The sequence below is a fragment of the Carya illinoinensis genome, chromosome 9, assembly GCF_018687715.1.
Source record: "Carya illinoinensis cultivar Pawnee chromosome 9, C.illinoinensisPawnee_v1, whole genome shotgun sequence".
Classification (NCBI taxonomy): domain Eukaryota; kingdom Viridiplantae; phylum Streptophyta; class Magnoliopsida; order Fagales; family Juglandaceae; genus Carya; species Carya illinoinensis.
In genome coordinates this window covers 40,424,167-40,568,345 of record NC_056760.1, presented here as the reverse complement: position 1 = coordinate 40,568,345, position 144,179 = coordinate 40,424,167, and the positions used below count along the sequence as shown (strand labels likewise).

Genomic DNA, 144,179 nt, shown 5'->3' with positions numbered 1-144,179 from the left:
TTTACTCTTTCTTTAATCTACTGCTTTGGATGATTGTTCAAGTGAAAAGAGTCTAGGTCTGTATTGCCCGAATGTGTAATGTAGTGGAGGTTTCTATTCAATATGACGCTGTTTTAAAGCTATTGTGTATTATTGTCAATCATAATATGTGTAAAGCGAAAGGAATTGAAATAAAACTTCTCTCTACGTTTTATTACAGAAATAATGTCTATTTATAGACTTTACAAAGAATCGAGGGAATATTTGTTTGTTACAAATCACAGTAGAGAATAACTACCACTATGTACTCTGCTGTTCCTATTCTAGAATATACTAATTTTGTACAGTGTGTGTATTGGTGCTCTGCGTAGTGCTCTGCCGTGTAGCAAATTTGTCACTATCAGTACATAGTTTAATATGCCCCCTCTAGTCCAAGGGAGTGTCAACTACATTATGGCTCATTTGAAGTGACTGAATTTTTCTGCAACCAGTGATTTTGTGAATACATCAACAATTTGGTCTTTGGAGCTACAAAAAGAAATTTTGAGAGAATTGGCAGCAACACGATCCCTGACAAAATGATAATTTATATCCATGTGTTTGGTCTTGGAATGATAAACAGGTTTGGCACATAGATATATTGCACCAAGATTGTCACACCAAAGTGTTGGTGCTTGATGTAAAAACAGACCAAGTTCTTGAAGAAGGGTTTGCAACCATATGAGCTCAGCAGCCGAGGATGCCAATGACTTGTAGTCAACTTCGGTCGAGGACCTTGTTACTATTTTCTATTTCATTGAACTCCAAGATATGAGATGCTTGCAAGATAGATAAAAAAGCCTCCAGTTGATCGTCTATCATCCGGACACCCACCCCAATCTGAATCAGAATATGCTTGAAGGACAAAATTTGATTTAGATGCAAAAAACAAGTCATGGTTAATGGTACCCTTCATATATCTTAGTACTCTCTTCAATGCACTCCAATGAGTAGATTTTGGTGAGTGCACGAATTGACAAAGTTTATTCACTGCAAATGAAATATTCGGTCTGGTTAAAGAAAGATACTGAAGACCTCCAACCAAACTGCAATATAGGGTGGAGTCATCAAAATCAGGGGAGTCATATTTGGATAGCTTTAGGGATGAGGCCGTTGGAGAGGACATGGGTTTGGCTTGGAGCATGTTGCTGTGGGTGAGAAGATTTTTGATATATTTCCTTTGAGAAATCATCATACCATTAGGAGTGTGATCTATTTCAAGACCAAGGAAAAAGGACAAATTGCAAAGGTTCTAAACAGGAAAAATAGCACTCATGTCATGAATCAATGTGTCAATAACGGCAGATGTAGTAGTAGTTATCACGATGTCATCAACATAGATAAGCAGAAAAATTCGAGTATCATCATGACTAAGTATGAAAAGTGAAGGATCAACTTTGGAAGCAAGACAACCATACTCAAGGAGCCATGAGCTAAGTTGATCAATACATGCTCTCGGTGCTTGTTTAAGGCCGTAGATTGCTTTATTAAGCTTGCACACATAGGAAGGATAAGTTGGATCAATAAAGCCCTGGGGCTACTGCATAAAGACCTCATCAGTAAGAGTACCATGTAAAAAAGCATTTGCAATATCTAGTTGGCGCAATGGCCAAACCCAAGAGACAGCAATAGAGAGGATGAGATGAATTGTGGAAGGTTTAACACGGGATTGAATGTCTCGTGTTAATCTAGTCCAGCCTGCTGATGAAAACCTTTGGCAACTAATCTTGCCTTTCTCCTTTCAAAGGAGCCATCTGTGTTTGTCTTGGTGCGAAAAACGCATCAGCAACCAAGGTTATTGGAGGAAGGGGGAAGTGGCACGAGAGTCTAGGTTTGGTTTTGAGTGTGACCAGCAAATTCTTGGGCCATGGCAGCACGCCAATCTGGGAATTTTACAGCTACTGAATAGCTTGAAGGCTCATCAGGGACATGTATAGTGGTGGTGAAACACTGACGAGGAGGATAGGCCATGGTACGATTGGTGAAAAGTTTAGGATGGGAGGAATTTTTCTGGGCATGAGTTATAATAGGTGATCTATGAGGAACTAGAATCAGATGTAAGGAGCGAGTGGGTGTGAGAGTATTGGCAGGAAATGGGGTGGAAGATGTCTGAGAGGATCTGGAGGTAGATGAAGATGTTGGGGAAGATATTTGGTGATGTGGGCTTGGGCCAGGTCCAAGGAGAGATGAAGTATTATGTGTGTGTATTGGGATGACTGACGATGTGGTGGGAAAAGGGCCTAGAACCAATCAAGAGAAAAGAGGTAGTGTGGCTTGAGTTTTTTTTTTTTTTTTTAAAGAAAAGTTATGTTTCATTCATTAACCAATGTAGTTACAATAATAGTAGCAGGGGAATAACACAGACAAACAATTGCCTTCTGCTAACTTCTTTCTATCAAAAGTAGAGGTGCAATACAACTCGGGATTTCTTCTATCTCTATGAGGTCATTTTCTACGCTGAGAGCATTTTTTGCTAGGCAGTGAGCAACTTGATTTGAGTTCCTTTTCATATGGATCGCTGACCAGCTTTCAAAACTCTAAAGTGACGCTTGCACATCTGAAATAATCATACCCGCTTGGCCCCAGTTCTCCACCACTCCATTAATCTCTTTCACCACATTAAGAGCATCATCTTCTAGGATTATCTTTCTCAATCCTAATTCAATACATAGTGTCACTGCTTGGAGGGTTCCATACGCTTCAGCTAGGTGTGGATCAGGGAAGAGGGACTTGTTTGTTCTCATTGTGCCCATTACTCGGCCCTCCCAGTTTCGGATGACGACTCCAACTCCCACTCTGCATTTCTTGTGGTCTACTGCAGCATCCCAATTAATTTTATAGTGGTTGTTTGGAGGAGGCTTCCAAAGCTCAGCTATGCCTTCCCTACCTTCCTACCTTTCCGAAGTGTTTGACGGATTATTGAACGACACTTTGAGATCCTGCAACTTCTGGTTAACTTGCTTTAAAATGGACGTGGGGCTGGTGAAAACTTTTGGAAGATCCGCTCGTTCCTTCTTTTCCACAATCTCCATACCACCACAACCATCTCTAATGGCACTTCCTTGTTCACCTCCTCCATTAGACTGGTTAGTAGTTCTTTAAAAGTTTGGTTGCTGATGCTTCTTTTCTGTAGCCTCCTAGAACACATGCTCCATACGTCCCTCGTTGATTCACACTCCCATAGTGCATGTTCGATGCTTTCTATATGACGGTGGCATATTGGGAAGTTTGGGTTTTCTACAACTGTTCGTCTAAACAGGTTTTGCTTGGTTGGTAGTATGTCGTTGCAAGCCTTCCATAGAAATAACTTTTCTGCATTTGGTAAGTTCAGTTTCCAGAGTTTTTTTCATCTTCCTTCCTCCTGAACATAGCTGGGTTGCCCTTTGCTCATTTGTCTCGTTTCATACTGAAGATGATATGCACTTCTCACGCTGAAGATTCCGTTGGTTGTGCATCTCCATATGATCTTGTCTGGTTTGTTGTAAATGCTTAGGGGAATTTTTTGAATGGTTTCTGCTTCCTCTACAGAGAAGGTTTCTTTGAGCAGCTGCATGTCCTATGCCTTTGTGTCCCTATCAATTAACTTTGCTACTCTTGCTTCTACACCGAGAATGTTGATGCCACTCTGAACTCTGTATGACGAAGGAGTTGGCAGCCATTTGTCTTGCCATATTTTAATGGATTGGTCATTCCCGAGTCTCCATACCAGGCCCTCTTCTAGAAGAGGCTTTGCTGCAAGGATGCTCCTCCAAATAAATGAGGGTTTCCTGCCTAGTTTAGCTTTTAGGAAAACACCATTAGGAAAATATTTAGCTGATAAGACTTGGGCAGCTAGGGAGTTTGGATTCTGAAGTAGCCTCCAACCTTTTTTTGCCAACATAGCCAGATTGAAACTCTCAAAATTTCGAAAACCCAGCCCTCCACTAGTTTTGCCTTTTCCCATTTTTTTCCATGAGCACCAGTGAATCCTTCTTTCTTCAGCTTTTTGCCCCCACCAGAATTTTTGCATAATGTTATCTAATTCTTGCAGGATATTCTTGGGGATCTTGAAAACTCCCATGCAATAGGCTAGGATTGCTTGGATGACTGCTTTGATTAGTATTTCCTTTCCAGCTTGGGATAAGAACTTAACCTTCCAGTTGCTGATCTTGCTTTTAGCTCTATACAAAATTCTTTTGAAACCTTTCGATCTGGATCTACCAATGAGAGTTCGGAGTCCTAGGTATTTTTCATACGATTGAGAGGCTTGAATACTTGCAATTTGGACAATGATTTCCTTGACCTCTTATTTGGTGTTTCTACTGAAATAGATAGAGGTTTTTTCTTTGTTCAGTCTCTGGCCTGAGGCAAGTTCATAGTCTTCAAGAAGGTGAAACAATCTGCTCCATTCAAGAGGGTTAGCCTTGTAGAAGAGGAGACTATCATCAGCAAAAAAGAGGTGACTTATATGCACTGGTTTCCGCCTAAAGGGATGCCAGTAATAGCACCTGAACCTTCTGCTGATTTCAGCATGCAATTGAGAGTTTCTGCACACAATATGAATAAAATATGGTGATAATGGATCACCTTGTCTTATGCCACGTAAAGGGGAGAAACGGTCTTGGGGTATACCATTGATGATGATGGCATAGGTGACCGATGTAATATACCTCATTATAGCCTCTATCCATTTTTTTGCAAAACCTATCTTGTTCATTACTGCTTCTAGGAAGGACCACTCTATCCTATCGTATGCCTTGCTCATATCTAGTTTAAGGGCCATATAGCCCTCCTTTCCTCTCAAGCTACCTTGCATGGTGTGAAGGGCCTCAAAAGCTACGATGATATTATCGATGATCAATCTTTCTGGGACAAAAGCACTCTCAGATGGGAGATAATAGTTGGCAGCAATTTCTTAAGTCTATTTGCTAGGACTTTTGCAAGAATTTTGTAGATAACGTTGCAGAGGCTTATGGGTTTGTATTCAGTCACTTTGGTTGGGTTCTTTGTCTTTGGGATTAAAGCTATGTGTGTGGCATTGAAATCAGAGGGCCAACTATCGGTTTGAAAGGCTTTCTGGACTGCTACACAGACTTTTGACCCCACTGCATCCCAGTTGTGATGCCCCCAAATTCCGTTTGGGATCAGACGGACATTTGAAGCGTCGAGACATGCAACACAAGGTTACCTGCCCCCGTTCATGACATATAAGATGCAATGTTCCTAACATGCATCTAACATTATGCAATATTCGCAGCGGATAATTTTTTTTCTTTAGCAATACTATGCACCAAATTGAAAATATCTCAAATGTTTAAAACATATTTCATACATAAAGACCCATTGAATAGATCACAACACTAGTCCAAAATGGTTATGATCCAAAAAGTACTAAAGATGCAACTTCATTGTACAAGTAGTAATTTACGTTAACTACTATATTAACATTGACGTCGCACCGTCGTTTAGTCAACTGTGTCTAGTTGATCGGCTCCTGATTCTCCTTTAGGTCCTGTAACAAGATCTACCATTCGGGGGGAATGGTAGTTGGGACTACCAAAGTGAGATTTGATTACAAATCTCAGTAAGTTAACAAAAAAACTTCCACACAAGCTAATGATGCATGGATGACAGTAAAAGCATAAATGCATAATCAAATTCATAAGTAATTAAAGCATAACTTGGCGTACAACATAGCATAATTGACATAACTTAAATTGAAACATGAACTGAACTTGACTTGACATGAACTTGATTTGAAACTTGACTTAGCATGAACTTGCTTTGAAACTTGAATTAACATGAAAAATACATACTCCACAGTTGTTGTGGCCCCATGTATTCTACGTGTAAATACATACTCCACAGTTGTTGTGGCCCCATGTATTCTACACAAACTTGACTTAACATGAAAAATACATACTCCACAGTTGTTGTGGCCCCATGTATTCTACGTGTAAATACATACTCCACAGTTGTTGTGGCCCCATGTATTCTACGGAAACTTATTCTTTAACTGCTTAAATACATACTCCACAGTTGTTGTGGCCCCATGTATTCTACGTGTCACAATTGCTGTGTCTCACGTAGTGTATGCGCCATAATTGCTGTGACTCCATACATAAGTAATCAAGATGAAACGTGACTGGAATACGAAATGACTGAAGCCCTGACGTAACATAACGTGACTTGAACATAACTTGAAATACATGACCAACTTGAGATAGAAATATTTCGTAACATGGCATAACATATAATAGACAACATATTTAACATGACATACTTGCAACAGTAAATATTACATGACTTGACATACATGTAATAGATGGCATACTTAGCATGACGTACTTGTAAGGTACAGTAATACATGACAGAATATATTATGTAACAGATAAAAAATTGATGACAGAATAAATTCTGTATAATAGACAATTACGTGATAACTTGGCATGGCATGACATATATGATAACATATAGGGGTGTTCATCCGGACCGGATTTTTTCCGGATCCGGATCCGAAACCAGGAAACCGGATGAATCCGAGCGGATAACCGCCCGGATTATGCCCGGGCGGATAAGAAATAATTCTGATCCACCCGGACCCGGTTACGGATCCGGTTTTATAACCGGATATCCGTAACCGGTTTTAAAGTCCAAAACAAAAGAAACCTAACCTAACTTCACGTTCATCCTACGGACACACAGACCTCGACGATTCTCTCGCCCCCCATCCCCCCGCGCCGCCCGAAACCCTAACTTGCTCACAGCTGGATCCTTCGCCGACGGTGACTGGGCCGTAGTCCGTTTAACCCTGACTCGAGTTCTCCTTCGCATGTGCTAGGGTATGTCTCTCTCTCTCTCTCTCTCTCTCTCTCTCTCTTCCCCCACTGAAATAACATGAATGTTTTTTCTAGTCCTTTTAGGTAAATAAGATTTTCGAGTAATCAATGAAGAAAATGGATTTTCGGTTAGATTTCTTTTCAAATATGAGCTGTCTTCAACAATATTCATGTACGCATGCAACTGGAGAAATTGTCTAAAATGTTGGGTTATTATTTATTAATGTGTGGATTTTTGTTTGCATTTCGTGATAGATATCCTACTGGGTATCAAAAAATTCTGGGTATTGATGTGATAGTCAGTAGATGGAGACGAGGAGTGTAATATGATAGAATGAACTATTTAATAATGAGATCTGATACTCTGGCTGTGATTAAAAATCCTTACAAATTTGGCAGTCATTATCCCAACTCTGTTTTGAAAGGATTTTGTATCAGTGGATAGTCTCGGTAAGAATATCAAGTCTAGAACTAGATGTCAATATATTATATATACATGTATATAATATGTATATGTGGGCTGTGTTGAAATATTAAACTTTATTTATTTTTTGTTTTGCAGTATTTCAAAATGAATTAAAATTGTCAAGAATGGACATCAAGTATTGTATTAATCACAGATTTTATTTAAAAAACACAGAACTTTCTAGGTCAGAGCCATCCAATTTGTGACAGTGGGTTGATTTGTGTTCCTTGAAATTTCAAATGGAGGAGGTAGGGTAGTTGTAAGAATGATATGTTCCTCATTATGATTGTTTGGTGTTTTCAGTTTCCTTGGTTTTAGAATTTTTCTGTTTTATGGTGTTCTTGAGACATGTTCCTGGATTGATGGTTTGATTGGTAGTAGTTATTGAATTTCTCTGTTTTCATGCTTTGATTTTTGAGAAGCCAAGGAAAAGAGGAATATTAGTGCATCAATGGAACCCATTTGCTTTTCCTTGTACCTTTATATTGGCAATAATACAAAGAATGAGTATGGAATATTAAATGAAAGCATCTGAAAGGAAGTTTCCTTTTTCAATTGAATTATAAAAAGCAGCTTCATCTCTTCTATGTGGGTTTCATTTTATAAATCATTGTTGAGATCTTGATCTGAGTTTGAACCCCTCAAAAAACTCTCAAGTCTCCCCAGCATCAATATCAATTCATGACATAAACAACAAATTTACACGTGTTATTTCAATTGGATGTAGGTGCATTTTGGGTCAAGTTATATCAGGTAAATGCACTCAGTTTTTTCCTTGATTGAGACAAGTTATAAAATGATATGTTGGTGCATTTTGGGTCATTATGATTGTTACCTCTTTTGATTGTCTTTACACACACACACATATTCTTTGTTCTAGTTGATGTGGCTGTTCAAAGTTCCGTTGGAAACACAGTTGCTTATTCGTAATCTTTTTGGGAACTTGTAATAACAACTAAATGGTGAACTGAGCCATTTTTATTGTGCTTCCACTCAGAAAAGCATATCCTGACTTGTTGTTTGGATATGCTTTTATTTTGCTGAATCCCTTTTTGATGGGAATGTTTTATGCATTTCTCTTGACTTATTTCAAATTGAATTTATGTTCTAAAATTGAATAATAATTCTGTGCTTAAGCCCTTGGCAAGAATGGTGTTGGATGCTAATTAATGCTTGATTATTTGATGCAGACATATCGCAGCAATTGATGGAGCTTTTCTGAGAAGGCTAGCTGAATGCTCAGTTGTGATGTATTATTATTTATTTTTTTCTTTGTAAATTTATATTTTGCATTGTGATGTAACAACAATATTATCTAGTTTGTATTTTTATTTATTTTGTTCCTCAATTTATTTTTTTAGAAAATTCTTTTAAAGTGTTTTAATTATTTTTTTAAAAAAATATGGGCAATTTAAATATGAGATCAGATTTTTTTTTTAAAAAAAAAGTGCTATAATTGCTTTTTAAAGTTATAAAGATATTTTTAGAATTTTAGAATTTTATTTTTGACAAAACCCGGATTGAATCCGGGTATAACCATCCAGGATAAAAGCTTAAAAAAAAAAAAAAAAAAAAACCGGATATCCGGTTACAATCCGGATATCCGGATTGAATCCGGTTATCCGCCCGGATTGAGTCCGGGTTCAATCCTGGCGGGTAACCGCCCGGATTATGAAATCCGGATCCGGTTATGGCCGGATACCCGGATCCGGATCCGGATGCACACCCCTAATAACATACATACATACACTGTAGTTCCTTTACTTAGCACACATACACAGTAGACTGCTAGTAAGTTAAAAACTAACTTATCTCGATCTCCGCATTTCTTATAAAACTTCAAGTGCGACCACGAGGAACTGTAATTAGTGATTCTAAAAGTTAGAACTAAATCACTAATAATTTGAAATATGGAAAATACTAATTTAAAGAGTAAAATTTTCATTTTACTCTCTACATGTGGGAAAATGACCGTTTTACCCATAACTTAAGGATTTTGTATACTAACTCCAAAAGTTTCCAAAATTTACATTCCTCATGTAAATTTTGTCCTAAACTTAAATATCAACTCAGAAAAATTTAAAACAAAACAAAACTATGAAGAACACACTATGGCCGAAACATCCATAGGCCATTTCCCTTGATTTTTGTTGCAATTCCTTCCAACTTCAAAACTCATGCTTAAACCAAAATTTTGCAACAAACATCTTCCAATCCTAAGTTCAAAACCATACTTAAAACATCCATTTAGAAAAAGCTAATAATTAACACCAAACTTTTTTGTAAAAAGATCCAAGCACTTGAATCACAAGTTTTGACCTTAAATTAAAACATCTCCAAGAATTTCAAAAATCAAAGCTTACTTCTAACATATTTATAATATCATCCTAACATCAACCATGCTTTAAATCATCGAACTAAAGTTACCAAAATCACAAAATAACATTTGGAGTTTTTGGTTTTACACTTAGTCCAAAAACAGAAACTTTTTCCTCAACTAGTTTTGATAAATCTCTTGATCTATGACTTATAAATATATGATCTTCAAACCAAACCATCACATAGTTTAAAAAGATGTCCTAAAACATATATAAGCTTCTAATTCAAGATCACATGGTTAGAAATTAACCAAAACATAAATTTAGCCAAGAATATCCACACTTTGGCTTATTTGAATATCTCTTTGCATAAAATTTCATATCTTTGAAACTAACATCAAATATCTTCAAAATAATAATATAACATGTATATAAGATACTTAGAATCCTCCAATAAAATTATTAAAATCATTAGAATAGGTTTAGACCACCAAAGAGTTAAACTTTCTCAAAACAGAAACTGTTTTTCGTCTTCCAGTTTCTAAGTTTCTAAATCTAAGAAAATCTTTCATCAAAACCTTTAATCATGCAAAAATCATCAACCAATAGTCACATATACATGTTAACAATACTCCATAAAAATTTCGGAGCAATATCTATCCATTAGCTTGGTCAAAAACTCCAAACTATAACATATTCTCCAGTTTATCTCCCAGAATGACCTTTTTATAGTTTACACAATATTTGACTGACCAAATAATCTTCAAATGGGGTAAATAAGATATCCATGTAAACTAGACTAAAAAAGGAACAACTTATATGAAGGAGACTTTATGATAAAACACTTACAAAAGCTTCGACATGGGTGTGCAAAAGACCTCCTAAAAGCTGTCCAAGAGAGAGTGTTTGATATTCTTTCAATGGAAAGTGTAAATGAAGATAATTTCGTGAGGAGAGGTGGCTGGAGATACTTATGGATGAGATATGGAAGAGATGAGGCTGGAGTTGAGAGTTGAGTGTAGTTTTCTCCTACCCAAAATATCCATAAAAGATTATCTCATAATATTGTATCCAATAGTATCTACAAAAAATCAACTTAAGATATTTTTATCTAATAATATCTATAAAAATCAACTCAAAATATTTTTACCCAATAATATTCATGAAAATTACCTCAAAATATTTCTTTTTATCCAAGAATATCTACAGTTTTGAACAGACGTTTTGTCCGAAAATATGAAAAAATGTTATTGCGCCATAAGACTTTAAATAACCCTCCGAGTCTAATGGCACAAACCATAATACATTTTGACACTTCTAACTATCTCCAATAATCAAAAACACAATTCTGATACCATAGTAAATAATAACACTAACTATGTAGTTAAACAAAAACCTATACGATTAATGGATTCGTGAAAACTTATGGGGTTTTCACGAGGTTCCTAAAGTTAATAGAAATTTCACAATTGAATTTCTAGCTGGCTGTTACACCAGTGATCTTGGTAGAAAAGGGCTAGGAAACCATCTGGACCCGGGGATCCTAAAGATAGCCTTCTCTATTTCAGCTTTGTCAATCCCTTTGGTTAAGGAGGCGTTCATCTCTTCTGTAATGGAGGGGTTTAAAAACTGGGTGTAGTTCTCTATCCTATCAGGTTCTGAAGATGAAAATAAGTGCTTGAAATAATCTTGGAATAGAAAGCTCACCTCTTCTGGTTTAGAACCAGATCTTCCATTCTCATTGGATATTTGTTTGATTGCATTATTTTTCTTCCTCTGACTTGCACAGTTGTGGAAGAAACTAGTGTTCCTGTCACCTTCCTTCAACCACTGTTGCTTTGCTCTGTCTCCATGTCGTGTCCTCATCTTCTAGTAAGCTGTCTATTTCTCTTCTCAAGGCATTGATTGTCTCATTGTCATCTCCAGCAGCTGCTTCTTGAACCTGTTTTAGTTTGGCTAGTTTGTCGGCAATAACTCCTTTCTGATTTCTGTAGGATGATTTGCTCCAAGTCACCAAGTTTTCCCTGCACCTCTTTAAGCCATCTGTAACCTCTTGTAAACAAGAGTGCTGGATAAGAGAAGAATTCCATGTTCTAGCAATAAGTTCCTTACAATCTTCTTTATTGCTCCAAGTGGCTTCATATCTGAAGGGACGTTTATTCCTCTTTAATACTTCAGCATTCCCATCTGATAGTAGAATAGGACAGTGGTCTGAGCTACTAGCTGCAAGAGAAGTCACAGAAGAATTTCCAAAAAGATTAAACCAGTTTTAGATCCCAAACCCCCTGTCAAGCTTTTCTTTTGTAAACTCTCTTCCTTCCCTTCTATTACTCCAAGTGAAACCATCCCCTTGAAATTGCACCTTACTCAGATCACACATGTCAATAGCATCTCTGAAGTTTTCCATTTGTCTATATGGTCTTTGTGTAGCCCCTTTCTTTTCATTGTGGTTTAAGATTTCATTGAAGTCCCTGAGGTATACCCAAGCCTTGTTATCCTGTGGTTTTAGAGCTCTAAGGAGGTGCCAACTACCTTCCCTTTTTGAAGCTTCGGGACTGCCATAGAAGCCCATGAGGAGAACCTTTGTATTTGCTGTTGGTAAGGTGACCGATAGGGATATGTGGCTTTTGGTATAGGTTTCTAGGTCGACCTCTAAATCTTCTTTCCAAAGAAATGCCAGCCCTCTGCTAGACCCCCTACTGTCCACCACAAAGCTCTGTTGGTAGCCTAGCTGTCTTCTGATACTTTCCACCTTGTGTCTTATGCACTTTGTTTCCATGAGGAAAAAAAAGTTTGGGACCTTCTTCTTCACCAAGTGGTGAAGTTCCCGAACTGTCCGGGGGTTCCCAAACCCCCGACAGTTCTAGCTTAGACAATTCATGGCTGTAGGTGGGGCTACTTGGCAACCTCCACCTTTGAGTTTTGAAGGAAATTCTCATGCTCTCCCTCCTGATGCTTTTGTCTTTTGAACTCAGCAATATTTAAGATATCACCTAGGGCACTGCTATATCTTTTTTTTTTGTTTTGCTTTTTGGATCAACATTTTCAGCATAGCTGGTAGTAAGGAACTCACGGGCTTTTCTTTTCCAACAAACTTTTCTGGTTTTGATACTGTTTTCAGTTCGAGAAAATGAGATTTGAGATTTTTTGTGGTTGCTATAAAGTTCTTTGTTTTGCAGGTTGTTCTGGTTCTCTAAGGCCTCAGGCTCTACGAGTTTTGTTTCCTGTTCCATGTCTACTATCATGCTAAGTGGGTTCGGGTTTACTTTTTGGGTGGATTTTGGAGCCTGGTAAGTTAGGTAGTTTTTGGGACCGTAGGCACACTTTAATGGTTACAGCAGTAAGAATGGGCTCACCTAACATGTTACTATTGGTTGAGTGGCTACTTTGACTTCTTGCTTGCTTTTGAGGGCCTTCAGACGTCCCATGCCTTTCAACTGCCCCCTCAAGATCTAAATCATTATACAGGACCTGATTTTGCACCTTTGAGATCTCTTTATGCCCTCTGTAGCTGTCCCTATACTCACTGCCTACCCCTGCCGTGGGTGGTAGTTGTTCCCTGGGGTTTGGGTCGTTGGACTCTGTCCATCTCCCGTAGAACCTGCTTGCCATGGTTGATTGTCTATATGGTGCTGCCCTTAACCAGTGGCCGTATTGTGCTGGAGGTTGATGCTGCGTTTGGTATCCAAAACGCTGGAGGTGGCAGCCTCTTCCTTGATGTTTTATGGTTCCACATTGAAGGCAAAAATTTTGTAACCTCTCATACTTGAAAGCAATCTAGTTTTTTCTATCTCCTGCTTGCAGCCATCTTCCTCTAGCCAGAGGCTTAGTGATGTCCACTTCGACTTGAACTCTTAGGCAGCAGGTAGTGTGGCTTGAGTTGAAGGAATAAATGAAGATGAAGTGGAAGAAGAGTTGGCCTGGGAGTTAGTGAGCGGAAATGAATTTTCATCAAATAGATCATCACGGGATATGTAGAGTATGTTTGTGGCAAGATCCAAGCACTTGTATCCCTTATGTGAATTACTATATCCCAAAAATAAACAAGGAGTTGACCGAAAATTGAATTTGTTTGGGAGATAGGGTCGTAGATTAGGCCAACATCGACAGTCGAAAGTTTCAAAAAATTATAATCAGGATCATGATTATAAACCATTGAAAAAGGAGATTTATTATGTAATGTTGGAGTGGGAAGACGATTTATTAGATAAATCGTAGTTTCAAAAGCATCGGCCCAATATGTGAAAGGGAGAGAAGCTTGGGCCAAGAGTGAGAGTCCAGTTTCAACTATGTGATGGTGTTTTCGTTCAACAAGTCCATTTTATTGATGAGTGTGTGGACATGAGAATCGATGTTGAATTCCAAGTTTTTGACACATGGAGGTGATGGGTTTGAATTCAACACCTCCATCCGTTTGTAGAGTTATTAACTTGGTGGTATTGAACATTCTTTCAACAAATGGTAAAAACTGAGAAAATATGTTGATAATGTCAGATTTAAGTTTAATGGGAAATAGCCATGTAAATATGGTATAATGGTCGACAAAAGAAACATAGTATTTGTAACACAAACCAGATACATATGGAGATGGGCCCCAAAGGTCTGAGCATACTAATTCTAATGGCCTTTGATAAACAGCTCGACTAGAAGAAAACTGAAGTTGATGAGATTTGGCGAGTGGGAAGACTGGGCATTTGTACTGAGCTTCTGAGGAGAAAAACGACAAGCAGCTGTTGTGCAAGACACTTTTGACGAGAGCTAAGGAAGGATGCTCCATTCTGCGATGCCATTGTGGAACAGAAATTTTTTCATTGACATGGGCTGAAGGAAGAGGAAAACTGATGGATGGAAAAACATAAAGACCATCATGGGTTGGCTCGAGAAGAAGCGTTTGCTTCGTCTGTGAATCCTTGACAAAAAAATGGGATGAGTGGAACTCAAAAAAGTAGTGATTGTCAATGCAGAAACGAAGCACAGATATTAAATTCTTAGTGATTGAAGGAACGTGTAGCAGATTTTGAAGAAGAAGGGAAGGAAGTAGAGGAGAAAGAAGAATCACCGAAATTATGTATCAAAAGACCAGAGCCATCCCCCATGCGAATGTTATCATCACCACTATATTGTTCCGATGAGAGATTCAAATTATTCAGTTCATTTATAATATGGTGTGTTGTCGCAGAGTGAGGGAACAAGACATTTTCTGAAATAGAACTAGGGGCAGTGAAATTAGCAAAAAAATTTAGTGGAGATTCAAATTGGTAGGAATGATTGAACCTTTGTCGACATTGAAGAGCAATATGCCTAGTTTTGTTGCAGACTTGGCAAGTTGGCCTCTACGTAGTGCTCTACTGTGATAAACTGTTGAAGGTGGGAGTGGTACGTCCACCACGGCCATTGGAGAAATTCCTTCCACGACCACAACTTTGTCATCCAGCTCTTTGAAAGGAACGGCCTCGAGAACCAGAAGCTGAGCTGAAATTTGCAAAGAAATCCAGGGAAGGAGTCGAAATTTTGGCTATGTGGGAGAGACGATTTTCTTGGATTAGAAGAAGTTGGTAGAGCTCATGGATGGTTAAGGGATCTGTGCGAGTGGTGATGGAGGTGAGGAAGAATTCATAAAAGGGACCTAAACCATTTAACAGATAGGAGATTACTTCCTTGTCAGAAAGAGTAGTTCCAGTTGCCGCAAGAGAATCGGCCAACATGCGGACTTTGCCAAAATATTCAGAGATGGCCTAGTCTCCTCGAGAAAGATTGGTAAGTTGGAAGCAAACATGAAACTCTTTTGCCTGAGAATGAGATGAAAACATAGATGCCAAGGATGACCATAGGTCTCGGGCTGTAGCAGAAGAGAGTACATGGCCTAAGATGGATTTGGAGAGAGAGGAGAACAATACACTTAAAGACCATTTGTCAGTACGTCTCCAAGATGAGAATGCAGGATTTGATTTCAATGTTTGAGTGGAGGTATTCTAAAGGAATTCAGGAGGGTAGGGAAGAGAGCCATCAACATAACAAAAGAGATCTTGACCCCTTAGATAAGATGAGGTTTGAACTTTTTAGAGGAGATAATTCTCAGTAGTGAGTTTAGTAGTAACAATGTGAGCAAAAGTAAAGGTGATGGAGGAGGAGGAGGAAGATGAGGCCATGGATCTGGGACGTGTGAGTAAGAAGGCTCTTGATACCATATAAAGCCAAAGGAATTGAAATAAAACGTAGAGAAATAAAACTTCTCTCTACGTTTTATTATAGAAATAGTGTCTATTTATAAACTTTACAAAGAATCAAGGGAATATTTGTTTGTTACAAATCGCAGTAGAGAATAACTACCACTATATACTCTGCTGTTCCTATTCTAGAATATACTAATTTTGTACAGTGTGTATTGGTGCTCTGCGTGGTGCTCTGCCGTGTAGCAGTTTTGTCACTATCAGTACATAGCTTAATAATATGGTGCATCTCTGCAGCCCAAGACCTGAAAATAGACGTCTACCGATAGGCCGAAAGCAGGAAAACAAACCCAATTGACAGGCATCAGCTGCAGCTTCTCGTGATTCTTCTGAATTATTCGCATTCAAATCCTCCTTAGCAATGTTGTCAGGCTTTTCACCTACATTATTATGATCTTCTCTATCTCCAGCATCAGCAATTTCCCCTTGTTTCTTGTAAATTAGTCCTTTAAATTGTTTCCGAGCCTTCCTCTCAACTTCCTGAAATCAAAGGATTGATACATGATATTATACAAAACATTTTCAACTCCATCTCCAGATAAAAAGTGAGAGTTTGGGGGTGTTCCAACCCACCTGCTCCTTCTGCTGTGGCTTTAGAAGAGCAGCTGTTGCATCCGCTTTAGATGCCATGGCCCATGTCGAGTTTCGTTATCTAATCGAAAAGCAAGTTTTACATAGGGTCGAGAATTTAATGATCAACTACTACCATAATAAATATAAGTTATTGCTCATACTTAGAAAGAAAACTAAATATTAGCAATAACCATTTTGAAATCAGCCCTTGCTTCCTCAAGATCTCCAGATGCCATGTAGGCCATTCCACCGCTGTACAGAGCCTTCACATGTTCAGGGCTTGCATATAAAACCTACATAATTCCAGCATGAATAGATATATAAAACAAAAACAAAAGAAAACCACCTTGGCCTGTGAAATAAATTACTAAAACCAGTTGAAGATATACAGCGCAAGGATGGTCTGGCACCCAAGAGCATGTAGGGTTTTATTCTCTCTCTCTCTCTCTCTTTCTTTCTCTCTTTCTTTCTTTTTCTTTTTTTTTTAAATGAAGGGGACAGGACTCCAGTTTTGTTTATTACCCTTACTTGTGGCAGAGGAATACCATGTATAATGAAACTTGGGGGCTTACAAGGAGAAAGTATAATTCCGAAAGCAAGTTCCTAAAAAATATATAGACTTTATAGTTTATATAAAGTTTACAAGATTAAGAAAAGCCTAGAAAATTTGTGCCTAATAGTAGGAAGGCCTGCACGATCCAGAGAGAACAGAGCAATCATATGCTTAGGGAGTTGAAAGAGAGATGAAAAACTTATCATCTTTATCACCTTTATATTTTCCAGAGACAAAATTGGAACTTTATAAATTTCTTGGACGAAAATCAAACTTGAACCAAAATTTTAGGAACCAATAGTATATACTTCAGCTGTTGATGATGGACCATTCTCAACAATGAGGGAGTTCTAATGTCCAAGTAACCACAAGTCTAATGGTCAACAACAGCACTTCTGCAGCCATCTTGGAAAATATGCTATGTTTATCACAAAGTCTAGCATCAAACTGAGGCTTAAAGAACTACATTCATAGATTACCTGTGGCATCTCAAAACGAATATATCCAATCTACCTCCCATTCAACATGACCTTCAGGAACATTAGCTGCCTGATCACATCAGGGAAAGTTCTGAGTTCTGCACATATTTCGAAGAGGAAGAAAGAAGAAGATAGACATGATAGATTAATGATAATGATAATTAGAATAATAGCCAAATTACTCTATATATGTTGTTCTGGCAAAACTGGATACAAACAGAGGGGGAAAGCTAGATTTTTAAAGTAACCTAGGGAAGTTTTTATATGCATAATCAGGTGGACATGTGAGAAGAGCAAACTCGCCCAGCATCATCAAACGAACACAAATTTCAAACCCCTCATGCACCTAGCATACAAAATGGGATTCTCAGTCTGTTAAATTTTATTATAGAAGAAAGGTTTCAGCATAACTCAAGTGAAATTTGCGCGATCCACATTGGTACAGGGTTGATTTACAGGATAATAGGTAACAAATATACAGTAAATATTACACTATAAATAAACCATCGATGAACTTAATTTGCCCACTCTAGAAGGTCCTTATCCAGGAAGTAGAATGAATATTTTCAGATGCAACAAGTAAAAATAAAAGTAAATGGGATTTTTACAAACAGATGCCAAATATTATAATTGGTTTACATTAAGTTCATTCTATTCCATTCTTTACCATATCTTTCGCCTATTCTTTTTTTACATACAGTTTCAGAAACTAGGATAATGATATACCATTGCAACTTCACCCTTCAACATCGTCAGAATACCTTCTAGTAATCCCACTATCATCTTGCGTTTTTCCAAAACATGTCTTATTTGGGTACCGTTGCCTGTCATGAAAAGCACATGTTTATTCAAGCTGATATGGTAGAAGACAACCAAATTGCAATCCTCACTATTGTGTTGAAGACCGTCGGAAAATTTCTACAACAACAGCACATTCAGTTTAGGACAAATGAGAAATAATGAATGATAAATGGGAAACAACAACTTAATGAATGACTTGTCATCAAGTTCCAGCTTCAAATGGAATTTAAAATGCTTTAAACCTTAATGTATCGAACGAAGAAGTCATGTGCCATATTATAAACCATCACTGACAATGTGATTTCTGGCGTATGAGCAAAAAGCTGCCAATGCAATGATATATTGCCTGCAAATTATAAAACACAAATCACATTTCAAATTCGGCCTCCCAACTTCTCAAATAGCCCGCTTTCCATTAACATAAGTTATAATAAAGCCACTCCAACAGCATAACACACCATGTCAATTACAAAAAGCCGACTCACTAGGCCGGAAATCAAATACCTATACGAGCTTATTTATACTTTCAGTTACAACATTCAAAACAACACGGAGTACAATCAAGCAGAACCAGAGCACAGCAAGCAAAAGACCAACCTATCACCATCTGAAGGCCTCGAATCACCCCTCATCAGAGCTTTCATCAACCTTCCCGGCACAATTAAATCTACCTCCTATAAGAAAGATCATATCTTTCGTTTTCCTAGCTTTTCCGGGTAACCCAACTGAAGTAAGAGTTGTCGGCGAAAATGTTGCATTTCGAAAAAGAATCGAAAAGACAACTATCTGAAATTCGGACCTGGAGGACGAGTCAGGACCAAGTCCTCCAGGTCCAATCGACCCAAGTTTCTCCGAAGCTCAATATCCAGTAGCGTCGGTTTTTTTATGGCCCATCACTGTTGATTAACTTGATTTTAATGATGATTATGATCCGCACTTGTGCCGCATTGATGACCCAGTGGTGGGTCGCGCACTGAATTCACTCCCTTGTTGGAGCCACATGGGGCTTGTTTGTACTTACATCTGGATAGCACGTCGACCTTCACGAGATATTTAGTAACGCCAGTTGTCGTCGACACTGTCGAATTTGTGCATTTATGGCTGTCGTTTATATTGTTTATCTAGCATCATTCCCAAGGCAATATGTTCGACAACGATAGGCTTAGCCCCATATTTACTCTCTTTATTATTTTTAGTGTATTTAAAGTTATTTTTTTAACATTCCCAATTATTAAAAATATTAAAAAATATACAATTTTATTAATAATCATTTCGCTAAAAATTAAGTTAAAAAATAAAAATAAATTAAAAAAATAAAAGAAATAATAAAATAGTTATAGAAGAAAAGTAAACCTATCATTATTCATATTCTAATATCAATTATAGGATTTAATCCAACGGGTAGATATATAAAGGAAAATAATATTATATGTCTTCTAAGTTTATCTCTTAATTTGACTGGTAATATAATTTTTTAATTTTTTTAATTAATAATTAAGAAAGTAACTATTAGTGTATTAATTTTTAAAAAAATATTTAAAGATGTTTAAAAAAATTAAAAGAAAAGGCAAAAAAAAATGTAATTTATATTAGGGGCACATCAAGTGAACAATTGTTTGTTTTTTTAGAATCAAATATTGCTTCATTCAATAGTAAGAAGCAGGTACAATGAAAGTCATGTCATTACAAACGCTAAAAAGCCTTAAAATTACACAACAGAACATCCCTCCGCGTCCACTGCTAAGAGCATTGGCAAATACAAGTCCAAAATTTTGAAGTTGAAACTTATTTATATAAAAAGTTTGAAATTTCATCTACAGTAAATCTCAGCCCCTCATTATACTTGGCGAGCTCCTATACAAAGATCAAAAACATATATTATTATTTTATCTTAACTCCCACACTTAGAGTCACGCTTCCCTCCTGTACAAAGATTAAAACTATATAAAAAGTTTTCGTCCCTCGTTTACAATCACATGTAGGGATATATAGTACGGATATTTCTTTTTTTTTTTTTTTTTTTACAATTTTTTAATATAGCATGGATATATTTATGGTGAAAATGTCTACTATTTTTTACAATTTGCTAATATAGCAGGGATATATTTATTGTGAAAACTTGGATATTCCATGAAAAAATATTTCTAAAATAATAATTTTAGTTTTTAATAAAGTTATTAATTAATATATGAAGTGTATTTGTAAAATATTAGAAAAAAATTATTAAATATTACTAAAATATATAATATTATATTATTATTTGAAATTTAAGATAGCTAGTCCAATATGGACTAATCTAGCTAGAAGTCTATATTATAACTAAAAGATCACATTGGAGTTCCATTTTAGACTTGGCAATGTTTAATGCTCTAAATAAGTTAGAATAAAGTTAGGTGGAATGGACCACTATTGAAGTGCGCTACCCACAAAATGTCCATTTCGGGCCAAGGTATTCTCTACCTCATTTCCTTGACGACCATCATGAAGCACATAAAAAAATTGAGAATGAGATAATAAGAGTTGAATCTCCCAAATCATAAGGCTATAGCTAAACCCTTGTTCTTGGGTTGATCGAATGGCTTCAACAACAACAAGAGAATCCCCCTCAAGTATCAAGTGAGAGATCCCCATATGGTGAATAATTTCTAAAGCCCTCAAGGCCACAAGCACCTAAATATCCTCCACCAAATAAATGCCTTCTTCCTTCCTTGACATGGCCATAATCATGCTGCTATTTTCATCCCGCAATACTGCACCCACCCTAGACTGATATAGTTGACTAAAGACAACCCAATCGAAGTTCAATTTTCGCTACCCACATGGCTTAGGCTTCCAACACAATGTAGATAATCGCTGATTGACTTGCTAACATTGCTAAACCAATAGATAACTTTCAACATAGGAAAAACAGATTGCCACAACATAAAACATAGAAGCTTCACTATTATGGAAAATTCTTAAATTTCTAAACTTCCTATAACCCCAAGCAATGATTACAAACCGTGAAAAAATATGTAGATCATGAAGTCCTATCACTGCCCAAATCCTATTATCAAACCGAGAATGCAATTCCAACAAACTTATATCCCTTTCAAAGGATTTAGCCCAGATTTGAGAAATGCTAGGACATTTAAATAATGCATGGAAAATATCTTCATTAGTTGCATGACAGAAATCGCATATACCAGAAGCAATTATCTTGCGATGAGAAAGTTGACGCTTTGTGGGTAAACCATCATTACAAACCCTCCATAGAAAACTTTTAACTTTATTGGTAATTGTAGTTGCCAAATATTTTTCTAAAATAATCTATGCGAATCATCATGTAAACTAGTTCTAGTTTCATGCACATCTCCTAAATGGAGCACTAAGTGATAAGCTGACTTTACACTGAATAAGTCATTACGTGTACAATCTCATACTAGCTTATCAGTATTTCAATGAGGAAATAAGGGAATATTAAGTATGTCTGAGGCCTCAAAAGGAAGGAATATCTTATTCACCAAATCTAAATTCCATCTACTTGGTTGTGAAGTATCCATTAATTCATGAACACATGCATCAGCAACAAGAACATTGCATCCAGTAATGACTTTCCTATTTGGTAAGTTAGGTAGCCAATTGTCTGACCAAATACACATTTGGTCCCCCTCTTGCAATGCCTTATAGATAGCCAGATTGAACAACATATTTATATTCACATATACTATGCCACACATAAAAAGGGTTAGAGCCCATAACAGACAATAAAAAATCACAATTTGGAAAATATTTGGCATTGAAAACAACATTAAAAAATAAAAAAAATAAAAAAATAAAAAAAAAAGAAGATAATTCTGGTGTTGTTGAAAGTGCCAGCAACAGATCAATTTTACCAGGCATTCGAATGAAGTTGAGTGGGAGTTAGTCCCAGGCAGAATAAGATTTCATGAACTGGGTGGGGGAAAATGCAGTCTTAGTCTGTAGGAAAACATAATGGGGAAGAGGGCAACTTATGTCTCAAAGCAGATTTCTAGGAGGTCATCCGGGCAGTAAGAGTCGAACTGTAGTTGGAGAAACGTGAAGGGCTGAAAGCAAGGAGGAGTAAAGAGAAGAGAGGCAACAAGAATATTGTAGAAGTTACTGGTTCTTGACATATCACGAGTGCGAAAGAGGAAGGATTTATAGGCCCAGCATGGTAGTACAGTCGCAAAAAGAGGAAACGTATGATAGTCATCAATGCGGAAAAGATGGAATGACAGCCCACAAAATATTACAATTACGTCCCCGAAAAAAGCAACGGAAGGATCAGAGTTGGGCACATGGAATCATCAAACCCCTAATTTTTTCATTCAACAGTGAGAGAGGTAATTGGAAACACTAAGCGGGAGCAAAGGAAATTCCCATCGGTTAGTCCGATGAGAATTGGCGGGATAACTATTAGGGAGATTTTCATTAGGGGCCTCAAAACCCACGGAGGCCAGCCTGGGCCCAACATCAGGCATGTCCCCTATACCCCGGGTAGCCTAAGGTGGCCTGGCCCAAGTCCGGGGGGGGGATCTCCCAGTGATTCAAAATCGACGCATGACCCACGTAGGTTGGGCATTACCACCCATATTGAGATAAGATGTTGCAGAAGAAGTGTGGGAAACCAAGTCGGAAGAAGGAAAAGGAAGCACTCCAAGGGAAAGAGACTGGACTACCCAGTGACATTAAGAGACCACGCCGCATTAAATGAGATCACTAGATAACCATGCCACATTAAATGATTGATTCTAGATGGCCACGCTTCATTAAAGACAGTATGGCTGAATGAGTTCAAGGAGGATTTTCCCTTCTCCTAGGTCGCAGGGCATGGCCATCTGACTCTCCGAGCTAAATATAAAAGGCTCATTCGACTACCAGGTAAGGGGATCAAATCTTCTAGCTAAAAATACATTAACGTTCATCGTCTCCTTAATTCCCTATTGCTCAGTAAATCTAGGCTAACTTAAGCATCGGATATTCCTCGGACCACCCCAGACCATCTTTCCCGATCCTTTATACGTTGTTGCAAGTCCCTGAAACGGGAGACCTAGACCGCTGAGGACCTAGCCCGAAGGTATACGAAAACGTCATTAACGCCTATCATGATGATGGATGGAATGAACATCCCATATTTCTGTTATCACATTCATTACTTCCACATTTGTATTCCAACTAAATAATAATTCAATTTTCTCTCTATTCAATTGTTTGCCCAAGGCAGCCCATAAGTAGCCAAAATATTTTGAATATGCACATTCTCTAAAACAGAAATTTGACAAAAGATGATGTTAGCAAAAAATAAGTGATTAACCTGTGGAACTTTATTGCAAACACTAACTCCCTTCACCAGATTTTGTGATTCAGCCTTCTGCATCATTGAAGACAAAGTCTAAGCGTATATAACAAATAAATAAGGGAAGAGAGGACAACCTTGCTGAAGTTCACTTGGGTTGAATCGAATCCAAAGGCACTCCATTTATGAGAACCTTATAAGAAGCAGTGGTTATACAAATCATAACCAGCCGAGTAAATTCAGTAGCAAAGCCCATTTTTAACAAAAGTTTCTCCAAGAAAATCCACTCAACCCGATCATAAGTTTTGCTCATATCTAATTTAATTGACATACATCATTTTTTTACCCCTTTCTCTCCGTCGAATCGAATCAACCGTCTCATAGGCCACTATAACATTATGCGTAATAAGCCGGCTAGGGAGAAAAGCACAATGTGATGGCGAGATAACCCATAGTAAAATGACAAGAAAATTATTAGTAAAAAAATGGAGAATATGCACTTTTGATCCCGTTTGCACTTTTATTAAACTCAAATCATCAAAACTAACACATTCAACTTTTCAAATAAAAAATAAAAAAAAAAAGTCTTGTAGCTGCATTTTACAAAAGTTTTAACATTAAATGAAATTTCAGAGAACTTTTCACTTTTCCCTACTTGTTCTTGATTGAACTATGAACTTATCAAAGGCAAAACTTTTGTGGCGTTCTCACTAAATCTAATTTTTTAAAATAAGATTTCAGCGGGTCTAAATCCTCATAACTTTATTTTTAGCTTTCTTGGATTGACATCATTTGGCTTTTTTCAATACTATTTTCACCCGTTCTTGTCTTTTACATTATCTTTTTTCCCTTCAAATTCTTTAGGAATTAGTGGAACTAAATCAAGATACAACCTTGTATTAAAATGACATGGATATCAAGGAATTTGTACTAGGAAAATAACAATTAGGAAACAAGATAATAAAGATGATATATTCTCTTTGAAGATAAAGATCAATCAACGCCAAATCACTTCAATTTTTGGATTGCAAAGTATATCAAACAGTCATTTCTAAAATCTCTTTCTTTCTTTCTCCTTTTTTTTTTTTTTTTATGACCATGCAGCAACCTCTGAAGAAATAAGGGAATATTAAGTATGTCTAAGGCCTCAAAAGGAAAGAATACTTGATTTACCAAATCTGAATTCCTTGGAACCCACAATCAAATTAAAAACTTACCCAAAAAAGCCTAGAATCAAGTCAAGAGAATCTAGACCCGTTGAAATCTTATTTTAAGAACCTAGATTTGGTGAGAATGCCACAAAGGTTTTGTTTTTGATAAGTTCGTAGTTCAATCAAGAACAAGTAGAGAAAACTAAAAGGTTCTCTGAAATTTCATTCAATGTTAAAACTTTTGTAAAATGCGGCTACAAGACTGTTTTTAATTCCTCCATGAAACCTTAGGTCAACTAAGGCGTTCATTAATTAAAATACATGGGCTGAACATCTTTAAGCTCAAAATATCTCCTATAGCTAATAAAAGAAATCCACTTAATGAATTAAATATAGATACATAAAATAAGTTCACACGCCTGTACTTATTGAAATAAAGAGTCTACACTAAACCCTAGGATATGCAACTTCACTCTGTAACTTGTTCATATGGATTAAAGTTGGTTCTTCTTCTTTCGAGCTCATCTTAAATGTTGAGATTTTTACTTTGATAAATTTGCAAACTCGGCCCAAATGGGTTGCACCAATTCTTACATTTTTTTCTCGATCTTTTTAGCTCTTGACCTTGTGATTGACCAATCTAGAATTTGCAATGGATCCTTTATTGGTGCTTGTTGATTCTCATCACTTCCCTTTCAATTTCAACTAGTTGGGTGGGTTTTTGTAATGATGAGGGGGTTTTTGTAATCAAGCTAGACATGTCCAAGATATATAACAGAATTGAGTGGGGTTTCTTGGAGGCAATGATGAGGAAGATGGGTTTTTGTAAATGGTGGATAGAGTTAACAATGGGTTGTGTGACCTCGGTCTCTTATTCAGTTCTTATCAATGGCAAACTTGGAAGGGTTTTTTCACCATCAAGAGGGTTAAGACAGGAGATCCTCTATCTCCTTACTTGTTCATAATCTGTGCAGAGTGGTTAAGCATACTTCTCTACCATTCAGATCAAAATAGCTTCACAAAAGGGGTAGTTATGGCAAGAGGGGGCACTAGAATAAATCATCTGCTCTTTGCAGATGATTGTGTTCTATTTGGTAGGGCTAGATTGGATGAATGAAGTAAATTGCAAGGAAACCTTCGAAAGTATGAGAGGACCTCGGGATAGTTCTTGAACAAAGGTAAAACATCAATATTCTTTAGTTCAAACACCAACGAAGATGTCAAGAAGCAAATATGTGTGGTAGCTATGAAAGATATCTAGGTCTTCTTGCTGTAGTAAGGAGGTCAATATATAAGAGATTTAGAAATATAAATGAGAGTATTTGAAAAATTCAGCAACTGGAAGAATTAGTTCTTGTCCCCAGCTTGAAAAGAGATATTTATTAAAGTTGTCCTTCAATCAATATCTATATACACTATAAGTGTATTTAAAATACCAATAAAACTGTGCAATGAGCTAAATGGAATGATGTCAAAGTTTTGGTGGGGCAATCATAGGAGTGATAGGAAGGTGCAGATGCAAAGCTAGGAGAAGATGAGAGTTCAAAAGACAAGAGGAGGTTTGGGATTTAGAAATATAAAGAGTTTTAATATAGCTCTATTAGCCAAGCAAGGGTGGAGAATGCTGCAACACCCAACTTCCATGGATGCTGTGGTGTTTAAGGAAAAATATTTTAAAAACTTAAACCTGATGGAAGCAAAGCTTGGGTTTAAACCCTTTTTTATATAGAGTAATGTATGGGAAGCTATGAAATTACTGAAGGAAAGATTGAGATGGAGGGTAGAAAGTGGTAGAAGTATCAGAGTTTGTGGTCATAAATGGTTAAGCAAGCCTATCTTTTACTGTGTTCAATCAATTGTCAAGATACTAGCAAGTGATACAAGAGTAGATGAGCAGATAGACTAAGATAGAAGGGAATGGAATGAAGACTTGGTAAAGGGAGTGTTTGAAAATGAAGAAGCTGAGTAGATTTGCAGTATCACAATTAGTATAGTGGGTTCAGCAGACAAACTGATATGGTGCCCATCAAAGAAAGGCATCTTCTCTATAAGAATCGTTTATTATATGGCAGTTGAGAAAAATAGACTAGATAAGGGAGAAACATCAATGGCATAGGTGACGGTTCTAAGGTTGAAGAATTTGTGGAAGTTAAATGTGCCTGGTGTAGTGAAATTCTTTCTATGGAAAGCAGGTAATAATTTACTTGCAACAAGGAAAAACCTCTTCAAGAAGAAAGTAGTAGAAAACCCTCAATGCCCAATCTGCTGTGTGAATGAGGAAATAGTGATGCATGTCTTATGACATGTGTCTAGCTGTAAGAGATGTATGGATAAATTCACTAAGGCCAATACAAAAGTGGGCAAGCACATAAGAAAGCTTCCTCGAATTGTGGGAGAAAAATGATGGAGAGATTAAGGAAGATTTGGAGTTGATAGCAGTCATGTTAAGGAAGTTGTGGTTAAGAAGAAATGAGTTCATATTCAAGGAGACATTTCAAAGTCCTAGCAAAGTAATCTGGTCAGCAAGAGCAGGTCTTGAAGAATTTCAAAAAGCACAGACGGATGGCAATGCAGTGGAAGGAAATGATTCTCTAGTGAAAAGTAGGAACAGAGTTATAAATCAAAAGTGGAAAAACCAGACCAAGTTTTTGTCAATGCTAACTAGGATGCCTCACTTAATAAACAAGACAAGATCATGAGGGTAGGTATTACAGTTTGAAATGAAAGGGGTGAGGTAATGGCTACTGCTTTTGATAAGAAGCCATATACTACTCAACCTGACTTGGCTGAATGTTTTGCTTTATGGCACATATTGAAGTTAGGTATGGATCTCGGGTGTAACAAGTTAATTATGGAAGGGGATACCCAAAGTGATCATAAGAGCTGTTAACAGTGAAGAGGAAGACTTATCTTACATGGGACACATTGTTGAAGATATAAAAGCTATTCTAAGGAGCATACCAGATTGGATTGTTAAATATACACAAAGATAGTAATGTTGTAGCACATATGTTAGCAAAGGCAGCCTTAAAGCTAGAACCAAATCTGATTTGGATTGAGGAGGGGCTGATTTCATTTTTTTCTCATTTGTGAAGAGACATGCAATGTATTACTAAAGTGCAATGAATGAAATGATACACGGTTTTTTTTTTTTTTTTCAAAAAAAAAAAATACTCATGAGATAAATGAAAAATAGATAACATGACATTATTTTGATGACCGAATTTTAACAAAATGTACACATTGAAACTTTTTAGTTCATAATTCAAAATGTCACAATTTTTTGTTTGTGTATTTATTTATTTATTGAATTATGGAAATGGAATGCTAGTGTGACAAAAAAATTCAAATTGGTCGACTTTCTAGAACCCAAACAATGCTTACCATCTTATGTTTCAACCTCTAGCGTCAGAACAAGGAACCAATGAAATCATTGCACGTTTAGGTACGACTCAGGTTCAGTAAAAGAACCAACTTTTACGGAGAACCAACTTTTGCGGCCTCCACCATGTCACTTTTAATGCAATGATGCAGACATATGAAAAAAAAAAATGCTTATCAACAGATCAGAGAGTGAGAGGGAAGCGTGTAGAAAATTCAAACTAGGCACTGTTCAAATGGAGTAAATGACTTCTCATCATTATTTACTTCTTTAAGAATATCACCCTTTTTATCATTTATTTATTTATTTTTATATGCATTGCCATTAGAATTTAGGTATTATCACGTTTCCAAGTACAACTTGGCAGAATGAATCGAAAGGAGTGTGGAGCAAACTTCATAGAGTGAAGGCTTTGGTCATTAACGTGCAACTACTCCTCATGGCACGAGCAACGTCATAGCTATCTCTGTTTTCCAAGTGGAATACCCATATCTTTGCTTTGCTCACCTAACTAACCTCACATCGCCCAAACTAATGTCTCGTGAATATCTGACTTTCTTTGCTTTCCATAATAAAATTTTAGGTTTATAAGGTCTTTGATTTTCTGGTAAGATATTAGAGAGTAGGAACTGGCCAGTTTATTCATGACCGGCTAATGTGTTTCTAGATCATAAATAAATCTGAGATAGAAGGAGAAGAGAGAGTCCATAAATGATTTTGTATTTGAAATAGAGAATTCTTTTTTATTTTAAGTCTTGTCTTGATTGTAAAATAATATAGTATATTTAAATGATTTCGTATATTTACTACTTAAAAAGGACAACCGATCAACATGCATGATTATATCAGCATGCATGCAGACGTGGCTGGAGATGACAAATCATGATCAGCAGAAATGAAGATCATCCATAACTGCAAAGATCAAATGGAAGTGTCAAGCTTTAAAATAGAGGTCAGATGGGCAATATATTTGCATCGCGGAGGATATATAAAAGGGGGAAACCAATGAATAATTACAAGCTTAATTAAAGACCATCCTTCAAAGTCCAAATTCAGTTACTTAACAATTACGTACATACGTTGTGATTTCCACGCGTATGATTGCGACGTTTTAGTGATGGAAAAGAATGGTTCAAACTTCAGTCTCCATATCTGTCAACATTAAGCTATATATACATATATATATGCAGATATCTATCTCAGTCATAGGCATCAGCCTGTACATATTACCCCGAAAGATGGTAAGTTAGTTGAGCAACCTCTTTTTATAATACAGAGAGATGGATGGATGGCACTCGTATTCTGTGGACCCACGAAGAAGTGGCTTATTCTGCTAATTAATTTACAGGGTAAAGACTTTTCTTGTGAATCGAGGTTGGAAAAGTATCGATAGTCCAAAATGGGCAACGGAGTGTAGGATATGGATGCTTGGTAGTGGGGAATTAGAAGTCTGTCAATCAGAATCAACATGGAATGATTTCTTTGTCGTGTGCGTTGTGTTCTACAAATATCTCTTTTTGTACCTCCAACCTTAAATATTCTAGATTTTTTAGAGTTTTAGAATCTTTTATATGCCATGTAGTATGGTCATCATAAGAAAATGACCAAAAATCTTAGATGCACCATTTTAATGTAAAGAAAGCAACAGTATATTAGGAGGAGAAGATGGTGAGCGGGACTACATGTTAACCACAGCCATTTGCTAAGCTCAGCATGTGAAAAGAAAACAGAGCATTTTCTGTCTTGCGCTTGATATTTGATTAGGGGAGGAGGGGAAAATTATGATGGGCCGCATGAAAAAGAGAACAAAATATATGACGAATCATGAGATTTGAAAAAGCAGCAGGAGGAATCAGGATTTGAGCCGAATTGGGGGGTAGAGGATTCGGCATATGACCAAGTCAAAACATAGACAGACACAGTCCCCGAAAACACGTCCTGCACGTCCAACACCACTAAAGGGCACCATCAACCGACGTGCAAAGCGCAGCTCCCAAAGGGGCCCACCCCCCAAAAACGATGTGTGCGCGTGGACGGCACCACGTGATTTGAAGTTTGCAGACTTGGCCGAGCAAAGCTTTCCCGGCAAACGAAGCGACGTGACCTATTATAGTATTTTACCGATGAATTTTAAAAGAAAAAGCACAGGGCAATACACAGGGAGTGAGTCAGTGAAATAGACGAGTTCCCATCGAGGTTCTAAAAAGAAGGCCACAGATAATGTTAGGGTGTCAATACGTGACACCAATTTATGTAATCAATACAATCGAAATATAAAATTAGATAGTTTGGATTTAATATTAATAGATTAGTGTTAAAACAGATTGATACGTTAATACACAATTTATAAATAAATTAATAAAAGGTCAACTTATTTAATATAAAATAAATTCATTTTAACGTGTTTAAAATTTATTTTAAAATTAAAATTTTATTTTATTAAGTTATAATATTAGTAATTTTCAGTATATTTATGTTTTTATTGTTAAAATTATAATTTTAAACATATATTTATATTTGTTATTGTATGGTTTGTAATATTAGTTTTATTATATATTAAAATTTTAAAAATATTGATATATTTTTTAAGATATTGTAATTATTAATAAATATAAATTTTAAATTTTTATATAAAATTATGATAATCAGGTCAAATCGTGTTAATATATTTTTAATTAATTATTAAATATATTAAAAATAATTTACCCGATTCTAATTATTATCTATATAGATAAGTTTAGAGTTTGAAAATTTAATATATCTAATTTAATAGATTGAATTCTGATTGACTTATATAACGAATATTCATAATTTAACGTGATATAAAAATGGTCCGAGAACACGATTGTGAACGCAAATGATACGGGATTAGGAAGGAAAATATCAAAAAATATAAAACTAATAAAAAAAGAGAAGGAAAGGAAAGAGCTGCTCACTGAGACACAGAGCAACCTGTGAAAGCAGCAAACGGCAAAACGCGTACGACCACGACTTCACTTCACTTGGGCCACCACAAGGAAGGATACTTCCATCAAAGCAAAGCCATGGTTCACTCAAAAGTCACAATACTCGAAATCATCTTCATTTTAAACATAATTCTGAAAAAATATTTTATTTAAAATATAAATATCTAAAAAAATTCTGAAAATGATTTTTCATTTTTCTAAATTTGTAATCCTTTACATCCCAACAGTATTAGTGAAAAGCAAATTGATAAGAAAAGAAACCAAATAGAATTGGAATTGATATTTTTCTTTGTCCTAAACAAAATTTGTTACGATTCCACATCAACTAAATATGTATTTAGTTGATAAGCCTTTAGGCACCCTTCTCTTGTAAGCCAATTTTTAAGTTTTAGTTCTATCTAATGGATTCATAATAAATTGTATCATAGCCACCCCACGGTTTTAAGGCCATATTATGACAATTGTAATTGTGCAGCATAGGGGGTGATCTGGGGCTAGAAAAGACCTAGTGTATAGCTAGCCCGTGTGAGCACTGGAACAACCATAGACGTCCGTTGCGAAACATGGTGGTTGGTACGATCCCACATCGATTAAGTATGGGATTGGTTGGTGGTTTATAAAGCCCTTAAGTACCCTTCCCTTGTAAACTGGTTTTCAAGAATAAATTCTACCTAGTGGGTTCATAACATAATTGATCTATTTGCCTTCCAAACCAATCTAAAAACACCATACACCGCACAACCACCATATCCAAGTTGTGATCTATAAAGCCAATGAAGCTGGGAACTCAATCCGACGGCATGTATGCTTCGCATTCAACCCATCTCCAAACCTATTAGTAAGACACAATGGTAGGTATTTTTGTGCTACTCAAATGTCAAACAAAATTATAGTCAATCTAATCTAGATGCTTTTCTATCTTTCTATCTTTCCTATAGTTATGAATATAATTTGAAATTTGATATAGTACTGTACACTCACAAATCACGACTATCCCCGTGACCCTTGACAATTTATACATTTCATTGTCGAAGCTTCACAAGACCAAATGATTACTTATTAATAAATCCTTAACTTCATGAAAGCAATCTTCCTCAATTCTTACAACTTAATAAGAAAATGTAATTCAATTTAACTTAAAGATAATAAATATCATAGAGACTACCAACTCAAACCACCCTCATTATCTCACAAGTCTTCAATAGTTTTCTCACCACTCTAGCATTAGTAATGGTTTAGTTAAAGTCAAATTTTGGTTAAATTATAGCTACATTGCTTGAAAATTTCTTACACCAAACTCAACAATTGTATTTTAATTTTAGTCATTCCCTTTTTCACTGGCCAAATATAGTCCGCCCAAACCATTGGCCAAATAATATTTTGGCCATTAAATAATCTTCTCACATCTATTTTCATCGCGCATTACACTTGGAGAAACAAAATATCGACCATTGTTGCTGTAGCCTCCCAAAGTTATTTGGTTTTTTTTTCAAAGACCCATGTTCTTTCTTCCAGTAAGTTTCTGATACTTGGTGTTCATTACTACAGTAAATTCTTCCGATTGCATTATTTCTTTTTAACATTTTAATAAATTAATGAACATTTTCTATTTTTTTTAATTGTGAAATTAGATCAAGCATGTTTTATAGTTTTTCTTTTTTCTACTATCTTACATTTTTAAGGTTAGCTCTGCATTGAAATTTTTTTTGTTAAAATTTTAGAGCTTTGAAGATTATATAGTGAAAAGGGACTAGATAAATAATATTTTAATAAAATAGTGATAAATTTAAAGAATTTTTTATTTTATGTTATTGAAAAAATAACAAACTACATTTATAAAATTAAATTTACTAAATTTTGACCAAACTTGACTAGGCTACTGCTAATGCTACTCAGCGTCTAAACCACCCTTCAAATAAAAGATTCGGACAGCAACTCTTGGGCGCGAACTCTAGAACATCTATTATGTATTAGAAACGTTATTTGTAGTATTATAATTTTTCAAAAAAGAGAGTACACGAAGTATTATAATTTATTATAGAGTGTACGAAATAGTAATTTATTGACTAATTGATCATGAATAAGACTAATGTTAGGGAGTAATGGTAACAATCCCATTCCTACCTTTTGGCTTTTGTTCCCTAATATTAGAATAAAAATTATCATCTTTTATTTTATAGGCAATAAAATAAGATTATTTGGTCACGGTAAACCAATAAAACAGAACAGCAGGAATCCAGCAGACCTCGGGGAGAAATGAAAAAGTCTTCTGCCGAGTCTGACAGATCCTTCTAGCGGACGTAGAAGGGTCATCCCCGCTTATTTTTCAACGAATATCGTTACCTTTAACTTTAACATTAGGAAAATGATATAATTCAACTATATTACAACTGTATTAAATAATTATTTTTTTATTATATTTTAAACTGTTGATAGGACAATCATTTTAAATTAAAGTAAAAAATATAATTTTTAAATATAAAATTATAGATACATTGAAGACTAGTCCGTGATGTATCATTGTCCTACATTAACATTAGCTAATCCAACGACACCTCGAACCATTGCTTAATAATCATGAAAAATATGATCGCTTTTGCCATCTCAAAATTGGTCAAACACGAGGAAGAACAAAGGAAACCCGAGAGAATCGCAACCCAATAATAAAAGATCTTATTCAGAAAACTCCAATTCCTATCAAATTCGTTTCCTTGTCCCATGGACCATATTCCAGAACTTGCAAGGAAAAAACACAATAATTTATATATATCGACAGAAGGAAGAGAGGGTTAGGACAGCTAAAGAAGTCTCTCTGTTATTATTACTGGATGGCAAAATTGTTGGGTAGACAGGTTTGGGTATTCAAATTTCAGGGACAATACCTGTGCTTTCTATATAGCACCTAATAATGCCAAATATAATAGAAGAGAAGGGGTTGTAATTATACACCAAACAAAACATGGTACAACCCCACCCCATCATCCAAATGCAGGGCTCTTAACTCCCCCACCCCACAACATCCATGATTTTTCAATGAATCCCTCGCAAATTTATTTCCCCAAAATACAAAATGACTCCCTATCATCCATCCATCCACCAAAAGAACAAAAGCTTTAGAGCATCTTTCACTTTGCTGCAAAGCAAGACACTTATTACCTCTAAACCTAGCCCAAAAAACCCTATTCTTCCTGTTCTTCATCATCTCCATTCCCCTTGCCCTTTCTTGTTCTGGAACTGTATCTTAATGTGACCCTATCCCTATAGCAAAAAAATACTAAAAGGCTTCCAATTTCTTTCATGTTTCTTTTCCTAAAACATCCCCAAGAAAAAGAAAACGCCGAAATTAAGGACCCAGATGCAAAAGGGAATCAATAGGTCCACTCCTGGGGTAACCGGATCTCATGATTCGTAGCTTCTGGCTGCGGCCGGAGATTTCGCTTCTGATGAGAAAAGACGCTGTTGCTTCTAAGCCTTAGTGCAGCATCTACAACACGAAGGAAAAATAGTGAGCAACAACCAATTCCGAATTGTTTGTACAAGAGCGAAACAGCTTGACAAGGAAGCAACCGTACCACCGTCTGGAGTAATAGTCCCACTAAATCGAGGCAGGTGCTGGGGCTGCGAGCCCAACATATCTTCCAAGTTCAGGTTCAGAGCCTGCACCACTCTTGCCGGAACTAAGACGGTGGAACACCCTGTAAAATTTGAGGGAAAATAATCAGAACATGGTTACAGGGGTATATACCTGACCAGATCTGATGAATAGTACACAGCTTAACAATAAACTGGTGAACAAGATTGAGTTCTAAACAAATGAGCCAGACAGAGACTTCAGAAACTGACATAATGGTATAAAAATAATGGAGATTAAACTATCAATTACGATAAAACTAAATAAGTCCTTGAAATAGTACGGGATATAGTTTAGTATCTAACCAGCAGAGTTATAATCGAATTATCAAGAGAGACTGGACCTGGCTTTCGGCGTGTATCAGATGGACAATCAACGCGGCGAGGCAAGAACACACCCGTACCGGTGCATTCCTTTTTACCACCAGGATTTCCAAGAAATACAGCTCTCATGCCAGAGCCATTTTGCTGACGCTGCTGCTGGTGCTTTTGCTGAGCCGGCTGCAGAGGGGGCCATGCAGATGCTGACAAACCTAGAGGACGACCGTTTCGGCCTCCAACGTACTCGCTGTTTCTACCCCGGTTTAGTACCATTTGCTGGGTCTGCCGCTGTTGGTATCGTGCAGTCGCTTTCATTTGTGCATCCCAAGCTGCCGAACCATGTTGCTTCAACATTTGTTGCTCCCTTAACTGCTGAAACTGTAGGTAGTAATATAGATCCCACCAACAATTGACAGATTTGTAAGCTTTTAAGTTCTGAATAAACAAGTCTCCCGTAATGCTAAGAAAGCACGGTAAATAAAAGCTTACTTGACTGGCTTGCATTTGCAACTGCTGGTGGGAAAGCGACTGGTTAGAAAAAATTCCAACATCAGCGTTGGAGTCGTTCTTCACGGAGATGGTGTCTGGAGAGGGCTTTCTTAGGGGACCCAAGAGACCGCTGCCATGGTTAAGTCCGTAAATCTCTTCGTCCATTCTCATCCTAGCAACCTCCCCTGCAGCAGCGTAAAGCAGATCCCAAGTAGCAGGCTGGGAAGAGACCTGAGAAGCACAGTTCGGGCTTCCATGGCTCGAGCCCTGTTTGCAACCACATCCGCTCCCCATCGCGCACAGGGTCGACTGTGGAGAACCGGAAATAACCCAAGCCTACAAAGTAGGAAGCAAACACCACAAAATTATAAATCACCAAAACAAAGGAAAAATGTCTAGTGGGAAAAAAGGCGCAGCACGAACTATCGATGAAACCTTCTGATTCTCAGAGGGAAAAGGAGAGCCTGACTTCCTGACATCGTCCGCCAGAGTCGAGTGTGCCAATTGGCGGGTCAGCCCAGCGACATAGTCCTCCTCGTCGCTCTCCGTCTCACTCGAACCGACAACGGACTCAACCGGAGAACCGAGATCCGACGAAGTGCCGAAAGAGCCAAACCCGTAGGGAAACTCGAAGTGGAACAAAGACCTCGTCGCCTCAGTATCGGAGCGGAACCCATTACCTTCGCTCTTGCAGTTATTATTCTTGTCAGTGGCCAAGTCGTCGTCGGTGAGAAACTCAGGTGGTAGCCAAAACTCGGCGTCGTCCAAACTCGCAGACATCCTGAAAATCCTTTCAGGAAAATAAAAAATAAAAAAGGAAAGAAAAAACACAATCACTTGAGACGCAACAGAGGACTGGGGCTTTTTTGGGGGCCTCAGTGATGGTAAGGAAGGGGGTTCGCTTCTGAGTTAAGATTTAATAATCAAAAATCTAGGTGGGAGGTTTGCTGGATTTGCAGGCTCAGGGCCCCGCCAAATCAAAAAAGCAGCGAGAGAAACAGAGAGAGGAAAGAGAAAGCGAAAGCAAAAGAGAGAGAAGGGAAGGGAAGGGAAGGGAAGGGAAGGGACTGCAACTGCGGTCTCTGGCAAAGCCGCGAGGTCCCGTTTAAAAGAGTCCCAGACTCTACAGCACACTGACGAGGGTCCGCTTGCTTGTTTGCTTTTCTTTATGGGGAGTGATAGGTTACTCCTTATTACCATCTATCTACAAATTTTTTTTTAATTTTTATCTCATTTTTAAAATATTTTTAATCATTAAAAAAATTAAAAATATATATAATTTAACTAATATTCACTTTTTTAATCATTAAATAAAATAAAAAATAAAAAATAAATAATAAATAAATTATAATAAAGTAATAAGTCTATTATTATTATTTTTTATTACAAGAGGAAAAAAAAATAGTTGTACGCTCTGAACAAGAAAGTAGAGACACGCTCCGACTCCACAGAATGGAGGAGTGAGGCGGTGGAGGGCCCACATGAGAACACGGGTAAGGGGGGTCATTGGGTGTGGCATGTGACCCGCCAAGTGATGGGCCACGTTATACAAAAATAGTGGCATTTTACTTGGGTGGGGTGCATATGACCCCTGGCTTTGTAGGACGTGGGGCCAGTCACCATTCCCACTCCTCTTCCCACTTCATTTTATGGATACAGTTTGCTACTTTCCACATCGGTTTTTAAGGTTCGCTCTTTTGTGCTATGCTAGTTACAGTAGGTTGTACAATTTTTTCAAAAAATAGAGTTTTATAATTAATAAAATTAAAAAATTTTATTAATATAATTGATTACATTATTTGTTAATATAAATAATTATTTTAATTAATTATATTAATAAAATATATAAAAATAATTATATATAATAAAACTACTTCCACAATACATATATCATTTTTCATATTTAACGTTCAGCATTTCAAAGAAACTAACATTTGTTTTTGTTTTGCATTCTGAAAAATTTTATTCATAAGTCTCATATATTATATATTATTTTTTTATTTTTTTTAAGATATAGTATATAGATGATTAGTAAAATAATTTAATTATTTTAAAAATAATAAAATTAAATAAAATTTTTTAAAATAATAATAATAAAAAATGATATAATGTGTGGCGTAAAGGTTATGAATAGCGAAACTCTTTGCACTCCAGTGGGCAATTTCGGGGCTTCCGCCGCTCGCTCAAAGGGGTTGAGTTAGCTTTCGCAAATGAAAATTGATTTATAGAAGACACTTTTCATATTACTTTCTACAATTATATTTTAAACTAGTAATAATTTTATAAAATAACTTACAAATATTTGTCGCAGCATTAATACACACTTCTTTTCATAGATTTTCTTTTCTGATTTATTACTTTACTTTATTTAGATAAACTTTTAAATATGGGTTTTACGACTCATTATTTTCACATACCATATTTTTTTAATTTTTTTAAATCTTTTTATTTATTTTTTTTTTAACTAATTGAATTCTTCTACTCATTATTTATATACCATATATTTGATTAAAAAATTAAAATCTAAGAAATTATGTGTGATGTGTTAAGATGATGAGTAGAATTTTTTTTTGATGGATTTTCAAATATGATATTTACTTAATAATTACATCACTATGAAATTCTTTTGCAACAAAACAATAAAAGTCAATATATTCCTCCCATTTATAAACAATGCATTTATAAAAGGAATAGATAAAGAGAAAATGGTAAGAACATGAAGGAAATTTCAAGAGTAAAAATGATAGAGAATGATAGTTGAAAATTTTAACAAAATATAAAGTGATTATAGCCTTTTTTATCAATGTTTTATTAACATTGATTCCATTTGTAACCAAATCAAGCCTAAAAAAATACTAAAATTAGTCTTCTCTTTTATGCTCTCTAGCGATAGTTAGAGAGGTGCTTGAATCTCCCAACTTCTGCTGAGTAGGGAGGTTTGTGTGGTGGAGTTTTCTCTTGTTCTCTATGAGAACAAGGTCCTCGCTTTAGGATATGGATGAGTTAGGAGAGGCATGGTAGAATGTAACACTAAATGAGGATGACATATCTTAGATAGAAGTACAGATTGATGTGGGAACTAGCTTGTGAGATAGGGAGTCTAGGAGTCTGATTGGCAAGGTATGCATGAAGAGACGCATAGGTAGCGAGGTGCAAAGATCTACCATGATGAAGCTATGGAAGGTGGAGAAATATGTTGTTTTTAAGGAAATTCGATTGAATACGTTTGTCATTACTTTTGCGAACGATAAGGTTAAGATCGGATTATGGAAGGTAGACTGTGGTTATTTGATTCGCGTTTATTTGCATTGAAACTATTTGATGGCATCACATAACCAGATCAAATTGAGTTTCATACTGAACTTTTTTTAAACTTGATTGCACAACCTTTCTATGGCGTGTATGAATCGGAATATTGGTGAACAAATAGGGAGTTCAGTGGGGAAGGTTTTAGATTTGGATGTTCTGAAGATGATATGGGGTGGGGGAGGTTTCTAAGAGTGTGAGTTGAAGTGGAGTTGAAAAGGTCACTGGCAAGAGGCAGGACCATTAATTTCAATAATCGAAACATGTGGATACCCATAAAGTATGAAAAACTCCTGAAAATTTGTTATAAGTGTGGGAAAATTTGGCATGGGGAGCAAGGATGCGATTTTGGATCTGGTTTTAGAAACCAATGTTTGGAATCAGAGGAACAATTAGTATCTTAGTGGGCAGAAAATAAAGCCAAGTGCAAATGGTTAGTAGATTACAATAGTAAGGGTGTTACTTCCAACAATAATGACATCCTTCACAGTGGTGATTACCATGATTAAGCAGATAGTCCAAGGTCTAGTTCCATGGTTGGAGATGGAATATAGTGTTGTAGGCAATCAAAATAGTTAGTGGTAGAAACCGAAGTTTGTAGAGATGGGAGGTAGGAGTTATCAGGTCATGGGATAAGGGGAGTATAGGAGATGAGTTAGTTGAGATTTTATCTACTCAGAGTCAAAAGCAACTAAAAGAGTTGGGCCGAGACCCTAGGAAGGCAAACAAAGAGCCAAAGTTGCCCTTTAACATATGAGACTCCACTAGTAGAAGAAGTTAATAGGCTTTACTTATCACTTAGCCCAGCTCTAGCTCAAGAGGTGTTGGACGGTTATGAATCAACGAGAAAATGGAAGGTTGTGAAGACTAAAGCTACATGGAAGAGAAGGGCTCAAGAAGATGGAAAGGCAGGTCAGTCAGTTAATACAAAATTGAATAAAAACATTCTAAGTTGGAATTGGTGGATGAATATTGTGAATTGGAGATAAGAAAACGTCTCGAGTTTGATCTGTGTGGTTCTCAAACTATCCTTGTGGAGGAATCGGCAAAGGTTATTAATCAGCCTCGTCGGGAACCATGATTCTATTAAGCTGGAAGTGTCGAGAGCTTAGGAACTCTCGATCAGTTCATGATCTTTACCAGATGGTTAAAGATAAGTGTCCCAAGGTTTTGTTTTTTATGGAAACTTTAACAAAATGCTCTAAATTGGATGTGTTGAGGGGGAGGTTAGGATATGAAGGTTGTTTTGGGGTTGATCCTATTGGGAGAAGTAGGGGTTTGACAATGTTTTGGAAGGCAGGTGTTACTTTTGAACTACATAATTATTCTTTGAGCCATATAAGTCGTTGATTCCATGAACAGAAATTTGAAGAGAAATGGTTGCTAACTAGTTTTTATAGCCAACCAAATGCAGGTAAAAGGGTAGAATCCTGGGATTTATTGTCCAGATTAAACCCAAGGGATGTCTCATGGTGTATAATGGGTGACTTTAATGAGATTTTATCTCAACAAGAGAAGGTAGGTGGTAGAAACAAATTAGAGGTTCAGATGGAAGCATTATGATGTCCTATAGAAGAAAATCAATTATATGATCTAGGGTGCAGGGAGATTTCTTTACGTGGAGTAATAAACAAGCTTATGAAGGTTTTGTGAAGGAAAGATTGGATAGGGTATTGGCAAATCTTCTATGGAAGAATATGTTCACAGAAGTTGGGGTTGAATGTTTGACAACCAAGTGTTCAAATCATAAGCCTGTCTTATTTTCAATCAGTTATTGAAAGATTAAAAGGAGTAATAAGAGTAGATTGTTTAGATTTGAAGCTAGCTAGACAAAGGAGGAGGAGTGTGGGTAGATTGTAGAGAAGGCATGGAGTTCCATCCCTTCTCTAACTGGTTCTATGGGAAGGCTCCAATATACTTTAAACCAATGCAATAATTCTCTATGAAGATGGCGTAGAAGCATAAGCACAAATAGTGTAAGATTAATAAGAGAGAAAACAGAAAAATTAAAGGAAATGCAAGACATTGAAGCACCTCAAAATTTTGATGAAAAAGGAAGTTGGAACCTTGCTAGAGAATGAAGATCTAAAATCAAGGTAGGGGCCAAAAAGAAAGTGGCATCAAAAGGGGATAGAAACACAAGGTTCATTCATCTTTGTGCCACACAGAGAAGGAAAAAGAATCAAATTTTACAAGTGCAAGACTCAAACTCTCATCTTCTAACAGATTAGTAAGGAATTCACAGTGCTTTTCAAGAGCATTGCATAGAAGTATATTAGTCTGCTTACCTTTCTCTAGAGGCGATAGAACAATGTTTATCTTAGATGGAAATGCATGTGACAGATGAGATAAATACTAGCTTGTAGAGAGAGTTTACCAAAGTAGAAGTAGAAAACACTTTGCAACAGATGACCCTCTAAAATCCCTAGGTTCTTATGGGTTTAGGGCCTGATTTTATCAATCTTATTGGAAAACAGTTGGAAATGAGGTCAGTAAGGCTATACTTGATTTCTTAAATAGGAGTTTTTTAGATAAATCTATTAACTCTACTTATAAAGCCTTAATACCAAAAGTAAAAAATCTCATAAGCGTTAGGGATTATTGACCTATAAGTCTTTGTAATGTGTTTTTTAAACTCATTGCCAAAACTTTAGCCAATAGATTAAAGAAAGTGTTGCCAGACGTGATTCAATGTCTTTATACCAGGAAAGTTAATCTTAGATAATGTCATTATAGGTTATAAAGCTCTACACACAATGAAAACTAGACAAAAAGATCAAGTAGGGAGTATGCTATTAAGCTGGACATGTCAAAGGCTTATAACAAAGTTGATTGGCAGCATTTGAAGACAATAATGAAAAAGATGAGGTTTGGAGATCAGTGAATTACACTAATTATGCAGTGTGTGACCTCAATGCAATATTCAATTATGGTGAATGGAGTACCAGGGGATACTATCATCCCTACAAGAGATCTTAGGCAAGGAGATCCCTATCTCCTTACATATTTCTTCTTTGTGCAGAGGGGTGAAGATACTTGATTAATAAGGCTGAAATAGAAAGGAATATCATAGGGATGTCTTTTTCTAAAGGTGACACGAGTGTTAATCATTTGCTCTTTATAGATGATTGTATTCTTTTCTGTAAATCAAATTTAAAGGAGTGGCAATGTCTCAAGCATGTGTTAAAGGTATATGAATTGGCTTAAGGTCAACGTTTGAATATGCACAAAACAACTATATTTTTTTAAGCTCAAATACTGAAGCAAGTACAAGAGAGCAAATTGGTAAGGAGATAGGAGCAAGGATTAGTAGGGCATGTTTGCCATTGTTGGTAGATCAAAATATAATAGCTTCAGGAGTATATGGGCAATAATTAGCAATTGAAAAAATCATTTCCTTTCTCAGGATGGAAAGGAGATACTCATCAAGGCAGTTTTACAAGCTATCCCTACATATGCAATGAGTGTCTTTAAGCCCTTTTAGAGGTTATGCAAGGAAATATCAACTTTGATTACTAAGTTTTGGTGGGGTCATATGCGGGAGGATAATAAGATTCAATGTAAGAAATGAAGTAAGGTGGGGAAAGTAAAGAGTGATGGAGGTTTGGGTTTTAGAGACATTGAGAGCTTCAATATTGCTATGTTGGCAAAGTGGTTTTGGAGATTGCTCATAATCCCAAACTCATTGACAGCAAAGATTATGAAAGAGAAGTACTATAAACATAGGTATATTATGGTTGCCAAGCTAGCAAATAGCCCGACACATATCTGGAGGAGTATATAGGGATCAAGATTTTTTATTAAAAAAATGGGTTAAATTGGAGAGTAGGAAATGGTATCAAAATTAAAAATCTAGGGTGATCAGTTGCTACCCACACCATGTTCTCATAAATTTCAATCTCCTGTTAAGCTACTCCATCAAAATTTGACAATAAGTGAATTTATAGATAAAAGTAGTGGAGGCTGGAACTCAAACCTGATGAGAGAAGTGGAGGAGATAAAGAAGAAGTAGATTATAAGATAAAGAACACTGCACGTTTGAAATAATTGATTTCCCACACTTATCATTGATACTCAAAACAAATTATATACATTGTGTTTAGAGTTCTATTTTAGGAAAGATATACACAATTGAGCCTAAAACATGCAACGGTTACAATGAACAGATATGAGAATATTATGCAGCCGTTACAGGAAATGGACACCACGATTTTAGCCTAGATATGCTCTGTTTTGATATGAGCTTGATTCATGCAATATTCCTTTATATGCCCCTGCAAGATTGAGCTGCCATCAGCAAGACCAATCTTGTGGCGTAGAAAGTCAGTTCGCTGTAGAGATAGTGGCTTGGTCAATAAGTCAGCCAGTTGATCTTGAGTGTGAACGTGGCGAACTTGAAGATAGCCGTGTTGAACTAAGTCCCTCACAAAATGAAGATCTATTTGAATGTGCTTCATACGGGAATGATTGACTAGATTGAAACTGAGATGGGTAGCACCAAGATTATCACAGAGAAGTTGAGGTGCTATTTTGAGGGAAAAACCAAGTTCTTTGAGGAGATTTTGAAGCTACATGGTTTCGGAAGCAGCATTTGCTAGCGCACGGTATTCAGCTTCTGTTGAAGACCTTGCAATAGCTCTTTACTTCTTGGAACTCCAAGAAATTGGAGTGGATCCTAGAAAGCTGATGTATGCAGAAGTGGAGGTGTAGGCATCAACATTTCCAGCCCAATCTACATATGAAAAAGTTGTTAAAATAGGCAAACCAGATTTAGAATCTGTTTACCATGAGAAATGGTCTGTTTTAAATAACGGAGAAGCCGTTTTGTTGCTTTCTAGTGAGTTTTCGTGAGCTTGTGCATGAATTGCGAGAGCTTGTTGACTGCGAAGGAGATATTTGGGCGTGTCAATGAAAGATAATGAAGACTTCCAATAATCTGACGAAAAACAGAGCTGTCCACAGGGGCAGTGCCATCAACTAATTTGAGAGATTGACTTGTGGAGAGAAGAGTTGAAACATCCTTGGCAGCACTTATAGTAGTATTTGATAAAAGATCACGAATATATTTATGTTGTGATAAAAATAGACTAGCTTTAGTAGGGACAACTTCGATCCCTAGAAAAAAATCAAGGAGACCCATATTCTTAAGAGAGAACTTGGCACCCAGTTGCTTGATAATAGAAGCCACAAAATTAGAATTATTTTCGATAATGACAAGGTCATCAATGTAAACCAGGAAATAAGAAATAATTGACCCTTGGTTATATATAAATAAAGAGGAATCTGCTTTGGAATTGTAAAACTCAAGTTGAAGAATAGCATTTTTCAAAACTGTATACCAAGCTCGTGGGGCTTGTTTTAGCCCATAGATGGCTTTTCGTAATCTACAAACATGAGTAGGATTGGACAAATCTTTGAACCCTGGAGATTGCATCATATAAACTGTTTCAGTTAATTCACCATTTAAGAAGGCATTATTTATGTCCATTTGCCTCAACTCCCATCCATTCATACCAGCAATAGACATAATTGCTCTAATAGTGGTAGGTTTAACAATAGGGCTAAATGTTTCCTTGTAATCAAGTCCTGGTCTTTGATTATAGACTTTCGTAACAAGACGAGCTTTAAACCTATCCACTGACCCATCAGCTTTCCTCTTGACCCTAAACACCCACTTACAGCCCACAAGATTGCAATTGGAAGGAGAGGGAACTAAGTCCCAAGTTCCATGTTTCATGGGGGTTGTGAGTTCAGTGATATAGCCTTATGCCAGTGAGGGTGAGATATGGCTTGATTCACACTAGTTGGTTCAATGGTTTGTGAGAGAGGGTGTTTGGACACAGAGTTAAGTTGTTTGGGCTTAAAAAATTGATTCATGGACCTAGTAGTCATTTGATGAACGCGCTGAGGAGGAATTGATAGATTTAAGGATTGTGTGGAAGACTAATTCGGTGGGTTCTCATGTTGACCTAAGGGCTGTGCATCAATTTGAGCATGAGTAGGTGAAACTAGCACAAACGGGGACGCATGTAAACTCTCAGATACAGTAGAAACCGAATTGAAATTTTGGAATTTCTTCCTAGGGTTTCTGAAACAACAGCATTTGGAAGGCAATTGAAAGGATCAGAGTTACCTGAAGAGGATGCGGCAATGGCGTGATCACCTTCCAAAAGAATTGGTGCAGGAGATGAGACCAGTGTCGTTGATGGTGGCACACGAATCAGTGGCGGTTGGACATCGACGAAGAAAGTAACTAAAGTTTGATTTATCTGTATGGGTTGAGAGGGCACAGATTGAGGATGTTGTTGATTTTCATCAAACAACAAGTGGCGCGAGATATAGTGTTTATGGGTACGGGGCTCCAAACACTTGTAGGCATTTTGAGTCAGTGAGTAACCGAGAAAAATACACGGTTTGGACCTGGGCTCCATTTTATTTGAGTTGTAGGCCTGTGTGAGTGGGTAACAGAGACACCCGAATTTTTCTAACTTGAGGTAATTGGGCTTTTGGCCAAAAAGAGATTCATAAGGAGATTTATTTTGAAGAAGTGGTGTGGGTTGCCTGTTTATGAGATAAGAGGCAGTTTGAAAAGCATGTGGCCAAAAAGAGAAACCAAGGGAAGCATCGTGGAGGAGTGTAAGGCCCGTTTCAACAAGGTGTCGATGACAGTGTTCGGAGACACCGTTTTGTTGAGGAGTATGAGGGACAGTGGTATAGTGAGTAATGCTATGAATGGACAAAAAGGATTTTAATGCAATAAACTCACCACCATTGTCACAGTAGAGTGTTTTGATTTTGGCTTGAAAACGAGTTTCAACAATTTTTTTGAAGTGTGGAAAAATAGTAGAAACATCAGATTTATTGACCATGGGATAGAACCACATATACTTTGTATAGTGATCAACAAAGAGAAGATAATAACGTGACCCATCAATTCTGATGTAACTAGTGGGGCCCCAAACATCAGTATAAATTAATTCAAGGGGAGCATGGCTTTGGAAACTAGTGACACAAAAAGGTTATTGATGTGCTTTATTAATAGTACACGAACTACATAATGACGACAATTTTTTTGTTAATGTAACTGGAAGACAAAAATTATTAACAAGATTGTAAACAACTTTGAGAGATGGATGTCCAAAACGCTTGTGCCAACCATCAATCGAGGCCCGTTCATGCACATTTGCAACTATTTTTCCTGAAAAAGTGTAAACGCCATTGTCACATGCTCCTCGAAGTAAAGTCACCCTCGTGATCTTGTCCTTTACAAAAAAATGAAAATGATGAAACTCAGCAAAAACATTATTTTGTTTGGTAAGATGATGAACATAAATTAAGTTTTTGCAAAGATGAGGAACACAAAGTGTATCACGAAGTGTAAAAGTTCAGTTAGGGGAATATAAAACCAAGGAACTAATGTGTGAGACCACCAAACTTGAACCATCATCAAGAATTACTTCATCAGTACTGTAACAGCCCGCTAGAAATTTAATTGTGAAATTTCTATTAGCTTTAAGAACCTCGTGAAGACCCCATAAATTTTCACGAATCCATTAATCATATAGGTTTTAGTCTAACAGCATAGTTAGTGTTATTATTTATTATGGTATCCGAAGTGTGTTTTTGATTATTGAAGATAGTTAGAAGTGTCAAAATGTATTATGATTTGTGCCATTAGACTCGGAGGGTTATTTAAGGTCTTATGGCGCAATAACATTTTTTCATATTTTCGGACGAAACGTCTGTTCAAAACTGTAGATATTATTGGGTAAAAATATCTTGAGCTAATTTTTGTAGATATTATTGGATAAAAATATTTTAAACTAGTTTTGTGGATATTATTGGATAAAAATATTTTAAGCTAATTTCGTGGATATTATTGGGTAAGAGAGTCCTACACTTAACTCTCACTTCGGGTAAGAGAGTCTCACACTTAACTCTCACTTCGGGTAAGAGAGTCCTACACTTAACTCTCACTCCAGCCTCATCTCTTCCATATCTCATCCATAAGTATCTCCAGCCACCCCTCCCCACAAAATTATCTTCATTTACACTTTCCATTAAAAGAATATCAAATACTCTCTCTCGGACAGCTTTTAAGAGTTCTTTTGCACGCCCATTTCGAAGCTTTTGTAGGTGTTTTATCATAAAGTCTCCTTCATATAAGTTGTTTCTTTTTTAGTCTAGTTTACGTGTATATCTTATTTGTCCCATTTGAAGATTATTTGGTTAGTCAAATATTATGTAAACTATAGAAAGGTCATTCTAGGAGATAAACTGGAGAATATGTTATAATTTGGAGTTTTTGACCAAGCTAATGGATAGATATGGGTCTGAAATTTTTATGGAGTATTGTTAACATGTATATATGAATATTGGTTAAGGATTTTTGCATGATTAAAGGTTTTGATGAAATATTTTCTTAGATTTAGAAACTTAGAAACTGGAAGAGGAAAAACAGTTTTTGTTTTGAGAAAGTTTAACTCTTTGGTGGTCTAAATCTATTCCAATGACTTTGATAATTTTATTGGAGGATCATAAGCATCTTATATACATGTTATATTATTATTTTAAAGATATTTGATGTTAGTTTCAAAGATATGAAATTTTATGCAAAGAGATATTCAGATAAGCCAAAGTGTGGATGTTCTTGACTAAATTTATGTTTTTGTTAATTTTTAACCATGTGATCTTGAATTAGAAGCTTATATATGTTTTAGGATATCTTTTTAAACCATGTGATGGTTTGGTTTGAAAATCACATATTTATAAGTCATAGATCAAAAGGTTGATCAAAACAAGTTGGAAACAAAAATAATAGAAATAGCATATAGGAATTTCGGCCCTATGGAGTTTTAATAGTTGTGATTAGTTTTAAATTTGTTTAAATTGATATTTGAATTGAGGATAAAATTTACATGAAGCATGTAAATTTTAGTGACTTTTGGAGTTAGTATGCAAAATCCTTAAGTTATGGGTAAAACGGTCATTTTCCTACATGCAGAGAGTAAAATGGAAATTTTACTCTTTAAGTTAGTATTTTCCATATTTCAATTTATTAGTGATTTAGTGCTAACTTTTAGAATCACTAATTACAGTTCCTCGTGATCACGCTTCAGGTTTTATAAGAAATGCGGATATCGAGGTAAGTTAGCTTTTAACTTACAGCAGTCTACTGTGTATGTGTGCTAAGTAAAGGAACTACAGTGTATGTATGTGTGTTATCATATATGTCATGCCATGCCAAGTTATCATGTAATTGTCTATTATACAGAATTTATTCTGTCATCAATTTTTATTTGTTACATAATATATTCTGTCATATATTACTGTACCTTACAAGTACATCATGCTAAGTATGCCATCTATTATATGTATGTCAAGTCATGTAATATTCACTGTTGCAAGTATGTCATGTTAAATATGTTGTCTATTATATGTTATGCCATGTTACGAAATGTTTCTATCTCAAGTTGGTCATGTATTTCAAGTTATGTTCAAGTCACGTTATGTTACGTCAGGGTTTCAGTCCTTTCGTATTCTAGTCACGTTTCATCTTGAGTACATTTAGTTTCGTGGGGTCCACAACATCTGTGGCACACGAAGTATGGGGTCACAACAATTGTGATGCATACACTACGTGAGACAAAGCAATTGTGATGTGTAGAATACATGGGGCCACAACAATTGTGGAGTATGTATTTACACGTAGAATACATGTGGCCACAACAACTGTGGAGTATGTATTTAACTGCATTGTGATGTGTAGAATACATAGGGCCACAACAACTGTGGAGTATGTATTTACACGTAGAATACATGGGGTCACAACAACTGTGGAGTATGTATTTAACTGCATTGTGATGTGTAGAATACATAGGGCCACAACAACTGTAGAGTATGTATTTACACGTAGAATACATGGGGCCACAACAACTGTGGAGTATGTATTTACACGTAGAATATATGGGGCCACAACAACTGTGGAGTATGTATTTTTCATGTTAAGTCAAGTTTGTGTAGAATACATGGGACCACAACAACTGTGGAGTATGTATTTTTCATGTTAAGTCAAGTTTCAAAACAAGTTCATGATAAGTCAAGTTTCATATCACGTTCATGTTAAGTCAAGTTTCAGAACAAATTCATGATAAGTTAAGTTTCATATCATGTTCATGTTAATTCAAGTTTCAGAGCAAGTTCATGCTAAGTCAAGTTTCAGATTAATTTTATGTCAAGTCAAGTTCAGTTCATGTTTCAATTTAAGTTATGTCAATTATGCTATGTTGTACGCCAAGTTATGCTTTAATTACTTATAAATTTGATTATGCATTTATACTTTTACTGTCATCCATGCGTAATTAGCTTGTGTGGAAATTTTTTGTTAACTTTGGTAGTCTCAACTACCATTCCCCCCGAATGGTAGATCTTGTTACAGGACCTGAAGGAGAATCATGAGCTGATCAACTAGAAACAGTTGATTAAGCGACGGTGCGACGTCAATGTTAATATAGTAGTTAACATAAATTACTACTTGTACGATGGAGTTGCATCTCTAGTACTTTTTGGATCATAACCATTTTGGACTAGTGTTGTAATCTTAGTTGTTCAATGGGTCTTTATGTATGAAGTATGTTTTAAGCATTTGTGATATTTTCAATTTGGTGCATAATATTGCTAAAGAAAAAAATTATCCGCTGCGAATATTGCATAATGTTATATGCATGTTAGGAACATTGTATCTTATATGTCATGAACGGGGGCAGGTAACCTTATGTTGCATGTCTTGACGCTTCAAATGTCCGTCCGATCCCAAATGGAATTTGGGGGCGTCACAAGCACCATCATATTCTGTTTCAACAAACAAATTAGCAAGGTCACCCGTGATGTTGTGAGAGGCAGTTGAATCAAGAAGCCAAGGTTTTTCTTTGCCCGTAGAGGTCTCAACACAGTTCACAACTGCTCCAGTTGAATGAAGTTGAGGACAGGATTTAGCTATGTGGCCCAGTTGGTCACAAATTTGACACTTGGGCTGGTAGCGTTTGTTGGAATTATTGGGCCGGCCAAAACCATGGTGAGACCTACGGCCATCTCACTGGACGTTATGCTGAGAGGAAGTAGAGTTGTTGTTTCGCTGTTGACCATTGGGTTTTGAAAACTTCCTTGTAGGATCTCCTTGTTTTGTTCGGTGCGTATAGTTGGCTGAAGCAACTAGCTGCTAAGTTGCAGCTTCCAAACGCCGTAGGTAGGACTCGTGGCCTACCAAGAGATTGTGTAGCTCCTCAAACTCCAGCGAGGTCTACCGTGCTCGGATTGGCGCAACAATCTCCTTGAAATTAGGATATAAACCATTCAAAACATAAAGGGTTAGATCATCATCCAAAATCGGATGATCAATAATGGCGATTGCATCAGCCAATGCCTTGACCGCATGCAAGTAATCAGGAATTGACCGATTTCCCTGCTGAATCAAGGTAAGCTCAACCTTCAATTGCATATCCCATGTCCTTGAACGACTAGCATAGAGATTATGGAGTTTTTCCAAGCGGCATGAGAGGTTTTGGCCGTGGATATGAGGGGAGTGATTGTGGGAGATGTGGAGGCTAAGATGACACTTAAAATGAGTTTTTCTTATCGAACCCAGTGGTTTTTAAGTAAATCGGCAGAGGATGTAGCATCGGAAGAGGGACATACGGCAGTACTATTTACGTACTCAAGTAAATCGTAGCCGATGAGGAGTGCTTCAAATTGAGCACGCTATTGGGGAAAGGTGGAGGAAGTGAATTTTTCATTGATTTGGGTAGTGATGTTTAGGGCAATAAGAGGTGTAGCAGCAATGGAAAAAGGCTAAGTATTGAGGTTGACGGTTTGAGTTTGATCTGAGGAATAAGACATTGTTGATATCGAGATCGGTTGCTCGTGAGAGAGGGGCTCTTCTGATACCATATAAGATAAAGAGCACTGCAGGTTTTAAATAATTGATTTCCCACACTTATCATTGATATTCAAAACAAATTATATACATTGTGTCTAGAATTCTATTTTAGGAAAGATATACACAATTGAGCCTAAAACATGCAACGGTTACAATGGATAGATATGAGAATATTATGCAGCTGTTACAGGAAATGGACACCATGATTTTAGCCTAGATATGCTCTGTTTTGATATGAGTTTGATTCATGCAATCTTCCTTTATACAGATGTCATATGTAGTCTATCTTTGAGAAAAAACAGGCTTTGAAGATAAGATGTATGGGGGACTTAGTAAAAATGGGTTGTTTACTGTGAGGAGTGCCTATCACATTGTAGTACATAAGGGTGAACTATCAAGTAAGAAGGATGTAGAAGGGTGGAAGAAGATTTGGAGCATGAATGTGCCAAACACAGTAAAAATCTTTCTTTGGATAGCAACAAATGAGGCTTTGCCAACAAGGAATTTGCATACAAGGACCGTAACTACTAATGCTCTGTCCTATTTGTGAGCAAGTGGAGGAGACTACATGTCATGTATTATGAACATGTCATGCTACCTCTTATGTACGGGCAGAGTCACAAAGTTTGTTACAAAAATGGGCTTATGCAGATGAAGATTTCTTAACTTAATGGAATAAGCTGGTTGTGACATTGAAAACACAAGAACTAGAGAAAGTAGCTTGTGTGCTAAGGAGAATATAGTTTAGAGGAAATTCCTTCGTGTTTGAGGGGAAGTTTGCTACTCCTACCATGATTTACAATCAGCAAAATTTGAATTGAACGAGTATCAACATGCACAGATTTTGTTGAGGGGTTCAATTGCGGCAGAAAGTACTACTAACAGGAATGTAACTTGGAAAAAGCCAGTAAATGGTTTGTTTAAAATAGGAGTACTACCCGCACCATACGATGTGGGGTAGCCCCCTCCCCGCTCCCCGCCCCGCCTTATTTCTACTTCAAAAATGAATTACATTTTACTATGTTTAAAAATTATTTCTAGATCAAAAAGTGATCAAAAATATATTTTTAGATCAAAATTATAAATTTAAATTTTGTAAATATGACTATAATTTAAAATTTATGTAATTTTTAAATTTGCTAGTGCATATTTTGTTTAAGTTGTAGTGTAGTAGTTTTAAACTATATAGTTTTTAAATTTACTAATACATACTTTGTAAACAAGTATAATAAATTGTAATATATATATATATTTATATATACACAATTTGTAAAATATAAATATATATTTATATTTATATATATAAACATATATTTATGTTTTTGTATATATAAAAATATTTATGTCTTTATATATAAAATATATATATATAGGTGGAAAATGTGAGATGGGATTGGGCTCTTCCTGCCCCTGCTAGGGGGACTAGATGTCCCCCGCCCCCGCCCATGTAGGGTGGTTTTGTCCATCCCGTTATGCGGGGTGCGTGGCGAATGGGGGTGGGGTACGAGGTGCGGGGCCCCACTACCCACCCCTAATTTAAAGTAAATTGGAATGCTGCATTAGATGTCCGTAACTCAAAGATAGGTAGAGATGTTGTGATCACAAATTCAAAGGGTGAACTAGTAGCTATATTATGTATGCTTCGGTTTTTATCTTCTGAGCTTGTGATAGGAAAGCTCAATGCTTTATGGAGAGCTGTGACCCTTTGCATGGAAGTAGCGTTTTCCATATTTGAAAAAAAAAAAAAAAATTAATTTGGTACAAAATTTCAGCAAGTATTTTCAGTGGAAGTAGTGTTTTCCGTAGTTTAATTCTGATAAATTCATAAGCGAGTACAAATTGAGTGTCTCATCAACTTTGTTGTTCATAGTTTTCACTCATCTTTTAGGTTAGAATAATATTATACACCACATTCTTGTATTACTTTTCTTTTAATATTAAAAATGTATCACTTTTTATTACCCAAAAATCACCCTTTAATATTTTGAAGATCGGCTGATGTACGATGTTAATTAATTATATTCAGATAAAATGATATAAAAGTACGATAGATATATATATATATATATATATATATAACTTTTGAGTTAGAATACTCTATCTAAATTATTCATTGTCACGGCTTTAGAGTTAGAATAGTATATCAAATTTCGACCATTCAAACTGAAATATATTTTTTTGTTCTTTTTATTTATTTTAAATATCATTATTTGTAATAATTTTTCTGCTATTTTATTTCTTTCTTTGTTTTTCGTATCTCAATTTAAGTTTATGATTTTCTTAATATTATCTTTTGACACTTATATCTTTATTTTTTCAATACTTGCAATGTATATTCATTTTATAAATCGTCAATTATTTTATATTTACATATACACATACATTATGCATACTTATATATATATATATGTATTTATTCTATTAATTATAAATTTATATATATAATTAATTCTGAAACGATATACTAGAAAACATCAATACCAAAATATTTCATTTCAGTACTTAATGTAAAATACCAGACTTTCTTAAGATTTCATATTGAGTAATGATATACACACATTACATTTTTACAACATATTTCACAACAATGATAGAAGATATGGGTATTTTTGAAAAATGATGTTATTTTTATAAATTATTTTACAAATATACCCCTTACGAAATATGTCACCTGTTAAAAATGTGATAGTAAGTGATGATGCATACTAAACTTAGGTGTCAACTTTTGATTGCTTGACTAGCCAAATTAAGGTTGATTTGATTATATAAAATTAAATTATTTCATTTTTATCTAATATAATTATTATAATTTTTTTAAATTCTTATATAAAATATAATAAGTAATTTAATTTTTTTAATTTTAAAATAAAAATAATATTATAATAATATATTATTCAACTTTGAACAAAATATCTTATTTTATCTGAATTACGTAACCAAATAAAGTATAAAATATAATGTCGGATTTTTTTTCCTAATATAAGATTAAGAGAACCATAAAAAAAGTGAGTTTTTTAATGTTCAAAAATGTAATGTGTAAGGATAACATAATTTTATACAAATAAATAAAGTTTAAGTACTAATTTTGTAATCAATTCTGAACATAATGAATGATTTCTAAGGGGCCATGTAAGTTTAGCTCAATGGACAATGCTACTCCAACATAATGGACGATGCTACTCCCAGTCTCCCAAAGTGATGACTGTTAATAAAATTAGAAGTATCCTTTATCTGCCTTAAAAAAATTGGGTCTCCAAGGATTGTTTTGTATTTTTTTATATATTTTAGACTTTGTAAATTGAAAAAAACAAGATTTGAAGAAGGAAGCTTGATTTAATATTATTTTTCTATATGTTAAACTTCTATAAATAAGAAAAAAGTAAACAAAAATTATAATTCTCATTTTATATTAGTATAAATACCATTTTTTTTTTGTTATTGTATGTATTTTCTTGAATTTTATTCGGTTTTTAACTTAAAGAAAAAAAAAAAAAAGAAGTGCTCGAATTTGGGTGACATTTTTATTTCCTTCTGCATTTGTTAATAATATTATTTTTAGATATTACTCTTTGAATATTCATGAAATTAATAGTGTGCATTCATGAAATTTGTAAGATTTGAATACAAAATTTAAAATTAAATATTTTTAAATGTACTTTAAGTATACGATAATTTTTAGGCAGAAATAATATTTTGCATATATTAAATAATGCATGGACCCATGATTTTATACAATAATTTGAATACTCGATCCTTTTCAAAAAAGAAAAAAATTGAATATTCAATCATAAATAATCCGTTGAAAATATATATTTAAAGTTTTATTTAAAATAAAATCTAAACCGCCCTATAAATTAAATTCTCTGGCTGCGAATTATTTCTGCACACCTGATAAATTTCCAACACAGCAATTTCTAGACGTGAAGGAAAGAGACATCCGGACGTCCTAATTGCACCAAAATCCAATTATATTGTACTTGCTACTCTGGCTGTGCGATGATTGTATTTATATAGGTGGTGTGGCAGCTTCTTTACAGCGTGTTATACACTGGTGTATGAATGCGAGTGGGCATGCTGGGCTAGGTTTTCTCTGCCAAGTTGTTGTGTCAAAACCCCAAGGCAGGAGGCCACGGGCCATGCCTTGACTAGCACTTGTCTGTATCAGGACAGCACACTAGCAGCACTGTTGGAGTCACTTGATTGCCCACAGACCGAGCCCTTGGTGAATGCTAGGCCATGGTCACCCTTCATCAGGCAGCGAACAGTTAGCACGTGCACACAAGCGAGGTTGTGTCAAGACCCTAACAAAAATTGCCCTAGGACATGGTCCTAGACATGCATGGACATCGGAGATTGGACCACATATGGGGTCAAGCCTAGCTTTGGAGGACTTCTTTGGGTCTAGTGCAGACTCTAGGGAAATTGCGGGAATGGCACGGGTCAATTGGAAGATGGCTCACATCTTCCCATTTGACTAAGCCATGGCTCAGCCTCAATAGTCCATTGACACTCCTGTTGGCATGCCCTGACAGCACCACCATCATGCCATGGCCCCTGCCATGACACATGCATGACGGACCCACAGACAGGCCATGGTCCTCACAATGGCACGCACTTGACAGCATCGCTAGCATGCCATGGCACACTCATGTCAGCCGCACATACATGTCGTAGGCATGCCATGTCTCATACCATGGCACGCCCAGGACACCACAGCTAGCATGCCATGGCACGCCCAGGACAGTCACATGGCTAGCTTGCTTGCATGCCTTGGCTCATGCCTTGACAAGCAGCAACCACCCATGGAGACTGCTGGCAGCGCGCAGACCATGCATGTAGGCCTGCGCACTCCCTTGAGTGAGCACCTGATGCGCGCCCCAGCACCACTTAGCAAGGATAGTGGCGTGCTCTCACAGGCACACCATCCAGCGCACGGCTCCAGCCTGTGCCTTGCAGGTAAGGCTAGTGGCATGCCCACCAGGCATGCCATCCAGCGCACGGCTCCAGCCCGTGCCTTGCAGCCCTAGCGCCCAGACTGTCAGCTTGGGCCATGCATGCTCATTACCCAGGCCACCAGCCTGGGCCATGCAAGACCACCGCCCAAGCCACCTGACTGGGCCTCACAGCAGCAGCTCGGCATCACCCTATGCCCACCATCAGGCCAAGGCTTGGTACCATGCCATGCCCACCATCATCAGGCCACGCACAGCGCCATGCCGTGCCCACCACAAGACCAACGCATGGCCCATGCCATGCCATGCAGTCGTGCCACACAGCAGCCATGAGTGGCAACATGCCACGCCCAACAACAAGCCATGCACAGTCCCAAGTCGTGCCACCCATCGAGTCATACACGGCACCATGCCGTGCACATCATGAGCCACCATGGTCCATCCATGGGCCATGGCATGCCACGGGCCACCATGGCCCGTCCATCACTATCTTATTGCTTTTAGTTTATTTCTTTAATTATTTATTTAATTTATTGTGCTAGGGGCCTTTTGGGGGTTTCCAAGTTGTAAGCTCTATAAATAGGAACCTTAGGCATTTTATTTGACATCTTTGATCATTTGGCATATTTTCCTTTGTGGAAGGTTTGGTGTGTTCTTATGAACACTTTTGGTGCTTTTGCACTTGGGCTCTTTTGGGTGCAATTCGTGAATCCCAATGAGAGGATTAACAACTTGCAATTCGTGAATAGGTGTTGTCCATTTATCTATTTTTGATTCATCATCTTGTAATTTGTGAATAGATGTTGAATCTCTTTATCTATCTATTATTGTTCTTGTTTATTTTCCATTCAATCTTCATATCATCCATTTATCCATCTTTTGCATGTTTCCATTCTCTATTCAAAAATCCAAAATACTTTTATGTTCTTATATTTTTTAGTTGTCATATTGTTCATGTGTTCTTTGTGTTCTTCCATCGTGTTCATCATTTCTCTAGCTTTAATCCATTTTCCAAACACCACACGCCTACCACCTTGTTTCTCATAGTCCATATTCGGCCAACACTTCCCAAAACACCCTCATTCCATCCTTACAAGCCCTAGCCGAACCATCAAGATCTCCACAAGAAATTTCCTCCATTTTAGGAATCCTCATTTCATCTTCCAAATCCCATCATATCCCGACATCTTCATCTTCGGCCAACCACTTTCCCAAATTCAAACTCAAATTCTAATCCCAACATTTTAGGAAATCCAAACCCTAAACTCCTTCAATCATCTCCATCTTTTCAAAACCTACCAAATACCCTCATCCGCTTGCCATATCAAATCCCTTCATTCTAGGAACTACCCAAGACTCACTCCAACTTTAAATCCCTCACTCCACTCTTGCCTTAAATCATTTCCTACCTTTTAGGAACTCATCTTCCATCTTCCACTCCATCCAAATTCGAAATCCATACTTGGCCTTAGTCAAACTTCAAGTTCTAAACAACTCCCATCGATCTTATCATTTAGGATCACACCCTAGCCACCTTATCCATCATACAAACCCTATCTCCCATCTCCAAATCCCTAAACTCTAGGAATAACCCGAGACTTATTCAAACACCATCCAACTTCATCCTCTTACCATATTCAAATCCTACCTTCCTCATCTTACCTTAGCCAATCCCTAAAGTCAATAGCAACCCTAGACTCTTCCAAACATCTTCCAAACCTTAGCCTCCCATCCTAGACTCCAACCCTAATACACCACTTCCCAAGTTCGTAATCCCCTTTAGCCACCACCCAAAACCCTAGCTACACTTCATCATACCAACCCCAAGCACCTTCCAAGTGGCGCCAACATCAAGGGCAACCATCAAGTTGTTCCACATTGCATCAAACACACAAACTCACCACTTAGATCACCCGAACTCATCATCATTATCAAATCCATCACTAAACACCATACCTTCATTAACCTAGGAAACCTTCATTGCCATATCCTAGCCGAGTACAAGCAAGACGACAAGGAACATTCGGTCATTATAAGGTGACGCGAGACCCGTGGACCCCTGATGTTTGGGGACTAGACCAAGGTCTCCAACAGGTTGTCACACCATGCTTAGCGCACGGCTAGACTGCACGCACGCCTAGTGCACGTGCGCAACGTGCACGCATGGGCTATATGCACACACCGCGCGCATGCATGGGCCGTGCGTAGGTACAAGGCCCATGCATGGCCTAGGCACCCGCGCAGTGCACGCATGCACACCCACATTGGAATTGACGATGCGGCTGCCCAGTAGGCCCACGCATGCTGGCATGTCACTTAATGCCCTTGACCAGGGCCTTGCTGCTCAATGCCCTGGTCTTGACCAGGACCATGCTGATCAATGCCCTGACTTTGGCCAGGGTCTTGTTGACCAACGCCCAAGCACCACAACCGGGGCCATGTTGACCAAGGCCCAGGCACCATCAGCCTGGGCAATGCAGACCAACGCTCAGGCCCCACTGGCCTGGGCCATGCAGCAACCTGCCATGCTCAAACTCACCACGGTCCAACTCAGCAACTCCCCAATGGTGCCTAGCCCACACAAGTAAGGACCATGGACCAGCCAAGGCTAGCCCGGCAAGCCAACCTGAAGACCATGCGCACAAACATGCAGCCCATGTTGTGAGTCACCCTGGCCACCCATGGGCCACTAACAACATGAGGCCTTAACCAGGAGGCGTGGACCCAGAACCATTTCCCTTTGTAATCATTTTATTTGCTTTCTAGTATAAGTTAGGCACTAAGCCATCAGTTGTTTTCATCTTGAAACATTTGGACTAATTTGGCTTGTAAGCCCCCATAGACACATTGGTGTTTTGTCACTTAGGCTCCATTGGGTGCAATCCGTGAATCCCAAAAGAGAAGGTTCCCCTGTGCAATTCGTGAATCAGAGTAACCTATTCATTTCATTGTTTTCCTTTGATTAATGCATTGTTGAGGTATTTCAACATTTTGGATTGTGTCTATTGCATCACATTCGCATTTGCTTACTAATCATTTTGAACTATTTGAGTGGGGCATCGCGTAAGGCAGCCACGAGTTGCCATTGAAGGACATCTGGTCTGCACCAGGCCACCTTGGTCGAATCTGGAACAAGGTTAGGGATAAGCTGACAGTTATCATCCACCAGCCAAGCCACACGCCAAACCCTTGCCACTTGTCTAGCCATAACCGCTCTCCTACTTTGTAGGGAGTAACCAACCATCTTTTAAACCGCTCAGCCATCACCCACTCGATCAATCAACTAAAACCACCCTTAACCACGTGTGCTTCATCATCAGAAGACACTTGTGCGTGACTTGGTCAGCCCTCAAGCAAGCGACACATGTGCTTGACTTGGTCAGCCCACCATCAGGAGACACCTGTGTGCCTGACTTGGTCAGCCAGCCACTTAATCGCCTGATCCTATTCAAACCATTTTAGCCTATTCATACACCCAGTCACTAGAATCACGCCCACCATCAACCACTGAACAATCATACGAACTCAGCCAACACCACCCATAACCATCACGGTCAAGCGAGTGGTAGTTCACATCGATCATCAAGGAGCAAGAAGGGGTGCAGCCAATATTTTGAATACCGTACTGGATGCCGTACCGGTCAAGGCACTGGAACGAAATATTTTCGTACAAGTACCGTTTCATGTACCATTTCGGGATAGTCGATATATATATAAATATATATATTAATTATATTTCAAAATAATAATTTATATACAAATAAATTATACATAAATACATATATCTATATAAATTATAAATAGTTTAGTCTAAATTGAGAGTAAAAAGATGAATTTGTAGTTTGAAAAAATGAAAAAAAAAAAAAATCGGGACCGAAATACCAGCCAGTACATAGGCTGGTACAGGCCGAAATATCGGCCGGTACGGCCGGTATTTGAACCGGTACGAAATATAAGAATTTCTGTACCGGTCCGGTGGTCGGTACGGAATATACCGGCCGGTATGGTACGATTTTAAAAACAATGGGTGCAGCAGCTTGGTGTATAGGATCTCGACCGAGGACCCTATCACCAATTTGGTGCTTTCATTGGGAGCAACCACGTGCTTGAATGTTCAAGAGAGGTTCTCACTTCTCTATTGAGGTAGGCAACCCATCATTCGTCTTTGTGATTTTGGTTGGGGGATCAACAGAGGATCCCGACGTTGCTGCATTTTTCTTTTCTATTGTTATTGTTGCATTGTGAAGTTCGGGGGTTTGGTAGAGGAAGGAGAAGATAGGTTTGGAGTGATTGCCATGCTAGAACGTGAGCAACCCAAGGTCGGACTCAGTTTGTGGTTGGGGTCAGTCACCCTTAAAGGTGAAGGACCCAAGGTTGGAACCATGAACCTCCACCATCAACCCGTTTTTTATCCCTTGTGACTAACAGTTTGCAAGCCTAAACCAACTGTGTGGGTTAGTTTGCAAGCCACTCGGCCGTGATATAGTAGTAAGAGTGAATCAACATGCAAGAGAGGCAGTCTGTAGAGGAGCCCACGGGCATTTCTAATAGAGCCCGGCTAGAAGTTCTAGAGGATCACACCAACAAGATTACTTCAATTCTTGATGGTGTCACCAATAATTTAGCAGAGCTGCGTGTGGCCATGCAGACCTCTAATAAGGATAACCAAAGGGCCATGGAGAATATAAGGAGAAAGACGAACACAACATTGGAGCGGCTAAAGAGGAAACTAGCCGAGAACCGTCCTGAGACACCATCTCATGGGGACGATGCCTATGCTGATGGACTGGAAGCCAATGTGACCAAGTCCATGCATGCGGCCCCAAGGTAAGATTTGAGGCATGGTGGTCGTGTAGAGAACCGTCAAGGTTACCATGAGAGGTGGATTCCGAATGAAGCTTTTGTGAGAGATGAGCCATTGGCTGGCTATCGGGCTAGGAGCCCTAGTGTTCATTATGAGCACAAGGAATTTGAGCACGAGCAAGGCTATGAGGAGCCTTACCAGCGTGAACAACTCGGGGCATGAAGAACACAGCCAGGTCGTGGCTATCATGGGCCACAATTTGAGAGGGACAATTATGAAAATAGAAGGGGAAACTAGCATCAGGATCGGGGACCCAAGTGGCCTAAGGTTGACTTCCCAAAGTATAGTGGTGGTGACCCCTATGAGTGGTTGGACAAGGTCCACCACTATTTTCTGACATATGATATCCCACGCCATGACAGGGTGTCGATAGCCTACTTTTATCTTGAAAGTAAGGCTGGAAAATGGTGGCATTGGATAAGGGACCAGTACGACAAGGATCACATGAGGCTTGGGTGGACAGCTTTTGAGAAGGAGCTCCTCGATCAGTTTGGGCCATCATCAGTTGTCAATTACCATGGGCAGCTAGCCAAGCTAAGGCAAGAGGGCAAGGTCCATCACTATATAAAAGAGTTCAGGTAGCTACATATCATGGTTAGGGGCTGGTCTGAGAAAGCCTTGATAGGCACGTTCATCGATGGTTTGAGACCTTGGCTTGCCGAGGAAATCAAACTTAGACAGCCCACAAGGCTACCCGAGGTGATGAAGATGGCTGAAATTATTGAGGAGAGCCATTCTAGTGAGTGGCACCCAACCAAAGACATAGGATCAAGTCTTTCAAGACTGTGCAAACCAAGGTCTCTTCAAAGGGAAGGGACACATTAGCCACCACCTCTAAACATAGACCTAAGGTCAAGAAGTTATCTAGTGAAGAGGTGCAAAAGCGCATCAAGAAGGGGCTGTGCTTTAAGTGCAGAGACAAATGGGGCCCCGGTCACAAGTGCAAGGCAGCTCAAGCCTTGTTTATGTTTGAGGACGAGTCAAGTGATGATGAGTCGAAAGGCAGCCAAGAAAAAGCCAGCCAGGAGGAGGAAATTGAGGAAACCAAATCTGGTGGCACACCAGAGGAGGTTGAGCTATCATTGAATGCCATGGCTGGCATTTCTAAGCCTACGTCCATGAGGTTGATGGCATGGGTGGGCAAGCATGAAGTGACTTTGCTGGTGGATAGCGGCTCCACTCACAACTTCATTAATTCTAGCATTGTGGGCAAGGTTGGATTTAAGCCGAGCCCTATTCCACCATTTGAAGTTAAGGTAGCAAGTGGAGAAAAACTGCAATGTGAGGCTCCAATCCGTGAAGTGAAGACGAATGTTCAGGGGGTCTGGATTATGCCAGACTTGCATGTACTGCTCTTGGTTGGCCTTGACTTAGTTTTGGAGAATGCTTGGCTAAAGGGCCTTGGTAGGATCGTCCATGACTATCACAACATGACGATGGAGTTTAAACTTGGCTCCATGAAGCGACTATGGACAGCCATTGCCAGTAAGGAGATCAAGTCATGCGAAACTATTATGTTTGAGAAGCTTTGCAAAGGCGAGGCATGTTGCTTTGCCATAATAGTGGCCAAAGAGGATGTATTGAGGCAAGTTGAGAACAAGGGTCAGGAGAGCACCCATGATGAATTAGAGCTACTACTTGAGGAGGTCAAGCTAGTCTTAGGAGCCCACAGGGGGGTACTCGAGGTGCCCACCACGCTTCCACCTCATAGAGAGTTTGATCACAGAATTCGACTAGTGGATGAAGCCAAGTCGATCAATGTGCCACCCTACAGATACGCCCACTTTCAGAAGAGAGAGATTGAACGGCAGGTAGATGAGATGCTGAAGAGTGGTCTAATCCGTCCTAGCACCAGTTCCCTTTTCTTCACCAGTACTGTTGTGAGGAAGAAGGATGGCACATGGAGGTTCTTACTGACTATAGGGCCCTGAATGAAGCTACGGTCAAGGACAGATTTCCAATTTCCACAATCGATGAGATGTTGGATGAGCTACATGGGGCTACAGTGTTTTCGAAGTTGGATCTAAGGGCTGGCTACCATCATATTTGGATGAATGAGGAAGACATCCATAAGACAGCCTTTAGGACTCACTCAGGTCATTATGAATACCTGGTGATGCCTTTCGGTTTATGCAATGCACCCTCAATGTTTCAAGCTGCAATTAATAACATCTTCAAGCCACCACTTCGAAAGTTTGTGCTTGTCTTCTTCTATGACATTTTGCTCTACTCTAAAACCATCGAAGAGTATAAGCAACACTAGAAGGTGCTAACAATTCTGGAGGAGCATTGTTTCTTCATTAAGGCCACTAAGTGTGCATTCATGGAGAAGGAGTTGGAGTACTTGAGCCACTTTATCTTAGGAGATGGTGTCAAAGTTGACCACAGAAAGATAGAGGCTATGGTGGATTGGCCTCTACCCAAGGACATCTCGGCCTTGAGAGGATTTCTGGGGCTCATGGGTTATTACAAGAGGTTTGTCAAAGGCTATGGGCTCATAGCCAAGCCACTCACAGCAATACTCAAGAAGAACAGTTTCAAGTGAACAACTGAGGCTAGGGAAGCCTTTGAAGAACTGAAGCGAGCCATGACCAAGACACTTATGTTGGCACTTCCCAATTTTGAGAGACTGTTTAAAGTTTATATATATGCAAGCAGCGAGAGCATCGGGGCTGTGTTGGTCCAAGACCGAAGGCCTTTAGCCTTCATTTCCAAGACACTCGAGCCTATGAAGAAAGTATGGAGTACCTATACCTGAGAACTATTGGCAGTGGTGCATGCTGTCAAGTGTGGTGCCCATACCTCTTGGGGCGCAAGTTTACCATCATCACAGACCAGCAAGCCTTAAGGCATCTATTGTAGCAGAAAATTGTCACCCTGGAACAACAAAAATTCCTTGTCAAGTTGCTAGGCTTTGAGTATGACATAGTCTATCAATCGGGCAAGGAAAATAAGGTGGCTGATGCCTTAAGCTGAAGGAAAGGCAGCCAACTACTTGAGGTAGTAGAAGAGGACGAAAGGTCATCAAACTTGGCACTAAATGGGGCAGAATGGCGAGTATGCGACAAGATCAGAGAGGCTACCAGATTGGATGCAAGGGCACTTGAGATCATTGACCTCTTGGATGCCTAAGGGCAAGGGGTTGTAAGCTACAAAGTGAGAGATGATCTGATTTTCTACAAGAACTATGTTTATGTGCTGAACGTTCCCAATCTCAGGAAGGAGATTCTAGATCACTTCCATAACAGCAAGGAAGGTGGTCACTCTGGATGGTTGAGAACATACATCCGAGTGAAGCACTTCTTCCATTGAGAAGGAATTAAAGGTGATGTCAAGAGACTTGTGGCTAGTTGTGACATCTGTCAAAAGGCCAAATACGACACTAGGCCAGAAGCGGGACTTCTCCAACCATTACGAATTCCAAACAGAATTTGGGAGGACTTGGCAATGGATTTCATAGAGGGATTACCCATTAGTGCAAGACATGAAGTGATTCTGGTGGTAGTAGACCGTCAAGGCAAGTATGCCCACTTTATCCCTCTAGATCACCCTTATATAGCGAAGTCAGTGGCTAAAGCCTTTGTCAACAACGTTACCAAGTTGCATATCTTTCCAAGGACCATAGTATCACATCAGGACAGGGTCTTTATGAGTTCATTTTAGAGGCAGCTATTTGAATTATAAGGTATTAAGCTTAAAACGAGTTCCTCCTATCACCCACAAACGAATGGCTAATTCGAGATGGTCAATAGGACTTTGGAACAATATTTGAGGTGCTTCTGTCATGAAGAGCAGAGGAGATGGGTAGATTACCTTCCATGGGAAGAATTTTGGTATAACACCTCTTATCACTCTTCTATTGAAAAAAGCCCTTTTGAAATTGTATATGGCAGACCACCGCCACTCTTGGTCAGCTATGAAAAGGGCTCAACCAGTAATAATGAAGTGGAGCAGGAGCTGATTGATAGGGACGAGGTATTGGCCAAAGTTAAAAGAGAGCTAAAAAAGGTTCAGACTTGAATGAAAAAGTATCATGATTAGGGGCGACGTGCTGTGTCCTTCAATGTAGGCAACTATGTCTATTTGAAGTTTAGGCAATTCAGGTAGAAGACCATGAGGAAAACCGCGAGTGCAAAGCTGAACCAGAAGTTCAATGGCCCTTATAGAGTATTGGAGAAACTGGGCAGTGTGGCATACAAGTTTCAGCTTTTACCAACTTCACAGTTACACCCGGTATTCCATGTTTCCTTTCTCAAGAAAAAGGTTGGAGATCTGAGTCTCATTGGGGAGGAGTTATCCACAGTGGATCAAGAGGGAAGGATCCTTATGAAGCCAAAGGAGGTGCTTGGATATAGGCTGCATCGGAGGGGCCAAGGGAGATCCAGGGTGTGGCAAGCATTGATCTTGTGGAAAGAATTATCAAGGGACGAGGCAACTTGGAAGGACTATGATGGGTTGGAGAAGAAGTATCTCCAATTGATCCTTGAGGGCAAGGATATGGTAAAAGGGAGACGGAATGTCAAAACCCCAAGGCAAGAGGCCACGGACTATGCCTTGACTAGCACCCGCCCGTGCCAAGACAGCACGCCAGCAGCACTGTTGGCGTTGCTTGATTGCCCACAGATCGAGCCCTTGGTGAATGTCAGGCCACAGTCACCCTCCATCAGACAGCGAACAGTCAACATGTGTACTCAAGTGAGGTTGTCACACCAAGCTCAGCGCACGGCTAGACTGTACACACCCCTAGTGTGCGTGCACATCGTGCACACATGGGCTATGCGCACACACAGCGCATGCATGGGCCGTGCGTAGGCACACGGCCCATGCATGGCCTAGGCACCCGCGCAGCATGCTGGCATGCCGCTCAATGCCCTATTCTTGGCCAGGGCCTTGCTACTCAACACCCTGGCTTTGGCTAGGGTCTTGCTAACCAACACCCAAGCATCATAGCCGAGGCCATGCTAATCAACGCCCAGGCACCATTAGCCTGGGCCATGCAAACCAACGCCCAGGCCCCATTGGCCTGGGCCATACAGTAGCCTGCCATGCTCAAGCCCACCACAGTCCAACCCAGCGACTCATTAATGGCGTCCAGCCCACACAATCTGGGCCACACATGCAAGGACCATGGACCAGCCAAGCCTAGCCTGGCAGGCCAACCTAAAGACCCACGTGCATAAGCATGCAGCCCATGTTATGAGTCACCCTGGCCACCCATGGGCCACTAACAGCATGAGGCCTTAACCAGGAGGCATGGACCATAACCATTTTCCTTTGTAATCATTTTATTTGCTTTATAGTATAAGTTAGGCACTAGGCCATCAGTTGTTTTCATCTTGGAATATTTGGACGAATTTGGCTTGTAAGCCCCTATAGACACATTGGTGTTTTGTCACTTAGGCTCCATTGAGTGCAATCCATGAATCTCAAAGGATAAGGCTCACCCTGTGCAATTCGTGAATCAGGGTAACCTATTCATTTCATTATTTTCCTTTGATTAATGCAATGTTGAGATTTTTCAGCATTTTGGATTGTGTCTATTGCATCACATTCGCATTTGCTTGCTAATCATTTTGGGCTGTTCAAGTGGGGGATAGCGTAAGGCAGCCACGAGTTGCCATTGAACGGCATCTGGTCTGCACCAGGCCAGCCTGGTCGAATCTGGAGCAAGGTCAGGGACAAGTTGACAGTTAACACCCACCAGCCAATCCACACGCCCAGCCCTTGCCACCTGTCTAGCCATAACCGCTCCCCTTACTTTGTAAGGAGTAACCAACCATCCCTTAAACCGCTCAGCCATCACCCACTCGGCCAACCAATTATGGCCAACCAATTAAAACCATCCTTAGCCACGTGTGCTTCATCATCAGAAGACATCTATGCGTGACTTGGTCAGCCCCCAAGCAAGCGACACCTGTGCTTGACTTGGTTGACCCACCATCAGGAGACGCCTGTGTGCCTAACTTGGTCAACCCACCAGTAGGAGCCACGTGTGCCTGACTTGGTCAGCCAGCCACTTAACCGCCTAATCCTACTCAAACCGTTTTAGCCCATTCAGCTACTGCACATGCATGCATGCACGCCCAATCACTAGAATCACGCCCACCATCAGCCACTGAACAATCATACAAACTCAGCCAACACCACCCATAACCATCATGGTCAAGCAAGTGGCAGTTCACATCGGTCATCAAGGAGCAAGAAGGGGCGCGTCAGCTTGGTGTCTAGGATCTCGACCGAGGATCCTATCATGTTGTCGAAGCAGAAAAACTAGAGAAAATGGAAAAAAAAAAAAAGGCGTATATGCATACATATTTTGAACTTTCCCTCCGAAAGAGAGATTCCAGAAAACAATTTTTTCACGTTGACTATAATTAAAACATACTATACTTAAAAAGAATAATATTAAACACAATCACTTTTGTGTATTTTTATGTATTTAATTGATACGATTGATTGTATTAATTTTTTTAATACACAATTAATCATATAAGTAGAGTGCACAAAAGAGTACGCAAAAGTGACTTCCTATAAAAATTTTATAATTTAAATTTTTATAGTTTAAATTTGATAACTACTGGTAAGAGTTATTATTTTTTTTTCATTTTATCTTTTGAAATTTCTGAGATTTTTTAATGGAAATTCAGAAAAAAAAAACCATAAGAAAATAGATATATTTTTTGTAACATTACAATGGCATTCGCAACAATAAAGTTGGTAACAAAGTTAGCACCCAACAATTACAAATTAGTAGCATCTAATAAAACTTGAGGCTTAATGAAATATGGACATTGATACCACTGCTGAACAATATCATCCATTATGCATGCATGCCAGCTGCGTCATTTCTCTATCCATCCATACCAAGTATATGATATTCCAAAAAATAAGAAAGAAGACTTTGAATTTCAAAAATCATATTCCCTTGTCTTGTGTAATTTAGATCTAGATCTAATAGCTTTAATGATAACCAAGGAGTCCACTTCCAATAGCAACTAGAGAAACCTAAATGCAAGATCATTTGAAGTCCCTTCAAAGCAGCAAAAGTTTCAATATCATCTACTTCAAACAACCCCACTTCTTTCCAACTCAAAGCAAATAAAACATCACCCTTATCATTTCTTAAAATAACATCAACACCCACATAGTTTGAAGAATGAAATAATGCACCATCAATAGCAATTTACTAGCACAAATACTTCTCCAAATAGAATATAACTTTGTACCCAAAATATGACTGTAAAAAATTAGTAGTAGGCAAATACTTTTCTTTATAAACTCGAGCCAACAAAGAATTGGGATTTTGAATTATCCTTCAACCTTGTGTTGGAGAGAATGCACATGCCAAATAGCGACAAATGCAGTGAAATGCATCAACTTCCTCCTATCTTGTGTTTGGACTAATCAAACGTTTAGATTTATCCATGTTAATTTGCTGACTCAAAGCCAACTCGTACACTTTTATCAATTGCTTCAAATATTCATTTTGAGATTTAGTAACTTGGCAAAATAATATACTTTCATCTTCAAAAATACAAATGGGTAATAGCGGGAGCTCTAGGACACACTTTCACACTCTTTAAACCATCAAGCCCCGGGGCCTTCAAAATATGCATATGAAATAAAACATACCATACCTCATCTCTTAATAAGGCTTCAAAAGATCAACAGTCATTGTTGTTGTGACCTTAGGAGTTATAGAATCTAATAAGTCTCCATACTCATTGGGTTAGATTTGGCAAAAAGACCTCGAAAATGTGATAGAACAAGAGAATTCATTTCCCGACCATCTTTCCAATGCCCAAAATCATCTTTAAGATGAGAAATAAATTTCCTTGACCACTGTTGGGAAGCTTCCCGATGATAGAACTTAAAATTCTAATTACTCGAGTGAAACCATATAGCCTAAAAGATTAATATTATGTCTAAGGGAATCCAAATCAATCTTGGATAACAATAATGGGCATTTGCTAATAACTTATTCAACTCCTGTGATCCCAATTGTGCCTGAATATTGCCAAAATGACCACCATGCCACTGCTCTAAATGATAACTACACAAAGAAACATCACTTCTCAAACCTTCAACCAAATTAAAATGTTCCATTGATTGCCAAGTACTCGATATAATTTCCTCACACCCTGTTGCCCCTACCCACATAGCCTCAACTTGAAAGAGGTTTGCTACCTCTTTTATGAGATTGAACTAAACCAATAGTATTGAGAATCAAACAATTATGATCAAAACACAAAGTAGTAAAATTCTTAATTTGAAATCGCGAAAAAAGAGATAGCTAATTAGTATTTGCGAAAAATCTATCAAGTCTTTCCTGAATATGACCACTCCAACCCCTCATATTAGACCAAGTGAACAAAGACCATAATTTTTCAAACTTTGAAAACCACAATAGTCAACAACTCCTCGAAAAGCTTGCAACAGTTGTTCAACACAATCACAGCCTCCCCTTTTTTCACACTGCAATAAAATCTCATTAAAGTCCCTAATGCACAACCAAGGACTACTAGTAGAGGAAGCAATAACCTGGATCAACTTCCACACATCACACCTCCTACCTACTTTAGGATGCCCATAAACTGCTGTGATTCTCCATTTAAAACCATAAACCACATAAAAAAAACCCAAGCATCAAAATGATACTCGGAATACGACAGAAGTTCTAGATCAGTTTAACGACTCTAGAACAATCCCAAACCACCACTGTGCCCTTCACAATTCACCTGCAAATAGAAATAAAATCCCAAACTATATTTCAGTTTGCAATAAAATTCCAAACCATATTTCAACTGCTCCAATTTATATGCTAATAGTTTGGTTTCCATTACAAAATCCAAATTGGAAACTTCTCTTCGTATCAAATTCTAAAGGACTCGAACTCTTTGTTTCCCAAGCCCACGAGTGTTCCGATTAAGAATCCTAATGGTTGTTGGCGGGGCTGAACCTTAGCCACCGCTAATACCACTTCAAACAAAGAATCCTCACCCGCTGATTTAGCCAATTTTCTGGTCACGATGGTTAAGTAGAATCAAAGAAGAACAAATCTCAACAATAGGTTTAGCGGGAGTCATAGAAAACTGACTTGAGCCACCTAGATCTAGAAAGCTTCTTGGTTGTCTCGTTCGGAGCCCAAGCATATGGGTATCCCTCCTTTCCCATATCGTTCTGTTTCTTCACAATGTTAGACCCAATTCTTATTCCGTTACCTTTAAGCCCAAGTCCAATTGGGCCTTTATTAGATAGAGAAAGTAGGCCACTTATCGCAAACATTGGCCTAGAGCCAAGATAAAGCTTATTTTCAGTAACTATTGTATCAATCATTGAAGATCCCACCACTAATACCTTAGCCAAAGAAATAGTAGCCGTCACATGACTGAGCCCTCCTTCACCAAATGAATCATTTTTACCACCCGAAATTCCCATTTAAGCATCCTTCACAAAATCATCCATGGCAGATGTACTCTTAGAAAGAGAAGAACCACTACCTGAAGCCCTCAACCAAGCACCAAACGAAAAGTCATCCCTCTCATACTTAATCTGATTAGCCAACATAATTCATAGTCTCGATTCCCATGGCCTAATTTTCCAGAGCAATAGCAAACACTAGGCAATTTTTCTTATATGAAATGAACCCAAGTTAAGTAACGTCACCCAATACAACACGTTTCACCCTTGGCAATAGTTTAATATCCAAATAAACATGAATTCTTGAAAAAAAACCCCATCCAAGAGAATGTTTCGGCAAGTCTATATCTTCAACAACACCGAGAGAGTCAGCAATCATTTTTACAATTTCCCTGGTCATGCCTTTTAATGGTTAATTCATTTAGCCAAACCTGGAAAGAGGCCAAAATCATCTCAATATCATAAGGTGGGAGATTTTTTTTTTTTTTTTGAAGAGACAAGGGTCGCCTGTCCATGAGTGTCTCACTCCCATTATTATTAATAACCTCCCTCACTTATGGTAGAGGAATACCTTAGAATCAAAAACATAAAGCCCTTAAGGAAAAAACTCAAAGGACATATCTAAAAATCTTTACAAATAAACTCATTCTCATCAATAATGTATATAAGGTATACCCCATAAATCAAGACGCACAATCCCCCTAAGCCTACCTCACACCATGCCCTCACCAACAAAATCAAAAGCTCTATCCATCGCCCCTTCTTTAGCAAAAAAATCAGCCGCTCTGTTGGCCTCTCTAAAAATATGTCGAAATTGAACGTTGAGCAACCGAACAAGAGATTGTATATCGTCCCAAAAATCTCAAAGAAACTAATATTTACAAACCCGTGAAGCTAGCCAACCCATCACCGCACTAGAGTCGGATTCCACTAAGAAATCTCTCATCCCAAGTGAATGCCACAGCTAAAACCCATTAAGAAGAGCACGACATTCTGCAATATTATTCATCGTATGACCATAAAAAAGCGCACCCCCGCTGCTACCTATACCCCTACCTCCAGACCTCCCTGGATTTCCACAAGATCCCCCATCCACATTAAGCTTCATACAACCCACCTTCGGTGGATTCCAATTATTAAGTTTTGGAACACGTTCACATACTGGAATGATCGGGCAATTAAGTTCTTGTAAAATTGAATAATCATTCACTCCCTTTTGTTTAAAGCTTCTCAATCCCTTAGAAATATCCCTTAACTTCACCTTCACCACTCTCACAACAGCCCTCCAATCAAAATTCACACCCTCCATGCAAGATGCACATCAAATCCTCCAAAGAGCCCAAGAAATAATAATGGGAAGCACACCACGAATCTAACCAACCTGTGAATTCAATATAGCATGTCTCCACCAAAACGTCATCATTCCATCCCAAGATAGTTGTTATGGTAATCGGATAACACAATTTGTAGCAAAATAATCCCATACTTTTTTTGGACCCTCCCCCTCACACAGGATGTGATCTCGCGTCTCTGTTTTTGGCTCTATATAGCATCTACAGTTCGAAACCATTTGTTTTTGGCTCACTCGGACACCTGACATAATAATTCGATGAACCATCTATTCAGTAACCAACTCTCTCAACTGCTCAATATTCCAACCAGTAGCCGACCAAAGAGATCTAATAAGCAAGCCTAAATCCTCATTTACCACACAATTTTCGGCCAAGCACCCATCACTTAACCAATTATCGAACTAGAAATTAGCACTTCCTTTGTGAATTATCCATTTGGGATTTTTCAATACCAGTAGCATTATTCGCTTAATCCTTTTCCAGAACCGAGACCATTTCCTCATATTCATAATAAAAAAAATATGTTCATCGCCCACATATTTGGCTTAGAAGAACCTCGCCCATAACGAACCCTCTTGAATGATTTTCCAAGTAAACTTCATAAGCAAGGAGTTTTGTACTTCTAATAATTCCCGAATCCCAAGTTCCCCTTCTTCTATTGGCAAACAAATCTTCCTCTAGGAAATCCACTTTCTTTTCCTATTTTCTATGGTTGATCCCCATAAGAAATTGGAAAAAAATCCCTTTCAAAGCCGACAAAAGTCCTTTTGGTAAATTCAGAACTGAAAGCATGTGAATAGGCAAGCTACTCAACACATGCTTAATTAAAACAAGTTTTCCACTAGAGGATTGTTTTGAAGAAGAACTAAGCTCTTATCAAAAGGTCACGGACTGTTACGAATAATCCTTTCCTTATCGATTGTATCAGAAAATTGACTTTTTCTGACTCAAGAAGAGTCTAAACCCTAAATTGAAAAACTACACCCCTTTCACAAGATTCCAGACTTTACGCATCATGGATTTAAAAACCTCTTCGTTAAAAAACTTTAGTGAACAAAGTTTAAACAAAAGGCAATGATCATGATGGTTCAGAGAAACATTCAAACAAGCATCCTTTACCAAAACCTCTGTATTCTCAACTTCAAATAGAGAAAATCGTCTTCATTGATCAATTGGATCATCATAATCCGTTGTGGGATATAATCCCAAAAACAAGCCCCAATTAATGGAAAATACTTGCAAAAATACAAGAAATTAAACTCCCAAGTGGCAAACAGAGTAATTGCAGATTGAGAGAAATACTATCACCAAGTACAATAACCTTCACACGTAACTGTCCCCTAAAATCGCCAAAGCATACCAAAAACAAAAAGAATTGGAATAAATGGAATATATAAAAGAGATTTTTTTACACTATAGTATTTTAATATCGAATATGGTTGTCAAATTCATGTTTACATTGTATTAATGAAAACTTTGATATATATATATATATATATATGATAATACTGGCTGTGATTTTATGTACAACGTACATATGCCCAGTTGAAAGTGATATTACATTTTATCGAGATGAAAGAAACAGAAAATGTAAAATTATGGAACACAAAACATATTATAAAATGTTTAGAACTTATTATATTGAAACCATAATAGGACATGCAATATTGCTCCACTTGTTATAAGACCAGTTAGACACGTACACAAATAATAATAATAATAATAATAATAATAATAATTTTCTTATAAATCAAAAACTAAAAGACATGTGTCACAAATAAATTACTCTGCAATGCGTTACCATGGAAAATAAAACAGTGGATATGATAAATTAAAGACCAATAATGAGTTACTGCATAAATTGGAATTGATAAGAATTTCATTTGTAAAATGATAACAATATTAGTCCATTGACTATTATTTATTTTTATGAATTATTGCACAAAATATGATGAAGATAATTGACATTTTCTTTTTGATAATATTATATAGGAGTAGTCATAAAGAGTGCTCACAACCCTAGGTGAACACCTTGAAACAATAAGGGTGAGGACATCGAGAGGAGTGTGAAGCTAGCTCCTTGGGCGAGCAGAGTCGAAAAGGTGCATGCTCACCTCAAGAGCCTTGAGAGAGAATAACTTCACGCCCAAAGCAAGCATCAGTGTTGGCGCCCAAGTAAAGCAAAGAGAGCTTGCCACTGGGCAAGCAACACCATCCCTCACTTGGCAATAGAAAAGTGCTCGCAACTTGGGACAAATACTGTTGCGTATGCTCGCCCAAAGGCAAGCGCTGTGCGAGTAGTGTTAATCTCACCCCTAGGTAAGTAAAGTAGAAAGGGAAAGTGTTGTCCCTTAGGAGAAAATAAATTCACACATGAGTTAAGCATAAATATTGGCACTCAAAAGTGGCAAAAAGTGTTGATCTCCTTGGGACAATCAACACCATGTCACACCGAGTGAGAAAACAGTGCTCACAACCTAGATGAGCACCCTCCTTAAGGTGAGCACTTGTCAAAACCAGCATTTTAAATTTCGTACCATACTGGCCACTGATCGGGTACAGAAATTATACCTGTTTCATCTCGGTCTAAATACTGGCCGTACCGGCCGATAATTTGGCCATTTCAGTCTTTACTTTCTTTTTTTTTATTTCGTTAAACTACAAGCTCATTTTTTTACTCCCAATTCAGATCAGGCTATTTATAATTTATATATATTTATGTATAATTTATTCATATATAGACTATTATTTTAGAATATAATTAATATATATAATTTATTCGTATATAGACTATCCCAAATCGGTACACGAAACGATACCGATATTGAAATATTTCGTTCTGGTACTGAAATATTTAGTTCCAGTGCCTTGACCGGTACGGCATCCAGTACGTATTCAAAACATTGATCAAAACACATTACGACCCAACCACAACAACCTAACGATAGAGACTTCAAGGGCTTTTTATGTAACTAGACTTGATGGTATTTATATTGTAGAGGTGGTGTTTGTCACCATCCAAGAGGACCAAGAAACTCACACTCACATTTGGGAAAAAAAGAAATAGGAGAAGTAAACAATGACTTTGTTTCAAATACAGAACAATTTGGATATTTTAGAGAGGATGCATTTTATATAAGTTGGGAGGTGGAGAGTTTTATGAAACAAAAAAGGGAGAAGAACAAAAGAAGCATCAGAAAAAAGAACAATGGATGAGACGATTCTAGGGAAAAAAAAAAGAAGAAGTAAAAAAACAGTGTAAAAGCACCACAAAGAAGGCACCAAGGTTCTCAACACGACAAACAAAAGTCCAAAAAGGGCCTAAAATGGACATCCGCCGCTGCAAAACCAGGGATATTTTGGACAAAAGCCATACGTTTTTTCACATTCTGGGGAGATAATCATGCAATTTCAAGTCCGCTATCGACGTCAGTCACAGGGATACCATAGGCAAAGCAAAATACCGACACGCATGATCAGTCATAAGGATACTAACATTTGTCCACAAAACACAACTTAACCCATCATAAAACGTAAGGATAAAAATATAATGAAGCCATCAAACACAAACTACTATTCATAAATGGATACTCTCCATCCATTAATTGTCTAAAGAAGCGTCTGCCAACCTCCTTTCTCTTTCTTCGGTTCGAATAGACAGAGATGCAAAAGTTTGATTGATCATAATACGAGGAAAAACCTCTCAATCTATTTTTGTTTCATTAGCAATAGAATCTACACATTTTTCACGAAAAAGAAGAGCATTGTCTATATAAGTCAACTCTTGGGCATCCACTTGACATGTCATATAAATATAAATATATATATTTATATGAAAAATATGTATGAGATCTATCTCTCGTTTTTCCCATTATTGCTAGAAAGTTATTTTCCAATTAATTGGGCGGCGCATGCAACCTAGCTAGCTTTTAGAATCTGTCTTTGTTGTTCGGCGCGGTGCATGCAAACCCTAGATATAGTTGAAAAAGTTTCCCACGAGGGTGTGCGTTGCGTAACATGTTATAATTATAATATATTTGTCACTATTTATGAGTGGGAAGTACTTAAAAAAAGCATTTAGATCACGACCAACCTTGACATTCTGGCTAATAAATTAGCCTATGCTCTCCATGTTTGTCACGTACAGGTTGGAATAAACGATGACATGATGATCAACACCATAATTAGCTAAAAGCAGGCGCGTTCGTTTCTTCTTTCTCCTTGTTTATTGTTTAGTGGGTAACATGTCTATCTTCTTGTCGATCTCCTGTATATAAAAATTGAGAAAAAAAAATTAAAAGCATAAAATTGCGCAAATTATAGGAGAAACAGAGGTTTATGCCAATTAATTTAGTGGATCCAACATCTTAGTTTTAGTACTATAGATGTGTCATGGACCTTTGATTTATCTATGTTTTCTTCTATATATATATATAAAAGAGTGCTACAAGATAAATAGATTTTTAGCGACCACTACAAGAAAAATAAATTTTTACAATTAAAATTTTGTAACTAAAATGACTATTTTTAATAAGAATAAGTACGCTTTCATCAAAAAAAATTATTTTAATTATAAAATTTTGATCGCAAAAATTTATTTATCTTGTAACAGAGGCTGAGGACCGAATTCAATCTTGTAATAGAGGCTAAGGACCGAATTCAGTGAATTATCTATTTTTACACCACCCAATATTAGTCTGACACGTGTATTTCTTAGGAAGTTTACAATAGAATTGGTTGTAAAAAAAATCGTGTAAATCTCACTTCACTCTCCCCCTACTCGGTTGAAGGCGAAATAGGGTTCTTTTGAAAGCTGAATTGGGGATAATGAGAGAGGGTTTTGTCAGAGGAGTTGAGGGGAGAGAAGGGAGAAGAGAGAGAGTTGGGAGGAGAAGAAACAGAAGGGTTTTGTTGGGGGGCGGAGGGGTTGAGCAGGAAGAGGGAATGGATTCAGTAAAATGCACACCCAATTTGTTGTAAATTGCTTACGTGTCAAAAGATAATTTGAGGGTGGAAAACATGGAAGCCGGTTTGAAGATAAACTCATATATACATATACGTTGGATGCCTAATTATGTGGGCGATTGCGATGGGCTCCAAAGTAAGGTGGGACGCAATCCAAGAGGTAAAGAATGTTGAGATCGAGAAGCGACCAATACCATTATCGATCGCTTCTACTACTTAAGATGGAATTGGCTTTATATGGATTTTCTTTTCTTCTTTTATTCGTAATAAACGATGAGATGAAAATTTTAAAATATATTTTAAATCAAAATCTATATAAGTTAGAAAAAGAAATTATATTCATAATCTTTTTATCAATAATGTTTTCCGGCGCCCAATAAATGCATATAAAATTTGACGATTTGCCCATAATTTATTTCCAAGTAGTCTAAGAATGTGACCATATTTCTTTAGAAGATGAATTAACAATCATTTCATCCTTTATACAACTTGAATGAATTAAAACTAATTATAAACAAGAGCTTTGAACTTGAAACGTGATGAGAATTGGTTTCTTATCAGTACCATTTAAAAAAAGTAGCACTGATCGTAACATAAGATAAGAGTTTGTGGATTTAGTATGAATTGGTGGGTGGAACATTTAATAATGGTTTGGATTTACTTGGTTGACATTTGGCTCATCGGAGGACAGTTACATGCATGTCATGATACGTGTCACTCCTTGGATTGATCAATTAGCAAAGTTAAGTCATAAATCTATTAGTTGCATGTGAAGCAATGATTACACATGTCTATAGCCTTTTGGCATGAATCATGGAGGTTGAGACCATCATCTAAATTTGTAGATCTACCATAATGATCTTGACATTTCATTGAAAAATATTTACTTTTTTTTTTTTATTTAGATATTTTTAAAATTTTTAATTTATAATAATTTTTTAAAAAATATATTAGATATGTAGATTGATGGGATGTCAATGTGTCATGATAACAACGAAACGAAGGAAGTACTAGAATTTCAAGAACTAACTTTACAGCTAGCTAGATTAATATTATTCGATCGGCCAGAATAGTTGAGCAGATCAGGCTGCAATGAACTTGAAGTTGGCAGACCAGCGGATAAGGGAGACCGATTAATGTCTTGTTAAACAGTAACAGTACGAACTTCCATTCCGGCCTCATGCAGGACACTCCCCCGCCTATGCTTTTTCTTTTTCTTTTTCTACGACGAAACATCGCCGATCTCTGGCGAGGGTCCATCTCCAACACGCTTTCGCTGGAGCGTGGCCTATCCAATTATTTAAGAAGAAGAAAAAGAAAAATCTTTTCACTATTTGTAAGATCTTATGGACGTGACAGAAGGCTAATTTCGGCAGGCAAAATAGTTTCTTTTTATATATATAATTGAAGCCGTGAGTGGTGGTAATTAAAGTCGGTGCCCTTCAGTGTTGTCCAGATGGGCAGTGTGTAGTGTCTAATTATTTGTGTGTTTTTTTTTAAGCTTTAATGCTTTGCTACCATTATTTATGCAGTTCCCATCTTCTTCTTCTCTCGCTGTCTGCTTTATTTCTCTTTCCTGCTTTTTATTTAAAGCTTTTTGCGTAAGGTGGGCAACCATTGCCTGTGTTTGCCAGCACTTTTTTCTCTTCTTCTCCCTAGAATCCTTTCCTTTTTCTTTCCCCTGTGGAAAGAAGAGATAATTGTCTGTGATTTGGTTGAATCCCACCCCGAAATCTATCATTTTATGCTCCACTTTTCATTAGTCCAAATGCTTACCCTACAAAGTCATTCGTATATAGGTCCCGCACCTTCTCACATGCAAACGATTGATGCTACTAACATCCGAGACATAAATATATATCAAATACTATATTATATACAATTTAAGATATAAATCTAGTTAGAATAATGCTAGAAGACATACCATCCATATTTACTATGAGATACAAATTGATGTCGCAAGCTCATATAAAAATGGGAAATACCTTAGTCACAAATAGATTATATAAAAATAATCCTACAAACTGATATGACTTAATGTGATTGATCAGATTATAAAATTACTTATATTATAAACCAGATCTAACGGATAAAATAAAACTATATCAATTTATAAAATTATTTTTGTGTGATTTTTTTGTGAATATAGCATTACTCTATAAAAATATATGTGAAGATGGTTCTTATGGCCACTTGGGGTACTACACTGACTATATATTCAGGGTATTGGCTCGGATCAACCACCCCACTCGGATGGCTCGTAGACAACCATGGTAGGGTGAGCATATACCCCCAAAAGGAGGAGGTCGACAACCACTAAGCTTTCACTTCTCTTTTGTTCTTAAATTCATTAATTCAGCAGATTTTTAATTATTTTTAAACTTGTTACATGGTATTGGCTCATGAGATCACTACCTCATAAATAGTATTCTTAATTCTTTCTGATCACCACCTCTATAAGGAATCTCTAATATATCAACAGTATTAGTTTATCACTTAATTTGGATCAAACGCATGCAGGCGACATGGAGGGGATCATGAGGCGTGCAATCTATATTATTTTATCAATTGTACGGTTCTTCTAAAGGACTTTTGAAAATTGGGTTCCGATCGAATGCAACGAAGAGGAAAAATGATCAGAATATATTGATCAAGCTAATCAATTTGGGAGGCCAAAAGCTATTAATCAAAGCATATTATATATTAAAATAAGGTAAAAAGTCCGTTTTATTAACGAGAATGTACAAGAACATGATGATAATCCAGTTGAAATAAAAGGTCCATGAATATGTATTTTTTCTCAGCTTCCAAATATATTAATGTTGGATTATGTTTATTTGAACTTCCGATCCAATCGATATCCTGTCTTATTCTCTACAGATTCCACGTATTCTATCATAGGTTAAGAACGTGGAGTATCATTGTTATTGCACCTGGGAAAGACGCACATGGTGATCACGGGATCATCCGCTCTTGAATAATTATCATCTACTTGAAAGGGACCGGCACTAGCTCATTAATTACTCTTTTTGCTACACTATGGCTAGCTGGTTGATTAGGCTCCAGATATTAACAATATATAAAGATAAACGATATTTGTAGGAGTGAGTTCATAAATATCAAATAATTTTTTTAAAAAATATTTATTATTTTTAAAAAATATTTATACATTTATTATTATTTATTCATACCTTACCATCTAAAAAGAATTGTAGTCTCAGACTTAGCCATTGCATTGACTATATGGACGTGGGAAAAGAATTGTAATTAAAGGGCAAGGGGAGGCTCATGGGAGTGTGGGCGAGAATATCGAGGAAGGTGTCTCCTTAATTAGCGCGGTGAAATATGGGATTTGTGTATCTTAATATTGCGGTTTTTGGCTTTTGATGGTATGTTTGTGTGTGTCTGGCTGTCCATGAATTAAAGGGTTAAGGAGATTCTTAATTTTTGAATTGTTTGACAATATGTCCCCCTCTGGTAGCAGCTTTCACTTTGACTAACCCCAACCAATTAAACACAACCTTTCCACTTGTGCTGCCATTTTGTCTCTACTCTTAACTTGAACCCATACTGATCACTGAACCTAAATATTAATATATATTACTTAAAAATCAATTAAATAAAATAGAAAGAAGAAGGAAAAAAAAAACCCATCTCTGTTGAAAGCTAAATTGCCATCTCAAAATTCTATAGATGTCGAGTTATTATTTTTGTTTACTTACTAATATCGATGATAAAATGGTAGGCCACGGGCCACCTCCCGTTATAATTACGACAACATTGTTTCTTAGGTCGACAACAAAGCAAGATGGTACAATCATTAAAAAAAACAAAAAAGTAGTTACACCGTCTTTCAACAAGCTACGAAAGGGTGGTCAACATAGAGATTTGATCGATCTGGAATATGTGTCTCGAAAAATCTGGACGTATGTACTGCAGTCTTAAGAGAACCCTACTTTGCCATTCTAAATAGGATGATTACGTAAGTATATTAAAATAAATATGTGATTTTTTTTATTTTTAAAAAATATCTAAATAATTTTAAAAAAATATTGAAAGAAAAAAAAAAAACTTACGTGGATATAACAACTTCCCTCTAAATATACCGCTCAAATGTCATTTTAATTTTTTTTAATTTAATAATTAAATAAATTATTTTTAATATATTAATATATATTTTTTATTTTTTAAAAATATTTAAAAAATAAAAAAATAAAAAAACTAAAATGTACTAAACTATACGCGCAGCTATCAATGCTGGCGGCAGCCTAACACTACCCTTAGGTTAAGCCATTACCAACGCTGGCTTAATTTTAGTGTTGTGTTATACAAAACGATGCTGACAAAGTTGTAATGTGGAGTGCAGCTTCGGACATTGACGTCTGCTGAAATGACAACAAATTAATAATTCGTTGGAGTTTGATCACATGAGCACTAGCTGCTTGGCAAGCCCAACAAAAAATTCGGGCAGTAGACCGGAAGATGGTACCACGTTTTTTAGGTGTGGATCATTAATTTCTTTTAGGTCTTATGTTTATATATTATGCAAAATACTTCGTACCATGACATGATACCTGTTGGATGAATGGGCCAGATAAGGCCCAACTTTTGTAGGTTTAAAAACGCAATCTCATTGAAAATATCTCATGGTCTCACCCAAATGATTAAGGTCTGTTTAGGTTTATAAAGTGTTTTATTTGATTTTATTATTATAATTTTTTTAAAATTTTTAAATAAAATATAATAAATAATTTTATATTTTCAAATTTTTAAATAATAATAATATTAAAAAATAATATTTTAATAATTTTTTATTTATTTTTTATTTTTTATTTAAAATCATTTCATATCTGAATCCAAATTAGCCATTAAGAGAAAAGAATATCGGTTCTTAAGAGTTGGATGTATATAAAATTTTAAAAGATGATGGGAATGTTATAGAGATATATTTGATGTGGCGATGTGAAAATGCAAAGGGCATTTTATATGAACGAACACATGATACACTCATTTAATGACACGAGAGCACTAACATTCGATTAGTTATATAAAAGTTAAAATTTAGCTAATATGAGACTTTTTTTTTTTTTTGACTAATTACTCAAAACTTAAACTCTACGTTGGATTATTAGTCATCTCATTATCTATGAGAATAAATTATTATTATTTTTTAATCTATTTTTAATACAATTTTTTATTTGTTTAAATACCTTTTTATTTTCATTTTCATACTTTCCAACTCTCCCCAACAATTATTTTTATTTTTATTTTTATTTTTATTTTCACGATCTATAAAATTAGCATTTCTAGTTGAGTAACATATTGTGCTACTATTACTATCATTTTCACAATTCAACAATTTATAAATACATTTATAGTTGCTATGTAGCACTAGGCATTGCATTAATGCAATTTTCCATTAATCGAGCTGCGGGAAGGAGAAGAGAACATGCGGAACAGGGTTTGTTGGAAATAATAAAATATAAATATGACTTTATTACAGTTAAAGTCATATATGACTTGTGGGATAGATTTACTGTAGTTAATATTGTGGATGACTTTAGTTTGACTAATCGAATATATACTAAATTTGAGTCACATTAGCTAAATTATGACTTTCATTAGCATTTGGCTAAGCTCTAAGATCAACATAAAACAATACCATGCATCCCAAACTAAAAGGGTAACTTAATAAGGGGATCATTTAATGCAACACAAATTAAACCATCAATGAAACCCAATGGCTCGTGATTTAAAAAACAAAAAGAAAAAGAAAAAAGAAGTCCGCTATCAAACTCTTTGAAGAGAAGGGGATTGATATCAAAATATATACCAACATTCCTTAGATGCATGATACATCTTCGCACTCTTATAACTAGAGCATGATTGGTTTATGTATGTGGGGGATATAGCCTAAACATAGTCCCTACTTAATTTACGATAAGAAAAAATGAACATTTATAATGAGTTATTTGTGATAAGAATGATTATTTTAAACAAAAATATATTTATGTTGACATAAAATAATCATTTTAGTAGGATTATATATATATATATATATAACTGAATAGACAATTTTCTTATAGTGTAATTACATCCCATATAAGACACATATCCCACACTAACAGGACAATTTAAGCTATAGTTTGCAAAAAAGTGATTGGATAAGGCAAACACATTTCCAGTAAATTAAGTAAAATCCATGAAGACAAACAAAAGAGAGCTATGACAGTGTAGAGGGGCTTCCTCTCCACTCTATTTATCCCTCTCTCCCTTTTTAGCTTGTTATAGAGAGAGAATGCGTGGGTGACCACCGAGATCAATTAATTTGTATTATCTACATTTTCATATATAGTGGATTGTTTCATTGGCCTTAATTGTGGATACAGTAGGTATTAATTATAGAACCGAACAGCATGCTTAAAACTCATGATGTCTCTTTTAATTAAGCATGCTGTTTGGTTCTATAATTATTTTCTCCAGTGCACGAATATAAATCTCCTCTAATATAAAATATCTGCAGGGTCATCCGACCAATTGTTGTGGACGGAATCCTAAATATGGCTCTAACAATTTTTTTATCACCTAAGAATGGAAAAGGATTTGACTCAAAAAATATTCTTTTTAAATAAAACTTATGTTTCTTTAGTTAAAATAAAATCGATTATTTCAAATATAACGAGTAGTAATGATAAATACAGTATTAAGGTATGTAAATTTCGTATATTTTTTTTTCAAAAAATTGATATCTATCGTAAAAAATTAATTTTTTTCATATGAGTCATAAGTTTCTCATATATTTTTTTTTAATTTTTAAATACCCAACACTTATACTTTCTAAAGATTATATAAATCATTTTACTTCTTTAAAAGGGCTATTGGCAATTATGTGCTTGCCTTCTGGGTTGCTTGCCATAGATCAGATGAACAGAGGTTTATATGACTAGCCGAGCAAAGCCCAAATTATGCATGCTACTGTACGTTATGTAGGGATAGACAGTTCATTGTTCTTCATGGGCTGCTTGACAAAGGCCTGAGTATGAAAAACGGTCCATCTTCTTAACGTCTTGTCTAACTTTCAAATCTTCGGCTTCACTCCCTATCACCTGACTTTTCCCTGCAATGCAGGTCACCATATTGACAATTTCCTGCCTCCTTTTGCCCTTTCAAAATCGAGATTTTCTTGGAAAGAGAAATGCAAATTCCATTTGAAGTAAATTGCGTGTTGGGTCTTCTGCTTGAACGACTTGTGCTTATCAGCTGCAAGTTGATTAATCTGGTTTTACCAAGTCTTTACCAAATAATTATAGCAGAGATGGTGAACCTGAAAGGAAAATATGATGAATGAAACAAACTAAAAGAGATTTGGGTAAAATTGGTGCTTATATTGATCTTTTTTTTTTTTCCTTCCAACCTCTTTCTCTTTTTTCTTATTTGTCAAAATTTATAGTTCTTAGAGCTTAAGTAATGCTCTTGTCATTTTTTATCTAGAATTTGATTAAAAAATTTACTTTTTTTAATTTTGCTAGCCAGTTTTTAACAATATCAAACAATAAACTCTCTAAATTTATTATTATGTTATTAATATATTAATTTTAAAATTTTTATTTATTTTAATTTTAATAGTAATTGAAATATTTATTCGTTGTTAAAAAAGTATACATATGGTTAATTCACTGCAAGTGATCTTACTTTAGAAACGGCCAAAACCTTGCGGATATTTCTTTAGAGAATGAATTTTAATTATTATATTAATTTTTTTCAATATTATAAAATCAATAGTAAATAGATTATGCGTATTAATATGGAATGTATTAAGAATATAATACATAGGAATTATTTTTCATCATCTAAACTCAACTTCAAACAGAATCAAATATTGTCCACATCTTTATTCCTCCGCTGAATTTTTCCAACTTCATTAGGAGTAAATGGAAGTTATGAGAAGTCGTATCTGAATTTATAATTTCTATATATCGTTATCTGATTCACAAAGCGGGGAAAAAAAGTCTTGGCAATGCAAAGAATTTTCCCTTTTATCTTCCTGACACGTTCATCGGGGCTGATCCCATGACCTGAAGTTCCACGCAGAATCCATTTGCGTCTATAAAACAAAAAAAAATCCAAAGCCCAACATATACTTTTCAAACGGTCCGTACGTAGTCGCCGCCGCCGGTGGACCCATGCAAGACGTGGATGGTCCTGATTAAAGTAAACCTTAAAGCAACAGTGCAGGGTGTAAGCATTCAAGCACCCATTTTATTCTAGCCAGCTAGCATATCGCGACTTGTCTTGCATGCCTTCTTTGTTATAGATTGCCCTTACCACCTTCTCATGTCTTTGTTTATATAACCTCTAAAAGCATCAGAAACGCATCCCGTAATAGCAAACTGAAAAGCCATCAAAGTTTTATCTTCTGGGGAATCTTAGCTTTTTTTTTTTTTTTTAATTGACGTTCACACGCCAAACCTATTGCTCCTGATTTTCCTGATCTGACAGACCATTACTAAAGCCAGAGGTAGCCGAAGAAGAAGAGGAGGAAGCAACAGCTTTGAGACGACAGAAAATGGTGAAGGATAGGAAAATAGGTGTGGCCATGGACTTCTCAAAGAGCAGCAAGCAGGCTCTGCAATGGGCAATAGATAATTTGGCCGACAAAGGAGATACCCTTTTCATCATCCACATCAACCCCAACTCTATCGATAAGTCTCGTCAACAGCTTTGGGCAAAATCTGGCTCTCGTGAGTATCTTAATATTCAAGATCATGATCTATACAAACTTTGATCCGTTCTAGTTTGATATTGGTTCTTTTCTTGCAGCTCTTATTCCTTTGAGTGAGTTCAGAGAGCCCGAGATTATGAAGAAGTATGATGTTCGGACTGATATGGAAGTTCTTGACACGCTTGACACTGCAGGGAGACAGAAAGAGGTTTTTTCTTTTTCTGGAGATTGTTTTTCTTTTTCTTCTACACCCGGCGTTGGAATCCAACAATTTTATCTTAATCTGTATAAACTAATATGCGTTTTAGATAAACATCGTTACGAAAGTGTACTGGGGAGATCCGAGGGAGAAGCTTGTAGAATCTGTTGAAGATCTGAAGCTGGATTCTTTGGTAATGGGAAGCAGGGGGCTTAGTACCATACGAAGGTCACTTTTCTGATTTTTCCTCTTAACAAAAATCTCATTTACTGCCGTTTTTTTTTTTTTTTTTTCCTTAAATTCTTCATCATGTCTATAAATAGGTTAAAAAAAAAAATTTCAGTGGCGTGGCGCCGCCCACTTAATTGTAGATATATTCTGTGCGTGATTTGTGATTTTGGAAAACAGGATTCTGGTGGGAAGCGTGAGCAACTATGTGGTAACAAATGCTACTTGCCCTGTCACCATCGTCAAGGATTCAAGCTCTGCCTAGCCTTCCTCATTTCAGTCATTTGGATTTTGGTTTCAAGTGCTCTGTTATTACCTATATGCCATACGATTTACAGTGCTCCTTTTCTATGTTTTCCTGTCTTTTTTTTTTTTAATCATCATTTCTATGTTGTCATGAATTAAGTTCTGCGCTTAATTACAGTCAGTTACGAAGTATAATGTCTTTTGTTTTCTTTACAAAAACAATGCCTTTGGTAATTGGCATATTTTAGGGAACTTCTTCTTCTTTGTTCTTAGAAATAAAAGATAAATTTTCTTTTCCATATTAATTCTTTTCATTCATAGTCGTACAAAGTGGCGTAGTACATTTCAAATAGTTGATAGAAAAAATTACTTAAAACATATCACATTATTGCATTTACAATATTATCAGAAGAAATGAAAGGGATGGCCGACAAATTAGTTTAAGAAAAATCATATTCATTATTCATATACATCACATTTATTTATTTATTTTTCTCTGATCAAATATGTAATTTATGGATGATAAGTAGAATAATTCATGTAATTAAAGATGAATATAACAAACAAAAACTATAAAAAATATGAAAAAATAAAAATAAATTCGGCGTGTGGTGTGTATAGATAATGAGACTTTTTTGTTTTTGACTAATTACTCAAAACTTAAACTCTACGTTGGATTTTTAGCCATCTCATTATTTATAATAATAAATTATTATTATTTTTTAATCTATTTTTAATACAATTTTTTATTTGTTTAAATACATTTCTATTTTCATTTTCATAATTTTCAACTCTCCCCAACAATTATTTTTATTTTTATTTTCACAATCTATAAAATTAGCATTTCTAGTTGAGTAACATATTGTTCTACTACTAGGCATTGCATTAATGCAATTTTCCATTAATCGAGCTGTGGGAAGGAGAAGAGAACATGTGGGACAGGGTTTGTTGGAAATAATAAAATATAAATACGACTTTGTTACAGTTTAAGTCGTATATGACTTGTGGGATAGATTTATTGTAGTTAATATTGTGGATGACTTTAGTTTGACTAATCGAATATATACTAAATTTGAGTCACATTAGTTAAATTATGACTTTCATTAACATTTGGCTAAGCTCTGAGATCAATATAAAACACTACCATGCATCCCAAACTAAAAGGGTAACTTAATAAGGGGATCATTTAGTGCAACACAAATTAAACCATCAATGAAACCCAATGGCTCGTGATTTAAAAAAGAAAAAGAAAAAGAAAAAAAAGTCCACTATCAAACTCTTTGAAGAGAAGGTGGTTGATATCGAAATATATTTCATAACATATTGTATCTGGGCTTCTATTAACTTTCGTGCCTACAATATACTTACTTTACCCGCTTGATTGTTGAAGTGAGGCAACGTGATGCTGTTATATGTTTGGTGGTATAAAGTATATGCTGTCATGAGTTTGATAGATCTTAGGAAACGTGAAGAAAAATCTAGAGTCGTTGATGTTGATTACAGTGATGAACAATTTTTTAGGATTTTTTTTTCTTTTATTACTTTGTTGATTTGGGTATGTTTTTTGTTATTTTGTTAAACATGGGTATAAAGTATATACTGATATTTTGAATGGAGATGTTTATTTTTTTTTTTAATTTTAAATGCACATACATTCAATTTATATAATTGAAATTTCAAGGGACTATAGGATTAGGAAGGAGGGTAACAAATTAACTTGCCCTTATTCCCTAATTCTCATATCTTCATTGCATATAGGATCCAGCTGCAAGGACCCTTATTGGTGGACTGGGTTTTAGACTCTTTTTAGTTTAATTTATGCCAACTAAAAACCGATCCTGAACTAGCCATGATCGGTAAGTAACCATTGAGAAGAAATTGTAGTATGTTGCTCGGTAGCATTTGATTTAATCAAATTCTGGTCATAAATTCAGCTTTACCACTTCTGCTTAGTCAACCAGTGTTAACTTCTTCAAGTAAACATTATCTGAAGTCAGAAACAGACCCATCCTTGCTCTTATGGTTTGTGATCTCCTACTTTAAAATCAAAGCTTGAGTACATATGTTTTTCCACAAAGTCAAAATAGGCTTTAATCTGTGCATGCCTTGAATGCTCTGTCATATATGGTTATACAGGTTCTGGTCTTTCTTCTGCTTGAATTTTGAGGACTTCACTCATAATCTTTTTGTAATTTTGAGAGTACTGAATTTATATCCTGCTAGAAAATTAATGATCACCACCTCATGGGATCTGTAGGAAGTTTCATCTAATGACTGAAAGAGCACAATAGAAATGTGTAGGATAGCTGTGTGACTACTAAAAGAGGATAGATGAGAAGTGAGAACACACATTTAATATACCTTTTGTTTTTCCCCCCCTTTTCTCGCTCTTAAATTGATATTTGCCTATATATTATTTTATTTTATGCTTCAATAAAAACTGAGTCGGCCTTGTGCATTCTATCATAACAGTACTGAATTTATGATGGGAAGTCTTCAAGGACAAGTTCAGTTGATTTTGTTATTAGCTCATAAATCTTGTTGTGTATCACTTGATGTGTGCCTCTGCTTTCTGTTTCCCCATCAGTTCTTACCCAAGAAAGGAGGTACACCTAGGAAGAATGAGATCATGTTTGTTGCTCCTATTAGAGAGGAGATCAACAACAAAAAGCAACTGGAGCAGTACCTAAAATCACACCCTAGAGCAGTCCAATTGATTGGCTTGATAACCTATTATGTTGGAGTTGTCATATCCTTAGTTTTATCTATCTCTCTTTTTTTTATTCACCCAGTTATGTAAATGGAGAATTTAGTGTTCCTTTTCATGGTTTGTGTTTTTATCTGTTGAAATACATTCTTACTCTTCAGTTTGGGTGGCTGCAGAGAATATACTAGGAATTCAATGTAGCGGTTGTCTTCCATTTGGGTGGCTACAATGAATATACTTGAAGTTTTATTTAGTGTGATTAAATCACATGGAAGACTGTTATTGATATTTTGTAATGTAATCTAATATCTAGTGGATTGTATGCTTTGTTTTTCATTTTTATATATTTTATTATTCCAAACAATGTTATGCTTTTTAACATTACCTCTTAGAAAAATTTTCACAAAATATAGGCTTTTTAAAAAAAAAAGTATGATTTTCAACATTTTTTAAAATATTTCTATAATAAATATAGCTTTTTTTATAAAGAGAATTATGCTTTTCAACACTGATTTTTCTTAAAAAATCTTTAATATAATATAGGTTTTTATTTAAAAAGAAATTATGCTTTTAAAGCATTAGGAAAACAAAAGTGGGTACAATCCGGAACCCGGAATCCGGGTTTTGCAAAACCCGTGTTCATCCGGGTTCTGACCCGGATAAGACCCGGGCTAACCTGGTCTGGGTTTCGGCCCGGATTTCAAATCCGGGTTCCAGTTTGGATATATCCGGGTTCCCGGGTTGGAACCCGGATGAACAGCCCTACTTAGATGCATGATACATCTTCGCACTCTTATAACTAGAGCATGATTGGTTTATGTATATGGGAGATATAGCCTAAACATAGTCCCTACTTAATTTACAATAAGAAAAAATGAACATTTATAACGAGTTATTTGCGATAAGAATAATCATTTGTGACGAAAATATACTTATGTTGACATAAAATAGTCATTTTAGTAGGATTATATATATATATATATATATATATGTTCACGAATAGATAATTTTCTTGTAGTGTAATTACATCCCATATAAGACACATATCCCACACTAACATAACAATTTAAGCTATAGTTTGTAAAATAGTGATTGGATAAGGCAAACACATTTCTAGTAAATTAAGTAGAATCCATGAAGACAAACAAAAGAGAGCTATGACAGTGTAGAGGGGCTTCCTCTCCACTATATTTATCCCTCTCTTCCCCGTTTTTAGCTTGTTATAGAGAGAGAATGCGTGGGTGACCACCGAGATCAATTAATTTGTATTATCTACATTTTCATATATAGTGGATAATTTCATTGGTCTCAATTGTGGATACAGTAGGTATTAATTACAGAACCGAACAGCATGCTTAAAACTCATGATGTCTCTTTTAAGTAGGGCTGAGCACCGATTCAACCGGAGTCGGATTTGGTCTCCTCCAACTCCGACTCTGACTTTGTCGGAGGCCGAATCCGACTTCCGACTCTGACTCCGCTTACATCCCACTCCGCTCTGACTCCGACTTCAACTTGTCGGAGTCGGAGTGGAGTCGGAGTTGGGCTTTTTATTGGGCTTTTTTTTAAACTTTTTTTTTGACTCAATTAACATTTCAATTTTACAATTTGTAACTCTAATCGGATTTGGGGTTCTATATCAATTTTTTTAAAAAATATAATTTGAGATTTCTAATTTATTTAACCAAAATCATCACATTAGAAAATAAAACTAAATTCAAAATCTATCACTATAAAAAATAAAACTAAATTCAAATGTGCAACCAAAATTAAAAACTAAATTAAAACTAAATACACACATTAAAATTACATAACCAAAATTCCAACCTAAAATTAAAAATATATAACCAAAATTAAAACCTAAAATTAAAAATACATAACCAAAGGTCCAAAATTACAACCTAAAATTAAAAATACATAATCAAAGGTCCAAAAAATGTCATTTTTCAACTTGTGCTTGAAAAAAAAAAAGAACAAAATTAGTAAAGAAATAAGATACCATATAAATTTATAAAAATAAAGAAAGCAAAATTGAAATAAGATACCAGAAACAATATTGTCAATCCTCTTCACGAAGTATGCTGGTCATAGAATTGGCTAATTCTGCATTAAGATGTTAAATTATAGGAAATTAGTATTACAAAATGTTAAAATCAACTCATATAACAACTTAAAAAAATCTCTAAATACATTACCTGAGTCTAGGTTATAGCTCTCTGCATCATCAATGGCTTCAGAATAATTTTGACTCAAGCATATGGGAGTAGATTTCAACCACTTTTGCGAGCACACGAGAGCTTCTACAGTTCTAGGAGCCAAAGAGCTCCTAAACGGTTTCAGGACACGGCTTCCTGTGCTAAATGCTGACTCAAATGCAACGGTGGTGATAAGAATGGCCAAGATATCTCTTGCCATTAGAGCAAGAACTGGATACTTGGTGGAGTTGACTTTCCACCAAATTAAAATATTGAAACTTCCCGTAGGAATCTCAATGTTCTCCAACAAATACCGCTCTAACTCCGACTTACAATCCATCAAGGATGTTGTATGCTCTTTATGAAACTCCCTCAAAAAATCCAAGGGATCATAGTCTGTAACTGTACTATTACTCCCCATTGATGCACTAGCTTCACCGCTTTGAGTTTTGCTAGCACCAGTTACGCACCCACCACCAAACTCTACATATGCCTCATACAAATATTCCATATCCCTCTTGAGGAGTGCAACAAATTCCTCACCCTTCTCCTCACTCAATGTTTTCTTGAACCAATATGCTTGAGTAACCAATTTGAACCGCGGATCAAGAATAGTAGCAATAAACAACAACTGATTTATTTTTTCAAGATTACCCCAATATTTATTATACTTTGTCTTCATTCTGAAAGTCATTGAACTCAAACGTCGATTACTATTGTCACAAAAATTATTCAAGTGTTTATGAATGGCAATAAGCTCTTGGATATAATTATTTGATGTGACATATAGTGTACCAGAAATGCACAATGTAACACCATAAAATATTTGAAGAAATTTCGAAAAGTTTCTTATGGTCTCCCAATCATCCGGCCCAGGAGCTCCTAGACCCTTTCTCCCATGTCCATCCTCAGACAAATAAACTCGTGAGTAGGGATCTTCATCAAGCAAAAGTTGGAAAACTTTTTGATACTTCTCAGCCACGTCCAACATAAGAAAAGTCGAATTCCATCTAGTAGGCACGTCAAGAGTCAAAAAACTAGAGCATTGAACTTTTGATCTATCAACACAAGACTTGAAAGTGGCAAGTCTTTGGGGAGAAGACTTCACATACTTAATCAAATTTCGGACCCTTACAATTGAGTCATCAACATCTTTCAAACCTTCACTCACAATAAGGTTTAAGATGTGTGCCGTACACCTCATGTGAATAAACTCGTGACTTGCTATACAATCTGCACTTCCTATTTCCCTTGTTCTCAATCAATCAATAGCAGAGTCGTTAGAGGTAGCATTATCCACTGTAATTGTGAGGATTTTTTCAATGCCCCAATCAAGCATACACTCCTCCAACTCCCTCCCAATCGTTGCCCCTTTATGGTCGCTAATCCGAACAAATGAAATGATTCGCTTATGCAACTTCCAATTATTATCAATGAAGTGAGTGATCACACACATGTAATTAATATTTTGGATATAAGTCCAAGTGTCGGTGGTCAAACATACTCTTTGTTTGGTGGTCAGAAACATTTTCTTCAAACTATCATTCTCTCTCAAGAATACCCTCATGTAGTCACGCATTACGGTAAATTGAGAAGGAATAGGAAACCTTGGATCAAGGGCTTTAACAAATTCCCGAAACCCTTCTCCCTCAACACATCTAAATGGTAGCTCATCCACTATCACCATCCTAGTAAGGGCAGCTCGGATTTTTTTCTCATTATATTTGGCCATCCCTAAGGTCTTCTCCCCTTCCCCTCCTTCACTTCTTACTTCCGGGACCAAGAATGTTTGACTCTTATCCAATTTACTCTTACGGTTTTTGGGGTAAAGTTGGATGTGTGTTTTCATGGCCGAAGTGCATTGCCTTTTGGGATGACATTTCCATCGCCTATGATAATGATTACAAGTAGCTATAGGCTCTTGGGGATCACAATCGGGCACTCTTGTGAAGTGGGACTGACCGGTGCAAAACTGCAAGTGCACAGTATCGTAGTTTTATAGTAAAGTAATAAGAGGAGTATCGTCCTTAGGGATTAGTACCTTACGTTTGCCAAATACCAAAATTATACTAAACTTGATTTTATGTAGAGGAATCACTAAGATTTTTGTAGTTGCAATCTAAACTAGATCAACTCAAAGAAAAATGTGCAAGGGAAATAACACTTACGTTCGAAGATCAAATTAATGGGAAGAAAACTTCTAGGAAATCGATTTCACCTACTTCTTCACTATGCTTTTCTCATCCAGCTAATTTAATTTAAATCTCTTTTGTCTATTAGCAAATCTCTAATTCATCCAAAAGCCTCTTTCGATAGTCAATTGGAATTGACTCTTGGTTATCAATTCACACAAGAATATGCAAATTCAATAATCAAGAACGCAATAAGACCAATGATTTAATTACTACATAGGTTCATACAAGTCTTTCGATCTCTATACTTACCTATGCTGAAATATCCAAGATCTACCCTATGATTCCCTCTTTCGATAGCAAATCACAAGATTACTTATCATCTAATCAATGGCCAGTTAATTAGAAGCAATAAATTCAGGATAAATCAGATAAACAAAGAGAGAATTGCATTAAATTAGCATAGACAATCAAGCATAGTTCGGAAATAGGTTACATCATTTTCCTAGAATGAAGAAAATTTAGCTCATGCTAGAAATGGAATTCAACATAAACGAATTCACCATAATTGTTCTGAGAAGATGGGAAGAAGAAAATAAACACTGAAAAATCCTCATTGCAGCCTCAACTCGTCGTCAAAAGCTCAAGGGAACGATTCAATGCTTTTCTCTCGTCCGTGCTCGTGTATGATTCCAACGTACGTGCAATAATTGGAATTCTGCCTCCAAAAACAGATGAATTGAATCCCTCTAACTGTGTTTTTCTCTCCCAAAAAGTGTTCTTCAGTCAAAACTCGCGGCTCTAGAGTGAAAAATTGCTTTTATATGGTCTCACGGCGGAAAACCTAAAATCTGTCAAAATACGATGTTCGCTCGAGCGGGGTGTCGAGTGCGCGTCGAGCGTTCGACTCTGCCTGATTTCGCTCGAGCGTCCTATCGAGCGCACATCGAGCGTTCGACTCTGCCTGATTTCGCTTGAGCGATCTTTGTTTTTCAGCAACCCGCTCGAGCTCCCTGTCGAGTGGTAGTCGAGCGTTTGAATATGCCTGAATTCGCTCGAGCGGAGGCTTTTCTGCAATATGAAATTTTTGCAAGTCATCAGGGACCATACCTCAGACTTATTCTTAATATTTCTACTACCAGGTGGAGGGCGAGGGGTATAATGAAAGGCACTAGGAGTACCTACCGAAGAGCCTATTGGTCCGCTAGACTCATCAACTATTGGACTGGGAATATCAATCGGTTGTTTTGGGGCTGGAATGCCAGGACAAGATGCACCTGTGGATGTATGAGTGTTTGTGCCTTCCATATCCATTATTTAATAACTAGAACTGTAGAACACAACAAATAAGATAAACATAAACAAAATAAATTCATGAACTAATATAAAGATTACTCAAGTAACTTATATGATATACATATATAGTAGTAATGAGAAAAAATGTCCTATGAATCTATAAATGTGGTTGCATCACTCGACACTGAGCTCGAGCGAACTCAGGCAGAGTGTGCCGCTCGACCCTCGCTCGACACTGAGCTCGAGCGAACTCAAGCAGAGTGTGCCGCTCGACCCTCGCTCGACACTGAGCTCGAGCGAACTCAGTGCTTACTGGGTTAAAAGCTTTTGCGAATCTGCTTAGTGCTTACTAGAGGAATGGGAAAAAACAAGTAATAGCATTTCAGATCATCAAGGGCTACTGAAGGAGATTGATCCTAACAACATTTAGTGTATTTCATAGTAGATCCTAACAACAAATTCCAACAAATTCCATACTTTAATAAATTCCTACCATTTGTACACTTAAACCCATGACCCCCATCCATCTCTCATGAAGAAAACACATGGCCTTTCATAAATAGCACACAACAATCATAAAATCCACAACTATCCAGCGATTCCAGCATACAAACAAACCTAATATCCACAACTATCAAGAAAATGAACAAAAATAATGCAAAAATAGTTAAGATATACAAATTATAGAGAGAGAAAGAGAGAGAGAGACACCTCGGTTTTGCAAAGAATGGGCTTTTAGAGGGGTGACGGAGGTCGGAGGGGCGACGACACGGCACGGGTTCAGATGAGAGGTGAGGGTTCTGTCGGTGAAGGTTGAAATGAGAGGTGAGGCACCGAGGAAGAAAATGATTCAGACTTTCAGTGAAGGGGGAGGGGAGGGGAGGTGAGGCAGTGAGGCGCCGTTTCAGCCTAACCCATTAGGGTTTTCAACTTTTCACTTCTAAAAAATTGGGAAAAAAAAAAGTTACAAATACAAATTAATAAGTTAGTAAAAATAAATTAATAAGTTAGTAAAAATATATTTAAGTAACAATCTACTTTAAGTAAGTAAAAATATATTTAAGTTAGTAAAAATATATCCTATTATATATATATATTATATATTAGTAATACACTAATACTAATACTATTAGTCTATTAATATATAGTAAATTAGTAATATTTATTAACTTATTTACTATAGTCTAATAACTAGATAGTCTAGATGTAATAACTAGTAACTAATAATATCTAATAACACTAGTTACACTAGTACTAATAGATAATAACTTAAAGATACTAATTTAATATGCATATAACTAATAGTATACTATTAAATATATTATATATTAGTAATGCACTAATACTAATACTATTGGTCTATTAATATATTGTAAATTAGTAATATTTATTAACTTATTTACTATAGTCTAATCTAGATAGTCTAGATGTAATAACTAGTAACTAATAACATGTCTATAACACTAGTTACATTAGTACTAATAGATAAAAATTTAAAGATATATATTTAATATATATGTAACTAATAGTATACTATTAAATATATTATATATTAGTAATACACTAATACTAATACTATTGGTCTATTTTTTTTTTTGAAATAGACTTCAATTCAATTCATGAATGAAGAAAGTTACAGCTGTGACCAATAAGTTTGGGAACAAGCCCTGATTACAAGCCAACTACTCATCAGTTATACGCTCCCCCACACACAACTTTTCTTGTGCTGGACACTGTCTAAAAAACTTTAGAAAACTCTCCAAAGACACAGCCCTCCTAAGATGCAAGACTCTGTAAAAATAGAAGTGTTCATCTCGGCTTGTCTGTGAGAAAAACAACTCATGCCACTCCCACCTTCCAAAGAATGGGAGAATTTTCCACCCTCGTCCTCCAAAAAAGAATAGGGACTCACTACCCTCCTCCTCCAAAAGAGAAAAGGGAATAGCCTATTTCAAATTATTCTCATAAAAAACCCTACCACACAAAACAAAAAAACAAACACAACTGGAAAGGACATACTGCACTATAATGCCCACGCAGCTTCTCACCATTGTCGTCCACTAACACTGCCCTCAACATCCACTAACTGCACTATAATGCCCACGCAGCTTCCCACCATTGTCGCCCACTATCACTGCAACCCATAACGGCCGCAGCCCTCAACATCCTGCCAAAACCTACAGCCAACAAACATGCAGCAAGCATGCCAGAGCAAACGTACACCTCAACGGACTAAACTTCTCCAAAACAAACAGCTACAGGAAGCATACAGCCACCGAAGACCCTAAACACGGACAAAACCAACCAAAAACCCAAAAACTGGCCAGACGGAAGAGCTCAGTCACCGGACCTCTTATTACAAACTGAAAGGAAATAGACGAAAACACAAACCCACAAAAAGGAACAAGACTGACAAAAAAGGAGAACTGAAAAAACAAAAACTGAAACACTACTAAACACTGTCGCCGACCCCCTTCTCCGACCACCATCCCTGAAGAAATCCACCATGAAAAGCGGCTGAGCTCCGCCCCAGAAAGGACACCTTAACCCCCTCATGTACATTGGCATGCATCCAAAAAATCCTCTATTTTCCATGGATAAAACGGAGGCCTTAATCCCGCGGAAGCTCACCCCAACGCCACAAGCAAACCTTCGCCTTCCCAGAACAAGCCACCCTGCTTCGCTCTCACAGTAGACCCTCTAACGCATCCCCTCAGCAGACCGTTCTTCCAGTCGAAATAGTCAAGAACACCGGATAGGATCTTTGCTTTTCAACCATCCAAAACCACAGCCATACGTATCCAAGTTCCTCTATCTCCGTCGTGTAAAAAACTCCCCACCCATATGCATGTAAAAACTCCATCGTGTATAACCATATGCGTGAAATATGGCTGAGAAACTCAGGAAACCAGCCTGGTGGTAGCCATCCATCCGCACAAAGAAGTGGCCAACAGCTTTTATTAACAAGCTAAACAAACGAAACAGACACCGGAAAAGAAAAGCTAAAAAAACAAATTGTAAAAGAGAGGGGAGGGAGGGAGGAGCCGAGGCTCCCACCTCCCTCTAGCAGATTCGCCATGCTTGTTCCCTAGAGAGAAGGGAGTCTTTCTCTCTAACTTTGTTACTATTGGTCTATTAATATATAGCAAATTAGTAATATATATTAACTTATTTACTATAGTCTAATAACTAGATAGTCTAGATGTAATAACTACTAACTAGTAACTAATAATATGTCCATAACACTAGTTACACTAGTACTAATAGATAATAACTTAAAGATATATATTTAATATATATGTAACTCAATAGTATACTATTGAATTATATTAGTAATTTACTATACACTAATAGTCTAATACTATTAGTCTATTAGTAAGTTAGTATATGGTATAATAGTAAATTAGTAATATTTATTAACTTATTTACTATAGTGAATAGTCTATAACAAATATGTAATAACTAGATGTAATAACTAGTAACTAATTATATGTAATAACACTAGTTACACTAGTACTAATAGATAATAACTTAGAAGATATTAATTTAATATATATTAACTAATAGCATACTATTATATATATATATATATATTATATATTAGTAATACACTAATACTAATACTATTAGTCTATTAATATATAGTAATATTTATTAACTTATTTACTATAGTCTAATAACTTATAACTAGATAGTCTAGATGTAATAACTAGTAACTAATAATATGTGATAACACTACACTAGTACTAAATTACTAATAGATAATAAGTTAAAGATATTAATTTAATATATACAACTAATAGTATACTATTATATATATTAGTAATTTACTATATACTTATAGTCTAATACTATTAGTCTATTAGTATATAGTAAATTAATAATATTTATTAACTTATTTACTATAAGTTTATAACTAATAACTAGTGCTAATTGTTAGTATATTATTGGATTTAACTAATGATGTTACTATATTTATATTTATATGATTACTATATAGAAAAACACATATTTTTTACAAAATATGTATACTAGCGGAGTGGAGTCGGATGCGGAGTCAGAGTCGGAGGATCGGAGTAGGATCGGAGCGGAGTCGGAGTCAGATTCGACTGGACTCCGACTCCGACTTTTCTCGGGAAAAAAACTCCAACTCCGGCTCCGACTTGTCGGAGCCGGAGCAGAGTTGGGGTCGGAGTCAGATTTTCGGATTTCTGCTCAGCCCTACTTTTAAGCATGCTGTTCGGTTCTATAATTATTTTATCCTGTGCACGAATATAAATATCCTCTAATATAAAATATCTTCAGGGTCATCCGAGCAATTGTTGTCGACGGAATCCAAAATATGGCTCTAACAATTTTTTATCACCGAAGAATGAAAATGGATTTGACTCAAAAAATATAGCTAAAATAAAATCGATTATTTTAAATATAACGAGTAGTAATGATAGATACAATTTTAAGATATGTAAATTTCGTACAGCTCATAAATTTTTCATATAGTGACAAACTAAATTTTTTTTCATACAGGTCATAAATTTCTCATATTTTTTATTTTTTTAAAAAATACCCAAAACTTATACCTTCTAAGATTATGTAAATCGTTTTTCTTCTTTAAAAGGGCTATTGGCAATTATGTGCTTGCCTTCTGGGTTGCTTGCCATAGATCAGATGAACAGAGGTTTATAAGACTTGTCGAGCAAAGCCCAAATTATGCATGCTACTGTACGTTATGTAGGGATAGATAGTTCATTGTTCTGCATGGGCTGTTTGACAAAGGCCTGAGTCTGAAAAACGGTCCATCTTCTTAACGTCTTGTCTAACTTTCAAATCTTAGGCTTCACTCCCTATCAACCTGACTTTCCCTTTCAATGCAGATCCCTATATTGACAATTTCCTGCCTCCGTTTTCCCTTTCAAAATCGAGATTTTCTTGGAGGGAGAAATGCAAATTCCATTTGAAGTAAGTTGCGTGTTGGGTCATCTGCTTGAACGACTTGTGCTTATTAGCTGCAAGTTGATTAATCTGGTTTTACCAAGTCTTTACCAAAAAATAATTATAGCAGAGATGGCGAACCTGAAGGAAAATATAATGAATGAAACAAACTAAAAGAGATTTGGGTAAAATTGGTGCTTATATTAATCCTCCTCTTTCCTACTCCTTTTTTTTTTTTTTTTTTCAAACTTTGCCCAGCACAACCGTAAGGTCATTGAGGCTATTGCCTAATGCCCCCACCCTATGTAAGGGTCTCAAAATTAAAAATGAATTTTTTTTAATTTTTTTTAAATTAAAACCATTTCATTAAATAAAATTATAAATAAATTTTATATTTTTCAATGTGTACAAGGCTCCATAATATTAAATTTAATATTTAATACAATAAATTATTTATATTTTAAATAATCTTTTAAGATCTTGCTAAATTGAAGTAGAAAATTTTTACTGAGGCCTCATTTTAAGTTGTTGCATTAAATATAAATTCAAAAAGACTTTATTTAAATATTTTAAATAAAATATCATTTTATTGAAAATATTTCATATAATAAATTATATTTTATTGTATTATAATTACGAATGATTAACTTAAATTTAGCCTTCGGTCTTAATTTGTATTGACCCCCTGCTTCCAACCTCTTTCTCTTCTTTCTTCTTCGCCAAAATTTATAGTCCTTAAGAGTTTTAATAATGGCCTAGTCATTATTTACCTAGAATTTGATTAAAAAAATCCACTTTTTCTAATTTTGCTAGCCATTCTTTTAACAATATCAAATAATAAACTCTCTAAATCTACCGCTATTATATTAACATATTGAGTTTGGACTTTTCATTTATTTTAATTCTAATGATAATGAGACTATTTATTCGTTATTAAAAAAATATACATTAATTTTTTAACATTTATATTATTCGAACATATATAATTTTCTAACTGTATTTTTTTTTGTAGCGGTCATATTCTTTCAGTGATCATATTTGTTAAAATAATATGATATTCGTTAAAATAATATGAAAGTTAGGCCATTACTAATGTTCTAAATTCACTTAAGCTATTATATTAATTTTTTCCAAATAATAAAATCAATAATAAATGGATTATGCATATTAATATGGAATGAATTAAGAATATGATACATCGGAATTCTTTTTCATCATATTGAATCAAATATTGTCCACATCTTTATTTCTCTGCTGAATTTTTCCAACTTCATTGGGAGAAAAGGCACTAAACGCAAGTTGTGAAAAGTCATATCAGAATTTCTAATTTCCATATATCGTTATCTGATGAACATAGCGGGGACCAAAAAGTCTTGGCAATGCAAAGAATTTTCCTTTTTATCTTCTTGACACGTTCATCGAGGTTGATCCCATCATCTGAAGCTTCACGGAGAAACCAGTTGCGTCTAAAAAAAAAAAAAAATCCCAAAGCCCAACATAAACTTTTCAAACGATCCGTACGTACGCGCCGCCGCCGGTGGACCCATGCCAAGCGTGGATGGTCCTGATTAGAGTAAACCTTAAAGCAAGAGTGCAGCGTGTAAGCATTCAAGCACCCATTAGAATTTTATTCTAGCCAATCCAGCATATCGCGACTTGTCTTGCATGCCTTCTTTGTTATAGATTGCCTTTACCACCTTCTCATACCTTTGTTTATATAACCTCTGAGCATCAGAAACGCATCCCGTAATAGCAAAACTGAAAAGCTATCAAAGTTTTGTCTTCTGGGGAATCTTGGCTTTTTTCTTTTTAATTGACATTCACACCCCCAAACGTATTGTTTCTGATTTTCCTGATCTGACAGACCATTACTAAAGCCAGAGGTAGCCGAAGAAGAAGAGGAGGAAGCAGCAGCTTTAAGACGACAGAAAATGGTGAAGGATAGGAAAGTAGGTGTGGCCATGGACTTCTCAAAGAGCAGCAAGCACGCTCTGCAATGGGCAATAGATAATTTGGCTGACAAAGGAGATACCCTTTTCATCATCCACATCAACCCCAACTCTATTGATGAGTCTCGTCACCAGCTTTGGGCAAAATCTGGCTCTCGTGAGTATCTTAATATTCATGATCATGATCTATACAAACTTTGATACGTTCTAATTTGATGTTGGTTTTATTCTTGCAGCTCTTATTCCTTTGAGTGAGTTCAGAGAGCCCGAGATTATGAAGAAGTATGATGTTCGGACTGATATGGAAGTTCTTGACACGCTTGACACTGCAGGGAGACAGAAAGAGGTTTTTCTTTTTCTAGAGTTTGTTTTTCTTTACCTTCTACACCCGGCGTTGGAATCCAACAATTTTATCTTAATCTGTATAAACTAATGTGTGTTTTAGATAAACATCGTTACGAAACTGTACTGGGGAGATCCGAGGGAGAAGCTTGTAGAATCTGTTGAAGATCTGAAGCTGGATTCTTTGGTAATGGGAAGCAGGGGGCTTGGTTCCATTCGAAGGTCACTTTTCTTATTTTTCCCTATAGCATTGGCAATGGCCTATACATCTTTATATTTATCCTTATATTTACATAATATCTCTCTAAATTAGTCTATATTAGATTATGCATTTTCAAAATTATATATATTTATAAATAGTATTTATTCAAGTTTAAAAAAACACAATTCACTCTTCAAACATTATTTTACTATTTTTTTTTCTCTTACCCATTAAAATCAATTTTATAAAATTTATATTAAGATGATTTTGATATATTAAATTTATATTAAGTTGATAATACAAAATGTTTTTTTAGTATATATTAATATTTATTGATAAAATTGGTTATTTTAATATATAAAATTGGTAATATTTAGATATATGGAATTTGTATTTTTGAACATATTGTGTTAATTATAAAAAATATATAAAAATAATAATTTTAATAAAAAATAAAAAAATAAAAAATTTTTATTATTATTTGGTTCAAAAATACATAATCTAATGTAGGAGTTTTTCTTTATATGCAAAATTAATCTTTAAAAATTGTGATTTTGAAAATACATATAGAGAAAGCAATGCTAGTGATCTAACAAAATCTCATTTACTGCCGTTTTATTTATTTATTTATTTTTGTCTTAAATTCTTCATCATGTTTATAAATAGGTAAAAAAAAGAAAAAGAAATAATAAAATCCTAAATTTTACGGGAAAAAAAACATGTGAAATACTTGGTTCTTTTTTCTTGTTGGCTCTTTTTTTTTTTTTTTTTTTTTTTTCTGTAAATTTTCTTTCTCATCATCTTTATTTAGTCCCGTAAAAGCGAATATAAATTTTAATCTAAAATTTAATAAATAATTTAATTTTAAAAATAATAATAATATTAAAATTAATATTATAATAATATTTTATTTAATTTTTAATTTTTATCTTAATTTATCTCATATCAACTCATACATATATTTAAAGATATTTTTTAAGATATTTTAAAATTTCAGTGACGTGGCTCTGCCACTTGATTGTAGATATATTCTGTGCGTGATTTGTGATTTTGGAAAACAGGATTCTGGTGGGAAGCGTGAGCAACTATGTGGTAACAAATGCTATTTGCCCTGTCACCATCGTCAAGGATTCAAGCTCTGCCTAGCCTTCCTCATTTCAGTCATTTGGATTTTGGTTTCAAGTGCTCTGTTATTACCTATATGCCATACGATTTACAGTGCTCCTTTTCTATGTTTTCCTGTCTTTTTTTTTTTAATCATCATTTCTATGTTGTCATGAATTAAGTTCTGCGCTTAATTACAGTCAGTTACGAAGTATAATGTCTTTTGTTTTCTTTACAAAAACAATGCCTTTGGTAATTGGCATATTTTAGGGAACTTCTTCTTCTTTGTTCTTAGAAATAAAAGATAAATTTTCTTTTCCATATTAATTCTTTTCATTCATAGTCGTACAAAGTGGCGTACTACATTTCAAATAGTTGATAGAAAATATTACTTAAAATATATCACATTAATGCATTTATAGTATTATAAGAAGAAATGAAAGGGATGGCAGACAAATTAATTTAAGAAAAATTCTACTCATTATTCCTATATATCACATTTATTTATTTATTTTTTTCTTATTAAATATGTGATGTATAAATGATAATAGAAGAATTTAAGTAATTTAAGACAAAAAAAAAACAAAAAATAAAAAAAATAAAAATATGTGTAACGTGTGGTGTGTAAATATGATGAATAACATAACACTTGATTTAATTTGTCGAGTCAGTTTTGAGAAGACAGTTGTGACATGTACAAGTCTCAAACATGCAAAATGGCGCATATTAATAAAGGAACATGGATAATGAAATCAATGATATCATATTTACGTACTCATTCTTCACTTAAAATGAAGTTGTAAAGAGAATTAAAAAAATTATTCGTGGGTGATCAAATAAGGTTGCACCAAAATCAAAAATACTTTTTTTTTTAAGAGAAAAGATATTTATAATTATGAATTATGTAATTATTATGTAATTATTTTAAAAAAAGTGAATAAAATAAGAGATTTATATAAAAAAATTAACTTTTTAATAATAAATTTTATTTTTTAACAAAGTGATTATGCGATTATATATAAAATTATTTATTTATTTTTTAATTGGTTACGGGGGAAGGTGAAGGAGGGAACGCGGACCAGCCTAAAACATGTTATTTGTAGAACTTGCACGTCAAGTAAACGGTCCACTTAGTTTTCTTTTCTCAATTTTATCCACCAAGTAAATAGTTGAAAATGTCTCGCTTCCTAACCTTGGTAATGGTGGTCCAGATGACTAATTTAAGAAGGGTGAATTGGGTTTATTTTAAAAAAAATTAACATTTATGATACATAATATAAAATATAAATAAATAACTAAATAGTAATAAATATAAAGAATGTATAGAAGAGAGACACAAACTTAGTTTTTAACGAGGATCAACCCAATTACCTACATCCTTGTTTCAAGGTATCCCTTGAGTATTTTTAAATTTACCATTCAATCTTATTTTGTTAGAGATAGAAATATATTACACACTTGAGCAAAAATGCTTCAAAAGATTAGTGTATAACACGTTCCACACTAACAATCACCTTATTACGAGTGGTGATTCAGCTATTATCTGTGTAGAACATTAAGTATATTCACAATAGTTATACATATTATTTTAATATTTATACAAGAACTGATAGTGGGTTGATTATCAGTTTACACTTCTCAATAAATAAAATAAAATAATACAATGCAAACTATATATTTCTAAAAATAAACACGTGCTAAGACTTAGTGCTAGGAAAGAAAGATTGAGAGCTCTTGATGAATGAATGTTGTAAAACTTATAGTTGTGTAATTTTGAAGTGAAATCTCAAAGACCAAAGACATTAACAAATCAAACATAATCAAGAAAATGAGCAAGTTTACAAATGAAGTTCTATGAGTATTTTTGTACATGACTTTTAGATTTTACTTCTCCGTATATCAAAATAGCATTATTCACTTTTCAAATCTCAAAAACATGTCACGCTCATAAAAATTTTGAAAAGTGAATGATGCTCTTTTTACATATTCAAAAAGTAAAATATTTTGTTTGAAAATTTTAAAAAATAATTGATATTGTCTTTAATAATTGCAAAAGGAAGAAGCTTTTGTTTGGAAATTGTGAAAACAAATAAATAATGCTCATTTTTTACATTTGAATCTTTTTAAATGAAATCTCATATGTCTATAAATAGCTCATTTTAGACTTTTATGTTTGAACTCGTTTGTTATCATCAAAATTTACAAGTAGATATAATATATATGATACTTAAAACCTTGGATTCAACAATAATACATAAGAAAATATATACATATGTATTAGTAAAAACATTTTATATAAATGTAAATATATATGATATGTACGCAGTATATATATAAATACATCATTCCCTGCGCTTGTTTGTTGATTCCGAGGTTTATGCAAATAAAATTGATCATCAATGCTCTTATAAATTTATAATTTGATGAATTTGTTCCATGATGGAGTTTCTGATCTTTATAATATATATATATATATATATATATATATATAGGAAATTTAGGGCCTTAAAATTGTCAAAATTGAAGTGGAAAAACATCCACAGATCTATTATAAGCCTTTGGAGATGAAATGAAAACTGAAACAGAGAGTCATGAAACCATGACAGAAACAAATTACAATCGAATGAAATGGCTAATATTATAAATTATTAATGACAGCAGTGGTGGATTTTATTCACTAGATTTTGACGATCGACCAACTGTGAGTAGAACTCATGTGCTGTTGTAAATTCAGGATCAATATCTATTTGGCCGGTTTCCCGAAGAGACTTTTCAAAAACACAGTAAGTTCGTCTTTGGGAGGTAAGTTTTCCTTGACAGCACTTGTGCTTGCAAACTCATGGCTCCATTTGCTGAGTTTTGGAAACTTCTCTCTTGTCATTAACTCCACTCCCGACCCTTCTTCAAAACTTGTAAGCCAAAGGCTTAGTGTGTCTGCCACAATGTCTACCAATCCAATTGTCTCTCCTCCAAAGAACCTCTTTTCCTTTAGCTCCATCTCTAATAACTGGAGAAGTTCAGTTGCTTCTTCCACTGCCTTCTCACGCCCTTTCTCTTCCCCCCAGCATGCCCTCCGTATTGCAGGCAGCAACTGCAAAATCAAAACAATTAAAGACAAATAGTACTCAAGTTGTTGGGGGAGAATATTAAGAGAAAAAGTAAGACATGAATATTGTATGCATGCCAAGACATTTAGGTGTACGACTTTCCAATATTACAAATTAACATTACAAGCAAGCTAATTAGAGACAATAGGTATACCTTGTCATCAATGAACTTGGCCCAGAAACGTGCAACGGCTCTCTCGTAGGGGTCTTTGGGAAATATGGGATAGCCTTGCCAGGTCTCATCGATGTATTCAAGAATGACAAGGGATTCCAAGAGAGGGTTTCCGTTGTGTACAAGCACGGGAACTTTCTTATCGATGGGGTTGTATTTGAGAAGCAAAGGACTCTTGTTAAATAAATCTTCTTCAACGTATTTGTACTGGACTACTTTCAGTTTCAGCGCAATCTTTACCCTGCAACTAAAAGGACTTGCCCACATACCAAGCAAAGATAATTCTTCTGCCATTTTCGACAACAGTAATTCGTGTTCTCTCAACTTCTCGGACTTTTTAACGATTTTATGATGTTATTCAAATGCTTGTGGCTCTAAAGTTTGGGGGTTGGATCCCTTTATATAGCCCATATATATATGCACGATCCAATGTCGAGGTTACCTGGGAATGCCTTTGCACCACAAGTTATTCTGTAATTAATTAATTACGGCCTGTACATGATATCGTGATTAAGATATTGAATTTCTATTGTATAAATATTATGGTAAGAAAAAGCTGGGAGTTGGTACTTGGAGACTTTCCGATGATTGACCGGGGAAGAAAAGAAGCTGCCAATGGCTGCTTTACCCGTTGAATTATTGGAACTCTAGATTCGAAATAGTCGGGAATCCCAATTCCCATACATACTAAATAGTTGGATATAGGTGGGACGATGGACTCATATGATCAAAATACGTCATTGATGATCTTTTATCTCAAGATTATGAGCTGAAAGCTGATGTCAGCCATGAACATGCTAAGACCAGTGAGCGTTTGCTATTCAACAGAGACAGCAAAATAAAATATTACAAAAAAAGTGGAATTGGTACGAAATGCTAGTTCAAGGGACCCCAATTCGCGTGTCCGGCAATTTAGAATCTGCCTGCGATTCTAACCCGCTTCAGACGAATTCTCTTCTGGGAAATGGGTGGGGTCAACTATTTGGCGCCAAATCTCTTCCTTCGCCCCTTTTTTCTTTTTTTGGTATTATATTAGCTGGTTTGGGACGGATGTTGTGTCTCCCACTCTTACCTCTTGTATTTTATTACTGTTTTATATATCTATAATATGTTTGATTAGAAAAAAAAAAATCTGCCTTTGATATACATGATATGGCTTTGATCTCACATTACAATATATATGTTGTCAAGACTCACAATAATATATACATATATAAATATATATATATATGTTGTTCACATCTAGGGCTGAACAAAAAGTTCGAAATACCGATCCGACCCGAAAATCCACTTTTACCCGATTTGGAAAATTGACCCGTTTACGTTAAAATCGGAAACGGGTATTACCCATTACCCGATTTTAACCCATTACGATTCTTAGGCTTTCAGCCCCGTGTGGTTCCCTAGAGAGAGGCGATTCTCTTCCTTGACGGGGACGTGTCCTGGAGGCGAAGCCGCGGAAGAGGGCCCAAGAAGATTCCTCGACGGGGTACGACATCGATTCCAGGAGGCAGAAGCAGGCTGGAGAAGATGCCGTGACGGAGGAGGAGGTGGAGGAGTTCTTCGCGATCTTGAGGCGAATACACATGGCGGTTAGGTTTTCTTTGTACTGAAAAGAAATTAATATGATTTGCTACTCTGTTGCAGGGTTTGTTCCCAAGAAATTCCAACTAATGTCGTAGTTGTGGTCGGTGATGCAAATTTCTCTTTGCATAAGGTCTGAAAGCAGCCAAGTTTTGTTACGGTGTCAACTTCGAGATCACAGTCCAGAATGTGGCAGCTCTTCGTTGCGTGGCTGAGTACCTCCAAATGACTGATAAATACTCCGACGGCAACCTCACTGGCCGCACTGAAGATTTCCTCACACAGGTCGCCCTGTCCAGCCTCTCCGGTGCCATTGTTGTCCTTAAATCTTGCAAGACCTTCTCCCTAATCTAATGCCAATTAATCTCGAAGGGGAGGGGCACGAGGAAGTTAATGGCGTACAAGGAGAAGAACAACGCAAGAGGAAGGAGGACGGCATCAATGGCTGAACAAAAAGCCCGAATTGGTGATTGTGATTTGGAATCGGGTAATCAGTTAACGGGTAATCGGTATGAATCTTTTTCGGTTCGGGTTGGAATTTGAATTTTCGGATTGGATCGGGTCGGCGTACATCCCTATTCACATCCCCTGCCTAGAAACTTGTACTATTTTGTTTGTAAGAAGAGAGATTATAATTCAATTGTCTTTCTAAAGTTTCCTTGTGGTACGTACGCACTTAATGAGTCTTCATTGAAAATTCGAAAGATGTTAGTCAAAGATTAAAAAAAACCATTTTATAATGTAAACAATTATTTTCTATGTATTACACGTTAAAGCATTCTCCATTCTTTTTTGATGTCTTGTAGAATTCATTTCATTTAATTATTAAACCTTCTAGCTACTCCCAATGACCACTTCCTGCATGAATTGTCGATTCCTTCAGACATATCAATTGGACAAATGCATCGATCCCTTCAAACTATCAAATAAAACGTTAGTTCGTATATAACACACCAAAATCTCAAAAAGGGATGATGAGTAGCATTCATCTTATTTCCTATTATTTCAAAACCAAGTTTTATTAGAAGGGAAGAACTATATATAGGGCTGAGCACCGACAGCCTCGGAGTCAATATCTGGGTCCTCCAACTCCGACTCCGACTTTGTCGGAGGCCGAGCCCGACCTCCGACTTCGGCTCCGAAGGCTATATGCTCCGCTCCAGCTCCGGCTCCGACTTGTCAGAGCGGAGTCAGGATGGAGTTGGTAAGACCGTGGGAGGGCAGTGGGCACCATGCGATGACCCAGATCTGCGACGGCGTGGGGACTCGGGGCGACGGCCGACGGGGACTGCCGAGTGCCGACACGTGAAAAGTTAAAACAGAGCTTAAAAAAACCAAAAAACAAATCAACAACCAAATGGTCCAAACCCATAACAGATAAAAGTAAAATCAAATCAATATCGTGGCGCCGGAGAACGATTCGAACGAAGAGAATAAGTGGGACACCGACTACGATTTCAAACCCATATTGATTTCCGTGAGAGAGAGAGAGAGAGAGAGAGAGAGAGAGAGAGAGAGAGAGAGAGAGAGAGAGAGAGAGATAGGAGATACTAGAGAAGTCGTCGGAGGATGGGGCTACGCCATTTCGTGGGGGCTGAGTTCCGCACTGTAGTCTGCTGAATGGCCAGAGACTAGAGAGAGAGTGACTCAGTTTGAAACGAAGTAAACCCTAATCATTGTCGTGGGGGAGGGGGGGTCCCGGGGGGGAATATCGAGTCTTGACTCTTGACTGAAGTAAACGGCGCCGTTTACCTCCAAAATGGCGCCGTTTTACCACAATTAATTATTAACTTTGTTTTTGTGCCCAAAACAGAGTCCAACGACGCCATTTGGGCTCTGTTTTGGTATTTTCAGCCTTTTTTTTTTTAAACCCTAAATCAAATATTAATTTTGTTTTAATACTATATATATTAATTATACTATTATATATAATATAACTATATATTATATAAGTATAACTACATATATATATATATATTATATAAGTATAGTTAATTAGTAAGTTAATATATAACTATATATATTATATATACTATATAAGTTACTATATATACTATATATTATATAAGCCCTTAATATATATAGTATATATAATCTATAATTATATATAATATAACTGTATATTATATATTGACTTATAGTAAACTAGTAATGTAAAATATAAAATAAGCTATAATAACTTATATAGTAACTATATTAACTTATAATAACTTATAGTAAATTAGTAATGTAAATTAACTATATAAGGTATAGTAATTAGTAACTTATAGTGTAACTAATAACTATATTAACTTATAATAACTTATAGTAAATTAGTAATGTAAATTAACTTATATTAACTATATTAACTTATATTATTCATTATAATATTTATACATTATTATTTATTAGATGTTAATATATTGATAAATGATAAAACATATTTTTATAAAATATGCACAATATCGGAGTCGGAGTCGGAGTGGAGGTCGGAGCAGGAGTTGGAGTGGAAGTCGGAGTCGGATGGGAAGTCGGATTCGGTGTGTCGAAGTCGGATCGGAGCGGAATCGGAGTCGGGACACCTCCACCTCCGACTCCGACTTCCAGGGGAAAAAAAAACTCCGACTCCGATTCGTCGGAGTCGGAGCAGAGCCGGAGCGGAGTCAGAGTCGGAGTCGGATTTTTGGATTTCTACTCAGCTCTAACTATATAGTTTTATTAGTAGCATAACACATGATTATATATCAAGAAGATTGCAAATAAGAGTGATTATGGACCACATTGCACTTGATTCTAGTCTGATTTCCATCGACCATCGCACTAATAATGTTAGCCATCTAAATCATTAATCATACCACACTCATTACTGCTGATTAACAACTCTAACCAGTGACAAATCTAAATGCGAAGAATCACTGTTTTTAATACCGTACTGTACCGACTGGTACGGTCGGTACATTCCGTATTGGCCACTGGTCTGATATAGGTATTGTATCTGTTACGTACCGGCTGAAATACTATATCGACCTGTATTTCAGCCTGTACCGTCCTGTATTTTGGCCTTTACCTTTTTTTTTTTTTTTTCAAACTGTAATCTCATTTTTTGACCCTCAATTCAGACCAGACTATTTATAATTTATAGATATATATATGTATTCATGTATAATTTATTCATATATAGACTATTATTTTAAAATATAATTTATGTATATATTTATATATATAATTTATTTATATATCTACTATCCCGAAACGGTATCGGTATCGAAATATTTCATTCCAGTGCCTTGACTGGTACGACATCCGATACAGTATTCAAAACATTGTGAATAACCGCTCAACGAAGCAAGACGGAAACGCTCATGTTGGCCCGAGAAGGGTGGCTTCGAGTTGTGGTGACTGAGATGGACTGAGCAGTCGAATCCAACGAAGAGAAAACCAAATGGCAACTCTTTCAGCTCATAATCAAAACGAACTTCCTTAAAGCACTTTCTGGAAATAATTATACTTGTACAGGGTGTAAAAGTTCCGTTGAGAAGTGTATTTATCCTATAACTGCAGAACAAAAAATTTGCATGTTCTGATTGCTACAGCGTCGGACATCAAATGATATATTGTGCATCAATTTACTATAACCATCACAGTTCTGGTAAATTGTGCAAATACCAAAGAGCAATAGGATCAAATGATATACCTGCTGCATGATCTCACGGTTGAACATGAAAGCCATGGCTGTCACTAACACGACAAATGGTGTCATTTATATGTATATGTGTATATACATAAGCCGATTACAGAAGAAAGTTGGAAAGTATCTTAACACCTCAGACATTCCGTTTCACAAACAAAGAACCAAAGTACAAGAAGCCAATTATTTAGTTAGAACCATCATATCAACAATTAAACCAGATTAGCGCCATAACAAAGAGACGTGGCAGGGCTTGCTATTGTTATTACAGATATTTTATCAACAACCATATGACAGCAACTAGAACCACGATCCCAATAACTGACAAGAGCATGCACATGCAAGAGCAACCACCCTTGGTGCGCTTATTCAAAATCGCCAAATGCTTCTGAACCCGCTGTTTTGACAATGGCAGAGACCACAAAAGAAACATGGTTAAAATTCACCCACCTTGAGTACTACACACACACACACACACACACACACATATTGTATGTGATGATAGCTATCTACAATAACCTCAGTTTAACAAAGGCAGTTAGGAAAATTATTTTATTCTGTTGTTACATTTGCAATTATGTCACTTGCTAAAGAAGGGTTTTGGGTGCCAGTTAGAAGTAGAGACTGAGTGTATTACCCGTAACCTACTGTCTGTAACATCAACATGTTGGTCCAAGTCATCCTGCAAAATGGAAGAGCAAGAAATTGAATATTCACAGTAACACAGTATCACCAACTATTTAATTCTAAATGACACTCAAAAGACGAACAAAAGAGAGAAGTCAGGTAACTAAACAAATCAATAAGGCAGGAGAAACCACATACAATCAGTCTAGTGTGTAGGTCAAGTTCTTCATTGACTGCTAATGCAATGTGTTTTGTACTTATGACAGTCTCCTCCAACTTCCCAAGACCCTCATCTTGCTCTGCTTCAAGAGCATACCACATAAAAAATCAACATTGCAGAAACATAGGCAATACGACATACCATAGGAACGTATTTTCCTCAATAATTGATTAGCAACTTGCCTTTCATAACCTGTCGTTGAAGCCCAACAACGCCAGAGTTGTCCAGGCCAACTGTTCTGCTCAAGGAATCGGCTGCCTTTACTTCTGGGCCAAGTAAGCTGTCCCTGTTTGCAAAGTTTGACATGTTCAATGTTGAAGCCATCTGATTAACTTTTGACCTCAAACTTGCATGCATGTCCTTACGACGATTCATCTCCTTCTCCGATCTGTGTACCACCACAAGCAGATCAATAAACTTTAGGTAACAACAACGAGAAAGCTTCTCTGGAAAGCCAACCCAAGCAACTGATAAACAAATATTGGAGTATACTTTTCAGTCCAACAGTGAAGAACAGGTGTACCAACAAGATACAGACATAAAAATTCTTACCTACGAAGGATAAAATCTGCAACCTCAAATTTGTTTAGATAAAACATCAAGGATTGGATTCACTAAACATAAACTTCGTTTATCATGGGTACAGACCGCAGGTGACTAATAGAAGAAGGATATAAAGGAAAACCAAGAAATTTGAAACCAACTCTTCCGATTCTCATTATCCCCCCAATTTGACTTCATGTTAGAACATGACAACAGCAGTTCAAGGCATGAACTTTCCCAACACCACAAAATCCAGTGCCCAGAAGTTAAGAGGTGAGACTTCTATTATATAGCAAAAGAATCAACCAGTTAGCTGTTTTCAGTTACAAAACTTCTTTTATTTCTTTTACCTCCATATGATGTCCATGTCGTGCTTGAGTACTAGGATGCATGATCTTTGTACTTTTTTGTTAAGTTCTCTTAATTTGAAAAAGAAAAAATATCTTACAAACTTAAACCTGTATTCACATACACTGCCAATATACAATCTTTTTTGCCCCAATACAGGGTCCAAAGTTTGATGTAGTGCCCTGATTTTGATCAGAAAACAATGGAGATTTGGAAGACTATCAACACAATAAATTGGGCTAAAGGCTATCAAGAGCAAAAAACATGAAATCCTTCTTAAAATAGCTATGCAAAAGACTTCAAGCCAAAAAAAAAAAAAAGAGTTTCCATCAAAGTAATGAACTACTCATCACAAACGGATCAAATGAATCGCCAGCACACCATATGTATTAAAGTGGGAACCTTCCCTCATGGGAACATATGCACAACAATAGCACATTATTATACCAGATAACTGGAGTAAATATACAAACATTACGAGCAAGGAAGACATGCAAGACAACATTTTTATTCCTCAATCTATTTTGAGGTGAAACCATTCCTTTTCATAAAAGATTAGATACAGTAAATAAAGAAATCTTACATTGGCTGCTTTCCAGGGAGCTTCAACAAAAGGGACTGTAAACTATCGAGTCTGGTCCTTAAAATCGTGATCTTCCTTCTTATGGCAGATGCATGACGCTGACCATTTGGTCCCGATGCAGGCAACGAACTCTGTTCAGATATCATGCCATTGATATCATCAGCAAGTTTTACTGATTCATTATATTCCTTTATCCATGAGTCTGCAGAAGAAGCCATTGACCCTGAAAGATAAAAGATGAATTAACCAATAAACAATTTAAATGAAGGAAATTTACTCACACAAATTCATTGTAAATAATTTTAGCAATGATACACAGACAATAAAATCTTCTTAACATTACGATGTTGTATAAAATGATGCAATAGAGTGAAATTGAATATTAGTTTAACATAGAAATAAAAAATAGAAGGATAATAGCATAATAGACGGGAGATTAGGTTAATAAAAGCAAAATTTAGAGATCCAAAATCTATACTCCAATGGTAACTTATGTACATACATAAAGGAAACTTCTCTGCTGTGGCAGGATTAACGAATCACAGTTCGGTAAACTGTTATCTCAAAAACTTTAGCAACCAAGAAACAAGGCAACACTATATATCTTACAAACACCAGCTAAGCTACCCACTTGATAGTACCGAAAGCAGACACCTACAAGCTGAGATCACACAAGCATCCAAGGAAATTTGACAGAACAAAACACAATTAAAGCAACCTTGTTTGCCAAATGAGGAGGTCTCAACTGAACCAAGCCTCAATTCCATTGGCCAACATATGGATTACGTGGATGGGCTACAAGAACCACTCTGAACCACAGTTTAAAAAAATATTCATATATATATATATATATATATATATACAAGGGAAACGAGTCAGGCTAAGATAATTGCCAATTGTCTATTTCTTCATTGAATTATGAAAAACCTACTCTATTAAGTGGTTTCCCAATGTATGATAACAGAGAATTTTTAATAGATTCCCCTCCCCTCCAATGGCAGAAAACCCAGGCGCTAAGTTTCACTTCGATAATCCAAAATTACACAATAGAGAATTAAATCATGAAGAAGCCCGGGAATAAATTAAAAAATCACATAATTCTCAACCAGAAAATCGAAGAGCCAGGTTTGATCGCAGCCCTAGAAAAGTTGAAACAATAATCACATACACTATACAAAGAACAAAAGCGGCACGTTTAGAAGAACACGGCTCTTGAATGAGTCGAGCATGTGAGATTCACACGAACTTGTCTCTTGAAGGAAAGAGGATGGGGATCGAATTGAATTGAAAGGGAATCAACGGACATAGAAATACCTGTCTCGAGAAAAAAAGAATTATAGGACAGAATTGCTTTTGATTGTGATCAAGACGTCGACGTCTTGGAATGGGAGGCGACGTACGGCACCACAAACAACCGGCAATGTTTGTCCGGCTCCGTCGTCGTTTACGTTTATGTTTGTCCTGCGACGCTTCGTCGCTCGATGTAGATTTCGCTTCCCCTCCCCCGACCTCTCTCTTCGTCTAATTTTGCCCAATTTGTTAATACCAAAGAGCGGTGCATTTTGACCGCATGCACACTTTTTTTTTTTTTTTTTCTTTTTCAGATTTTTTTAATATATTTAAATATTAAAAAAAATATCAATATATTTAAAATTACTTCTTTAATCATTAAGTAAAACAAAAAAATTTAAAAATAACACAAGCATTTTACTAATACCAAACAAGAATATAATTATATATATGTGAAAAAAATTTACTCAACCTTTTACTATTTATACAACCTCTATACATTATATTTTTTTTAATTTTTATTATTTTCTTCCTTTATTCAAATACTTAATATATAGATAATGAATAAAAGAATTCAATTAATTTAAGAAGAACAGACCAAAAAAAATTTTAAAAAAATATTAAAAATCAAAAAATTAAAAACTTTTAAAAATTGTAGTGTATAGAAATTGGAGAGGTTGAATAGTATTGCTCACTCTATATATATACACATAAATAAATATAACTTTATAAAAAAAATTGTTCTACGTTGCTTTAATCACATATTATTGTTTTTTGACGATTAAATATAAATTAGTATAAATTTTATAAAAGTTGTGCAATTTTATAAAGTGACGATTAAATATAAATTAGTATAAAGTGAATTGTCTCAAATCAAATCGATTTATATATCTTTTAATCAGTTTTTCACTCCATATGATTCAAGATCAAATAGATCTATTGTAAGAAATTTGTTAATGAATCACTAAAACCATTTCAACTGATCTCATTTCATAATCTCATAATTATAATTTTTTCAAATTCTTAGATAAAATATAATAAACAATTTAATTTTTTCAAATCTCAAAACAATAATAATAATATTTTATTTAATTTTTATTTTTTATTTAAAACCATCTTATCTCATCTCTGAATCTAAATCAAAAATTACCACAAGGCCACTTGACCTTTTTTTATGCATTTTTCTGTTCTCTTAAACATGTAAAAAGAATCACAATATTATTAAAAGATAAAAAAAATTATCGAAACCCTTTGGGATGCTTTGTTGGGACGCAAAGGATTTTCTTTTATATATATATATATATATATATAAAATATCAAACGGATTAAGATGTGCCCTTTGATAGGCCACATGTGCGTTGCGTGTATTAAAAAATATAAAACTAAAAAATATTATGAAAAAGTGAAAGATTATTTAAAAAGTAAAAAATATTAAAAATTAAAAAAAAAACGTAAGAAAAAAACTTAGAAAAAAACCAAATATAAAAAGAAAACTAAAAATTTATTTAAAACATTAAAATCTAAAAATTCTTAAACTAATAAAAGCCAAAATTTAAATCGAAGACTATGATGGGCGATATTAAAGACTATTGTGATCATTGATGTCAATTGGAAAATTTGGGTTATATATTTTAGCTGTTTTATAAAGAAGTCATAAGTTGGAGGATCATTCCGCGACCTTGCTTGCTAAAAGAGCACCGGGTGATGGAGCAAAATACATGAAAAGTGTTATAAACTATCTTGAATTGTACGACCACATTTATCTAGTCGTCAAATGTATAGTGCATAGTGCTAGCATAGTGAGCTAGCATAGTCCCCTCTGTACACCTATATATATCGTTGAATTCTTTAAGAAATTGATAAGAATTGATATACAGATCAATAAGAATCTCCTCTCTTGCTCTCTCTCAATCTCTTGACACTCTTTCTCATTTTTATTAAGTTTTATAACACGTTATCAGCACGATCTGCTTCTGATCTGCGTCGGAATCCATCGATCGGTTGTTCAATCGTGTAAAAGAGTGACAGAGAAAAATTAAAACCAAAAGGCCATGGAGAAAGGCAACGTCGACAGTTTTTCGCAGGACAAAGGCAACGCCGATCCAATTAGCTGACCAAGTTGCCCTCATCCTCTCTCTCATGGCTTCCATTAATGAAATCACCAACAAGAGCACAGGGAAGTTGTTGTGCTAGATGATGGTGGTGAGGTGGATCTGGATCTTGGAAATTATGAGAGGTTCCTCGATATCAAGCTGATCCGAACTGACGGTGTCCAAGCATACAACGACATCCTTGGATTAGACCTGGGTTTTTGGGGTCTAAGCTGGTGGGAGCACAGTCGGTGCCTCCAAACCTTCCCAAACCAGCTCCCACTCGATGGCTCTTCTTCGATCTTGTTCCCATTGGCAAAGATCTAGAGCTCTTCCTGCAGACAAAACCCCTCGACCATCCTCTCAATCTCGTACGAGTCTCACGTCCAAAGAAACAAGCAAGATGATGATATCGGCAACTGCTACTCAATCTCACCCAGGAGGATATTGTCTTATTACGTGGTGGTTTCAACGAGGGGCAACGAAACAACGACGATTCAATTCTCTCTCTCTCTCTTTCTTCTTGTTTATTGTTTTGCCTTCTCTTGTTTTCTATTTCTTGGATGGGCTTTATTTTCAGGGAAAATACCCGGCCATGGGAAGTCTTCGTTCAAGGATTCTCTGAAAGCACTGGAAGTCGATATTCAGCATGCAAATACTCTTTGTATTCAGCGGTGATGATCTGGGTTCTTGGGCTTGTCCAGTGATCATATAAGATTGAACAACAAGAGGGGCGTTGATACAGTGCGACTACAACAGGGATCTGCGGTGCAATAATTGTAGATCTGACCTGATGGGAATCTACCAACAAGAGCCTCATATTCAATGGTAATATTTACTTGTTCAAGGCAACACGAGTCATCGTCCGTTCTGTTCTGTTCTGTTTGCAATTACAAGCAAAATTCCCCATCTTCCCTCCTACCCTTCAAACAAAGATCTAGCTACGGGTCAAATATTAGTTAGACTTTTAAGATAGAATTTCTTGTCTTTATAATTGTACGTGTTGTTAAATTATTGGAGCACGTTGCAACCTAACCTTATCCATGCATAGACATTAATTAACGAGGTGTCATATTTCTTCACAATTGACTAGATAGTACCATCAATTATGTTAGCCTCTGAATATGCTTGTCCATGTAGGAATGATACACCTTAGTGGTCAAACACAAGCTTTAAAGCTGTGATCAGATTTATTAGTCAAATATGCATACCAACCACAAAATACTTATTGCATGAAGGTTATGATAATTTTAAAGTTAGTAATCTTCTACTTTAATTTATATCTCAAGTTAAATTTAAGGTGAATTAAAATTTACATAATTTATATATCAATTATATCTGTGATTAATTTTATGCACATAGTATATATACAAGTTTTATCTATTTATTCATACTTGTTATGAATTATTGATGATATGATTTATCTGAGAATGGAAATGGAGCATCCTTAAAGGATCGCCCTAAATCAATAATAACTTTTGAGTATCTCATAGTTTAAATGATTGATACTTGCACCAAAAGCTCATTATGATTTATGCACCTGAAGTTGCATATTTGAAATTGTGGAAAGAATATATATTTGAATGAACGTCTCGAATGTGCTCCTGAAGTAGCAATATCGAGTATGCTCTTGAAGTATCAATATGAAATGCAAACGTTCACAATATATTCTAAATTTGTATCATGTCTTTCAGTGACTGAGCAAAATAATGAGTTTTTGATAAGAATCATTAATCACGTCTTACTAGATCTACATCATTCCCTGAAGTGAATAATAATAAATTTATATCATTCTATTCCCTGAAGTGAAAAGAATGATGCGTTTCATTCAAAGAAACTAAGAAATTGGACGTGATAATGAATATCTTTTCGGGCCAGAAGCTTGTATTGGAAAAACTGTAAGCTTTCTCTTTGAGATGATATTATACAAATTATTGAATCAAATATTATGATGCATCAAAAAGTAATATGATTCAAAATATTTGTATCTTTTCATGTTTATCTTGATTATCCAAAATCAATTATGATAAGTCGAATGATTTTCATATGGACGTCCATGAAAGAACCAGAAGATTCTTTTACTATAAAGTCTTACCACCAGAAGTGGAAAGAAAAATTTGCCAGGAGCAAATAAGATGAAATAATTCGACGTTATCTTAATTATCATATGTGAACCAGAAGTTCAGATGATAATTAAATTTTGGATGCAATAAGATAAAAATGTCTCATATTCTAGTTGCTAAAATCCCAGCGAGGATTGAAGTCCCTGTAGGACAATTAAGAAATTCAGCAGTCTAAAGACATGTCTAAAGGCATGTGAGACGTATTGATACAAAAGATAGAACATCTCAAAAGAGAAAGACACAAATAATTTGGTGCTCCTGAAGAGGCCATACCCACAAAACAAGCAATAAAGTCTATCCAAATTCTCTGTATAAAATTCTCCTATATAAACTCTTGAAGAGTGCTTCCTGAAGAGGTTTTTCATGAAAATGTCTTCCCTTAAAGAGGGACAGGTACCTGAAAATAACGAGATCTCGTTACATTTCATGAATAATGGAGAAATTATGGATAGAAATAAAATTGTTGTCGACAATGTATTTCCATATGAGATGGCAATTGACATTACCAGAAGTAATGATGAAAATGAATCAAGAATCGTCGAAAAATACGACGTAAAATATTGGCCAAATTTGAAAGAAACAATTCCTGCAGAATTGATTCACTAGTAAAATATGATGCATCGAGACTTATAGTCCAAACACCTAAAGAGGTGATGCTTGTTGAATGTCAGTGAGTATTTATAGAAAGGAAATAAAAATGTGATATATAAATCACGAGTCAGTTTCTCAATTCCTGCAGAATTGATATCACTCAGTAAAATGTGATAAATATGGACTTGAAGTCCAAACATCTAAAGATGTGATTTTTGTTAAATACCAGTGGATATTTATATACATGATATAAAAAAGCCTGAAACTTTTAATATGAAAATGTGATATAGAAATCACAAGTTAGTTTCTCGAAGAAACAATATTGATATGATTTTAAAGTGGTTGAAATCATATTGAGATTTTTATTAGCTTGAAAGTTACCGAGAGTTTGGATATGCATGATTAACTGCATATTTATATGGATCATTGGATCATGATATATATGAAAATCCCTGAATGATAGAAAATGTCTGAAACTTCTAATATGAATACATCTGGAAATATGTATTCTATCAAGTTTCAGAGATCCTTATATAATCTAAAGCAATCCAAACGCAAACAAGCTATTATTGCAGTTTATATATATGATTTAAATGTCATTGAGGCTCCAGAAGAGCTCATAAAACTGCACATATTTGAAATATAAATCTGAAACCCTTGCGGCTTCAAGGGGAAGATGGATGATGTTATTAGTCATGAAATACCATCTTTTAAATACAATTAGTATTTCAGATTCATATTATAGGTTTGATAAGAAGTGTGCATTATTAAAGAAGAAATAAAATGAAGCACACAGAACATCTACCAGAAGATAGAAACATAAATATGAATATTTGTGAAATATTATTTTATTATCTTGAAGCAAGAATTACAGAAATTTAAGGCACTTTGCCTCATTCTTCAAATGCTCTTGTTCTTCAAGAATCTGCATGTCATCCCTATCTAAAGCGGTGGGCAATCGAAAAGAAGATTTAAATAAAGATTTTAAATTCCTATTCTCTTTTTTTATTGATTCTATCTTCATGTTGGACTCCAGAAGAAGTCGCTGAAGTATAGCAATATTCTCATAGAGATTGTCAACTCCACAAGTTCTGGATTGCAGTCGCTGAGAAAATGCGACAATGGATGATGAGTATCGGGTATCGAGACTCACAAGCTCATAGATAGCTTCATTATCTGACCTATGAGTCAGATCATTACATTGCATGATAGCACCTGTGGTAGAAGCAGGAACAGCTGATGAACGAGGTGCAGAGTACCTCATATATTGGCCATGAGAAGATCGCTGAGCCATTGCAGAGTAAAAATGTAGAGAGAGATTGCAGGATAAGAATGCAAAAAGAGATTACAGAGTAAAAATGCAGTATGATTACAGAAAAGTGAAGAAGATGAGATGCGAATGAAGATGAGCTGAATATCTCTTTTATAGAGAAAATTATGATACAGCATCTCTCGTGAAGCAAGAGAAAAGAGATGGAATATAGCTTCATAGCTCTTCGGCGCCTGACAGCTGAGGCGCCTGACAGCTGCAGCACCTAACAGCACGCCTGACAGCTGCAGCACCTGACAGCACGCCTGACACCTACAGAGGAGTTGAAAATCTGCGGTGCTTGTCTGATCTTAAAAGGCTGACCACCGTTTTTATTAAAAATGAGGTTAGCAGTTTAATGTTGATGAATTCTCCACTAACTGTGTTATTTACAAGAACTCCAGAAGAGTACAACTCCAAAAGAGTAGTGATCAGCAGAAAGATCCAGTTGTGATTATTTTATCAACATGGATAAAGTCCACAGTTAGTTGGATGTACAAATGCGAGTTATCTTTCAGATACACACAAGAAGATCATTGCAATTCATGAGAAGAAAGTTGAAATTGATATCAAGAAGGTACGGTCAAGTAAAAATCTGGCAGATTTATTCACTAAAGCATTACCAACTGCAACATTTAAGAAGATTATGCAGAACATTGGAATGCGGAGGTTTGAAGACCTGTTATCATACACTTTTCAGGGGAAGTAATGTCTTGAAGACTTGTGCTGATTGTACTCTTTTTCCTTCGCTAAGGTTTTATCCCACTGGGTTTTCCTTTGCAAGGTTTTAATGAGGCAATCCTAAAGCACTCGGCGATACATATGAATACTGTACTCTTTTTCCTTCGCCATTGGTTTTTTTTTTCCCCACAGGGTTTTTCCTTGGCAAGGTTTTAACGAGGCATATTCTTTAAATATGGTCATCCAAAGGGGAAATGTTATAAACTATCTTGAATTGTATGACTACATTTATCTAGTCGTCAAATGCATAGTGCATAGTGCTAGCATAATGAGCTAGCATAGTCCCCTTTGTACGCCTATATATATCGTTGAATTCTTTAAGAAATTGATAAGAATTGATATACAGATCAATAAGAATCTCCTCTCTTGCTCTCTCTCAATCTCTTGACACTCTTTCTCCTTTTTATTAAGTTTTATAACAAAAGGCAATTTTTATCTTTATTTATTTTTAATGAGAAATAGACATCATTCATTTATAAATGAAAGTTACAGCTGTGAGTTGATACATACAGGAAAAATTTTAGACTACAAGCTAATTGCTCTCGGTTGGAACTTCACCAGTACACGAATTAATTTATTTGTGATTGGTATAGTCTTAACTCCTAAAATTCTTTATAGACAAATCATCTGAAAGACAACATTCTGCTTAAAGTAGAGATTTCAAATCCTACTCTCAGAGGAGGAGAGAACTTTCACTCTATAGACAAAATGTTCAAGAGATTATTTCTTTTTTTTTTTTTCGCCTAAACAAAATAAAATAATAATAAACATAAAGGTAGATGAGAAAATGATAGATGTGCATTTTCAGTTGAAGGAAAGCAAAATACAAGAAACAAAGAGACATTTAACTTATAATTTATACGAACGATTCCAAGTTAATTAAACAAGAACCAACAGTACTTATGATAGACAAATTAAAATATTAATGAAATTACAAACTTGATCATAAGAGAAATCAAACCTATTTTATTACATTGGTGCAGGATTATTAATTATTGAGAAATGATTTGTGCAGTCGGTAAATGCAGTCAGCGTACAGTCGTTTTGAAAAAAATGAATTAATATAAGACTTATATAAAAAAAAAAATTATTTTTATAACTTTTTTTTATTCATTCTGTATAACCATGATATTTTTTTTAATTTATTCCGTATAATCGACTGTATTTACCGACTGCGTCTAGCAATGCCTTTAATTATTATGAACTATACGTACGTGATCTCTACTATTCGTCCATTTATTGGCCTGGAAGCCGTACATATTTATTTCTTAAGAAAGTAATTTCGTAGAAAAGAAATGAGTTCCTCCCTGGAAGGTCCAATATTTTCCTTGATAGCAGCACTGTTGCTCATAAACTCATCCCTCCAGTTGCAGAGTTTAGGAAATTTCTCTCTTGTCATTAACTTTACCCCAGAAGCTTCTTCATAAGCTCCAAGCGAGAAGCCTATGACGTTTGCAGCAATGTCTACCATTCCTATATTCTCTCCTCCAAAGAATCTTTTCTCCTGGAGCTCCTTCTCCAATAATTTTAGCAGTTCTGCTGCTTCTTCCCCAGCCTTCTCACGCTCTTGCGCCTCTTCGCCCCAGCAAGCTTTCCGTATCGCAGGAAAGCACTGAAAACAAAAAACAAAAAACGCAAGTTATATAACTTTGTTATGATCTTCAATTAGTTGTATGACTTGTTTTTATAAGATGAAGATGACAAGTTGAGCTGGGACGACGGACTCAAACTGCCATGAAAATTCATGAATATTTGTGCCATGATCATAATTTAATGAAGCTAACTAGTGTAATATTATTACGTACCTTGTCGTCAATGAACTTGGCCCAGAAACGTGCAAGAGCTCTCTGATAAGGATCTTTGGGCATGATTAAGGGATAGCCCTCCTGCCAAGTTTCCTCAATGTATTCAAGAATAACAAGGGACTCCACGATATGCTTTCCATTGTGTACGAGGACGGGAATCTTCTTGTGGATGGGGTTGTATTTGAGAAGCGAAGGACTCTTCTTGCTTAAATCTTCTTCAATGTATTTGTAAGGCACTCCTTTCAGTTTAAGAGCAGTCTCTACTCTGCGACTATACGCACTTCCCCAAACACCGAATACCACCACCTCATGATCTTCTGCCATTATCTTATTTGTAGTATAACTCGCTCCTACGTACGTGGTTTTTTTTATAAATAACAAAGGTTGTATTACTGCATGCAATTCAAATGCTTGGCTCTACCTTTTGGTGGGCAGATCGATGCCCTTCTTATAGAGCAACGATTTAAGATATGTTGTTGAGATATTATTTGTTTTCAGATCACATGGAGCTTAATTTCTTTCCTTTTGATCTGGTCAATTTTCTTATATTATCACATGCATGGTGTTTTTTTTTTGTTTTTTAGTCTTATTTTTTATTTCTCTGTATCATAAATTCCAAACCGGTACAGGTGCTTGACAAATTATTAATCGTTGAATGATCGGTAGAACTTTGAAACTGTAGGTCATTGATGATGATCTCCTCTCAAAACAAATTCTAAAAAAAATTGAGGTAATAGTTCACCGTTCCCGTCACAAGGAATATAATCGAATCCGATTTGCCTTTTGGCAATTATATTGGACTAAACCATATCATGCTAACACGCACCAGTCAACCTTTCATATACATAGGTCATTGATGATCTCACCGGCACCAAGAGGTCATTGATGATCTCACCGGCCCCAAGAAAAGCGAGGTGACGGATCGTAGGTTTAGCAGGAATATCTTTATAGAAAAATCTTTTTACAAATAATATTGGTCTATCGATTCACATATTAATATTAATATGAATGGTATATATTTAACGAAATGATATAAATTAAAGATAAAAATAATTTTTATGAGATAAAAAATTTTCTTATTTTAAAATATATATATATATATATATATTTTTAAATAAAAAAGATCATCGATGTGCAAATTAGTATACAAACTTGTTTGTATTTAACAAAACTCTTATTTTATACAATCTACTTTGGGCATGTTTCGAAATTATTTTCATCTCATTTAATTTTATTTCATGCCATCTCATTTTATTTCATTTGTAAAGGTTATTTAAACACAAACACTTTTAAACTAATCATTATAATTTTTTAAATTTTAAACAAAAAATAAAAAAATAATTCAATATTTTCAAATTATAAAACTAAAATAATATTAAAAAAAGTATATTTTAACAATATTTTAAATTTATAATTTTTTTATTCAACTTTTTTTCCTCTTTTTAAATTTATAATACCAAAAATAGTATGTTTGGTATTAAAAATTAAAAATTATTTTACTACTATTCACAAAATTATCATTTCGTCTCATTTTCCAAACATTCCTTACTCTTGTGATCACATGAAAAGTCCATTGAGGATTATATGTGATACAATTGGCTTGACATTTGCTCTATTTAAGGCCTGGTTTGGATATCAATATATTCCCATCTCATTTGATCTCATCTCAAGATGCAAACATCACAAATTTAAATATTTTTTAATTTTTAATTTTTAATGTTTTTATCTAATTATTATCTAATTCCCAAACTCCCAAACAAAATACAAAAACAAAATTCAACTTTTATAAATTTCAAAATAAAAATTATATTAAAAAATTATATTATAACAAGATTTTAATTTTATAATAATTTTATTTAATTTTTTTTTCTCTTTTTTAAAATCTGTTGCGTAAAATGACGACAACAAAGTAAAAGTAAAAGTAAAGAAAAAATAAACAAACAATTAATCATATGATACAAATTTACGTGGTTCGGCAATGTGCTTATATTCACAACTTAAATAAGCAGAAGTCACTCGATGTAGATTTCCCTTCCCCTTGCCCCACCTTTCTCTCTGTCTAATTTTGTTCAATATGTTAATACCAAAATGACAAGAATAGAATTGGTACGCAACTTGAATAACAAATATATACATATATAGAATTTTATAAAATAATAGAGAATAAGGCCACGTAACTCATCCATTACTACAGGAATGGGACGCACAACACCGAAGTAGAAACCCTCACCCTTCAAAACCCAATCCCTCCCTCTCTCTCTCTCTCTCTCTCTCTCTCTCTCTCTCTCTCTCTCTCTCTCTCTCTCTCTCTCTCTCTCTCTCTCTCTCTCTCTCTCTCTCTCATCAAATCCCCATCCCTCTTGCTCGTCTCTCTCTTATCAAATTTGTTGCCACTCAATGTTGTGAACGCATCGACGCCGGTGCTGTGAACTTCATCAAAGATCCCAAAAGCTTCACCATCTATGCCTTTAAAAACCCCCCTCCCCCCTCAATGCCGTGAACTTTGTTGGTGTCGACGCCACGTCCTACAGTCATTGACGTCGGATTCACATATCCCATCAATGCTAGCTAGCCTCGGCGGTATGTTTTCTTGTTTTTGGTTTTTAATTCTGCTTGTTTTGGTGTGGAGGAAAGTGACCTTGGCTTTATAGCTTGCAGGACTGTAGAAGAAAGCTGAATAAAAAACATTTGTTTTGCTGAGATAAAAGGGTGAGGAAATTGCAAAAGCAATTAACAAAACAATGGAGCTCAAAGTTTTCTTGAGAAGATTGGAGGCAGAGAACCAAGCATGGCAGAGAGTGGCTTAAGAAAACAAAGCCATGGTTGCATTTCTGAACAACACTTTAGGACAAGTTTTAGAAAGGTCCCCTTATGGCATCAACAATGGAGTCGAAGATGTAGAGTCTTGCTGTGATGTAGATAGAAACCTGGAACAACATGAAGAAGAAGAAGAAGAGGAAGAAGAAAAGCAAAATAGATAAGGGTTGTGTAAAAGCTAGTAACGAAATGTTGGAGTGAAAATAAGATTAGGGAATTTTGCGAAAAAAATCTGATGGAGTGGTCCTAATAGAATGTTTTACTACATTACTGATGTGGCAGTTGCCTATTGGATGCTGGTTTCACCTCAAAAGCAGATGGTACCGCTCCTAAGCTCTAATGATGATCATCCATAACCTCTGGCATCTTCCTCATCCTCCATAGTTACGTCACCCTCAAAAGGACTCTCTCCACCAAGCTCACCTCTACGTCCCATGGTTACTCAATCTCAAGTTGGAGTCCACAAACCTAACAAGAAGTATGCACATCTTCATACTCTCACCAACCTCCCCAAGGAGCCCAAGACGATTTGAATTGCTCTTAACCATGTAGGTTGGACTCAAGCCATGCACGACAAACTCCAAACTTTACATGATAACAATACCTAGACCCTTGTCCCACGAAGCCCACATATGGATGTTATTGGATGCAAATGAATTTTCAAGACCAAACTCAATGCTGTTGGGACTCTTGATTGTCTAAAGGCTCGCCTAGTTGCCAAAAGATTTTATCAAATTGATGGTGTCAACTATAATGAGACATTCTCTCCAGTCATCAAGGCTAGTACCATTTGGATCGTTCTCAGTCTTGCCCATCACCATCATTAAGACACCCAATAACTTGACTTCAAGAATGCATTTCTTGATGGTGATCTCCAAGAATAGGTGTTCATGGAACAACCTCTAAGTTTTATTGACTCCTCTCTACCCCCCTATGTTTGCAAATTAAATAAAGTGTTATATGGTTTAAAATGGGCTTCTCGTGCATAGTTTGATAAATTTAGTTCTTTTCTCATTTCTTATGGTTTCATCTCGAGAAAAAAAGAATTATAGGACATAATTGCTTTTGATTGTGATCAAGACGTCGGCGTCTTGGAATGGAAGGCGACGTACGACACCACAAACAACCAGCAATGTTTGTTTGGCTCCATCGTTGTTTACGTCTATGTTTGTGCTGCGACGTGTCATCACTTGATGTAGATTTCGCTTCCCCTCCCCACACCCCTCTCTTCGTCTAATTTTGCTCAATGTGTTAATACCAAAATGACAAGAATGGAACTGGCACCACAACAAATTCTGCTTATTTTCGCGAAAACTTATGGCGGCAATTATTGTAACTTTTGCTACAAATGACCATAAAGCCACAGAAAAGTATCGCCACAGGTTTGCAGATAATAAATTGCCAATTTAACCACTACTTTTGGCAATATGAACTTTTGACGAAAATAACTAGATATCTTGGCAAACTGCGCCGTTGCCATAAGTCATTGATATTGTCACAAATAAGGCAAACATAACCTCCCAACCTCAAGCATTTAACTCAATTCCCAGAAAGCAAGTTGGCCACTAATATGCTATGTCCTCAATTGATAACTTGGCTATTGATTAAAGACTACACATATATATTGTAGCAACTATATTTTATCAAGAACTTATGTTGACAAAATATAGATATATTGGCAACTTTGATTTGCCAATATAACTCAATTACTATGCGTTTCGAGAAGTTCAGACTGACATTTTTGCATCTTTTGGCACAACTACAAATCTATGTAATAGGTTTGTATTGGCAATTAAGTTTTCTGGGAAAAACTTTATAGCAGGAACGTTGGCTCATCCAGTCTGCCTTATCGCAGTTCATCGTCATATTGTTGAAAGCTAAATCAGTCCATAAACCAAATGGGGAAGCAGTTCATGATGGTACTAAACATATGTGAAATCGTATACAGGCAGAGTAGCAGCTATACCCATTTTGCCAAAGGAATAGTATTGGCAAAATGGCTATTCTGGAATTGTCCAAAGCAGTCCAAGCTTTGTACTTTGCGGTAAAAAACAAGATTGGGAAGGCTATGTTTCTGATATAGCCTTCACATGGAGTGTTACTTCATGTCAAGGTCCAACATACCATACTCAACTAGGTAATCATTTTATTTAATTAGGCTAATATTGTGGATATATAAAGATCCAGTCTATATGTGCACAGTAGCTCGTGATTTAAATGCTTATCTTAATTGCATACTATTAATCATAACTTTGAGGTGCACTTTCTATAGAGGCAAATACTGCATCAAAGGGAGAGAATAAAACTTCCAACTTCATTCAGTCAGTCATCTCAATGATGGCTCTCCTTTGAAATTAGCATGCTAATGTTTTATGAAAAGAAAAACTAAATAGAGGTGTTTAGAAGATAAGCGGACTATTAGCATTATAAGGATGGTAAGCAATTACATATTAGCCTTCAACTAAATAGCATGGTATGCAAATAGGGGAAGACTTCTAATTATTGAGAAGTGATGAGTAGTTTCTAATTTGGTAGATGATGATAAACAGATTCCATTAGCAAGTGGAATGTTAACAAATCTAGGTGTAGAACATGGACATCTAGATAGATTTGTCAAGATTGGACTACCTCTCTTAAAGTCTAAATAATAATAAAAAAGAGTGTCCAAGTTGCATGCCTATTTGTAACTTATTTGTTTAATATGTTACAAATAGACTGACCATATTACTTAATAAATTAGTTAAATAAATTAGAAGTTAAACTAGCCAATCAATTCTGAAGTTTCTATACAATGATTGACATTGTTGCTCTAAATGAATCCAACATTTCCTCTAACTGGCTGTTTGAGTGGGATGGAACACAAATTTTGAAAGATTAGAAGGCTAAAGAATTCAGGAAAAATAAAACAGCCAACAGGGGAAAAATAACTTGTCATGGTAGGTCTACGATATTAAATATCATGCACTTAAAATAGGCAAAAAGGGCTAGCCTTTAGTGTGTATGCAGATGTGCATATAAACTTGAAGAACAGGTTAGGCTCCACAAATGCATTAGGGAAAAAAAAAAAAGTATAAACTTGGAAGTCATTATTTTATCTCTTCATTAAAATAATCAAGAGATTAAACCATTTCATGGAAGTTGAATTAACATTACACATTCAACACTCCATCATTGGCCAAGTCTGAAGTAAGTTGGAGGTTTAGAAGTCATTGCCCCATAAGTTACCATAACATATCCAACATGTAATGCTTTGAGAAATGTGTGCAGATGGTGTTTTATAGCTATATGTGAAGGAGAGTCAAATCCACAAAATGAGGGATATACCAGAGGTTGCTGTCAAACTAAATTATATGGGACGATCCAAAAGGCTAAATTCACAAATGAGAGTGCCTAAATTGCCAATTGGCAACCAAAACCACGACTTCATACATATTAACAGAAGAAAGGCAGAGTAAATGGTGACAGTTCATTCAAATGCACATAACTATCGAAGTTTAATTGAAGGAGTAGCTTAATACGAACTATAGGTTAACCAAATTGTGAAAATGACACGGATAAATAAATTTTGTACGCTCAATGAAATTACTTTCGGCTATAAAAGAGTATTTACATAAACCCGGCTACCATCCTATCAATCACAGTAGCAATATATTTATAGAAGTACTAAGTTCATTATGTAAATGCTAACAGAAAAGCCACTACAATTATTAAACATCAATGAAGCAGCTGAAGATAATTATAACCAAGGTGCAACATATTATTTGGTCTAACATGTAAAACTAGGATGTTCTGAAAGAATGTAACCACACAGATGTCGATGATGGAGGCAAGAGCCCAAGCAAGCACAAAGGGTATAATGAATTGGAACCGGGGATATCGATGCCGAACCCTTGCATGCTACTCTGCAACCAATCAAATGGGAAACTTCATGAGGTACATAGAACAATAAAATAGTACCATATGTCGTTATAACTGACATGTTAGTTAAATATATATATCCAAAACTAGAATTGTTGAGAACTGTTAGCGAAATAATAAAGGTACATGCAATATATATAGTCCAGTTTTAATCTCCCAAAGGCAAACTGTAACTTAGGAAACAAAATGGATGAACCCCCATAACAGACCACTAAGATTAAAGATTCGATCGGAAAGAAGTCAAGGCATCATTTTTGACAATATATACAGAGGGTTTAGGTTTGATCAAGATATCCACCCTGTAAATTGCAGGAACCAAAATTCTAAAGCCAAGACAAAAAATTGAAGAAATGAAAATAGACATGCCGGTGAAGAAGGAGAGAAAAACAGAGACTTGTTTTTAGAACGCTGAATAATAGCTCAAAACCGGATATTCACTCAGCATTTCAAGCAATAATCAGAGTTACAACGACAACAACTCACAAAAACACATTTATAAAAGCTTCTCACATCTACCGTGTCCCAGACTATTGCCTATTTCGGATTTTTCAAGTATATAAAATGCCATGATATACGATCGTGTGATTTAAAGCTAGAAAGAAATATGGCCCAGCCAAAAGCTAATATGTGTACAAATTAAAGCTGAACAAACAGAGACTTATAGCATATCAGGGGCAGGAAAAAAACCAAGAAATGAAAGCTTCTTTACCTGACCATAGCTTCCATGGACAATTTGTTGATTGGTCACAATAAATGGTCCCGAAACATGCGGGAGATTTTTGGAAGGATCAGTGAAGGGAAGGGGATGGTTTCTAGCAGAGGCAGCTAAAACCCTTAAAATCTACCGATACTACTATGAATCGAGGGTAGCAAAATCAATCAGAAAGCTGGATTGTGCCGTCACCATCGACCGAGATTCAGTGGTTGTTGGTTCATCACCTAAACTACTATGGCAGATTATTGCATTTACAATCTAGGGATGAGAAGTAGGCAGATTCGGAGCTAGGGCGTGGGTTTCGCCCAAAATATGGAGTTGAAAAATTTCCAGATAGAAGAGGATCCCGTGACTGAAGAGAAGGGAGGGAAAAGGACCCGCGGGCGCTAAGTAGGGGCTATTTATATAAGTCGACTATAATGACGACTTTTACTTGTCACAAAAGGATTAAGTCATTTATTAATGGGAACCACATTCCGTGACGACTAGATGTCGTTAGAACAAAGCCAAAATGTGAAGATTTTGACTTATTGTGACAAAAAATTCTTCGGTGAATATTTGTTGCCGAAAATACCGATTTTTATTGACAAAATGCAATTGATATTTATGGAGGAGTGAATTTTGTGAGAAAACATACGTATTAGATGCAATTTTTCTTCTGTAGGAAAAAAAATTGTGGCAAAAAGCAGAATTTGTTGTAGTGTAGTACGCAACTTAAATAACAAATATATATCTATTCTATTATAATAAATCACTATCTAACTATAAATAGTAATTTTTCTTATTTTTTCGTCAACATTTTTTACTTTTATGTTAAGTCCGTTAAATCTTATTTTACCAAAAGACCCTTGAGACTTTTAACCATTTGACATGTAGCTCCCTTATAGAATTTAATGAATGTCATGCTTTATTAAAAGGCCTATAAGACCTCTAACCATTTGACATGTAACTCCCTTGTAAAATTTAATGAAGAATCATGTTTTACTAAAAGGCCCTTTAAGATTTTTGACCATTTGACATGTACCTCGCTTGTAAAATTTAATAAAAGATTATTTTGTTATTATTACATATATATATATATACCCCTTAGTGTTTAAGACATGGCTGAATTGTTTTAGGACTAATGGTTTACGTGGGCTTGATTTCTTTGATGAGCTTAAGTTTATTCAAAATTAATAAGTTATTTTATGTTGGAATCAGACTCAAGTGAGTTTTATTTTTATTGGACTTGTTTTAAGTTAGTTTTATTCCATTGTAGGCTTTGTCCTAAGAGCACTCCCAATGATTTATGTATCTTATTCTTTAAAATATACCATATATTTCTATTTTACATATTAACTTTTACAATATACCAAACATTAGCTTATCTATTTTTTTTTTAAATCATTTACATGTTATATTATTTATTAGTTTGTTGGAAAAAAAATACAAGGAGAGAGAAACTATTATGAGAGACAAATTAGTACATGAAAAGAGAATAAATAAATAAAATATTTTTATATTTGTATACAATTCACACTAGATCTAGCTTAACACTGTTGCAAAATGTCAAATAAATTTAAAGATACATAATCCATTGGAGGTAGTTTTGAATTACTTTTCTTCAAATTTTACATAAAAATGGGTTTTACAAAACCCATGTAAAACCCATTGGGAGTGCTCTAAGTCTCAATATTTGTATTTGCATAAATAATAGTTTTATTTAAGTTATAATATTAACTATTATTCTACTACAACTAAATTCAGTAATAATGTGTTACCCAGATGACTAACACAAGAGGGGGGGTGAATTGAGTTGTATTAAAAAGAATAACAATTATAAATCAAATATACAATATAAAATATAAACAAAATACGAAATAACAATAAATATAAAGAGTAAGGGTAAGAAAGAAGCAAACTCAGTATGTTAATGAGGTTCAGCCCTACTGCCTACATCTTCGCCTCAAGCTACCACTTGAGGATTCTCAAATTCACTATTCAACTTCCTTTAGGTGGAGATAGAAACCTATTACACCTTTGAGCAACACCACTACAAAGGATCCGTGTAGAATATCCTCTACACTTACAATCACCTTACACGTGGTGATTCAACTATTCCCTGTGTAGAACACTTTCTACACGCACAAGGGTTATACACACCCTTTTACTGATACAAGAGCTGATAGTGGGTAGGTTATTAGAAAACACTCCTCAATGAGTGGAATAAGAACAATACAGCACAAACTATATCTCTCAAAATGAACAAAGATTAAGACTTAATGCTTAGAGAAGAGAGAATGAATGTTTTGAATAAATGTTGTATGCTCTGGATGTTGTAAATGTGAAACTCTCAAATGATCTATTTATAGGCATATAAGATTTCACATTCAAATTTAAAAAGATTCATATGTCAGAGACAACATCATTCACTTTTTCAACAAATTCAAATAAAAGGCTCTTCTTTTTCAATTGTCAAAGACAACATCATTTATTTTTCAAAAACTTCAAACCTAATCTTTTACTTTTGGCATATGACAAAAGGAACACACTTTACTTTTCAAATATTTCAAAGCTAATCTTTTACTTTTTTACATATGACAAAAAGAGCACATGTTACTTTTCAAATTTTTCAAACCTAATCTTTTAACTTTTTGCATATGACAAAATGAGTACACTTTACTTTTCAAATATTTCAAACAAAAACATCTACCTTTTGCATAAGTCAAAAAAAGCATCAATCACTTTTGAAAATATTCAAATAAAACATGCACATGTGAAAGATGACAATCAATTATCTTTAATATTTTCAAAATTCAACCCTTTAATTAAGGTATGTACATGTGAAAGATGACAATCAATCATCTTTCAAAATTTTCAAATTTAATTTTCAAAATATTCATGCACATGTGAAAAATGTATTTTAATGCTTTATGATAAAATATTAATTTTGAGTCTTAATCATAATTTCGAATTTTTAAGAGATTTACAACATTAATCTATGACTTTAATGTGAACTTGTTTCCTTGATGTGCTTGACTCCATTGTGTAGACAACTTGAGATTGAGACTCCTTTATTCTTTGAATTCATTTATTATCATCAAAATCCATGTGTAGATATATAATTACACAAAGTTTGAAACCTTGGGTTCAACAATCTCTCCCTTTTTGATGATGACAAATACTTGATAAAACCTGAAACTTGTATTAATACTTAAGTTCCCTCTGAGAATGTGCGTAGGTTTTTCAAGCAAAAGTATGAATATAATTCCATGCATATATAACAAGTTTAGTAATTAAAACAATGTTAATGTTCTAGTCTAACACTTCTCCCCCTTTTGGCATCATTAAAAAGGATCCGCAACAAGTAAATGGACTGAAGAAAACGGTGCGTTAGTAGAAACTGTAGATAGTTGAAAAAATGGATCCGTCCGTGACCCGACAAGTGTGGCTGGAGATTTGAAAAAAATCGCCTGATGTTGTTGACAAATGAGTTGAGGGCTCCGAGTTTCTAAAAAAATGTCATTTTCACCGATTGGTAAAAAAAAATCACATTGCTCTTTGACTTGGATGATAGCTCGTCTTGTTCTTTATGCTATCTCTATAAAATCAGTCTTAAAGTTCATCCAATCCGCATCAAGTTTTCTTCTCATCTCTATAACTCATCTGCATTCTTTCAACATTCTCGTTTTAAGCTTTCAATTCTTTTCTTAATGGCTCATTTTTCTAACATTTCTCTAAATCCATCCATAAGGTATTCTGCACCTCTACCTCCTGTCCTTTCTGCAACTGCCATTGGTGCCATGTTGCAGCAAGAAAATAATAATTTGGCTAATAAGTCAGATTCCGATGCTATCTAAGACTTAGGGAGTCTTGGGACTCGCTACTCCTCCTCTATTGTTGTTTTTTCTCAGCGGTTACAAGTCAGAAATCATGAAATTGAAAAGTTTAAAGAACAAATTGTTGTACTTCAACGAATTGTTCAAGAGTCTCACACAAGGGAATTAAGGAATCATTCGACATAAGAATAAACAATTGAAATCTTTATTAGATTCTTCATTACGCTTGTCGGTTCCCATGGATAAGAATGACATGATATTGTATGAAGAGAATGAGCGTCTCAAACATGAGGCTAAAAATCTCAAGTTTATGTAAAAATATTTAAAAAATCTATCTCTATTTTTATTGACTATGGTTTATCTTTTAAGAGATATTCATAATATGCATCATACTTATTTCTCTTCTGATCATACATAATCTATCTTCTGGTAAAGGTTTTGTGAAAATATCTGCTAACTGATCGTGTGTGTTTGTGAACTCTAGTACTATATCGCCTTTCTGCACATGATCTCGAAGAAAATGATATCTTATTTCAATATACTTAGTTCTAGAATGTTGTATTGGGTTCTTTAAAAGATTTATAACACTTATATTATCACATTTAATTAGAATATGATTATACATGAGTTTAAAATCTTCAAGTTGTTACTTCATGTAGAGAACTTGAGCACAATAACTACCCGCAGCAACATATTCTGTCTCAGCAGTAGATAGTGCAACATAATTTTATTTTTTACTAAACCAGGAAACTAGTGCATGACCTAAGAAATGGCATGCTCCACTAGTGCTTTTTCGATCTATTTTACAGCCAGCATAATCTGCATCTGTGTAGCTAATTAGATCGAAAGATGTGTGCTTAGGGTACCATAACCCTAGGTTAATTGTACCACTAAAATATCTAAGAATGCGCTTAACTGCAATTAAATGTGATTCTTTTGGAGATGATTGAAAGCGTGCACATAAGCACACACTAAACATAATATTTGGTCTACTAGCTGTTAAATATAATAAGCTACCAATCATAACTCGATATATCTTTGAGTCAATTGGCTTACTGGATTCATCTTTATCAAGTTTAGTTGATGGGCTCATTGATGTTCCAATTTCCTTAGCACATTTCATCCCAAACTTTTTCAGTAATTCCTTAATATATTTTGATTGATTGATGAATGTCCCACTTTTTGCTTGCTTAATTTGCAATCCGAGAAAGAATGTAAGTTCTTCCATCATACTCATCTCAAATTCTTCCTGCATAGTCTTAGCAAAAACTTGACACGTATTTTCATTAGTAGCAGCGAATATTATATCATCAACATAAATCTGAATAAAAAAAATATCATCATTTTCATATTTAATGAATAGAGTTGTGTCGATTTTTCCTCTTGAAAAACCTTTTTCAATCAAGAAACCACTGAGTCTCTCGTACCAAGCTCTAGGAGCTTGTTTAAATCCATATAGTGCTTTTGTGAGTTTGAAAACATGATTTGGAGAAATATGATTTTCAAAACCTGGAGGTTGCTCAACATATACCTCTTCATTTATAAACCCATTTAAGAAAGCACTTTTAACATCCATTTGTAAAAGTTTGAAATCTTTATAACAAGTATATGTAAGTAGTATTCGAATAGCTTCTAATTTTGCGACTGGTGCATATGTCTCATCATAATCGATTCTTTCTTCTTGATTAAAACCTTGGGCTACAAGTCGAGCTTTATTTCTAGTAATGATTCCGAACTCATCTTTCTTGTTTCTAAAAACCTATTTTGTTCCAATAATAATATGATTTTTGGGTCTAGGAATAAGTGTCCAAACATCACTTCTTTCAAATTGATTCAACTCTTCTTGCATAGCTAAAATCCAAGATTCATCAAAAAGTGCGTCATCAATATTTTTAGATTCAATCTGAGATAGAAAAGCAGTATGATTGCAAATATTTCTAAGAGATGATCGAGTACTTACACCTCGTGAAGGTTTTCCCAAAATTTGTTCCACTGGATGATTTTTCACAAATTTCCACTGTTTGATTACATCTTGTATTAAATTTTGATGATCATTCCTGATGACTCCATGTTGAACTTCCTCTATTCTGTTCTCTTTGTTGAGATTGAGACTTTCTGTGTTATTTATACCTCATGTTTCTTCATCAATAGATTTCTTGGAGAGTGGAGAATTAGATTCATCAAATACTATATGCATAGATTCTTGTACAGTCAAAGTCTTTTTATTGAATATTCTATAAGTTTTACTATTAGTAGAATATCCGAGAAATATACCTTCATCAGATTTTGCATCAAACTTGCCTAAATTATCCCTGTCATTTAAAATAAAACATTTGCATCCAAATACATGAAAGTAATCAATGTTGGAATTTTTCTCATTCCAAAACTCATAGGGGGTTTTATCTAACTTAGACCTTAGTATAACTCTATTTATAACATAATATGTAGTACTTACCGCTTCGGTCTAAAAATAACTAGGCAAGTTATTCTCATTGAGCATTAATGTTCTTGTCATCTCTTGAAGAGATTTATTTTTCCTCTCTACTACCCTATTTTGTTGAGAAGTTCGAGGAGCAGAAAAATTATGCACAAAACCATTTTCATCACAAAATGTTTCAATATTTTTATTAACAAACTCTTTTCCCCTATCACTTCGGATACTTGAAATGGTATAACCATTTTCATTTTGAATTCTCTTGCATAATTTGGTAAAGGCATTATGTGCCTCATTTTTATGAGCAAGAAAGATGACACAAGTATATCTAGAAAAATCATCAACAATAACAAATGCATAATATTTTTCTCCTAGACTTGCAACTTTATTTGGTCCAAAAAGATCCATGTGTATCAGTTGCAATGGTCTAATAGTGGAAATATATTTTTTGGTTTTAAAAGAAGTTTTTGTTTGTTTACCAAATTGGCATGCATCACAAATTTTATCTTTAAGAAAATATGTTTTTGGTAAACTTCTCACAAGATCATTTTTTGAAAGTTTGGAAATAAGTTCCATGTTGGCATGACCTAGTCTTCTATGCCATAACCAACTAGTTTCATTTTGAGCTGAAAAACAAATTGCATCTTGTGAGGTAATTTCTTCAAAATCGATTGTATAAACATTGTTGCTTCTAAAAGCCATAAAACAAATATTACAATCATGATCATTCAAAATAATGCACTTATCCATTTTCAAAGTAATTGTAAATCCTTTATCACATAATTGATTTATGCTCAAAAGATTATGTTTTAGACCTTCAACAAGTAGAACATTTTCAATTATGAGAGAAGATTCATTACCAATTTTACCTCTTCCCATGATCTTCCCTTTCGAGTTGTCTCCAACTGTCATGTGTCCTTCTTCTTTAGATCTAAGATCAAAGAACTTAGTCTTGTCTCCCGTCATGTGTCTTGAACATCCACTATCTAAAAATCACTTGTTTTTGCTTGTGGATGACTTCATGCATACCTATAAAAATAATTAAAATGATTTTTCTTGGTACCCAAGTTCTTTGGGTCCTTTATTTATTAGTATTACAAGAAATAAAATTTTTAGGTACCCATATGACCCTAATAGTCATTTTATGATTTCTTTTAATAGGACAAGTATGATAATTATGACCATTTCTATTACAGAAATTGCAAATAGCATGTGACATATATGAAAAACTTAAATGATTATAATAATATCTTTTTTTGACAAAATTATTTTTATGAAAAGAATTTTGAATATTGATTTTTGATGTAGAAGGATTATCAAAGAACACCCTCTACACTTACAATTACCTTACACGTGGTGATTCAACTATTCCCTGTGTAGGACACTTTTTACACGCACAAGGGTTATACACACTCTTTTACTGATACAAAAGCTGATAGTGGGTAGGTTATTAGAAAACACTCCTCAATGAGTGGAATAAGAACAATACAGCACAAATTATATCTCTCAAAATGAACAAAGATTAAGGCTCAATGTTTAAAGAAGAGAGAATGAATGTTTTGAATGAATGTTGTATGCTCTGGATGTTGTACATGTGAAGCTCTCAAATGATCTATTTATAGGCATATAAGACTTCATATTCAAATTTAAAAAAATTCACATGTCAAAGCCAATATCATTCACTTTTTTAAAAAATTCAAATAAAAGGCTCTTCTTTTTCAATTGTCAAAGACAACATCATTTATTTTTCAAAAACTCCAAACCTAATTTTTTATTTTTGGCATATGAAAAAATGAGCACACTTTACTTTTCAAAAATTTCAAACCTAATTTTTTACTTTTTGCATATGACAAAAGGAGCACACTTTACTTTTCAAATTTTTCAAACCTAATCTTTTACTTTTTACATATGACAAAAGGAGCACACTATACTTTTCAAATTTTTCAAACCTAATCTTTTTACTTTTGGCATATGACAAAAGGAGCACACTTTACTTTTCAAATATTTCAAACAAAAACATCTACCTTCTGCATAAGTCAAAAAAAGCTTCAATCACTTTTGAAAATATTTAAATAAAACATGCACATGTGAAAGATGACAATCAATCATTTTTAATATTTTCAAAGTTCAACCCTTTAATTAAGGTATGCACATGTGAAAGATGATAATCAATCATCTTTCAAAATTTTCAAAATATTCATGCACATGTGGAAAATGTATTTTAATGCTTTATGATAAAATATTAATTTTGACCCTTAATCATAATTTCGAATTTTTAAGAGATTTACAACATTACTCTATGAATTTTATGTAAACTTGTTCCCTTTTTGCTCATGCTTGTTTCCTTGATGTGCTTGACTCTATTATGTAGACAACTTGAGCTTAAGACTCCTTTATTCTTTGAATTCATTTGTTATCATCAAAATCTATGTGTAGATATATAATTACACAAAGTTTGAAACCTTGAGTTCAACATAATGATAACAAGAAATTAAAAATTATTTGAATGAATTAGTCTATTTTGTTAAACGAGATCTTTACTGTATATTTTAATATAATTTGATATAATTATTTACTATGTTTTTAATTGAAAATAAAGATATATTATTACTGAATTTAGTTGTTATTAAAAGACCTCTAACTATTAGACATGTAACTCCCTAGTAAAATTTAATGAAGGATCCTGTTTTACCAAAAGGCCATTTAAAATTCTTGACCATTTGACGTGTAACTCGCTTGTAAAATTTAATAAAAGATTATTTTGCTATTATTACAAATATACCCTAAGTGTTTAAGACATGGCTGAATTGTTTTAGGACTAATGGTTTATGTGGGCTTGATTTCTTTGATGAGCTTAAGTTTATTCAAAATTAATAAGTTATTTTGTGTTGGAATTAGACTCGTTTTATTTTTATTGGACTTGTTTTTAGTTAGTTTTATTCCGTTGTAGGCGTCTCAATATTTGTATTTGCATAAATAATAGTTTTATTTAAGTTATATTATTAAATATTATTCTACTACAACTAAATTTATTTATAATGATAATAAGAAATTAAAAATTGTTTGAATGGACTAGTCTATTTTGTTAAATGAGATCTTTACTGTATACTTTAATAGAATTTGATATAATTATTTATTATGTTCTTAATTGAAAATAAAGATATATTATTTTCTTAAAAATAATCATTTTACCCAATTAAGCAAACATGATTTGCACATTGATCATGTCCTAGTATATATATATATATACACAAATATATTTAACTTAATAAAAAATTATTCTATGTCGCTTTAATCACATATTGTTGTTTTTGGAACAAACTTAAATTTTGTTTGGATAAATGTTGTAAAATTGTTATGAAATGTATCATTAATTAAAGAGAAAAATGTTTTGCTTATGACAAAATTCGAACCTATAAAATGAAGTACATTTTATAAAAGTTGTGCAATTTTATAAAGTGACGATTAAATATAAATTAGTATAATGTGAATTGTCTCAAAGAAAATCGATTTATATATCTTTGAATCAGTTTTTCATCCATATGATTCAAGATCAAATAGATGAATTATAAGAAATTTGTTAATGAATCAATAAAGATGACATATCAGCACCACACATGTACATCTGGACAGTGCATTATGTAGCTTAAGAAAAGTCATGAGAAGGCCATTTGACTTTTTTTATGCATTTTTTTTTAGTTCTCTTAAACAAGTAAAAAGAATCACAATGTTATTAAAAGAAAAAAAAGTATCGAAACCCATTAGGATGCTTTGTTGGGACGCAAAGGATTATCTTTTATAGATTTATATTTTTATATATATATATATATACTACGGGAGGCTGAACGTGCTGTGCACGTTTACTTAGTTGTTTGTTTTTGTTGCCTCATACAGGAGTTGAACACATATGAGTAAACCTTGCAATAGAGAGTGGCTTTGTTAGCACGTCGGTGATTTGGTCTTTGCTTGAAATGAACGAAATCGTGAGAGACTTATTTAGAACCCTATCCCTGACAAAGTGGAAATCAATTTCCATATGCTTTGTCCTGGTATGAAATACTGGGTTGGAGGATAAGTAAGTTGCCCCTAAGTTATCACAATAAAGGAGAGGAGCAGTGGTTAGTGTGAGACCAAGATCACGGCATAAGTGTTGCACCCATATTATTTTGGTAGTAGCGTTAGCCACGGCCTTGAGTTCAGCCTCTGTAGATGATTGCTATCGTTGGTTGCTTTTTAGAGGACCATGAGATGAGATTGGATCCTGAGTAAATGAGGTAGGCACTTGTGGAGCATTTGTCGTTGATGCATCCAACCCAGTCTGTGTCTGTGAATGCAGTGATGTTCATGGTGGCAAACTTAGAGAAAAATAGGCCAACATCATATGTGTGCTTGAGGTATCTTAAAATCCGTTTTACAGCTTTCCAGTGAGGGGCTCTCGGCTCATGCATGTATTGACAAACTTTACTTGTGGCAAAGGTAAGATTAGGTCTGGTAAATGATAGATATTGCAAGGAGCCTATGGTACTTCTGTAGAGTGAAGGATCTTCAAACAAATTGCCCTCATGTAGACTTAATTTTTCGAAAGTTGACATGAGAGTCTTTACAGGTTTTGCTGTTGCCATATTTGTTCTTTGGAGTAAGTCTGCAATATACTTTACTTGAGTCAGTAGTAGACCCTCACGTGTTGAAGTTGCCTCAATGCCTAGAAAGAAATGGAGGCTGCCAAGGTTAGTTATGGGAAATTCTAGTCGCAAGGCTCGGAGAAGATCAGATATCAGTGACATGTTGGAGCCAGTGATAAGTAAATCATCAACATAAACAAGAACATACACTGTATTAGTTTCACAAGTTCGAATAAATAATGAAGAATCAGCCGTAAAAATGTGAAAGCCAAGATTAACCAGTTTGTGATTAAGTCAAGAGTACCAAGCTCGGGTGATTGTTTTAAACCATAGATGGCTTTGCAAAACTTACACACGTGAGTGGGAAATTTAGGGTGGGAGAAGCCAAGAGGCTAAGCTATAAAAACAGTTTTAGAGAGTGGGTCATGAAGAAATGCATTCTATACATCATATTGATGAATTGGCCACCCATTTGACACGGCAACGAAGAGAACCAAGCGTATGGTGGTAGCTTTCACAACTGGACTGAAGGTTTCTTCATAATCAATGCCGGAGTGCTGTAGAAATCCCTTAACCACTAATTTGGCTTTCCTCCGTTCAATCGCTCCATCAGCAAGGTACTTGGTTTTAAAAACCCACTTGCATGGGATGATGTTGGTGGCAGTGGACGCAGACGCAAGATCCCATGTTGCATTACTGATAAGGGCATTGAACTCCTTTGTCATGGCGGCTTTCCATTCTGTATATTTTTGGGCCATGGTAAAACAAAAGAGACTTTCAGGGATGATTGAGCTATCGGTTAAGTGAGCTCGAGGTGATGGCCAATTTATGGTGCCATCAGTGAATTGTCTAGGGCTTGCCGAACCAGTTTGTGATCATGTTAAGATGGAACGTGCATGCTGCATAACAGGAGTTCTTGTCAAGGTGGAACGTGCTTGCTGTGTAGCAGGAGGTGAGGGAGACTAAGAAGTTGCAGGTGTGCTGGAGGAAGAAGAAGACATTGGAATGGGCCCAAGTATAGAAGGAAGTGTAGGTGAGGAGCCCATCGTAGAAGGAAAAATGGGAAGAGGCACATGAGTGGCTCGGAGGAATGAATGGGCTCAGAGGAAATGGCAAAAGGGAAATGAATTTCATTGAATCTGATGTCTTTGGATATGTAGATTCGTTGGATGGGAATATGGTAGCAGATGGATCCATTATGTTTTGGGCTTTGACCAAAGTAAACACATTCCATGGCCCGATAGTTGAATTTGCGGGAATTGAAAGGTCTAGTGAGAGGCCAACAGGCCGAGCCAAAAACATGTAGTGTTTTAAGGTTTGGATTGAATTTGTGAAATATGAAAAATGGAGAAGTGTTTGCCAGTGAGGTTGATAGAAGAATGTTGATGAGTTTCACTGCATGTTGGAATGCGTATGGCCAGAAACGAAGGGGAACAAAGGCATGAGCTAATAAAGCTAAACTTGAACCAACTATATGCCTATGTTTTCGTTCAATAATGCCATTTCGAGTATGAGCATGGGGACAAGTAAGTCTATGTTTGATCCCTGATGTGGAGAGTATCTCAGAAAATGGCCTAAATTCCCCTCCCCAATCCGTTTGAATTTGTTTTATTTTGGTGTTAAATGGTAACTCAACGTAGGCTTTGAACTTTAGAAAAGTGGATAATGCTTGTGATTTATGTTGTAACGGAAACAACCAAGTATAGCGTGAAAAATCATCAACAAATGAGATGTAGTACCGAAAGCTTTCATTGGATATATGAGGGGAATGACCCCATAAATCACTAAAGACAAGATTAAAAGGTTCTATAGATCTATTGATGCGGGTGGCAGAAGGTATGGTGTTTAGCCATTGCACACGCATTACAAAATGAAGGTAAAGATAAGGGATCAAATGGTATGCCGTGTTGCTGGAGAGTAGATTGGACAACTTTGAATAAGGGGTGACCGAATCTGGAGTGCCATATTGAAAGTGAACATGGGCCAGGTGCAAGATTGCTTGAGTGGGCTTGAGGGGAAGGCAGTGTGAAGATGTATAGGCCATTGCTAGTTTTGCCTTGAAGAAGAGGACTCCCTGTGTTGCAATCCTTAACACAAAAATGATCAGAGTAAAAAGTAAAATAAACATTGTTGTCTCAACAAAATTGTTGTATTGAAATGAGGTTTTTGTTAAATGAAGGAACACACAATAGTTTAGTTACAATAAAAGGGGAAGTGGAGGAAGGGAAAGTGGTAGAACCAGAATGAGATGTAGTGATTGGAGAACCATCATCGACGCGAAGATGCTCATCACCGAGGTGTTCTGTAGCATGCAAATTCAAATTTGCAAGTTCATTGGTGATGTGGTTGGTGGTGGCGGTGTCGGGGTACCATGCATTGTCAGGCATGCAGGTGTTGGAGATGTAGTGTGCAGTAGGTGAAGGTGATGCCGTATAGGCTTGGTTGAACTGGTATAGATAGGAGAGTGCAATGTGACCAGCTCTATTGCACACTTAATAGATTGGACGACTATC

General features: G+C 35.7%; 9 protein-coding genes and 1 long non-coding RNA gene across 29 annotated transcripts; 3 read left to right on the top strand and 7 right to left on the bottom strand.

Annotated features, from left to right (window-relative positions):
* Window positions 1-3,574: 3,574 nt before the first annotated feature.
* LOC122277102 (uncharacterized mitochondrial protein AtMg00310-like) lies at window positions 3,575-4,078 on the bottom strand. The gene has a single exon (XM_043086983.1). It carries the CDS (start codon window positions 4,076-4,078, stop codon window positions 3,575-3,577), a length of 504 nt encoding a protein of 167 aa, XP_042942917.1.
* An 11,745-nt stretch (window positions 4,079-15,823) lies between these two features.
* On the bottom strand, window positions 15,824-19,178 carry LOC122277642 (peptidyl-prolyl cis-trans isomerase PASTICCINO1-like). 18 transcript variants are annotated; one of them, XR_006229061.1, is made up of 8 exons: window positions 18,854-19,173; window positions 18,499-18,602; window positions 18,346-18,373; window positions 18,182-18,279; window positions 17,456-17,525; window positions 16,615-16,716; window positions 16,424-16,502; window positions 15,824-16,330 (listed from the first exon to the last, which is right to left on the bottom strand). XR_006229061.1 is itself a non-coding variant. In XM_043087725.1 (3 exons), the coding sequence occupies exons 2-3, from the start codon at window positions 16,478-16,480 to the stop codon at window positions 15,986-15,988; spliced, it is 402 nt and encodes a 133-aa protein (XP_042943659.1). In that variant the 5' UTR covers window positions 16,481-16,502; window positions 16,615-16,918; the 3' UTR covers window positions 15,824-15,985. The 18 variants fall into 18 exon arrangements, 2 of the variants coding, with proteins under 2 accessions (XP_042943659.1, XP_042943658.1); XR_006229063.1 differs by having other exon boundaries at window positions 18,217-18,279; XR_006229059.1 differs by having other exon boundaries at window positions 17,456-17,553; window positions 18,854-19,172.
* Window positions 19,179-33,843: 14,665 nt separating this feature from the next.
* On the bottom strand, window positions 33,844-36,645 carry LOC122277200. 2 transcript variants are annotated; one of them, XR_006228952.1, is made up of 5 exons: window positions 35,930-36,645; window positions 35,495-35,830; window positions 34,991-35,383; window positions 34,627-34,749; window positions 33,844-34,538 (listed from the first exon to the last, which is right to left on the bottom strand). XR_006228952.1 is itself a non-coding variant. In XM_043087118.1 (5 exons), the coding sequence occupies exons 1-5, from the start codon at window positions 36,272-36,274 to the stop codon at window positions 34,423-34,425; spliced, it is 1,275 nt and encodes a 424-aa protein (XP_042943052.1). In that variant the 5' UTR covers window positions 36,275-36,641; the 3' UTR covers window positions 33,844-34,422. The 2 variants fall into 2 exon arrangements, 1 of the variants encoding a protein (XP_042943052.1); XM_043087118.1 differs by having other exon boundaries at window positions 35,029-35,383; window positions 35,930-36,641.
* An 8,098-nt stretch (window positions 36,646-44,743) lies between these two features.
* On the bottom strand, window positions 44,744-50,297 carry LOC122277101. The gene is made up of 2 exons (XM_043086982.1): window positions 50,104-50,297; window positions 44,744-44,888 (listed from the first exon to the last, which is right to left on the bottom strand). The coding sequence occupies exons 1-2, from the start codon at window positions 50,295-50,297 to the stop codon at window positions 44,744-44,746; spliced, it is 339 nt and encodes a 112-aa protein (XP_042942916.1).
* Window positions 50,298-84,575: 34,278 nt separating this feature from the next.
* On the top strand, window positions 84,576-85,982 carry LOC122276139 (universal stress protein PHOS32-like). Its single transcript, XM_043085639.1, has 4 exons — window positions 84,576-85,029; window positions 85,109-85,218; window positions 85,319-85,437; window positions 85,618-85,982. Exons 1-4 carry the CDS (start codon window positions 84,855-84,857, stop codon window positions 85,700-85,702), a joined length of 489 nt encoding a protein of 162 aa, XP_042941573.1. The 5' UTR covers window positions 84,576-84,854; the 3' UTR covers window positions 85,703-85,982.
* A 14,403-nt stretch (window positions 85,983-100,385) lies between these two features.
* LOC122276140 (universal stress protein PHOS32-like) lies at window positions 100,386-102,863 on the top strand. The gene is made up of 5 exons (XM_043085641.1): window positions 100,386-100,545; window positions 100,810-101,051; window positions 101,131-101,240; window positions 101,340-101,458; window positions 102,500-102,863. The coding sequence occupies exons 2-5, from the start codon at window positions 100,877-100,879 to the stop codon at window positions 102,582-102,584; spliced, it is 489 nt and encodes a 162-aa protein (XP_042941575.1). The 5' UTR covers window positions 100,386-100,545; window positions 100,810-100,876; the 3' UTR covers window positions 102,585-102,863.
* A 2,190-nt stretch (window positions 102,864-105,053) lies between these two features.
* Window positions 105,054-106,164, bottom strand: LOC122276138 (glutathione S-transferase U8-like). The gene is made up of 2 exons (XM_043085638.1): window positions 105,804-106,164; window positions 105,054-105,633 (listed from the first exon to the last, which is right to left on the bottom strand). The coding sequence occupies exons 1-2, from the start codon at window positions 106,113-106,115 to the stop codon at window positions 105,286-105,288; spliced, it is 660 nt and encodes a 219-aa protein (XP_042941572.1). The 5' UTR covers window positions 106,116-106,164; the 3' UTR covers window positions 105,054-105,285.
* Window positions 106,082-108,192, top strand: LOC122276141. The gene is made up of 2 exons (XR_006228764.1): window positions 106,082-107,371; window positions 107,469-108,192. It is a non-coding gene; the product is annotated as an uncharacterized LOC122276141 (long non-coding RNA).
* Window positions 108,193-111,117: 2,925 nt separating this feature from the next.
* Window positions 111,118-114,936, bottom strand: LOC122276137 (syntaxin-51-like). 2 transcript variants are annotated; one of them, XM_043085636.1, is made up of 6 exons: window positions 114,708-114,936; window positions 113,394-113,616; window positions 112,102-112,307; window positions 111,898-111,998; window positions 111,710-111,754; window positions 111,118-111,469 (listed from the first exon to the last, which is right to left on the bottom strand). In XM_043085636.1, the coding sequence occupies exons 2-6, from the start codon at window positions 113,609-113,611 to the stop codon at window positions 111,338-111,340; spliced, it is 702 nt and encodes a 233-aa protein (XP_042941570.1). In that variant the 5' UTR covers window positions 113,612-113,616; window positions 114,708-114,936; the 3' UTR covers window positions 111,118-111,337. The 2 variants fall into 2 exon arrangements, with proteins under 2 accessions (XP_042941570.1, XP_042941571.1); XM_043085637.1 differs by lacking the exon at window positions 114,708-114,936 and adding an exon at window positions 114,562-114,583.
* Window positions 114,937-122,412: 7,476 nt separating this feature from the next.
* On the bottom strand, window positions 122,413-123,780 carry LOC122277327 (glutathione S-transferase U8-like). Its single transcript, XM_043087285.1, has 2 exons — window positions 123,343-123,780; window positions 122,413-123,149 (listed from the first exon to the last, which is right to left on the bottom strand). The coding sequence occupies exons 1-2, from the start codon at window positions 123,664-123,666 to the stop codon at window positions 122,799-122,801; spliced, it is 675 nt and encodes a 224-aa protein (XP_042943219.1). The 5' UTR covers window positions 123,667-123,780; the 3' UTR covers window positions 122,413-122,798.
* Between the last annotated feature and the right edge of the window lie 20,399 nt (window positions 123,781-144,179).

What these genes read in the sequence shown, in the direction of transcription:
- LOC122277102 (XM_043086983.1), bottom strand. Translation starts at nt 4,078, where the DNA reads ATGGGAGTTTTCAAGATCCCCAAGAATATCCTGCAAGAATTAGATAAC.
- LOC122277101 (XM_043086982.1), bottom strand. Translation starts at nt 50,297, where the DNA reads ATGCAATTGAAGGTTGAGCTTACCTTGATTCAGCAGGGAAATCGGTCA. An exon ending in GTTGCGCCAATCCGAGCACG is followed by an intron (nt 44,889 to 50,103) that starts GTAGACCTCGCT and finishes CTGTTGTTTCAG; the next exon opens with AAACCCTAGGAAGAAATTCC.
- LOC122277642 (XM_043087725.1), bottom strand. Translation starts at nt 16,480, where the DNA reads ATGGCATCTAAAGCGGATGCAACAGCTGCTCTTCTAAAGCCACAGCAG. An exon ending in AGCCACAGCAGAAGGAGCAG is followed by an intron (nt 16,331 to 16,423) that starts GTGGGTTGGAAC and finishes CTTTGATTTCAG; the next exon opens with GAAGTTGAGAGGAAGGCTCG.
- LOC122276139 (XM_043085639.1), top strand. Translation starts at nt 84,855, where the DNA reads ATGGTGAAGGATAGGAAAATAGGTGTGGCCATGGACTTCTCAAAGAGC. An exon ending in CTGCAGGGAGACAGAAAGAG is followed by an intron (nt 85,219 to 85,318) that starts GTTTTTTCTTTT and finishes TATGCGTTTTAG; the next exon opens with ATAAACATCGTTACGAAAGT. An exon ending in GGGCTTAGTACCATACGAAG is followed by an intron (nt 85,438 to 85,617) that starts GTCACTTTTCTG and finishes TTTGGAAAACAG; the next exon opens with GATTCTGGTGGGAAGCGTGA.
- LOC122276140 (XM_043085641.1), top strand. Translation starts at nt 100,877, where the DNA reads ATGGTGAAGGATAGGAAAGTAGGTGTGGCCATGGACTTCTCAAAGAGC. An exon ending in TTGGGCAAAATCTGGCTCTC is followed by an intron (nt 101,052 to 101,130) that starts GTGAGTATCTTA and finishes TTATTCTTGCAG; the next exon opens with CTCTTATTCCTTTGAGTGAG. An exon ending in GGGCTTGGTTCCATTCGAAG is followed by an intron (nt 101,459 to 102,499) that starts GTCACTTTTCTT and finishes TTTGGAAAACAG; the next exon opens with GATTCTGGTGGGAAGCGTGA.
- LOC122276137 (XM_043085636.1), bottom strand. Translation starts at nt 113,611, where the DNA reads ATGGCTTCTTCTGCAGACTCATGGATAAAGGAATATAATGAATCAGTA. An exon ending in CTCCCTGGAAAGCAGCCAAT is followed by an intron (nt 112,308 to 113,393) that starts GTAAGATTTCTT and finishes GGTGGTACACAG; the next exon opens with ATCGGAGAAGGAGATGAATC. An exon ending in TCAACGACAGGTTATGAAAG is followed by an intron (nt 111,999 to 112,101) that starts GCAAGTTGCTAA and finishes CTCTTGAAGCAG; the next exon opens with AGCAAGATGAGGGTCTTGGG.
- LOC122276138 (XM_043085638.1), bottom strand. Translation starts at nt 106,115, where the DNA reads ATGGCAGAAGAATTATCTTTGCTTGGTATGTGGGCAAGTCCTTTTAGT. An exon ending in CCAAGTTCATTGATGACAAG is followed by an intron (nt 105,634 to 105,803) that starts GTATACCTATTG and finishes TTGATTTTGCAG; the next exon opens with TTGCTGCCTGCAATACGGAG.
- LOC122277200 (XM_043087118.1), bottom strand. Translation starts at nt 36,274, where the DNA reads ATGTCTGCGAGTTTGGACGACGCCGAGTTTTGGCTACCACCTGAGTTT. An exon ending in TTCCCTCTGAGAATCAGAAG is followed by an intron (nt 35,831 to 35,929) that starts GTTTCATCGATA and finishes CCTACTTTGTAG; the next exon opens with GCTTGGGTTATTTCCGGTTC. An exon ending in TGCAAATGCAAGCCAGTCAA is followed by an intron (nt 35,384 to 35,494) that starts GTAAGCTTTTAT and finishes TACTACCTACAG; the next exon opens with TTTCAGCAGTTAAGGGAGCA.
- LOC122277327 (XM_043087285.1), bottom strand. Translation starts at nt 123,666, where the DNA reads ATGGCAGAAGATCATGAGGTGGTGGTATTCGGTGTTTGGGGAAGTGCG. An exon ending in CCAAGTTCATTGACGACAAG is followed by an intron (nt 123,150 to 123,342) that starts GTACGTAATAAT and finishes TTTTGTTTTCAG; the next exon opens with TGCTTTCCTGCGATACGGAA.